The 144,179-nt window shown below is 42.4% G+C and overlaps 2 protein-coding genes across 5 annotated transcripts in view; one reads left to right on the plus strand and one right to left on the minus strand.

Moving 5' to 3' along the window:
* Window positions 1-15,836: 15,836 nt before the first annotated feature.
* mocos (molybdenum cofactor sulfurase) lies at window positions 15,837-87,150 on the minus strand. 2 transcript variants are annotated; one of them, XM_034185102.1, is made up of 15 exons: window positions 86,949-87,150; window positions 86,778-86,867; window positions 58,971-59,037; window positions 58,238-58,882; window positions 58,052-58,128; window positions 57,748-57,947; window positions 57,511-57,627; window positions 54,640-55,029; window positions 54,406-54,568; window positions 54,228-54,315; window positions 49,651-49,775; window positions 45,237-45,330; window positions 44,956-45,094; window positions 44,766-44,870; window positions 15,837-17,083 (listed from the first exon to the last, which is right to left on the minus strand). In XM_034185102.1, exons 1-15 carry the CDS (start codon window positions 87,058-87,060, stop codon window positions 16,985-16,987), a joined length of 2,511 nt encoding a protein of 836 aa, XP_034040993.1. In that variant the 5' UTR covers window positions 87,061-87,150; the 3' UTR covers window positions 15,837-16,984. The 2 variants fall into 2 exon arrangements, with proteins under 2 accessions (XP_034040993.1, XP_034040992.1); XM_034185101.1 differs by having other exon boundaries at window positions 45,237-45,333.
* An 8,080-nt stretch (window positions 87,151-95,230) lies between these two features.
* zgc:110045 (uncharacterized protein LOC664755 homolog) overlaps window positions 95,231-144,179 on the plus strand; it is a 105,582-nt gene continuing 56,633 nt past the window's right edge. Inside the window, exons 1-7 of one of the 3 annotated variants that reach the window (XM_034185047.1) lie at window positions 95,231-95,736; window positions 96,858-96,898; window positions 112,625-112,733; window positions 113,078-113,101; window positions 143,397-143,429; window positions 143,525-143,641; window positions 143,809-143,940. In XM_034185047.1, coding sequence (XP_034040938.1) covers window positions 112,656-112,733; window positions 113,078-113,101; window positions 143,397-143,429; window positions 143,525-143,641; window positions 143,809-143,940 — 384 coding nt within the window. In that variant the 5' untranslated portion in view covers window positions 95,231-95,736; window positions 96,858-96,898; window positions 112,625-112,655. The remainder of the gene's footprint in view (window positions 95,737-96,857; window positions 96,899-112,624; window positions 112,734-113,077; window positions 113,102-143,396; window positions 143,430-143,524; window positions 143,642-143,808; window positions 143,941-144,179) is intronic. The other 2 variants (XM_034185049.1, XM_034185048.1) reach the window with 2 other exon arrangements.

Below are 144,179 nucleotides of genomic sequence, written 5' to 3' on the forward strand. Positions count from 1 at the left end.
GATATTGCACAAGAAACTTGAAAGGTGCAGATTAGAGTGATTTGTTATTGTTCAGTGCAATGATCGCTCTGGGGAGAAAGCTGTCCCTGAGTCTGTTTGTCCTAGTTTTGACTGACCTATACCGTTGGCCGGAGGGTAGCAGGTCAAACAGGTGGTTGCTGGGATGGGATGTGTCTCCTGTCTGCTGCTGAGCACCCCCCGTACCACGCTGTGATGCAGTATGTCAGGATGCTCTTGATGGTGGCTCTGTAGAACAGCACCAGCAGCTTCTCCTCCAGATTGTTTCTCCTGAGCACCCTCAGGAAGTGGAGTTGCTGCTGTGCTTTCTTGACCACCACTGTGGTGTTGGCAGTCCAGGAGAGGCTGTCAGAGAGCTGCAGTCCCAGGAACCTGATGGAGCTGACCCTTTCCACACAGTCCCCTTGGATGTAGAGCGGGGCTGGGTCAGCCCTGTTCTTCCTGAAGTCTAGGATTATTTCTTTTGTTTTTGTGGTGTTTAGCGGCAGGTTGTTAGCTGAACACCACGCTGTCAGTTGACTGACCTCGTCTCTGTAGTCAGTCTCATCCCCCCGAGAAGAGCCCAATCACTGTGGTATCATCCGCAAACTGTATGATGGTGTTTGTGGGATGGGTCGGAGAGCAGTCGTGCGTGTAAAGGGTGAACAGGAGGGGGCTCAGTACACAGCCTTGAGGGGAACCGGTGCTGAGTGTGATGATGGAGGAAAGGTGGGGGCCAAGTTTCACGGACTGTGGGCGGTTTGTGAGGAAGTCCTTGATCCACTGGCAGATGGGGTGGATGTGTCAGTTTCTTTGTAGGCAAAATGGTGGGGGGTCCAGAGTGGGAGGCAGACAGGCTCTGATGTGCTGAGAGACCAGTCTTTCAAAGCACTTCATGACCACAGGCATAAGTGCAACAGGCCTGTAGTCATTTATGCTCTCCACTGCTGACTTCTTTGGGACTGGAATGATGGTGGAGGATTTGAGGCAGAGTGGAATGATGGCCTGCGACAGGGACAGGTTGAAGATGCAGGTGAAAACTCCAGCCAGTTGGTCAGCACACGCTTTGAGTACCTTTCCATGTACACCATTGGGGCCGGCCGCCTTGCTGGGGTTCACCGCCTTCATCACACGTCTCACTTCGTGTTCCTGAAGTGTTAGTGTGCTAGTGCTGGAGGGTGGTGGGTGTGGAGTTGCTACTGGTCTGTCTGCTTCGAAGCGGGCAAAGAAGCAGTTCAGCTCCTCTGCAGGTGAGGCATCAGACCTAGCATTTCCTGGGTTGCTGCTTCTGTAGTTGGTTATATGATTTATTCCCTGCCACATCCTTCTGGGGTCATTTACAGCGAAGTGGTCCTCTATCTTTTTCTTGTAGGCAGCCTTGTCCTCTCTGATGCCTCTTTTCAGATCGGACCTGGCCGTGCTGTACAGGGCCCTGTCCCCTGATTTAAAGGCGGTGTTGCGGCTTTTTAATAGGGACTGGACTGCACTGTTCAGCCAGGGCTTCTGGTTTGGAAAAACCCTGACCCTTTTGTTGACGGTGACAGTGTCAACACAGTTCTTAATGTAAGAGAGTACGGTGTCAGTGAACTCCTGCAGGTTGTGGCTGGAAAATAAATCCCATACAGCCCGTGAGAAGCAGTCCTGTAGCTGGGAGACCACTCCCTCAGGCCAGGTTTGGATTGTCTTCCGTTGTGGGAACTCGAAGAATATACGCACAAAAAGTAAGAAAAACAAGCACCAAATTGGAGAGCTAAAAGCTGCTGCACCCATGCGCGCCGCAATCTTGCTCCTTGAGTTAATCATATTGATAGCGTAGGTATAGTGGTGATACCAGTGTAGTAACAGGATAAAATAATACAGTATTGTTTGAGACGATTATGGAGCACGCCTTGGGCCCAGCCAATGCAGATGGAAAAAGCAGAAAGTAAACAAGAGCACCGTGTCATAGAGCACAAACCAGTGTTAATTTCGTTGACAAAATATTTTCGTTTTTTTCGTCATAAATATATTTTTGCGGACGAAAACTGAACGAAAACGAAAATAAAACTCTTTTTTTGAGACGATAACTATAACTAAATTAATTTATATTCACGTCAACGAAAAAAAGACGAGACGGAAATCCAATCAGTAGACAATTAAGATCATGGTAAGATGGGAGAAACGGCAAAACAACCACTCAACAGATAGAAGAGATGGGAGCAGACGAGAGGAGAACCAATCAGAGCTTAGCTTATTAACCAGTAACAGGAAGTAAGCCACTGTTTCGACCGCACATGGGAAGACAACTGAGGTAGTTGAAGAGAGTCAAGAGACTATGAGAAAACAACGAGACACGAAAGAAAAAGCGACAAAATGTCCACGGCCGGCAGAAAAAGAAGGGAAGATTTATGGGCCCATTTCATATTCGACGACAAAGAGAACAAGACAAAGTGTAAAGCATGCGACGCAGTAATCCGTGGAAAGAACACGACAAATCTAAAGAGACAGCTACAGAACAACCACCTTGAGATATTCTCAAAGGTAAAATCGCTAAGGCATTATATATACGAGGTCTCTTAGATAATAAACCGACCCTTTTTTTTTTTAACTATATGGATTTGAATGACGTGCGATTACACCAATCATGCTTGAACCCTCGTGCGCATGCGTGAGTTTTTTCACGCGTCGGTGACGTCATTTCCCTGTGGGCAGGCCTTGAGTGAGATGTGGTCCCGCCCTCTCGGCTGAATTCCTTTGTTTCACACGCTGCTCGAGACGGCGCGCGTTGCTTTATCAAAATTTTTTCTGGACCTGTGAGGAATATCCGAGTGGACACTATTCGAGAAATTAAGCTGGTTTTCTGTGAAAAGTTTAACGGCTGATGAGAGATTATGGGGTGTTTCTGTCGGTGTAAGGACTTCCCACGGAGCGGGACGTCCTGCAGCGCTTCCAGGCGCTGTCGTCGGCCTGTTTCGAGCTGAAAACATCCTAATTTAAGGCTTAATTCACCCAGGACATCGTGAGAGAACAGAGAAGATTCAGAAGAGGCCGGCATGAGGAATTTATGCGGACATTCCACTGTTTAAGGACATTTTTTAAATGAAAGACGTACGCGCAAATTCGCCGAGTCGTTTCCGTGACGACTCGGCAAATCTGTGTGCGCCGCGACAGGAAAAACACCTCCGTGTTGAAAACCATTTGTAGAATTCAGGCGGCTTTTAATGGCTTTCAACAAGTGAGTAACTGAGAAATTGTTTAACAGCTTGGGCATGTTCCAACTTGCCCGTTAAGATTTCCAACGGAGGTGTTTTTCCTGCCGCGACCCCCCGCGGTCGGGTCCAGCCCGACATGCGACTCTGCCCGCACGTTCTTTCATTACAAAATGATCGTTAACAATGGAATGTCCGAATAAACTCCTCATGCCGACTTCTTCTGAAAGTTCTCTGTTCTCTGACGACTTACTGCGTCAACAGAGCCTGAAATGTGGAAGTTTTCAACTTGAAACGGCGAGACGCTGCCGCCTCGAAGCGCAGATCGCCGTCAGGCGCCGTGGACCGTCCTTAAAGCGACACTACCAGACCAAAATCTCTCATCAGCCGTTAAAAATTTTACCGAAAACCAGCTGAATTTATTGAATGGTGTCCACTCAGTTGTGCCTTACAGTTTTGAAAAAATTTTTATCAAACAAAGCAACAGTCTCTGAGCCATTCCTAAACAATGAAAAAAATCGACGAGCGGGTGGACGACTCCTCACTCAAAGACTGCCCACAGGCGAATGACGTAACCAACAGGCGTGAAAAAACTCTCGCATGCCCACGAGGGTTCAAGCATGTCTGATGTAATCACACGTGATTCAAATCCATATGGTTTTTGAAAAAATAATAAGGTCGGATACTTTTCTAATAGACCTCGTATAATTGTATATTGACTACAGTGTGCTCACATATTAGTATAAATGTGATGAACTGAAATGTACTGTCTGGTGGGCTAGTAAATATCCACATCACCGTGGTCACGTTGGGTTATGCTAACATGTGAACATGTTAATTTGTGTAAAATACAAGTGAAAAACACTGATTAACTGTATATATTTTTACACTGATAATGCATGAACATGCTATCATTATTTACACACTGACCCAGCATAAAATTATGTCACGTCATCTAACTTGCTTTGAAGAAAATACATTTTTTAACTGTAATGTTAAAATGAAAGCACAAGTCTTAACTTTTTTCTTTTTTATTACCCCACAGTGGTGATTGATTTAGTCAACAAAAATTGCTTCCTATTTTAGTCGACTAAAATAGGAAGCAATTTTAGTCGACTAAAATTAGACTAAAATTAATACAAATTGAATGACTCAAACTAGACTAAAATTTAAAATAATTTTAGTCAAAAGACTAAGACTAAAACTAAATTAAAATTTCTTGTCAAAATTAACACTGGCACAAACCTGCGCCAACACTAGTTTCCAATTCCACAAATTTTTACCTTGGAGAAGTGGGTTTTCATAAGCTAAAATGTATTACAAAATAAAGATCAAAAGTGTTTTCCAATGTTAAAAAATCAAATAACCCCAATACGAATGAGATGCGGATCAAACTTAGTCTATTTATTGAGAGTGTCAGTTTACACTTCATTGTCACAAATGAGAGTAATTAAGGCACTTTGATTGAGATGTAATCCAAAATGTACATCAAATGGGCTTTTCAATAATTCAAATGTCCACAAAATCCACAATCCAGATCAGATCTAGATCAAACTTTGTCAGACGATAGTGAGTGTCAGTCTGCACCTCACTTTCAAATATAAGAGTAACTACTTTTGATTAAGATATCAGGTGAAATATACATTAAATAGGATTTTCAATGTTAAAATTAAATGGCCACAAAATCTGTAATATAGATCAGATCCAGATCAAACTTTGTCTGTTGATAAAGGACAGCATCCTCCATAATCAAATCTGAAATAAATTTTTATCTTTTTTGACAGTTATGAATTTTTGAAAATTCATTCAATGTTAGAGGTTTTTTTCCCCCAATTTTCCAAGAATTTTCCAGACTTTGACCTATGTCCTTGAAAATTAAATCAGTTCTTGTCTATCAGATATGAATCTTCAGTAAAAATTTCATAGTAATATATGAAAAATTGTGGGCTCCAGGCTGATCACAAACAGACAAACAAACAAACAGACAGACAGACAGACAGACAGACAGACAGACAGACAGACAAACAAACAGGGGTGATAACATAACCTCCTCCAACTTTGTTGGTGGAGGTTAAAATGACAGCGGTCGATAGTACAGGTGCATCTGAAAAAATTAGAACACTATAAATAAGTTCAATATTGTTTTCAGATATTTCAGAAAGTGAAAAATGTATATATATTCTAGGCTTATTACCTATAAAGTAAAATGTTAGCCTACAGCTACAGAAAGAAAGAAATTGTCTCAAATTATTAGAATATTTAATTTCAAGTTTGTATTTCACTATTTATGCTGTGACAGACTGGCGTCCTGTCCTGGGTGTACCCCGCCTCGCGCTCTATGACTGCTGGGATAGGCTCCAGCCCCCCGCGACCCTTACTTGGTCTAAGCGGTTGAAGATGAGTGTGTGTGTGTATTTATGCTGTATAAATGCTACGAATCTCACTGGAAATTGACTGGAAGTGAAAAGTGGAAGTGGAAGTAAAAGATGCACAAGCAGCAGGGATGACCATAGCCTTGAGAAGATTGTCAAGCAAAGCTCATTCAAGAATTTGGGGGAGATTCACAAGGAGTGGACTATGGCTGGAGTCAGTGCCTCAAGAGCCACCACACACAGACATATCCAGGACATGGGCTACAACTGTGTTAAGTCACTCCTAATCCAAGGACAACATCAGAAGTGTGTTACCTGGGCTAAGGAGAAAAAGGACTGGACTGTTGCTCAATGGATCAAAGCCCTCTTTTCAGATGAAAGTAAATTTGCATTTCATTTGGAAATCAAGGTCCCAGAGTCTGGGGGAAGAGTGGAGAGGCACAGAATCCAAGTTGCTTGAGGTCTAGTGTGAAGTTTCCACACTCAGTGATGATTTGGGAAGCCATGCCATCTGCGGGTGTTGGTCCACTGTTTTATCATGTTCAGTCTCAACCCAGCTGTCTACCAGGACGTTTTAGAGCATTTCATGCTTCCATCTGCTGACAAGCTTTATGGCAATGCTGATTTCCTTTGCAACAGGACTTGTCACCTGTCCACAGTGCCAAAACTACGAGTAACTGGTTTGCAGATTATGGTGTTACTGTACTTGATTGACCCCATAGACAATACCTCATAGATTCTCTATGGGTATTGTCAAGAGGAAGATGAGCAACACCAGAACCAACAATCCAGATAATAGTAATAAATTTGATTTATAATGCATTTTTCATTAATAAAATCTCACAGTGCTGTTATGTGTCGGACGCAGCTCGGAGAACCGACCAGCGTTTGAAGGACCCAGTATGAAATAAGCAGAGCACGGTACAAAGGCTAACTGAATTTAATACATAACAGTGATAATACAGAAAGGTGCGGTCTGGCGTGGTGCGCTCCCAGCAGCGCTAACGGTCCGGAGCCAGAAGCTGTTTCGGACCCAAGGACCCCGCCGACACCCCCCAGGTGGCCGCAACAACCGAGTCTGTGAAAGAAGGAACCATTATGTGAGTCCACACTCTACACACAGAACACTTAAAGGTGTACAAACAGCAAACACTTCCTGGCTTGATTGCTGATCAGCTTCCAACCTGCAGGCATGGAACATCCAGTTCACAAAACTCCACCGCAGTGGAAGCTGATACATGACTAACAAACAGCTCAATACAATAAGGTGTGAGGGACACCACGTTTACTGACTGTATAACTGTTAGTCACAAAATCTAACGTACCTCAGGAAGTGTGCTGACGAGCGTGAGACCTCACCCCCTCCTCTTTCACAGACTGTGCATCAAACCTGGACGTTTCTCAGCATCCGCTGCTGATGAGATGGCTCCCGAGACGACGATCTCACCCGTCTGGTCACAAGGTCGAGTCTCTGGCAAATACACACTGTGCACTCCAGTCTTAAATGCCAACATGCTCCAATCCATCCAGATGCACCTCAGCTGTGAGTCCTGACGAGTCGCAGGTGATCAGGGTGAGGTCCTGACAGCCTCAGCAACACAGCCACTCAGTCCCAAATGCACGCCACCTGGGAGGAAAACAAAAAGACAAACAAACCGGCAGCCAGGCCCCCCAAGCCATATAACAGTACCCCACCCTCACGGGAAGCCTCCCGGCGACCACACACACCTGGCCCAGGAGAAACACCCCCCCTCCAGGGACCATGGCTGGAAACCGCGTCTGCGTTCGTCCTCCAACAGACTGGTTGAACTGGCTGCATCTTTGCCCTTGTTTGACAGTCTCAGCACAGGTGTGGCCAGGAGTTCCTACACCTGTGCGGTCAGCCTTTAACCAAACATGTGTGATTAGTCAGAAAACAAAACAACCAAAACATCCCCCCCGCCCCAGGGGACCGTCCCATCAAACCCCAGGGAAGGGGAGAAAAGAAAAACAATCCAAATTTAAGCTCACAAACAAATGCCAAAATACCCCCCCCTCCTCCCCCCCAAACGACACGTAGGGACCAACACCCCCCAGAGGGCCACCCGCCAGCTCCAGGAGTAATAACCACGGCCGAGGTCCCTCTGGGATCCAACGTCACCCACGGGGACCACCAGCGCCCCCCAGAGGACCACTCGTCAACCCCAGGAGACGCCTCCCCGCATGACTAATGGACCCAGCCCCGGCCGTCCACGGCTAGATGGACCCAACGCCCGTTCCCCCCCAGAGGACACCACAGTCAAACCCTGAGGGCGGAAACTGGGGGAGGGAAAACAAAAAAAACCTCAAACCCCCCCCCCCCTCCCCTCCCGGGTGCAGAGGCTACCTGGGAAACGCCCAGCACAACCTAACTGCACCCCTCCAGCAATGCCGACACTACGGCACACCCGGCTGGAGTCAGAGGAGAAGAGAGGGCATAACAAAAAACAAAGAGAAAAAACAACCCAAAGACCACCCCATCACCCCCCAGGGGACCGTACCATCCAACCCTGGGGATGTGAAACAAAAAGAAACAAAGGAAAAAAAAAAAACAGACCAACACACAGTTGTTTGGGTCCCTGTTCTCTTTGTGTTTTTTTTTTTGTTTTTTGCAAAGGCTACAGGGTCACACCCCCAGACAAATAGTGGACAACAAAAAAGAAAAGCCCACACAAAAACCAACTCAAAAAACACCCACACAAAATGAACTAACACAAAACAAATCAGTGAGTTATACCGTCAAGCTCAACCAAATGGAACACACCTGTTCCTACTCAAGAGCTTGACGGTAACGTGATTCAGTCACCACAAGGGGGAACCAGAGTGCTAAAAATGAAAAAACCCCTTGGGCGACAGAAAAAAACAAACGAGCTGCTTTTGTGTGCGCAGCTGAGTGCAACACACAACCAAAATGTGCTCAACTAAATAACGCCGGAGCTGATACAACAGACGCAGTAGTTACCTTTCTCCGGGGAAACGGGGCTATGACTGTAACACAGGAAGCCCAGCGACCCGTGCTAACAGAGCTCCGCCGTGCGCGTGAACCCATTACAAACGCACTCTTGCAGCTCCCGTTTACACCTCTTATCCGGTCGGAGTGTGACGCGAAGCCGTCGCCAGTCACACTCCACCACGACCCACGGATAAGGCACAACACAGGAACACGGCTGCAAGAGAGCACAAATTAGTATCCAGTAATGGGTTTCAAACACGCACCTTCCGGGCGGAGAGCCCCGCAACTGATCCGGATAACCACTGAACGTCTGCTGCCGCCTTCCCGGCGCGTTACCGTCTCTGCTACCGCTGGGTCCGTGATGTTTGGCCAGAGACTACTGTTATGTGTCGGACGCAGCTCGGAGAACCGACCAGCGTTTGAAGGACCCAGTATGAAATAAGCAGAGCACGGTACAAAGGCTAACTGAATTTAATACATAACAGTGATAATACAGAAAGGTGCGGTCTGGCGTGGTGTGCTCCCAGCAGCGCTAACGGTCCGGAGCCAGAAGCTGTTTCGGACCCAAGGACCCCGCCGACACCCCCCAGGTGGCCGCAACAACCGAGTCTGTGAAAGAAGGAACCATTATGTGAGTCCACACTCTACACACAGAACACTTAAAGGTGTACAAACAGCAAACACTTCCTGGCTTGATTGCTGATCAGCTTCCAACCTGCAGGCATGGAACATCCAGTTCACAAAACTCCACCGCAGTGGAAGCTGATACATGACTAACAAACAGCTCAATATAATAAGGTGTGAGGGACACCACATTTACTGACTGTATAACTGTTAGTCACAAAATCTAACGTACCTCAGGAAGTGTGCTGACGAGCGTGAGACCTCACCCCCTCCTCTTTCACAGACTGTGCATCAAACCTGGACGTTTCTCAGCATCCGCTGCTGATGAGATGGCTCCCGAGACGACGATCTCACCCGTCTGGTCACAAGGTCGAGTCTCTGGCAAATACACACTGTGCACTCCAGTCTTAAATGCCAACATGCTCCAATCCATCCAGATGCACCTCAGCTGTGAGTCCTGACGAGTCGCAGGTGATCAGGGTGAGGTCCTGACAGCCTCAGCAACACAGCCACTCAGTCCCAAATGCACGCCACCTGGGAGGAAAACAAAAGGACAAACAAACCGGCAGCCAGGCCCCCCAGCCATATAACAAGTGCTACAGGAAAAAACAAAAACAAAAACAAAACAATGACAAGCAAGAGATTATAAACAGAAAATCAGAAAACAAAAAACCCAAAATGGATAAACTGAAGGCCCCTATCAAAGCAACCTGGACTTCTAGAACATCTCAGCAGTGACAGAGGCTGATCGCCTCAACGCTACGTCGCACTGATGCTGGAATTCATTCATAAGTAACCACAACCAAATAGTGCATAAATGAACATACCTTACAGAAGGTTGCTGTTTCTGTATTATAATCGTTTTTTTTTAAATGAATCTTCTGAAATGTTCTAAAATACTAAATACTTTCACAATATTGTAATTGTCTGAGATGCACCTGTAAAATGGGCCAAACTAGGTGAAGAATGCCTGAGATATTTAAAACTAGTCCATCTCCAGGGACAGTAGTATGAATCCTGATTCTAGCAAAAGAGGAAACCGTTGGAGAGTACTAAAGGGTATTCTCTCCAGAGACTGCCAACTCATACACAGCTGATGGGTCATCTACTACATGATAGCAACCAGGTTCAAACCTGAGGTGGCTCATAGGGGTGGGCACTGTTTCTCCCAGCAAACATGAACATGTTTCACTGCTGTCAAGGGACCCTGGGAAGCTCTAAATTGAAGTTGCAGTGTTCTCTTAGATCCCTAGACCTGGATGTGGCCACATCTCTGGGGGACTATTACCTGCTTTTGCTCTGGTTATTCCAGTGGCTGACGTACCAAAAGGGTGGCAGTTGCTGTGGCAGACTGGTTTCTTTTGATGGTGTCAAATATTATTACCCTGTCAATAAGTGATATCCAAGTGGTCAGCATTGATAGTCTCAGATGAAGTCCACCCAGAAGAAGAAAAGACTAAGATCAGGGCTTTTAACACTTTCCTGAACTCAGCCATTATGTGTATGTGATGAAAGTTTTGAACTTCTAGAGACATTCACCTATCTCAGCAGTAACATTCACGTCTCTGAATCCTCAACCTTTGAGATTGAGAGGTGTCTGGGAAGAGCTTCATGAATTCCCTGGACAGAGGTGTTTGGTGATGCTGATATCTTTGCAGGAGAACGAAGGCTCAAGTCTTCGGGGTCCTGGTGCTACCTGTTTTTCTGTATGGTTGTGAGACTTGGACGCTAACCATTGACTTAAAGCACAGACTGGATGTCTTTGTTACCAAGCTTCACTGGAGAATCCTTGGATACAGCTGTAATAACTGTTAAATAAAAAGGTTACATAGAAAGATTGATGAGAAGTACTTTCATAGTGCGAGAACATCAGCTGTAACACTGAAGTCCAGACATGACAATGAGACATCCTGAAAAATCCTGGATGACATTTGGGCGTCTGGGACCCGCTGAAGGAGCTCCTGGGTTTTAAGCAAAATCAGACTCATTTTAAGCCTTATTTTGACAGTTAAGCAGACGCTTGGAAAAATACTTCATCCAGATTGTCCTAAAAAGTCTGTAATTCAGAAAAAAATCCTGAAAAATTGTCATGCCTGGAAGTCGTGTTGCCTGCACCTGAGCATGAGCCAACATGCACGTGCTTCAGTGCTGAGGACCTCAGCAACTGGAACCGGCCAAAGTGACACCCATACAATCACCTGGCTACAGCAGACAGATGACTATTTTTTGGAGGTGTGGATGGGCTGCTGGTTGTCAAGGACAAGGACAGCTCTGTAGCATTGGTGATGCGCAGCACTAACGTATGCCCCAAAAGCCACAAAGCAAAAGTGATGCCGTCTCCTTTAAGCTCACATTCAATTTCAGATGTTTGTGAAAATCTACAGCTCAAGAGTGATGGTGTCTTTTTCAATAATATGCAGTTCCGTGTATTAATATGCAATCAAATTCAGAATAAACAAAGTGATGCCAAATCCTTTGATATCATAATCTCATGTCACATTTATTAATGGGCAACATCCACAATTTTAAAGGCGATGCTACCACATTCACAAACATCCAATTCCATTTACAGTAAAATGCAGAAAGAATAATGCTGCCAATATCATACGTAATTTCACATAATGTGGAAAGCAAGAAAAAAAAATCCACGATGGAAGAAAGATGTAGTCTCCTTTGCCATCATGTGTGACTCAATCTTTTGTCTATTAAAGTGGATATGACACCTAAAAAAATTAGGTAAAACTGACATAAATATCAAAATATACCTACAGTATAGTAAGTTGAAAGTGGTTTTAATTATTATCACTGAGAAATAAAGTTTGTACAGTTTCTCAAAAGTGTGTTTCTTCGAAAGCGCGCTGGTAGCGTTCCATCAGCGGTCACGTGATGCTGTGACGTCACAGCGTGTAGAGTCCCATCTTTGTCTGTTAGATTAACAACAGGAACAGATGGACCTCAGCATGGACAGTGACAAGATCAAGAACTTTTCTGACTCCTCTTCAAGTGTGGATTATTTCTGACTCGGATCCTGAGGATGTCGCAGCAGTGATTAGACCCTACAGATTGGAGCCGTATCTTTCGGACAAACATTCAAACCAGGAGCATTCTGGCAGCGAAAATAATGCCAACGGTGCTTATGGCGGAGCCGAAGCAGAGGCATGAGACGTGCCAATTCCGATGGATTTTGAAAGGCTGCAGAATACAGAATGGTAAGGGAGGCTTTGATTTTTGTTGCTGCTGTTTATTACACTATAATTATAGCATTTTTGATTTGAGCGTCTGTTTATGTTGTGTGCTGGGGTGTTTGGCTGGCTTCGTTTTTGTTTTTCCCACCAGGTGGTATGCATTCAGGACTGAGTGGCTGAGCATTAGGACCTCACCCTGAACACCTGAGGCTTGTTTTCACGTGCAGGTCATCAGGACTCACAGCTGTGGTGTACTCTGTCTTGATCAGAGATTGCTGCATTTAAACCTTGAATGCACAGTGTGTGATTGCCAGAGACTCGACCTTGTGAGCAGACGTGTGAGATCGACGTCAGGAGAACAATCTCACCATCACGGACGCAGAGACCTCTCCAGGTTTGACGCCACAGTCTGTGAAGGAGGATTGGGTGAGGTCTCGCTCTTCAGCACACTTCCTGAGGTAATTTGGTTTTGGTGACTTTTATGAAGTAATGACAGTAGATTTGGTGTCCCTCACACCTTGTGTTATTGAGCTGTCACGTTATGCTAATTGTCTAATCAGCTTCTGCTGCAGTGGAGATTTGAACTGAGTTGTTCCGTGCCTGCAGGGTCAGAAGCTGATATATATTTAAGCCAGGAAGTGTTTGCTGATTGTGTGCACCTTTGAGCTGTGTCTCTCTGGGTGGAGAGTGTTGGACTCACCTCATGTTTTCTTGCTTCACAGACTCGGTTTGTCGCGGCCACCTGGGGGGTGTCGGCGGGGACCTGGGAGGTGTCGGTGGGGTCCCTGGGTCCGAACTGCTGTGGCTCCGGACTGTTTGCACTGCTGAGAGCGCGCCGTGTTTTCACCTCACCAGACCGCGGACTTTTTAGTTGTTTATCACTTCACTCACTTTCATTAAAATGTGTTATCCTTTGAACCGTGCTCTGCTTATTTTATGCTGGGTCCTGTCAAACGCTGGGTCGGTGCTCCGACCGCGTCCGACACCTAACAGTTTACTGCCTTTGTTACTTTTACAGAGCCACGACAGTGTAGCTATTACTTGCGGACCACCGTCATTACCTTCAGGTTTTTGCCATTTTCGAGTGCCTGGCATTGCATTCATCTGTGTTTAGTTACGTTATTTTCACGAAAGAATAGGAAATAAACGGTGAAAGTTTAGAAAAAGATCGCTGAAAACAACAGTGAACATGCCGCCGCCGTTTACTACGCAAGTTCCTTGACCATTTCAAGATTATTGTGAACATATTATTTGGGGTTGACATTTTAGGTGTTCCTGTGAGCGGTGCGAGAACATGGAGACGGTAGAGGAAAGTGTCTGCTGTCGGGAGCAAATGCGGGTGTGTGAGTGGAGGGAGCTGCAGCCTGACATTTCGTGCATTGCACAACACCGCGACTTTTGATCAATCTGCCTGGACTTGAAAAGGCTAAAACCTTTTGCCCTTGTGTTTGTGCAATATGCTGCGACACACTGATCAGGCATAGACAAACAAGTCCCTGAGAGCTGTGTTTAATCAAAGTTTCTGCCGCTAAAAAAACAACGGCCGCCAGGCGCGCAAGCCGATATGGTCTACACGTAATGACGTATTTTAGGCTTGGTGCTCAGCGGAAAGCCGATCACAGGGCGTGCACATTTTTCAGTGGCGGGACGTTCAAATGTTATATGTAACGGGAGAATCACGTCCATTTTCCAAAAACGCTTAGGTTGACCGAATTATATAACCTTTGTTACATGTAATAAGACTATGTTGTCTTTAAGTGTCATATCCACTTTAATGTGCAATAACATTTCCAACAGATCTGCAGTAACGCCTGTCAGATCTCAGTGTATATATTTTATTGGACTATGCCTATTATTCTGCATTCAAATTATTTTGCTGATCTTACATTTCTGACGATTAGCCAGATTTTGAATATGCTGCTCACTACAAAACTATCATACGTATATGCATTGGTGGGCACAGATAACCAAAAAATTAACTTCGATAACAGATAATCAGATAACTGAAAAGTTATCTTTGATAAAGATAAAACAATAAACCACCCAAAAATGGATCGGAAGTTACAGATAACAGATAAATTCCAATATTGTCACTGGTACATTTACAACTACTAATAAAACAAATTTAAGTTTTAATGCCACAATAGCTTCAAAAGTAACAACAGACCCAAACAATGAGACCACACTTTTGTCTTTGAACATTCTGTCCCTACTTGAAGCACTTGTTCACTACAGAGTTCCTAGTAGAGACACTCCGACAACAGCCATAAAGCCAACTCTCTATCAGTCACAATGCTCCGGTCAGGCGGAGGTCTTGAAAAATAAAGTCATGCTGACTTATGGTTTTGATTTATAAATAACATTAATACCCATAGAATAACTCCATTAATGTCATTTGTACAAAGTTAAAATATAGCATATATCTTTTAATGTTGACTAATGCACTAATTCTGAGGTTTTGTAACAAACACAGACAGATCGCAAAGGATTCTGGGTAAAAGTGCCTCTGCTAAACACTAATTGGTTCAGTCATTCATTATGTAAACCAACACGTTAATGTGACGTCTGTCGTGTGTTGGTGTTTACAGATAAATGTGCTTTTGTAAAATATTCAATTTTTTATTTGTAAAAACAGGCATTTTTACGGAGCCCTGGAAGTGTCATCGCAAAATGTTTTGCATGTGGAGAGAATGTGCGCACGTTTTATGATGTAAAACGTGCTTTACACTGTGCGAAATGATTTTTCATGCAGGAATTTTTTTGGACCAAGTTTCAGGTTAATCGCGCGTCCTGCATCGTGTAGTGTACATGGAGTAACAAGCTGCATTTAACATCTCAGGACCACCTCCTGATCGCCGATCGTATGGTCCAATGAAAATCAAACCTGTTTGATATTATTGTGGTCGGCCGTCGTGACGGTATCCTGCTGCTGAAGAGCTACAAGCATCTAACTGCTCGCACTGTGCCTGTGCAAACACCGCAGAGCTGTCTTGTAATGTTATTTATTTATTTTTGCTGTTTTGTTTTTAAACTTCATTTGTAAAAAAAAAAAGCCATTTGCAAAGCCAAAAAGTTGATTTGGTGCCCAGACGCTTAGTACTTAGGGCGAATATTGCCATGAACACTACTGGCCAGTAGATGGCAGTAGAGGCCTTGAAAACAAATTCCAGATAATCCCTGTCTGCTACATTTAAAATGCATGGAATTTAACAAACGCAAATACAATTACGTCTATAATCCCAGAGAATATATTCACGAGAGGTTTAGGCTCTAGAATTTAATGCTGTTGTCCGTGGAGCCTGAACAGAGTGTCTGAAATGCAACTGTCCTGTCGTGATAATGTCGTGTCGATAATTACCTGTTATCGGATTATCTGAAGTGTGCCCACCACTGCGTATATGACAACCTATGAAACGCATTGTAAGTTTGTACAGGAGTACAATATAAGAGAAAAATAAACTGATACAGGCTTGTCTTTGGCACTTGGATGACAGCAGGCTGGACAAAAACAGATTTTTATGACACAAGACAACACGATGTGAACGAGATACACCTGGAACATATTCTGTATGACCCACAAACAGACATTTGCTGCAAATTCAAATTTAAAACACACACTAGTACAATAAATGTACCTTAAAAAGGTCAAACATCCAGGTCACTGCACAGAGCAACATTTGACCAACTTCAAACAATCTGCTGCTCTTTGGTTTGTGAAAACTCTGGGGTGAAATCCACAAAATCATAAAAACCCCCCTCACCCAGCCGTCGCACTCAATGAGCAGCCTGTCTGAGATCCATCATCGTGCACAGGCTGCTGCCACACTTCAGAGCTGCTGGTGATTTAGTGTTTTTTTTGTTTAGGATTCAGGAAAGGAAACCTGTATGTGGATTTACCACTCGGATGATGCACGCTTGCTGGAAAAGTGCAAATCTTTGGAGAAACAGCAGCATGGTTACCGTCGCACTGTGAGAACATAATGTGCATATATCAGTATGTCACACTGAACACATTCATAAGCTGGTGGACAGAGCTACAGCTTCCTTTATGCAAAGTGTTCAACATAATTAATGTTTCTGCTACATTTTGGGCATCAAGTGTGAAATCACAGTTGGCACCATGTTGAGGTGCTCGATATTTTGATATTCAGAGATTTTTTTTTTTCCTTCTCCTTGGCAGCAACAGCAGCAATGATGAGGTGGAATAAACAGAAAAATAAACCTCCACAGGAATAAATAGTGGAAGAGCTGTGAGGTTAACATAAACAGCGATTATTCCATCACGCCTGACATGTTTTGGCTCAAACAGCAGTCACATGCTCAATTTCAAATTTGCAATCATTTACACTTCAACGCTCGATTCTAAAAAAACATTTTTAAGCCATTAGAAAAATTCAGTTCTAAAAATGTCTTATTTCTGAACAACAACAGAGACGGAGAGATAAAAATCTGAAACCCCTAAACCACATGAAAGGAAAAGAAGCTACAGGGGCTAAACACACGATGAAAAGAGCTCTGCCTGTCCAACCTCAGTGCACCGTTTGACAGGTGGTCTCTAGAGCGCACGGTGTACAAAACCACGGCAAAGACAAGTGGGCCCACGGACAGCACCAAAATAAAGAAAAGAGGATGCTGCAGGAAGTCTCTTTAAGAGCGCTGAAGCAGGAGGAGGGATCCAGCTGAGAGGGTGCAGGCTGGAGTGGAGCCCTGTGGTAGCTGATGGCTCAGGTACACACCGAAAGTCACCTGCAAAGTCACAAAACAAAGTAGCTTTCATACATGTGCGCTGCAAATCCAGGGGCAAGAAAACTGAATAACCAGCAGTGGCGGTTCTACTGTTACTCTTGGTGCGGCTAGGTGGAAGAATGAGCATTTGCTGGTGGGGCTGACAGAGATTGTAGTTAACATCCTAATTTATAAAAAATTTCTGCATTGCATGGAGGGTAGAAAAACATTTGCACTTGTCACTGCAACAGCATGCAGTAATTCTGCAGTGAAGGCTGAAAATCAACACTGAATGCCCGTGAACTTTGATCCCTCAGGCGGCACTGCATTAAAAACCGACATCGTGTAAAGGATCTTCCCTGCGTGGGCTCAGGAACACTTCAGAAAACCATTGTCAGTTAACACTGTTCGTCGCTACATCTACAAGTGCAAGTTAAAACTCTACCATGCAAAGCAAAAGCCATACATTAACAACATCCAGAAACACCGCCACCTTCTCTGGGCCCGAGCTCATTTGAAATGGACAGACGCAAAATGGAAAAGTGTGTTGTGGTCTGATGAGTCCATATTTCAAATTGTTTTTGGAAATCATGGCCGTTGTGTCCTCTGGACAAAAGAGGAAAAAGACCATCCAGATTGTTACCAGTGCATCATTCTCATTCTCATTTTACAAGTAAACCTTGAACTGCCTCATATTTTTCAATGTAATGTATTAGATGGTCATCAATATCCTCCACCAAACTGTTAAGCTGACCATTAAAGCATCAAGAGTTCTCAAACCTGTTAGCCTGTACTAGCAATCAGTAAACAGTATATAGAGGAACAACCAGTCATCCCCCTTCTTGTTCTTCAATCTTCCACATGTACTGAAAAATGCAAAAGGTGGAGTATGTTTGTCCATTCTGGGCTTCTGTATCAACATGGCGGTGCAACATGTCGATCTTCAAGGTGGGTGCTTGCTCCGAATTGGATAGGGAGGGCTCAGTGAAAACACAGACTCTTCCCTACAGATAATCATACATTAAATTATTTTTTATTATTTTGCTGATCTTACATTTCTGACAGTTAGCCAGATTTTGAATATGCTGCTCACTACAAAACTATCATACGTATATGCATTGGTGGGCACAGATAACTAAAATTAACTTTGATAACAGATAATCAGATAACTGAAAAGTTATCTTTGATAAAGATAAAACAATAAACCACCCAAAAATGGATCGGAAGTTACAGATAACCGATAACAGATAAATCCCAATACTGTCGCTGGTACATTTACAACTACTAATAAAACAAATTTAAGTTTTAATGCCACAATAGCTTCAAAAGTAACAACAGACCCAAACAATGAGACCACACTTTTGTCTATGAACATTCTGTCCCTGCTTGACGCACTTGTTCACTACAGAGCTCCTAGTAGAGGCACTCCGAGAGCAGCCATAAAGCCAACTCTCTATCAGTCACAATGCTCCGGTCAGGCGGAGGTCTTGAAAAATAAAGTCATGCTGACTTATGGTTTTGATTTATAAATAACATTAATACCGATAGAATAACTCCATTAATGTCAATTCTGTCATTTGTACAAAGTTAAAATATAGCATATATCTTTTAATGTTGAATAATGCACTAATTCTGAGGTTTTGTAACAAACACAGACAGATCGCAAAGGATTCTGGGTAAAAGTGCCTCTGCTAAACACTGATTGGTTCAGCCATTCATTATGTAAACCAACACGTTAATGTGACGTCTGTCATGTGATGGTGTTTAAGATAATGTGCTTTTGTAAAATATTCCATTTTTTTTATTTGTAAAAACAGGCATTTTTACGGAGCCCTGGAAGTGTCATTGCAAAATGTTTTGCATGTGGAGAGAATGTGCGCACGCTTTTATGAAGTTGTAAAACGTGCTTTACACTGTGCGAAATGATTTTTCATGCAGGAATTTTTTTGGACCAAATTTCAGGTTAATCGCGCGTCCTGCATCGTGTAGTGTACATGGAGTAACAAGCTGCGTTTAACATCTCAGGACCACTTCCTGATCGCCGATCGTATGGTCCAATGAAAATCAAACCTGTTTGATATTATTGTGGTCGGCCGTCATGAGGGTATCCTGCTGCTGAAGAGCTACAAGCATCTAACCGCTCGCACTGTGAACAGATTGTTATGATTGCTGTATTCCATTTCTTCTCATGAACACCCCTAAAAGCCACATGCCATATTGCACGTTCACAGTGGTGGAATTTTCTGTTGTCCGCTTATTAACAACACAAATGGTAAAAACAAATGGTAAAAATCTCAAAAGAACAACAGAATATATATACTCAACAAAAATATAAACGCAACACTTTTGGTTTTGCTACCATTTTGTATGAGATGAACTCAAAGATCTAAAACTTTTTCCACATACACAATATCACCATTTCCCTCAAATATTGTTCACAAACCAGTCTAAATCTGTGATAGTGAGCACTTCTCCTTTGCTGAGATAATCCGTCCCACCTCACAGGTGTGCCATATCAAGATGCTGATTAGACACCATGATTAGTGCACAGGTGTGCCTTAGACTGTCCACAATAAAAGGCCACTCTGAAAGGTGCAGTTTTATCACACAGCACAATGCCACAGATGTCGCAAGATTTGAGGGAGCGTGCAATTGGCATGCTGACAGCAGGAATGTCAACCAGAGCTGTTGCTCATGTATTGAATGTTCATTTCTCTACCACAAGCCATCTCCAAAGGCGTTTCAGAGAATTTGGCAGTACATCCAACCAGCCTCACAACCACAGACCACGTGTAACCACGCCAGCCCAGGACCTCCACATCCAGCATGTTCACCTCCAAGATCATCTGAGACCAGCCACTCGGACAGGTGCTGAAACAATCGGTTTGCATAACCAAAGAATTTCTGCACAAACTGTCAGAAACCGTCTCAAGGAAGCTCATCTGCATGCTCGTTGTCCTCATCGGGGTCACGACCTGACTCCAGTTCATCGTCGTAACCGACTTCAGTGGGCAAATGCTCACATTCGCTGGCATTTGGCACATTGGAGAGGTGTTCTCTTCACGGATGAATCCCGGTTCACACCGTCCAGGGCAGATGGCAGACAGCGTGTGTGGTGTCGAGTGGGTGAGCAGTTTTCTGATGTCAATGTTGTGGATCGAGTGGCCCATGGTGGCGGTGGGGTTATGGTATGGGCAGGCGTGTTATGGACGAAGAACACAGGTGCATTTTATTGATGGCATTTTGAATGCACAGAGATACCGTGACGAGATCCTGAGGCCCATTGTTGTGCCATACATCCAAGAACATCACCTCATGTTGCAGCAGGATAATGCACGGCCCCATGTTGCAAGGATCTGTACACAATTCTTGGAAGCTGAAAATGTCCCAGTTCTTGCATGGCCGGCATACTCACCAGACATGTCACCCATTGAGCATGTTTGGGATGCTCTGGACCGGCGTATACGACAGCGTGTGCCAGTTCCTGCCAATATCCAGCAACTTCGCACAGCCATTGAAGAGGAGTGGACCAACATTCCACAGGCCACAATTGACAACCTGATCAACTCTATGCGAAGGAGATGTGTTGCACTGCATGAGGCAAATGGTGGTCACACCAGATACTGACTGGTATCCCCCCCCAATAAAACAAAACTGCACCTTTCAGTGTGGCCTTTTATTGTGGACAGTGACTAAACAATAGCTCTAATTAGCACCTATTGTGCTTTAGTTAGCACCCTCCTAATGACAGGGTAGCTGTCCCTCCTAATGATGGGACGGACCCTCTCCTGACGATGTTCCTGATGACGTGAATGACTCATTACCATGAACAAAAGACTGAAACTGCTTTGACCTGAGTACCCCATTGTAAACAGGGGACAAAGCGTGTCTCAGACCCCTCCCCGGTTAAGGCTGGGTTTCAACTGTTTCACATAGAATGCTTCCTTGACCCCTCTCTCAAACCATTTCTTCTCTCTCAGAGAGAAGAAGTGGTTTAAAACTCCAGCTTTCGTGGCTTCCTTTGTGGCTTCTGTTTATTCTTCTCTACAAGAGTCAAGACAGAAGTCAGACTACCAGAGCAAGAATTTTAGCTGAGGAAGCTTCTGCGATTTGAAGCGAAATGTCCTCGCGTCAAGCAACCCAGTCCAGTCGAAGATTCAAGCTTCTCTACTATATATACAGTAGTGTTCAGAATAATAGTAGTGCTATGTGACTAAAAACATTAATCCAGGTTTTAAGTATATTTCCTCTTGTTACATGGGAAACAAGGTACCCGTAGATTCAGTAGATTCTCACAAATCCAACAAGACCCAGCATTCATGATATGCACACTCTTAAGGCTATGAAATTGGGCTATTAGTAAAAAAAAAAGTAGGAAAGGGGGTGTTCACAATAATAGTAGCATCTGCTGTTGACGCTACAAACTCAAAACTATTATGTTCAAACTGCTTTTTAGCAATCCTGTGAATCACTAAACTAGTATTTAGTTGTATAACCACAGTTTTTCATGATTTCTTCACATCTGCGAGGCATTCATTTTGTTGGTTTGGAACCAAGATTTTGCTCATTTACTAGTGTGCTTGGGGTCATTGTCTTGTTGAAACACCCATTTCAAGGGCATGACCCCTTCAGCATAAGGCAACATGACCTCTTCAAGTATTCTGACATATCCAAACTGATCCATGATTCCTGGTATGCGATATATAGGCCCAACACCATAGTAGGAGAAACATGCCCATATCATGATGCTTGCACCACTATGCTTCACTGTCTTCACTGTGAACTGTGGCTTGAAGTCAGAGTTTGGGGGTCATCTCACAAACTGTCTGCGGCCCTTGGACCCAAAAAGAACAATTTTACTCTCATCAGTCTACAAAATATTCCTCCATTTCTCTTTAGGCCAGTTGATGTGCTCTTTGGCAAATTGTAACCTCTTCTGCACGTCTTTTATTTAACAGAGGGACTTTGCGGGGGATTCTTGCAAATAAATTAGCTTCACACAGGCGTCTTCTAACTGTCACGGCACTTACAGGTAACTCCAGACTGTCTTTGATCATCCTGGAGCTGATCAATGGGTGAGCCTTTGCCATTCTGGTTATTCTTCTATCCATTTTGATGGTTGTTTTCCATTTTCTTCCATGCGTCTCTGGTTTTTTTTGTCCATTTTAAAGCATTGGAGATCATTGTAGATGAACAGCCTATAATTATTTGCACCTGCATATACGTTTTCCCCTCTCCAGTCAACTTTTTAATCAAACTACGCTGTTCTTCTGAACAATGTCTTGAACGTCCCATTTTCCTCAGGCTTTCAAAGAGAAAAGCATGTTCAACAGGTGCTGGCTTCATCCTTAAATAGGGGACACCTGATTCACAACTGTTTGTTCTACAAAATTGACGAACTCACTGACTCAATGCCACACTACTATTACTGTGAACACCCCCTTTTCTACTTTTTTGTTTTGTTTTTACTAATAGCCCAATTTCATAGCCTTAAGAGTGTGCATATCATGAATGCTTGGTCTTGTTGGATTTGTGAGAATCTACTGAATCTACTGGTACCTTGTTTCCCATGTAACAATAAGAAATATACTCAAAACCTGGATTAATCTTTTTAGTCACATAGCACTACGAACACTACTGTGTGTATATATATATAAATGCAACACTTTTGGTTTTGCTCCCATTTTGTATGAGACGAACTCAAAGATCTAAAACTTTTTCCACATACACAATATCACCATTTCCCTCAAATATTGTTCACAAACCAGTCTAAATCTGTGATAGTGAGCACTTCTCCTTTGCTGAGATAATCCATCCCACCTCACAGGTGTGCCATATCAAGATGCTGATTAGACACCATGATTAGTGCACAGGTGTGCCTTAGACTGCCCACAATAAAAGGCCACTCTGAAAGGTGCAGTTTTGTTTTATTGGGGGGGATACCAGTCAGTATCTGGTGTGACCACCATTTGCCTCATGCAGTGCAACACATCTCCTTCGCATCATCCGTGAAGAGAACACCTCTCCAACGTGCCAAATGCCAGCGAATGTGAGCATTTGCCCACTCAAGTCGGTTACGACGAGGAACTGGAGTCAGGTCGAGACCCCCATGAGGACGACAAGCATGCAGATGAGCTTCCCAGAGACGGTTTCTGACAGTTTGTGCAGAAATTCTTTGGTTATGCAAACCGATTGTTTCAGCAGCTGTCCGAGTGGCTGGTCTCAGACGATCTTGGAGGTGAACATGCTGGATGTGGAGATCCTGGGCTGGTGTGGTTACACGTGGTCTGTGGTTGTGAGGCTGGTTGGATGTACTGCCAAATTCTCTGAAATGACTTTGGAGACGGCTTATGGTAGAGAAATGAACATTCAATACACGAGCAACAGCTCTGGTTGACATTCCTGCTGTCAGCATGACAATTGCACGCTCCCTCAAATCTTGCGACATCTGTGGCATTGTGCTGTGTGATAAAACTGCACCTTTCAGAGTGGCCTTTTATTGTGGACAGTCTAAGGCACACCTGTGCACTAATCATGGTGTCTAATCAGCATCTTGATATGGCACACCTGTGAGGTGGGATGGATTATCTCAGCAAAGGAGAAGTGCTCACTGTCACAGATTTAGACTGGTTTGTGAACAATATTTGAGGGAAATGGTGATATTGTGTATGTGGAAAAAGTTTTAGATCTTTGAGTTCATCTCATACAAAATGGGAGCAAAACGAAAAGTGTTGCATTTATATTTTTGTTGAGTATATATATATATGTATATAAACATAATGCTAAAATCCCCTCAGCCATATTAGCATTGCAGTCTTTGTAATTTGCAGTTGTTTAATTAATTATTAAGATACGAACAGTTTGTACATGTTCAATGAAGCTCCTTTATCAATCAAAAACAATATTTTATGCTTTAAGAGCGCAAGTTGTGCAAATCAAGTAATATTTGTAGATCACCCTCTACAAGTATTAATAACACAAATTTAAGTCCACAGAAAGTTAGCTTTGGTTAAGTGGAAGTTAGCATGTACGCTAACGTCTGTCCAAAATGTCTTGTAAATGACTCCAGCGGTGTTAACAGGTTACAAAAACAATGTTTTTGGTTTTAGTGTTTTTTTCTCGCAAGCTTTTACAAAATACATGACAAAGAGGATATATTTACACACAAATGAAACAGTTTTGTAGCTAGCTACCAGCCTGTGATGTCACCATGCTAATATCCACAAAATGTCTTGTAAATACGTTCAGAGGTGTTATTAGGTTCCAGAAACAGGATTTTCGGCTTTAGAAGCGTTTATCTCTCGCTAGCTTTTACATAATATATGAGAAACGTATATAAACGTAAAAAACGAAGTGATTTTGGAGAGACCAGCCACTGATGTCATGGTGCAGCTGTACTCTGATTGGCTCTCATGCTTGCCACTCAAAAACAAAACTGAACAAATCTAAACAGAATGTGACATTTTAACCTCTTAAAATACCTCTTAAAATAGGTCAAGGTTAGCCATCTCTGAACTTGTCCAAGGTCTGTGTCCCAAGAATATTCCCTGTAAATTTGAATACTCTGGCAGTAATAGGACTGGAGTTATGCTGAGCACAGAAAGACGGACAGATGGATGGACACAAAGCCTTCGCAATACCCAACAGCCATATTTGATGGCTTTGGGTAAAAACTACGTGACTATCAACAAATGACTGTCTGCTCGCCTTTAGGTGGTGCTATTCTTGACATAATCCCACCATTTGTCAATTTCTCTCTCTTCCTGAACTGAGTTGTTTGACAAGGAAAAACAGTCTATTTTTAATGATCAAGCGGCTGACCGATCGGATGTTATTACACCTCATGGAGTAGCTAACCGATCGGTTGCTATGACACCTCACGGAGCGGCTGACCATTCAAAGCAGGACGCCGGTTAAACAATGTCTTCGGATGTCAACTTAAGTTCAGATTTCTTGTTTCTTTTTTGCTTTGGTGTCCTTCATTAGTGCTGTGTGACTGAGCCTTTACATTCATTGCTAGGAAAGTTCACTGACCAAAATACCAACATTCTGGGTGCAATGAATGACTGACATCGTTATTCAAGCATTCAAAAGGCTATTCCTACCTCCACACAACTCGAACCACACACGAGAAAGTTTCTTGACAGTTCTTGCTGTTGAACAAAACTGCATCTCACTAACCGGACAGAGTTGTGACATCATCATGCATGCACGTAGGTGCTGCTCTAGCGCAACTTGAAATCCCCCATTGAGAGAGTGGCAACAGGACAAGTCCAAAAAAATTGGTCACATGACTCATGGTGCCATCTTGGGTTCAAAATAGCATTTGATGTTAATCTGTCTACATGTAAATCCAGCTATTTTATTTATTTATTCGCTGAAAATGCTGGGTTGTTGTGCATTTGAAGGCACAAAGTGACACAACAAGGGCTTCAAGATGTACAGATTCCCTTCAGATCTGAACAGAAGAAAAATTTGGTTAAATAAAGTCAGCTGTGTGGGATGGAAGCCAACATCATCGTCAAAGCTTTGAGAGGTAAATTTATTGTTCAGTCCCATGTACAGTAAAACTCACCTAAACCATCATCGTATAAACCAGATATTTGCAGTCACCGGACAAAAAAGTCCCAAAGTCCATATATAAGTCCATATATAATGGATTTTGTACAACGGATTTTCGCTTACATCAGGTAAAATGTCCCGTCCGATTGCAATGTATTTCCATTAAAAACCCAGAGCAGTCTGGACGTGCACAGTAACAGAGGTACAAATTAAAACTGATCGCTGACACTCGCCGATTTAAGGAAAGTGGGACCAGAGTCATTTCCCTGATTAAAAGTCCTTCCGTTAATTTTTTTCAAACTGTGTTCAGACTGGGACTTGAAGCCTGACGTGCACCTGTTAAATCAGCCACAAAAGGCTGTGATTTGACACTTTTCTGCTTTCAATCCTTCGTCTGCCATCATATTATAATAGTTTTTGAAGTGTGCACACTGATTACAAATGGATCAAAATGACACCATGTCCTGAGTTGACACCACTCTCTCAATTAAGGCACATGTTAAGGCATAGTTAAACTATCAGATTTACATAAATTTACAATTTATGATGATTTATTTAATTCATTTAAAGCCTGATTTATGCAGCTGTTGCTCTGTAACTCCGTGTCATGCAATGACATGTGTGGCAGTTTTAAAGTTCTCCTTTCTCTGGATTATGCTTTGTTTTGGACTCATGTGACCCTCAACAAGCTTTTCTTTCTGCAATCATCACCTCCAAATCAAAGGTAAGCTGTGCATTTTCCTCTTTTACCGACTTCGTGATGTAAATGTGCAGACTTTTCTGATCCATTTTTAATCAGCGTGCACACTGCAGAAACTATTCTAATATGATGACAGACGAAGGAGTAAAAAGCAGAAAAGTGTCAAATCACAGCCTTTTGTGTCTGGGCTTCAGGTCCCAGTTTGAACACAGTTTGAAAAAATAACCGGTCGGGCTTTTAATCAGGAAATGACTCCGGTCCCACTTTCCTCAAATCGGCGAGTGTCAGAGCGCTGCACTTTAATTTGTACCTCTGTTACTTTGCACATCGGACTGCTGGTCCAAGTCTGAGCATGGCGTGAAAAAAATAAACGGTTGGGCTTTTAATCAGGAAATGACTCCAGTCCCACTTCCCTCAAATCGGCTAGTGTCAGAGCGCTGCACTTTAATTTGTACCTCTGTTTGCACAGCCAGAATGCTCTGGGTTTTTAATGGAAATACACTGCGATTGGACAGGACATTTTCTATGTTATATAGGGTGTTTATTACATGGAAAACAATACAAAAACTTTGGGACTTTTTTTGTCCGGTGACTGTGAATATCTGGTTTATACGATGACGGTTTAGGTGAGTTTTACTGTACATGGGACTGAACAATAAATTAACTCTCAAAACTTTGACGATGATGTCGGCTTCCATTCCACATGGCTGACTTTATTTTCCAAAATTTTTGTTGTTCGGATCTGAAGGGAATCTGTACATCTTGCAACCCTTGCTGTGTCTATTTGTGCATCCAAATGCACAACAACCCTTCATTTTCAGTGAATAAATAAATAAAATAGCTGGATTTAGATTCAGTGAACGCTACTCTGGAACCAAGATGGTACCATGAGTCACGTGAAAGTTTTTTTTTTCGACTCGTCATGTTGCCACTCTCTCAATTAAGGCACACTAGGAAGGGGGAGGAATAATGAAGGAAAGCCCATCTCACATTATGCATATACATATCAATAACTTCATGGATTTAATGGAAACATGGGGATGTTAAAAGACTGGCTCAAAGTGTAGGATTTTCAATGGCAAGCAGCGATGTACCGTGGGGTTATAGTGAGGCTACTGAAATTCTTTACAGGGGTAGGGGGTGCCTTAATCATGCCCCTTATTCTAATCAGTCAATTGTGGTTTTCCTCCTCTGGCTGTCCAATGTGATGTTTTTGGAAAGCATGTGTTTTGTTGTTCTTTTCTTCCTTTCATTTGCTAAAGTCAACACCGGCAGTTGACAGCGTGCACTGCTCTCGGTTGCTCATCTGAGCCAAGCCTCCAGTGCGGATTAACTGTAAGTAAGACCTGCAGATGTACAAGAGGTGTGCCAAAATTAATCAAGTGTAACTCCACAGCAGCATGAGCAGGCCAACAAAATAAATAAAACTATAAATGAAGAATTCTGGCTAACTGAAAAGGACATAAAGAAAATTGAATCCAAATGAGCTTCGACTAAAAATGATCCAAAAGTCGCTGTGGGCATTTGTTTTAATTCTTTTGATTTTCTCTCAATTTAACTGATTCCATTCCTAACACATTTGAATGCTTTTTACACAAATCTACTTCCACAATCACAGATGTAATCAAAATAATGCACCTCCCATTCATAAAACAGTGTGTGAAGTTACATTTTTCAGAACATTCAAATAATAATAAAAAAAAAATCTATACGAGTGTAATGTAATCAAACTGTGAATCGAAAAACTAATGTTTCAGAAGGTGGTTTTTTTTGGGGGGGGGGGGGTGTTGTACAACCACACTGGAATAATTCAAGTCAACTACTGCTTTGTCTTTTTTAAAACTGGTCTTTAGTCACTTTTCAAGTCCTGTTAAAATAAAGCTAAATGGGGTCATTTGGACAATTCATAATTCTGTACATACAACCGAAAGCTGAAAGCAGAATTCAAGCTTGAATTGAGTTTGAATTCCCTTCAGAGAGTGGCAGGCCAAGAAGCAGCTCTTTCACATATGTAGTGACAGAATTATTATTTTTTAATGCATGCCTCTTCTTTGTATTTACTGGATAATTTTGACTATTAGTATTAGCTTGCTGAAAAGATGGCCAAGTGGCCCTTTTCCTTTTTGTTCCAGTGTAATGCATGGACCATATGGTGCCCAGGCACCTGCATAAGGCAATAGGGAACCGCAGTCGTATTTGAACCCCTGCATGATATCGTGGGATTTGACCACCTCTGGGGATGGCCTGCACAAACACAACAACACTTGTAACGGAAAAATCGTGTACCGTTTTGTTTTCGGCTGCAACTGCCGAAGCAGTCACAAAAAGTGCAGTTTTATTCAGTTCCCAGTGGAGAAGGGAAGACAAGGAAAATGGGAGAAGTTGTGTCGGTAAGTGTTAGCCTACACACTTTTAACAGAGTAGCTGCATTCTCACTCCTGCACAACCACCTGGACATGTTTGAGTTCCGAGTCATAAACAAACCACAACACATGTCCACTTCCCACCACATCTTCATTTTTTCTGCCATGTAATTTGCCCAAAAACTCAGAGAAAGTGTCATGAAAATTCAGTAAGGTATATCTTATATATTATATTCCAATTCTAAGGTGGAACTATGCTATTATATAAAGGTATATCTAAATATCTAAAATGGAAGCGTAAAATAGGAGAGCAGAAAAGAGTAGAGTAGAGCCACTTAGGTGCCTGGTCTTGAAAACCAGGGATGGTAGGTTGAAAAGCTTTTTTATCCCATGGGATCTCTCCCTACCCACCCAAGCGGCTCAAGAAAAAGGTGTATAATACACTCAACAAAAATATAAACGCAACACTTTTGGTTTTGCTGCCATTTTGTATGAGATGAACTCAAAGATCTAAAACTTTTTCCACATACACAATATCACCATTTCCCTCAAATATTGTTCACAAACCAGTCTAAATCTGTGATAGTGAGCACTTCTCCTTTGCTGAGATAATCCATCCCACCTCACAGGTGTGCTTTAGACTGCCCACGATAAAAGGCCACTCTGAAAGGTGCAGTTTTGTTTTATTGGGGGGGATACCAGTCAGTATCTGGTGTGACCACCATTTGCCTCATGCAGTGCAACACATCTCCTTCGCATAGAGTTGATCAGGTTGTCAATTGTGGCCTGTGGAATGTTGGTCCACTCCTCTTCAATGGCTGTGCGAAGTTGCTGGATATTGGCAGGAACTGGTACACGCTGTCGTATACGCCGGTCCAGAGCATCCCAAACATGCTCAATGGGTGACATGTCCGGTGAGTATGCCGGCCATGCAAGAACTGGGACATTTTCAGCTTCCAAGAATTGTGTACAGATCCTTGCAACATGGGGCCGTGCATTATCCTGCTGCAACATGAGGTGATGTTCTTGGATGTATGGCACAACAATGGGCCTCAGGATCTCGTCACGGTATCTCTGTGCATTCAAAATGCCATCAATAAAATGCACCTGTGTTCTTCGTCCATAACAGACGCCTGCCCATACCATAACCCCACCGCCACCATGGGCCACTCGATCCACAACATTGACATCAGGAAACCGCTCACCCACACGACGCCACACACGCTGTCTGCCATCTGCCCTGAACAGTGTGAATCGGGATTCATCCGTGAAGAGAACACCTCTCCAACATGCCAAACGCCAGCGAATGTGAGCATTTGCCCACTCAAGTCGGTTACGACGACGAACTGGAGTCAGGTCGAGACCCCAATGAGGACGACGAGCATGCAGATGAGCTTCCCTGAGACGGTTTCTGACAGTTTGTGCAGAAATTCTTTGGTTATGCAAACCGATTGTTTCAGCAGCTGTCCGAGTGGCTGGTCTCAGACGATCTTGGAGGTGAACATGCTGGATGTGGAGGTCCTGGGCTGGTGTGGTTACACGTGGTCTGCGGTTGTGAGACTGGTTGGATGTACTGCCAAATTCTTTGAAACGCCTTTGGAGACGGCTTATGGTAGAGAAATGAACATTCAATACACGAGCAACAGCTCTGGTTGACATTCCTGCTGTCAGCATGACAATTGCACGCTCCCTCAAATCTTGCGACATCTGTGGCATTGTGCTTTGTGATAAAACTGCACCTTTCAGAGTGGCCTTTTACTGTGGGCAGTCTAAGGCACACCTGTGCACTAATCATGGTGTCTAATCAGCATCTTGGTATGGCACACCTGTGAGGTGGGATGGATTATCTCAGCAAAGGAGAAGTGCTCACTATCACAGATTTAGACTGGTTTGTGAACAATATTTGAGGGAAATGGTGATATTGTGTATGTGGAAAAAGTTTTAGATCTTTGAGTTCATCTCATACAAAATGGGAGCAAAACCAAAAGTGTTGCGTTTATATTTTTGTTGAGTGTATAATTAATAATAAGACATAAGAAGGATAAGACATCACAGGAGAAGATTGTAGTATAGGTAATTTAGTATGTAGACTAGTAGTAAAATTAAATATAGTTAGCAGGCTAAGCTATAAATCTGGTATTTTATTGTAGAAACAGAGACTATGAGTGTGTGAGTGTACTGGTATCTATCTAATGTAACTCTGTTAGCATACTATAGGAAAATAAAAAGTATAATCATTATGTTATCAAATGGAAACCTAAGAACGTAGGTACTATATGTTGATATCTTTAAAGGAACACATAAACTGATGAATCATTAAAAATCTACACCATGTAAAATAAAATTGTAAATAGCGAAAATAAGCTAGTTATAGTAGAAGAGCTAAATTAGCCGTTAATAAGCCAACTGTACCCAGCAAGCTAACATGATAAACAAAAACGGTAATTAGTGTATAAAGTATATTAGCGTAGTTAAACCTACAGTAACTGTATTAACAAATACATATAAAATAAATGTGGACAAAAGTATGAATTAATGTGGGTTATCAAACACAAAAGAATCAACTTTTTGTAAGCTACGATGAATGTTGCTACAGCCTGCTAAATAAGCTAACGTTAGCTGTTAGGTATAACTAATTGTACCCCACTCCTCCAATATTTACTTAAATATAATAATATTAAAAAGGGGGAACAAGAAAAAGTAAAGTGTGTAGAAATGTATATGAAAACATTTATGTTGGGAACAGACTAGGGCTGTCCCCAGAAGTAGAATTATGCTCTTCCATTTTATCACATGAGCACCCACTCTCAAACGCGACTATGGTACCCAATTAGCGTATATAACACCAAAAATATGAGGCTATCACAAAAGTAAATTATTGCTGCCCTACAGGCATATAAAGAGTCAGCCTGAATGCGTGAGACAGAATGTTATTATGCCTATGATGATCCAGGAGCTGTTTAATGGAATGACAAGAGTAAAGTGGAACTGTTTGTACCAATGGATCAGCATTAAGTCAAGTGTAAGCGGTGTTGCCACAGTTACTTTGAAAAAGTAATCCAATTACTGATTACTGATTACTCCTTGAAAAAGTAACTTAGTTACTTCACTGATTACTCAATTGGAAAAGTAACTAAGTTAGATTACTAGTTACTTTTTTAGTTACTTTCCCCAGCTGCCAACAACAACCCCCTGCTATCTCAACATGACAATGATACTTGTTTTGCCAAAACTCACTTTATAGTCACCCTTTCTTGACTTCAATGAAAATAAATACTTGTTTTATAAAAAGTAAAATAAAGACCTCTTTCTTGACCTCATATTTAACTGTTGACAGCACTGTAACAGTAAAACTTGCAATTTCTAACCTACATTGTTTATAAATGTAACAATTAAATTCTTTCTAACATTTTTCTAACATTTAAATTCTCTCTAAACATTTTACTTGTCAAAATTATTATTATTTTAAGTAGTATTAGGAGTTGTAGTAAAAAAATGGCTTCAAAACTGGACCTTTAATCTAGGGGTGTTGTGGGGGGGCACATCCCTGCCCCACGCCCCCATTCCATCTGGATTCGCCCCTGCTTTGGCGCTTGAGCATAAAGAATGGATAACATTTATTTATGCAGGAAACATGACCAGATTTACAGGTAAGAAAGTTTTATTGCGTTTTCACATCATGTGGTCCTCAGAAAGAGAGTTTAGGTGCATTTGAGTGGAAAATAATGTTAGTTGTTGACGCGTCGTGGAGGATCAGCTGTTTTTAGCAGCAGATACGGAGCGGCTCGGAGAAAAAAAGCATAAAAATGTCTTTGTAAAGCTCAGTGCAGGTGTGGTGTTGTCACCGCGGTTTAAGAGGTAAGGACGAGTCGTAGCTGCTGCAAAAAACCACGAATGAAAAGCTCGCAGCCCGCATAAAGTGGGCAGTTCAGTCAAACCCCGACCTCCTGCCCACGGACCAAGTTTAATGCTGCTATCGACCCACAATGCAAAAATAATAGTAACGCATAGTGACTTGGAGAAATAACTTTAATCTGATTACTGATTTGGAAAGATTAAAAACGTTAGATTACTTGTTACTAAAAAAAAAAAGTGGTCAGATTAGAGTAACGCGTTACCGGCATCACTGAGTGTAAGGTGTGTCCACATGTTGTTGAGCTCTGCGCAGTGATGCGCCGGTCCATTCATGGGCGACTTGAGCTCATCTGATGCTTTAATTCAATAAAGCTGTGAATATTAATAAAGACAAAACAATGCCAGACACATGAGCCAATCACATAGATGTCCATGATCAGCACACACTGCATCTTTTCATTACTGTTATTAAACCAATTCCGTTTCAGAAAACAATTATTTCCTAAACCTTAGGCAATATTTGCAAATATGTTGAAATGTATCATCACTGACCTGCCCACAACTGACCTGAATATCATTAAAATATTTCTGTTCAACTCAATCAAGAGTGATTGCGGGTTCCCAGTCATTTCAGATCCGTCAGCACACCACTGACTCTGTGCACCACATTAGCAATGTTCTCAACCCCCACATAGTAGGCGAGCTAGGACCACCCCCTCAAAATCAACTTTTTCCTTACATGACCACAAAACACCATCAGGATGTTCCTAAAAATAAAAAATGGCCACCAAGCAGATATTCAAGATGGCATCCAAAACTGGCTCCAAAATCCTTTTCTTTTTTCATTAAAATGTATAAGGTGACTGTGCCAATGGTGTTTGTTTTTGGGGTTTTTTTGGCACTGATGAATGCTTCATCCCAGCATTTTCATTAAAACAAAGTAAATAAGAATGTGGGGTTTGTTTCTAGGACAATAATATACAACTATCTACTAGCTTACAATGTGTATGGTGATAAAAGCACTCACCCTCAGCAGTAAAATATAGTACTGCCGCCATAGATGAGCTTTTTCTCTGTTGTGATAGATTATATGTTATACTGGCCAACAACAAACACAGACAGTGAAAACAAGGTTCTTCTGCTTTCTTGGTTGTGAGGGATAAAGGTTTCCCACCATCTGATCGGTTGTCTGAAAAGGCACCATGCTAATGGCACAAGTACCTTTCTGAAAAGTTCAAAGATTTTCCATTTAAAGCACTCGGGGCAGATGCACAAATGAGACAGAGCATTCTTACAAAAGAAAAAAAAAGTCCCTCGGTGTGATGACTTTTCTTTAGGTCGTTGCACACACACAGTTCTCAAATGGAGAAATAAAAGAAAAATGCTGGTGCTCAGAGACCCCTCTCCCCCACAAAACATACAAACAAAAATGTGCCATATGAAAACAGGCTCTAAAACACCATCTAAAGAACTTCACATTCAAAAATATTCCATGACAAAGTTTTCCGTTACAAAAAATATATATTTGTGCTTAAATAGAGTTTGACTCCAAAATTTTAAATTCAAAATGTAATTCAAAAATTGTGACTAAATAAGATTTTTCAATTAAAAAACATCACATTATCTTAAATATCTGGCTTGAGGCCAATTTCATCTTTTTTTTTTTTTGTTGAAAATCTTGTGTTTTGGAGTCAAGAAACCTAAACTAAATTGGTCTGATTTATTTTGGGGTGGGGGCGTCTTAGCTCCGTTACTGACAGGTACATCTCCCCCTGGAACAGTTCCTTCTCGCCAGCTCTGCTCTCTCTCACTTGGTCTCTTGTGTGTGCAAAAGACCAAGTGGAAGGGAAGTAAGAGCAGGAGCATAGGCGGTGGGTTCAAGTTGTTGTACCACGGTGAGGACATGAAGAGAAATGGTGTTGGGGTAATTTTAAAGGAAGAGTATGTTAAAGGCGTGTGAGGTTAAGCGAGTGTCTGACAGGGTGATGAGTGTGAAGTTGGAAATTGAAGGGGTGATGATGAATATCATCAGTGCATATGCCCCACAGGTAGGTTGTGAGAAGGAGAAAGAAAATTTCTGGAGTGTGTTAGATGAAGTGGTGGAGAGTGTGCCCAAGCATGAAAGAGTGGTGATAGGAGCAGACTTCAATGGACATGTTGGTAAAGGGAAGAGAGTTGATGAGGAAGTAATGAGTAGATATGGTATCAAGGATAGGAATAGAGAAGGACAGATGATAGTTGATTTTGCAAAAAGGATGGAAATGGTTGTGGTGAATACCTACTTTAAGAAAAGGGAGGAGCACAGGGTAACATATAAGAGTGGAGGAAGGTGCACACAGGTGGACTACATTCTTTATAGGAGATGTAAGCTAAAAGAAATCAGAGACTGTAAAGTGGTGGCAGGAGAGAGTGTTGTTAGACAGCATAGGATGGTTGTTTGTAGGATGATTTTAGAGGTAAAGAAGAAGAAGAGAGTGAGAGCTCAACAAAGGATCAGCTGGTGGAAGCTGAAGGAGGAAGACTGTTGTGTGAAATTTAGCGAGCAAGTCAGAGGTCATTGGATGGAGGGGAAACAATTCTGGACAACTGGAAAAGTACTGCAGATGTGGTGAGGGAGACAGCTAGGACAGTACTGGGTGTGACATCTGGACAGTGGAAGGAAGACAAGGAGACTTGGTGGTGGAATGAAGAGGTCCAGGAAAGCATAAGGACAAAGAGGTTGGCAAAAAAGTTTTGGGATAGTTGGAGAGATGAAGAAAGTAGACAGGAGTACAAGAAGATGCGGTGCAAGGCGAAAAGAGAAGTGGCAAAAGCGAAGGAAAAGGCACATTGCGAGCTGTACAAGAAGTTGAATATTAAGGAAGGAGAAAAGGACTTGTACCGATTGGCCAAAGGGACAGAGCTGGAAAGGATGTGCAGCAGGTTAGGGTGGTAAAAGATGCACATGGTAATGTGCTGACAAGTGAGGAGTGTGTGCTGAGAAGGTGGAGGGAATATTTTGAAGAGCTGATGAATAAAGAAAATGAGTGAGAGAAAAGGCTGGATGATGTGGTGAGAGTAAATCAGGAAGTACAAGAGATTAGTAAGGAAGAAGTGAGGGCTGCTATGAAGAGGATGAAGAGTGGAAAGGCAGTTGGTCCAGATGACATTCCAGTGGAGGCATGGAAATGTCTAGGAGAGATGGCAGTGGAGTTTCTAAACAGATCGTTTAATAAAATCTTGGAAAGTGAAAGGATGCCTGAGGAGAGGAAGTATGCTGGTTCCTATTTTCAAGAACAAGGGTGATGTGCAGAGCTGTAGTAACTATAGAGGCATAAAGTTGATCAGCCACAGCATGAAGTTGTGGGAAAGAGTAGTAGAAGCTAGGGTTAGAAAACAGGTGAAGATCTGTGAGCAGCAATATGGTTTCATGCCGAGGAAGAGCACTACAGATGCAACGTTTGCTCTGAGATTACTGTTGGAGAAGTACAGAGAAGACCAGAAAGAGTTACATTGTGTGTTTGTGGACTTAGAAAAAGCTTTGTTGTGGATTGCCCCTGGTCTGCTGGTTTCTGTCTGTTTTTATGTTTTCAGGTGAAGCTGAGGTGGATTTGCTGGGTAGTGGCTGGATGCATCCTCTGTGTGCGACGTCAGGGCTCCGCTCCCAGCTGTCATGTTGCACGTGGGCCTCGCCCCATCCGTCAAGACAGCGCATGGGATTGACAGAGCGGCGTCCCACAGCTGATCTGCATCATTACTGAGTGGGTGCTCACAGCTGATGATCATTACCATCCCTGATTTAACCGCAAACCTATCATGGGTTCGGGGCCAGATTCTTCACTGATATTCACTGCTACGCACTGTGACAACAGCTGACATCTGCTGCAGTCCGCCCTAAGAACCTCCGCGTCCTCTGGGTTGGAACCGGGTTGCCACAGGTTCCCAGCTGTGCTCTTCCATCGCACCCAGCCGGTAACCTTTTTCTTTTAGTGTTCTTATCTGACGTTCCGTCGTCACATTTGGCATTAATGCCATCTGTTGTGTTCCTGACGTGAGTCTTCGAGCTCATGACTCTTCCTGCTCCGTTTTTCCAGACTGTAATTCCGTGCGCTTGTTGTAACCCTCTCGCTGTGGGCATCCTTGTCCACGAGAGTATATGTCTGTGTATTTTTTCCAACTGGCGCACAGCATGTTTGTAACATGCTGTGTTTTTCCTGCCATGATACTCTAAGTTACTAAGGAGGATGTTTGTTACTTGTGTTTTTTCCCTGCAGGGCGAGCTCCTGCACTAAAACATCATTCCCGTTATGTTGAGCGGATCATATGGGTTTTTTTCCACTCACGCTGTCCATTATGTAATTTATGTCTGGTGTGTAATCACACACAGCGCTTCACTCACGTTGTCCATTATGTCATTTCTGTCCGGTGTGTAATCACACGCAGTGCTCCATTCACGCTGTTCATTCTCTAAGTACGTCCATCTCCACGCTGTTCAGTGCTCAGCAGATATTCTGTTCCGAGTCCATTCCCTTATGGAGTTTAGTGAAATTCAATGGTTAATCTGTAGTTTGGGTTCGTGCACTTCCACACAGTTCAGGATCAGCATACAGTCATCTTATTATTCCACTGGTTGAACCGTTCAGTTAATTATGATGTAATCAGTTGACAGTCAGCAGTGATCCACACACAGCAGCGAAGCTCTGAGTTAATGAAACTGTTATTCTCTGAGTGCAGTTCCCCAGAGAGTGTGAGCTGCTAAGTTATTGTATGCATCTAAGCCTGGAACTGGGAGCTGTCATCTGACTTTGTCGGTCTGCCACGTGAGCCCTCCTTTAGGGTGTGTCCTGTGGAATTTAAATCCAGAATGAACAAAGACTTTGGTCTGAACTGAACTCCAAAATGAACTGTACCTTTATCTAGACTCCAACTTGGGATGAACTGAGACTTTATTTCTGACCTGAAAGCCAGAATGAACAGAACTCAAATCATTTGGTTTAGACTCATTTTTGTTTCTTGATGTGTGCCCAAATGCACCATCATTATTCTCATCTGCCCTCTCATTTCTCCCCTGTAGTCCCAGCAGCTCCGCAGGCTCGCTTCCCTGACTCCAGTCCCTGTCGTGTGGTCCTGTCAGTCCTGTCCAGTTTTGGTGGTCCATCCTCGGTTGTCCCAACTGCGCAGTCCTTCCTTAATAAACTCTTTTTTATACTTATCTGTGTTCCTTACTGCTCCTGCATTTGGGTCAACCACCCAACCCGGTTCTCCGAACCATAACAAGCTTATGATAGGGTGCCAAGAGAAGAGCTGTGGTATTGTATGAGGAAGTCTGGAGTGGCAGAGAAGTATGTTAGGGTAGTGCAGGACATGTACAAGAATAGTGTGACAGCGGTGAGATGCGCATTAGGAATGACAGACTCATTCAAGGTGGAAGTGGGATTACACCAAGGATCAGCTCTGAGTCCTTTCTTGTTCGCAGTGATGATGGACAGGTTGACGGATGAGATCAGACAGGAGTCCCCATGGACTATGATGTTTGCAGATGACATTGTGATCTGTAGTGAGAATAGAGAGCAAGTCTCGTCTGGAGAGGTGGAGATATGCTCTGGAGAGCAGGGGAATGAAAGTCAGCCGAAGCAAGACTGAGTACATGTGTGTGAATGGGAGGGAGCCCAGTGAAATAGTGCAGTTACAAGGAGTAGAAGTGGTGAAAGTAGATGAATTTAAATATTTGGGATCAACTGTTCAAAGTAATGGAGAGTGTGGTAGACAGGTGAAGAAGAGAATGCAGGCAGGATGGAGTGGGTGGAGAAAGGTGGCAGGAGTGATTTGTGACCGAAGAATATCAGCAAGAGTGAGGGGGAAAGTTTACAAGACAGTAGTGAGACCAGCTATGTTGTACGGCTTAGAGACGTGACACTAACAAAAAGACAAGAGGCAGAGCTGGAGGTGGCAGAGCTGAAGATGTTGAGATTCTCTTTGGGAGTGACGAGAATGGACAAGATTAGGAATGAACATATCAGAGGGACAGCTCAGGTGGGACGGTTTGGAGACAAAGTCAGAGAGGCAAGATTGAGATAGTTTGGACATGTGCAGAGGAGGGACCCAGGGTATATAGGGAGAAGGATGCTGAGGATGGAGCCACCAGGCAGGAGGAGAAGAGGGAGGCCAAAGAGGAGGTTTATGGATGTGCTGAGGTGACAGAGGAAGATACAGTACAAAGGACAGTGTGAGATGGAAACGATTGATCTGCTGTGGCGACCCCTAACGGGAACAGCTAAAAGGCAAGGAAGAATTTTGGTACTATATGAAATGTGCTATTGCACACTCCGACCACTGCACATGCTCACCCTACTGGGGATGGTGTTTAGCGAAACATAGCGGAGTACACAAAGTCAGCAGACGGCATCAAGGACTACTGAAAACAATTTTGGACTCCTATTTAAAGTTCGTGTTGAACTGTTAAGCACCAGTGACGAACACCAAAATGTAAGTCCTTTTTCTGTTGTTTATAAATTAATAAAATATCAAATGACAAGGACCTATTTTCACCATAATATAAAACAAATAATGAATGTTTTTCCATTCTTTCAATGGAAGAAATATTTCATTTTCATTTGAACTCAAACATTCATTATTTGTATCCCTGTTAACACTGACACAACTGTTAGCGGCCCCATTTTCTTCCACTTTGCATCCACTGATAAACATTTTGCCATTAGCCATCTCATAAGCTCAAATACATTTGCTGCACTTACTTCAGACGAGGATATTATTAACAGCTTTTCCTGTGAGGATACTTGTTATGCTACACTCTTTGGCTGCACATACAAAAGTGAGTACAAAGTGGAAATTTTTTTTTCATCCTCATGTACAGCAGTGATATATATACACACACACACACACACACTTATTTCCATCATCAGGTTGGTGGCAGACTTTCAACATAGTTTAAGAGCAGCTGACTGAGAAAATCAGCCATGAGGCCCCAAAACATGGAAAGTGACATCTCATCGATTTCAATTAAATTTGGTGTATGAACACTATTTGGTAGTGTATAACTGTCGCACAATATTTTAACATATCCTTCAGTAGTTACCATGGTAACCAGTCTTGTATTTTTAGGCTAAAAAATGTTGTTTTACAGATGTGAAACAATGACGAAATAGGCATTTTTCAGAGGAAATTCAATGTCAGACAAACTTTTACTACATAAATATCAAGCAGCACATCTCTCCTTGTCAGAAAAGTTTTTTTTTTTTGTCAAAGTCGTCAATAATTTGGACATTCAAATGTATTTATGACAGGAATTTACTATGCAAAAAAGCTAAAAAAAAACAAAAAAACCATGCTGTGCAATAATGTGAACTGTCGCAATGCGGACCATACCTGTGGCCTATCGTTCGGCAAATACAAAGACAAGTATTTAATCTTACCATATATGTAAACAAATCCAATGGCAACACAAGGAGTACTTGTCAGGAAGCCAAGCAAAATTCAGAATTTGCTGCCATTTCTCGTGTGCTCTGCATTTGAATTTCATCAATATTTTATCGGCGCGTATTTGTCATTCTGGCAGAACATGTCACAGCTGCCAGACCAGCTGTGACTGAAACTTGACGAAGTAAGTTTGTTTTTATGTTTTCAAGTGAACGAATTCTTGACAAGACAGTCTCCAGTTGTCATGTCATGTAAACAGTAACTGATCATGCTGATGACAGAATTGAGTTTTGTTGCTGAATCCATTCATTAAATCATAATGTGATTGTGATTCAGTGTCAACAGCAAACAAAATTATGAATGAATGGCACATTGACGTCATTGACATTGTAATGATGATGTGTTGTGGTCGCTCTTGACGTGATATTATAATATTATGCATGATCTGCTGATTTACTTTCAGTGGTCCAATCAATTTCACCATTTTCAGTTTTCCGTTTCTTCAAAATATGGCTACATGGTCTTCAGGAGTCACTCTTGAAATGTGGTATGATGACAGGGGCTGAGGATGATCCACATATTCTCAGGGGTCCGATTAATTTCACCATTTTCACTAATTACAATATTTTGTCCATTTCTTCAATATATGGATAGATTTGTTGTACATGTCTTGGCACTTAACAACATATGTAACAACTTTTGATTATATTAACATGGTCTACAGGGGTCATTCTTAAAATGTGGTATGATGACAGGGGCTGAGGATGATCCCCACATTCTCAGGGGTCATATTAACCCCGTAACGCCTGAATTTATATAGCTGTATATAAAAAAATGTTTTGTGTGTGTTTTAGTCTTTAAGTAGATGGTAAATAATGTTGAGATTATTAATTACACTTTTGCTCAAAAAAATAAATAGTAATTTTGGTAATAATTTATGTTATAATGTTATAATAATAATAATGGTATGTTGCAAATTTGCGACAACAGGCATACTGGTCAATTTGGTATGTTGCATATTTGAGTCAAATATTGTAGCATATATGTGACAACAGGCGTTAAGGGGTTAATTTCACCACTTTCAGCGATTGCTGTCATTTTCCTGGTTTTTGAACACATGGCTACATTTGTCTACATTTGAAAAATGTGACATTTCAGGCAAACTGCCCTTGCTCAGAGGAAGTTCACCTGAAATGTCACATTTTTCATTAAAGCTTTTTGCTTGGGAGTGCTGTGGCGGTGCAGATTTCTTTGTTTTTGTTTTTGGTATATTCTTCTTGATCCAGCACGCTTTTTATGTGTTTTGAATGTGCGTGTCTTCTCTGCATCATATGCATGGTCCTGCGACAGATGCGGCCTGTTGAGGGTGTACCCCACCTTTCGCCCAATGACCACTGGGATACGCTCCAGCTCCACAGTGACCCTGAATTGAAACAAGCTGGTATAGACAATTAATTAATAACATGAAAAAATATGATGTGCTTCAGTCCAATCACATTTCACACACCTGCAGTCACATGTTGGTGTTCAACTTGCACTAGACCCAAAGCAACACAGATGCGAGTGGGTTGATACCGCCCGCATAAACAACAAAAAAAGAGAACAGCAACACAGACCACACTTCTTTCTTTCAAGCTAGTTCATACAAATCCTTGCAGCTGACATGAAAAATAATTACAGCATGCCACATGATCTAAATTGTAGTTTTGCTCTCGCTGTCTTGATTTTGACTCATCAGAAAAAACTTTTTCCCCCAGTAACCATTGATGTAAAACCAGTCAAACAGTTGTAAACATGCTCTGACATTATCATTGCCTAAACTGAAGCTTGGTATGGATCCCAGGCTTATCCAGACCACCTGTGTGAGCCAATCAGCTCGTGGCAGAACAGGAAGAGATCAAACGTGCAGGTGGTACTTGAGGACCTGACTGAGAACCACTATCTTAGAAAATAAGTAAATTTCAGGAATAATGCTGTCAAACAGAAAGACCATGCTCTGGAATAAAACAGGAACTGTAACCTTTATACTACTCAGAACAAAATTGTTTGAACTGTGAGACAACAAGAGCAGCACCAACTAGTCAGCCAAGTCATGGTAAGTCTGCTCTACTATTCATTCATTTTCTACACCAACTTACTCCAATCAAGGCTTAAGGGAGGGGCTGGAGCCTATCCCAGCAGTCATAGGGCAAGACGGGGTACACCCTGGACAGGATGCCAATACTCAAGACTTTGTTGATGCACGTTTGGCAGCAATTACAGCCTCAAGTCTTCTTGAATATGATGCCACAAACTTGGTGCATCTTTGGGCAGTTTTGCCCATTCCACTTTGCAGCATCTCTCAAGCTCCATCAGGTTGGATGAGGAGCGTTAGTGCACAGCCATTTTCAGATCTCTCCAGAGATGTTCAGTTGGATTCAGGTCTGGACTCTGGCTGGACCACTCAAGGACATTCACAGAGTTGTCCTGAAGCCACTCCTTTGATATCTTGGCTGTGTGCTTAGGGTCATTGTCCTGCTGAAAGATGAACCAACAGCCTAGTCTGAGGTCAAGAGCGCTCTGGAGCAGGTTTTCATTCAGGATGTCTCTGTACATTGCTGCATTCATCTTTACCTCAGTCCTGACTAATCTCCCAGTTCCTGCTGCTGAAAAACATCCCCACAGCATGATGCTGCCACCACCATGGTTCACTGTAGGGATGGTGTCTGGCTTCCTCCAAATATGACACCTGGCATTCATGCCAAAGAGTTCAATCTGTATCTCATCAGACCAGAGAATTTTGTTTCTCATGGTCTGAGAGTCCTTCGGGTGCCTTTTGGCAAACTCCAGGTGGGCTGCCATGTGTCTTTTATTAAGGAGTGGCTTCCATCTGGCCACTCTACCATACAGGCCTGATTGGTGGATTGCTACAGAGATGCTTGTCCTTCTGGAAAGTTCTCCTCCCTCCAGAGAGGAATACTGGAGCTGTGACACAGTGACCATTGGGTTCTTGGTCACCTCCCTGACTAAGGCTCTTGTCCCCCGATTGCACAGTTTAGACGGGCAGCCAGCTCTAGGAAGAGTCCAGATAGATCCGAACTTCTTCCATTTACAGATGATGGAGGCCATTGTGCTCATTGGGACATTCAAAGCAGCAGAAATGTTTCTGTACCCTTCCACAGATTTGTGCCTCGAGACAATCCTGCCTCAGAGGTCTGCAATTCCTTTGACTTCATGCTTGGTTAGTGCTCTAACATGCACTGTCAGCTGTGGGACCTCATATGTGGACAGGTGTGTTTTTCCAAATCATGTCCAGTCAACTGAATTTACCCCAGGTGGACTCCAATAAAGCTGTAGAAACATTTCAAGGATGATCAGTGTTAACAGAATGCACCTGAGCTCAATTTTGAGCTTCATGTTAAACCGAACACTTGATTTTAATACAATAATTAAGTTAATGTAACTCAAACTTTTTAAAAAAAGTTATAGTCACACTCACTCATTTCCATTAATTAAACTAACTCAAAAATGAATTGTTGTCATAACAACTCAGTTCCTTTAAGTGCATTTAAAGTTTTGGGGCATTTTACTGTTGGTGATGTATTTCCAGTGCATTCCATTCACTCATTTTAATTGAGGTTATGTAACGGAGGCCAGCAGGTGTTGCTGTGCATATGTAGTTAGTAAACCTCACTCCCAACAGCTCAAAAGAATTCTTTGGTCATGAGGCCAGAGTCAGTGTGTTTTAGCCTTCTGGTTAGAGTCCGACGTCCATGCCGAAGATCGTGAGTTCGCGTCCCGAGGGTAGTGAATGGGCAGAGTCATAACAACACAACGCAGAGTCAACAAGTAAACCAAAGAATACATCAAAAAATGTAATCCAAAATGTAATGCAAATTTTTTTAGGTAGAAATTTATGTCACTTTTTTATTGAAAAACATAAACTAGATTTACATAAGTTTAATTAACTATAAATTAAGTTACTAAAACTTTAACAATTACATTTTTGAAAATGATTTTATTTAAGTTGGCAAACTCAAATGGTTTAAGGCAATCGGTTTCCTCAAATGGTTTGAGTTCAACTAACTCACTGAGTTTTACAGTGTAAAGGTTGTGAATCCTTATGTACATGTTCTTCACTGGCTTGCTGTCTCTGTGAGGTCAGATTTTAAGGTTGTGCAATTAACCTATAAAATTATTCACGGACTAGCACCTCCTTATTTAGCTGACCTAATTACACCTGGCACCACACAAATTATCATCTGTTCAATAGCAACAAGAAGCCTTGTACCATAACATCAATTAGCCAGTTAGCTTCTGCTCGCTATCACAGTGCTATAATAAATGCCATTTAAATTAATTTCACTTCTTGTTGCATTAAGCATTAGCACCCCAGTTTAAAAATAAATGTAACTTATAGACCAGTGCAACTTTTATTCTCTCTCTCTCCATGAGGCATTCTGAGACAGATAGGACTAATACTTCTGTGCGATTTATAGTCCGGAAAACACACTACTTTGGGTTTTATTTATTTTACATATGGAGAAAATGTGATTTTTATTATTTTTATTTGAACCATTAGCACACATCCATGCATTTTCTATACCCGCTTACTCTAATTAAGGGTCATGGGGGCTGGCGCCTATCCCAGCACTCATAGTTAACAAATGCTCAAAGTGCATCGGCAAGCCTTCTGTGACTGCCGACTGAATCCTTGATGCATCTGTATTAAAATATGTTCAAATCTCCAGAATGTACTGCAGGTTAAAAGGGCTGATTATTATTATTTTTTACTGTAAGTGCAGCACCTGGCAGAGCAGTGACTGACCTTCGCATTGCGGCAGGCAGTTAGAGAAAGCAGTGGTTCTTTCGTTTTGGTCCCAGAGTCCTGGTCAACTCCAACCATCTGGCATCTTCCACACTGACCTACAACCTTTATCACAATGGCACCTCGGCTTCAGCATAAAAATGAAAGCTGAAAACATTTCAAGATAATTTATCTCTGCGTGTCAGCTCACCGTGAATCGGGTGTTGCCAATAATCAAGTGCAACCAATTATCCTCCTCGAAAGGCTCTCTTCCAGCGATGACTAAATTAGCTCTGAAGCGATTAATAATGTTCTGTGTTTCAAAGATGGGATCCTCTGAAGACTGTTGCCTGAGAAAGGAAATGTATAAACTGCATGTTTTTGCTGAACTATGTAAATAATCCACTGTGATGTCATTTTAAATGGCGCTACCACATCTGGCTGCATTTCACTAGAATTGTGTATTTTAAATAATGAATGGGGATTTCAAACCTGCTGCTCATTAGTTGCTGAATGAGGCCCACGCTGGCACGGTTGATCATAAGATACTGAGCTTCATTCACCAGAGACAAAGAAGCAGAGGCACCTGCTAGGAACAAAAGACTTCATTACCATAGCAATTTATTTAATGCCAACCAATTATGATAAATAACAGCAACTTTTAAAGTCTTACAGATGGCGTTAATATCTCCAAATATTCATGCTTTACAGAAAAATATTTGTTAATATTGATCAAAATGTGCACTTACCATTTAACATGGGCACTGAAATCACAACTTATTAAATAATGGTGTATTGAGTCCATCCTTTCTCCGGTTGGTTGATATACAATAAATATAACAAAAAAAATGCTATTAAAAGGGCACAGAATGAGGACAAACTCCTTCATATTTGGTTAATTTGATGCTCCAGATTAGTCAAAACAAAACTTTTGCTTTGCCCATGTAACATCCCATAGACATGTCTCCCACCTGCTGGATGGTTAGCGATTTATGATGGATTAGAAGCAGGTGTGGATGTGGGTGAGAAAGACAGACTGCTTCCACACAGAAAAACATATTAAATCAGAGAAGCAGACTTTGTGATTGCTCCACAGTGGTTGTGCTCTAAAACCTCCACACAAAAACAAAGTATTTTGCACAAGCCCAAATAAAAAAAAAGTGGTTATGATGCAGTAAAGAAAAAGATAAGTGATTCTTCTATTTATTTTGATTTCTATTTCATTGCAGACAGTATGAACTAAAGATATTTCATGTTTTGTCAGATCAAATTCATTTCATTTAATAATTTACATCCATTCCTGCATTTCAGGCCTGCAACACGTTCCAAAAAAGGTGGAACGGGGACAATGCAAGGCTAGTAATGAGGTAAAAAAAAAAATTAAATGATGTTATTATCAAACAGGTGATGGCAAGAGGTGATTAAGATGTACGATATCAAGTCAGGTGAACTTCATTTGTCAATTCTGCAATGCATACACAGAGACAGAGAATTGATATTCCGTGACTCTTAGTCTCCCGGTGTCACCGACCGAATGGCCCCCCTAACAAAATCGCTCCCCCCTGATGACGCGGTTGACAGATTATCACCTCGTTTCTGCTTCAAACTGCACTCCAGTCATCACCTAGCTCAGCGACAGGTATATGAAGCTTTTGTACAACAATCATTTCCATATAAATTCCTCATTATTTCATCATAAAAGGCGGCAGAAGTGATCAGAGCGCCGCGGCTAAACGAGCTGCTAGCTGATGCGTTCACTGTACATCGGATATTTCAAAGCGTCATGGAAATTTGCCTCATTTCTGCTTAAAACGGTCTCGTTTCTGCTTAAAACTGTCTTTAGAATGACTTAAGAGGTTTTACCTTTATCATCTGATGGTTAATAATCCCATTAATCCATTTGATTGTGTTGAGTGAAGAGACTCCATCTCAGACGTGCTGCTGTGGTCTGAAATGACGCATGCGCAGATGCAAAAGGCGGGCCGATTTTTAGGGGAGGACCATTCGGTCTGCGACACCGGACAACACAGAGTTAAAAAAAAAACCAAACAAACAAAAAACAGTCTCTTATGTGCAGAGCTACCACAACAGCAGAATATAAAATAAATATCTAAACATGGTAGACAGTAGAATGTGGTCAGTGAGGTACCTGGTGGTAGCAGTATGTCTTGTGCAAATTGAACAGTGATGAGCTTATTCAAAGTAATTTAAAGTGCATGTAGTGCATAAGCAGTCCATGGAGGTATGTTCAGTGTTTGAGGTGGGTGTCAGGGAGTAAGAAGTCAGTGTCTGAGGGTGGTGGTGGCGGGGTCAGGATCTAGAGTTTGTGTGTGAGGGGGCAGCAGGGCAAATGGGGTAGGAGCGGGGAGGAGGTGGAGTGCTCTGACAGCCTGGTGAGTGAAGCTGTCCTCAGTCAGATGATCCTGGCTCAGACTCCGCAGTCTCCTCGAGGGTAGCAGGCTGAAGAGGCAGTTTAATGGGTGGGTGGGACCTCCCGCCATGCAAATGGCCTTGCGGGTGAGGGGGTGCTATAGATGTCTAGGTGCCTGTGATCTTCTCAGCTGCTCTCACGATGTGCTGAGGGGTCCTGTGGCTGGATGCGGTGCAGGCGCTGTACCACAGTGGGATGCAGCTTGACAGGATGCTCTCAATCGTGCCCCTGTAGAAGGTGCACATGATAGTATCCTCACTGACAAAATGTCTTAAGTGTTGTGAGAAGGAATGACAACATTACATAGTGGTAAATGTCTTATCACCCCCTACTTTTTTGGAATGTGTTGTGGGTTCATACTGTCTGCAATGAAACAGGAGTCAAAGTAAATGTAAGGATCACCATTTTTTGGGTTTGTTTTAATTTTTTTATATGGATTTTCTATACATCCCAACTTTTTCTGATTTGAAGTTTGAAGAAATTAACCAAACAGGCGCTTCTCTTAGTCTCTTTCATCATACCGTATGTGCTGTTTTAAAGTTACACATTATTTGAAATGAGCTTGTTAATGAATTACTCTCATTTCCATCTCCTCAGTTCAAGGCCACCACTGCCTATACTGCATTTGGAAACATTTCTACAGGCACAAAAATTCAATCAGAAGCAGAGACAAACATTCCAGGCTGGACTGAGGTCACTGATTTGGCTGCTGTCATACACATCGGTCAAGTTTATCCCAGACTGTAGATGTTCTATGACTTTACTGTAAAGTGACCTTGGACGCTGCCACAACAGCTCCCTGTTATTATTCTGAAGGGCATTGTGGGTCCTCTGGCTGTGTATTGTCCATCATTGTCATTCTCGACCACCAGACCGCCATTTCCATCATGTTGCACCAAAAGAGGGAGAACTGCCTCGAGATCTTACTGAGGTAATGCAGTTATGCCAGAGTTATGCGGATAAAATTTAGCTGTGAACTGAACTGACAAATAGGACTTCAGACTGTAATCTGTCCCCAGGACACATGGTCAAGCTTAATATTTATCCCAATATAATAATGCTGCACAGTTTATTCAAATACTCTCTGAAGGACATCTACTTTATTTTTCACCTCTCTGTCACATGCATGCATGCAAGACCCACCCCCCAAAAAAACCCCTACACGCAAACTACCTTGATCCAAGGTAGTTTGTGTGCCTTTCCTCCTCCCACATCAGAAATGTGCTTCTGCAACACCTGCAACTGCTCCTTCCACTGTTTTGATGTCATGGGCAGTTGTGATTCTGGTCAGAATTTTCAACAGGAATGACATTTTATGGATTAACTCCTCAAGCAAGCTGCAGCTTGAGTTACTTTTCATTCCTCCAGACAATTGTGCAGAACATATAGCAATCCACTGTATTTGTTGTCTTTGTTTGTTTTTAATATGCTCTATGTCCAAAAATGCTGCCTTCTCTCTTCCACCTTTGATTTACTGTAAGTAACACAAGTACAGAGTATCCCAAAAAATGTGCCACAAAATCATTAGACTCTAATTCTGCAACGGCTAACCTGAACTCTTTTGTTTTTTTCTGTTTTCAGACATCAAGATATGCGTAAGGAATTTCTTCTGATGTAGTTTGAGACTGAACCCATGAGGATGACGCTTACCATCGAGCAAGAAGGGAAACTAGTGGAATTCTACTTTGAGATCAAATCAATCGTACAAACCCATCGACAATATCAGTCATTTTGCAGTCAGAAAAGCACCAGACAGAAAGGCACTATGGAGGATTGTAATGAATTTCAAACTGATAGAGAGATCTGGCTGAACCAGAGGAGCGGTGCAAATATTGAGCACATCTTGTGAATGCTAAAACTCTTGCAAACTGAGGTGAAATTATAAATGAACACCAGAGATAAAATTCCCTGAGATATGCTTCAAGATGACATATGACAGATATCAGTATTCCAAAAGTGTATACATTTTCTACAGCTTTGTTTTTGTGGCACTTTTTTGGGACACCCTGTACACAAGACAGGGTGTCCACAAGATAGTAACAGAACCGAATACCTGATACTGACTTTGGCACTCATACATCACCGTCTGAAATCATCCCAATATAATGGACATGCATCGATATAAAACGCAGAGCATGTTTCAGGTGATGGAGGAAGAACAAACGCGCTGAAAGACACCTATTGTATGCCATTTTAGTTTTAGAAAGTACCGGTATATCATCATTATAATTTCACATTTTTACAAGTGTATTTTCATTGCATTTCAGCAGCGTAGGAATGAAAAAAAAAACAAAAAAAAAAAAAACCCCAGAACTTCACATGCTGCTTTGGCTAGAAACACTATCGTATTTGTGTCAAAGCAAAAAAGCAAAAAATCCAGCCAACACACACCAATGCAAAGAAATACTGACCTACAGTATATTAGAAAAATGCAAGGTAAAGATGTAAGAAATAGCTTAAAGGTTTTAGAGGTACCCCCGCTATGCCTCTTCTTCATGTCTCTGGTAAAATCAGGACATTGTCTTATCAGGCGGCACGGCTGTCCGAGGAACTCTGAGAGCCATGATGCAGCCTTGTCCCCACAATCGACAGTCTCCACCCTGTGGGAAGGATAAAGCTCATATTTAGGAAGGCCTGGGAAATCTGTGGGGTTGCTTACAGTGTTATTTGGTTCATCATCAAATCCAGAGATGCTAACCTTTCAAACTGGCAAACAGAAAATTATATAACTTCCAAATAGTAATACCAATGTAATTTAAAATAGAAGACCAAATTTTTATAGTAATGTCCCATTTCCAAAAGCGTAATGACAATGTGAAAGCACAGAACAGTTCTTAAAGTTTAATAGTAATTAACTCTCAAATATAGTAACAATTGGGTGTCAAAATCCAACCTCTTGTCTGCATCGTGACACTTGTGTAATGGATCAAGTAGGGTATTGCCTGTTGGAATGAAATACAGTGTTCCCACTGTATTTGTGTGCCCATGATGGTAACCATGAAGGCCCAACAGGAACCGTGAACATGAGATGGTTAATGGGGCTCTAGTGAAACAAGAAGTTGTAGGAGGTCCTCAGACCCTGATCGTCTGGGATTTTGAGGCCATCAGACCAGGCTAAGGATCTGTCAAGGACCATGTGTTTGTCAGCGTGCAACAATATTCCCATGCTAAACAAACCCATGCACAGGCATCTCTGGATTGGCCCTATATACTTTCTATGCTATACCACACACCGACAAATGTGCAGGGTCTGTCAGAAACAGTGCATGTTAAGACTGTGCCTGTTCAGTCATCACCATCCCATCCGGGAATCGATCGAGGGACGATCTTCCTTGCCACTAAGGGATTGCAATGACGATGATGACTAACAACTACTATGAACTCATAATAGGGCAGTTGTGACAGCAGAATATAGCCGTATTTCATTTTACCATTGAAAATGTGCTCTGACTGTAATTCTGTTATTGCAAAGTTTCCCAGCTGGCATTTCTGCTAATCAAAGATTCACAAAATGTTAAAAACAACAACAACAAAAAAAGACCATGTGAGCATCTACTGTGGGTGATAAGACTTTCAAATGCAGGAGGAGGATATTTACAAATGCAAAAAAGCAACAATTCAACAAGTATTTGTACCACAAAAACAAAAACAACCACCATGCAAACTGAAAAACGCTTGCAAACATTTAATAATCTGATTTTAGAATGTGTCTGCCACCAACTGAAACAACACATGCAAACACAGAAAGGCTTTGCACATGTTTCTCAACACAACCGAAATACAGACAATACAAAACGAAGTGTCTGACTGGTGGACATGAACTGACCTCTGCTCTTCAGTTCACTGCATGGTACAGTTGTATGTAAGTTTGGGCACCCCTGATAATTTTCATGATTTTCCTTTATAAATCATTGGTTGTCTGGATCAGAAATTTCAGTTAAATATATCATATAGCAGACAAACATACTGATATTTGAGAAGTCAAATGAAGTTTCTAGTATTTACAGAAAGTGTGCAATAATTATTTAAACAAAATCAGGCAGGTGCATAAATTTGGGCACCCTTGTCATTTTATTGATTTGAATACATGTAGCACTAATTATTGGAACGCAAAATTGGTTTGGTAAGCTCACTGACCCTTGACCTCCTTACACAGGTGAATCCAATCATGAGAAAGGGACTTTAAGGTGGCCATTTGCAAATGTTTCCCCTCTTTGCATCTCTTCTAATGAGTGGCAACATGGGAGCCTCAAAACAACTCTCAAATGACCTGAAAACAAAGATTGTTCAACATCATGGTTTAGGGGAAGGATACAAAAAGCTATTTCAGAGATTTCAGCTGTCAGTTTCCACTGTGAGGAACCTAGTGAGGAAATGGAAGACAGCAGGTACAGTATGAGTTAAGGCCCGAAGTGGCATGCCAAGAAAAATCTTAGATAAGCTGAAGTGAAGGATAGTGAGAACAGTCATAGTCAACCCACTGACCTGCTCCAAAGACCTACAACTTGATCTTGCTGCAGACAGTGCCTCTGTGCATCGTTCAACTATACAGCGCACTTTGTACAAAGAGATGCTATATGTTCTGCGTACATGCCAAAAACAGAGTCACTTGAGGTATGCTAAAGCACATTTGGACAAGCCAGCTTCATTTTGGAATAAGGTGCTGTGGACTGATGAAACTAAAATTGAGTTATTTGGACATAAGAAGGGGTGGTATGCATGGCTGAAAAAGAACACACCATTCCAAGAAAAACGCTTGCTACCTATGGTAAAATTTGGAGGTGGTTCCATCATGCTGTGGGGCTGTGTGGCCAGTGCAGGTACTGGGAATCTTGTTAAAGTTGAGGGTCACATGGATTGCAGTCAGTATCAGCAGATTCTTGAGAACAATGTTCATGAATCAGTGACAAAGTTGAAGTCGCGCCGGGGCTGGATCTTTCAACAAGACCCTAAACACTGCTCAAAATGTGCTAAGGCATTCATGTACAATGTTCTGGAATGACCATCTCAGTCAGATGTTTTGGAAAGACTAATGGTCCAGAATCCAGACTCTCATTGGAAGCTATAAGAAGCATTTAGAGGCTGCTATTTCTGCAAAAGGAGGATCTACTAAATACTGATGTATTTTTTTCTGTTGGGGTGCCCAAATTTATGCACCTGCATAATTTTGTTTAAAGAATTATTGCACACTTTCTGCAAATCCTATAAATGTCATTTCACTTCATTTCACTGTGTTTGTCTGCTATATGATATATTTAATTGAAATTGCTGATCCAAACAAATCATGAAAATCATCAGGGGTGCCAAAACTTTTACATACAACTGCATTGTATCAGGAAGTCTGGAGTGGCAGAGAAGTATGTGAGGTAGTGCAGGACATGCATAAGGATAGTGTGACAGCAGTGATATGCGCAATAGGAATGACAGACTCATTCACTGTGGAGGTGGGATCACACCAAGGATCAGCTCTGAGTCCTTTCTTGTTTGCAGTGGTGATGGACAGGTTGACTGATGAGATGAGGAAGGAGTCTCCATGGACTATTATGTTTGCAGATGACACTGTGATCCGTACTGACAGTAGAGAGCAGGTTGAGTCTAGCCTGGAATGGTGGAGATATTCTCTGGAGAGCACGGGAATGAAAGTCAGTAGGAACAAGACTGAGTAGATGTGTGTGAATGAGAGCGAGCCTGTTGGAATAGTGGGGTTACAAGGAGTAGAAGTGGTGAAAGTAGAGGAGTTTAAATACTTGGGGTCAGCTGTCCACAGTAATGGAGAGTGTGGTACAGAGGTGAAGAAGGGCATGCAGGCAGGGTGGAGTGGGTGGAGAAAGGTAGCAGGAGTGATTTGTGACCACAGCATATCTGAAAGAGTGATGGGTAAGGTCTACAAGACGGTAGGGTTAGGCTTAGGGTTAGGGTTAGAAGAATATCAGCAAGAGTGAAGGGGAAAGTTTACAAGACAGTAGTGAGACCAACTATGTTGTACGGTTTAGAGACGGTGGCACTAACAAAAAGACAGGAGGCAGAGCTGGAGGTGGCAGAGCTGAAGATGTTGAGATTCTCTTTGGGAGTGACGAGAATGAACAGGATTGGGAATGAACATATCAGAGGGACAGCTCAGGTGGGACATTTTGGAGACAAAGTCAGAGAGGAGCTACCTGGTCTCATGGCAAGTCGTGATTCAGCAGCACGAAATATACATTAATCTATTGGTTCGTGATATTGTGACGAAAAGCGCCTCATTTTCATCACGGCAGCACGAATTCATTCTTGGAATAGGTTAGGAATAGTGAGTTAAAAAAAAAAACCCTTCACGAAAATTTGACTCATTTTGTCACGGGAGCATGAAAAAAAATGTGAAACTGGGCTGAGAGGAGAGATTGATATGGTTTGGACATGTGCACAGGAGGGACACAGGGTATATAGGGAGAAGGATGCTGAGGATGGAGCCACCAGGTAGGAGGAGAAGAGGGAGGCCAAAGAGGAGGTTTATGGATGTTCTGAGGGAGGACATGCCAGGTGGTTGGTGTCACAGAGGAAGATACAGAGAACAGGGTGAGATGGAAATGACTGATCTGCTGTGGTGACGCCTAACGGGAACAGCCAAAAGAAGAAGAAGAAGACTCTTCAATTCACTGCAAAAACAAAACAAAACATGAGAATATAGCTAGTTTAGCAGTAAAATCATGAATAAAAAACAATTAAACCTACACAGTTCTGCCCACCGGTGAGCTTGGTGGTCAAGCATTGTTGAATTGATGCTGATGTTTTTTGCATTTGTGTTTTTCTCTTTTTGATGGTGTCTCAATTTAGAAGGGTTGTGGATGCTATTGGTCACTGTAAACGAATAAAGTTAATTCCTCTCACAGTTTTGTTTTCCACAAAACAAGTGGTGAAACGCAGAAACACCGCAAGTCTGACAAAGGTCTACAAAATGCAGCCAGCAATGTGGTTAAAAAAAGAAAAGAAAAAAAAAAAAAAGAAAAAACAGTATAAATCAAATGTACGGGCAATATTTGTTCTGCTGGTCTGAGCCAAATGTGCTAACTCACCTGTCACCGCAGACTTTACTCTGACAGACCTGATAGCTGATGTGCTCCTCAGCCGTGTGCTCCAGGGGGAGGAAAATAGTATCCATCCCTGCAGGGGAGAGAAAAAAAAAAACAAAGAATTTATGGCAGACACTTAGAGATTATTTGTTTTCAGGGAGACACTGACACACCATCTGACCTGATGCCTGCAGAAGCAATTTGTTCGAGGGCAGATGGACCTTTGGGTGGATGAGACATAAACGTGGCTCACGATTCTGACTCAGGCACACTCCGTTTCTATTCACCACCATCCAGCCTCTGTCATATAGTAAACCCACAGGTCCGACTGGCCAGCTGTGGACCTGCATGACCAAAGTGATATTACCGCACAGAATGGGGCAGTAGGCCTCAGATATGACAGCAGAGCTCAAACCTCATACGCGCCGCATGATTTGATGGGGTATATGTAGATGTTGGTCAGAGTATAAGCCTCCCTCTGGCTGTCCGAGTCTGTGCTCATATCTCCAAGTCCAAATCCTTTCAGTGACGCTTCTGAAGCCTTATTCTCCTCATCTACATTTTCAACATTCGTCACTTTAAGAGGAGCATCTTCATTTAGTGTGTGGGATGCTGCTGAAGCCGTTTTCAGCCTTTCCAGTCTTGCTTCATCCACAGTCAGTGGTTTCTCTACAAAACACTCGACAACAAAGCTCAGGAACTTTTGGCAGTCTTCAAATGTCGACATGTAGCCAAATGATACTCGGACAGATCCAGTTGGATGCCCATCCACCAAGTCTATGCTGTCTCCACACACGTGTCCAACCTCAAAAAGAAAAGACAACACCAGGAGTTAATGCTGTTTTTGTGCCAAATATATTAATTTATCCTAAATCTTCAATGCTGACTCAACGGGCTTTACAAAGTGAATGCCACAATGGATGTTTTGCTGCATAAGGAACTACAGGGCACTCAATTAGTGCAGAACTCAACTTAATTGTCCCATTAACCAAGATGGGGTACAGGTGGGGATGCGGTCTCATCAAAGTCCAAACTACAATTGAAAACAAATGAAACACCAGCACCTTACACCCCTATTCTACGGGATACCGTTCTATTAAGACCTCTATTAAGACCCCCATAAAATCGTCCCTGAAGCCATCTGAATTTTCCGAATGGTGTCCACCTGGAGGTCTCTCACAGTTTCTGGAAAAATTTGATGCAGCAAAGCTCCAAATCGTTCAGACATTTTATTCGCAATAAAAATCCGAAAAGAGGGGTGGACCACTGCTCACACAAAGCCTGCTCACAGGTGAATGACACAACCGACAGGCGTGAAAAAACTCATGCATGCGCACGAAGGTTCAAGCTTGGCTGATGCAGTCACACGTGATTCAAATCCATATGGTTTTTGCAAAAAATAAAAAGGTTGAATAGTTTTCTAACAGACCTCATATACTCAAAACCTGGATTAATCTGTTTAGTCACATAGCACTACTATTATTCTGAACACTACTGTACGTATTTGACACACAGTAAGGGCTTCTCTCTTGTTTTTCACTCGAGAACACTACAACAGATACAAGGTGGATCTGCGTGTATATTTGGCACAATATTTACGCCGTACGTACTTGGCACGCCTTCATGTCAATTATTTCTTTCTGATTTTGTGATATCATAATGTATGCTTTGATGTGGCCTTGATTATTTGATCGTGTTCAAAATCCAATTACTTTATCGTTGACGAACACAAAACCCTTCCACCATGTTTAAGGACCCAAACTTTTTTTTATGAAACAGTTCTGATTTTACAATTTCAAGGTCCCAGGTCAAGTGATCAACAGAAAGAAAATACATAACTTCACATCAGCATTAATTAGTTAATATCTTTGAGTCATTCCTAAAAAAAGGGAAAAAGAGAGACCATTTTAAACATCCAAGCACTGGCCCAAAATTTTTACCTTGGCATTTAAACTTGCCCCCCCGTGTGCCATGAAACCACACTGCCTTTGGCTAACCCATACATTTCACAACAAAACTCAACTTATTTCATTTACACAAATTAGTGAATATAGTATTGCATGTTCTCCTGCTGCACATGGGCGTAATAACATGAAAAGCAATGAAAGACATTATGAAAATAAGAATTAAAAGTAATCCAGGATCTGCATATCGCAATCTTTATAACAGACAAGCCTGAGTGATAACATGACCTCCTTTGTGGAGGCATTGAGACCAATCTGACTGCAGCCCTGATTTGCTCCCGGCTGTGGAACATCACAACAACTTGATTAATGTGACACCTGTGAGAAAACTGATATCAAACCATCACATTCAGATGGATGATGTGGATTATTTCATGAAATTTGATAAAAATTACAGAGGGGCTGGAACTCCCTCCAAATGATATATTTTACCAGAAATAGAAGCCAGCATGTTCGAAAAAAATATTGTTTCTCAAGGGCAGAGATTCAAAAAAAACAAAACAAAACCTAGAATGGCACTGAGAGCACAAATCCAAACCTGATTGATACTGCAATGTTTAAAAAATAATCTATGAATGCCTGACCATTAATATCCATCATAAAATGTAACTGTATCATTTCCAAACCAGGCTTGATTTCTTTGTAAATTTTGCTTGTTAGTTTTGGAATAATCCAGGGTAAAGTCAATATTAGGATGAGACAGACAGTATATGACAGAACCAGAACACATGTCGTGACAGGGCACAGGGAGACAGAACACGTTCCGCTGTGCGGGCACCTGATCATGATATTTCCCTTTTCACTTCTTTCTTGATGGGGATTCATGCTGCCTTGCATACTCTTGTTTTAATCAATGTGTTTGATCCAAAATTAGGGTTCTCAAACTTGTCAGCCTGTACTTGCAACCAGTCGATAGTACACAGGGAGTAACCACTGGGGGGGCACCTCTGTGGAGATATGAAGGGCTCATGCTAAGCTTATGAAAACACATTGATTCGTGGTTGCAGGTAATTTACACACAAATGGTTATGAATGCTATATTCCATTTATGCTGATAAACACCCAGAAATCCTACACACTGTAGCTAATAGTTTATTGCCAAAATGATGACTAGTTAACAACTAGTGGTACATGACTAGTAGACTGATTATTTTCAGGAGTCATCCCAACCCTATTAAATATTCTGGATGGTTTTAGCATAGGACATCGGCATTATGTCAAAAAATTGAAGTGTAGACAAAGAGAGACACATGGTTCACCCTGAGAGGTGGAGTGAGGGTAAAAAATAGACAAAAACAAAGAGGATGATTTTGATCAGTCACCTGAAAATTTCTCTTCATTTGCTGATTATTGATTCCAAGAAACAGCTGGCAGGCCCCGGTGTTGCAGAAGCAACCTGTACGCAGATGAATGTTATACAGACTCGCCATTTTATCCACCTGAGCGGAGGGGGGGGGGGGGGGGGGGGGGGGGGGGGGGGGGGAGATATGGAATTGTTACAATATTCATCAGACTTACTGTGCATCAACCAAACTGCAAAAAAATTTTTCTGAATGTACCTGAGAATACCCAATTATCTGCCCATAAGAGTCCATGAGGTTGAAGTTTAGGATTGCGCCCTGTGTGCTTGGACTTTCAAACTGGCCCTCTGTGTATATCTGAGCCACTGGATGCCCGTTGCCATGGCAAAAACTTGACAGCAGCATGTAAGTGTAGCGTGCTAAGCCAAATGTGTGCTGCTGGATGCTATGCATGCCCCCTGAAGGCAAAAAAAGGGCATGGAGACGAGGCTGCTGTGGAAGCTATTTGTCATTTACAGCAATTACATGTGGGGTTGTACACGTGTGCATGCTCATACCGTACCTGTGATCCTGTACAGGGCCTCAAATGCATGATTTACAGCAATGATGTCCAAAAAGGAAATCGTGCCATCTTCAAATCTTTTTTCAAGAGAAAAGAACACGTTAGGAAAAAAAAAGATGCAAGTGCTGCAGAGGGACAACAGAGAATATTTACAGGAGAATTCAGCAGCCTTGTGCACTTCTTCACCTGTCAGATATGTTTTCTGCATGCACATAATAATCTTCTCCAGAAATATAAGCTGCAGCTGTGCCTCCTCCAAAATAAGTCTTCTTTAGCATGCGTGCCACGTTGTTACGGACAAGCAGAGCCCCCACACCTGTGGGAAAGCCAAACATCTTGTAGAAGGACACCGAGATGAAATCAGCAGGGCAGTCCTGTAGGTTGAGAGGAGAACAGCTAATGTGAGAGGCTGCGTCCAGCAGCACAAACCAGCGGCCCTCAAGCTCACACGCTGGGTAGAGGCGTCTCGCCTGGATGCCTTTCACATAGCTAAGGGGGTACTTCTTCCCTGAGAAGTTGCTCTGTGCCGGGTAGCAGAAGAGGTGTGGTGTCTGGAAAAGAACATCTTCACCTTGAGCTGCATCCTTTGCTCTGTCTTCCACTTGCTGTGGGGAGACGGGGAGGGTAGCGATCCCCCGGGCAGATGTCAGTCCTCTTATGCCCACTGCAGACGTGTGGTTGTCAGTGAGGTAGCAAAAATGACTGCCCTCTTTGTCTGCCGTCTGGGGGCTCCATGGGAAGCTCTCAGCCACCAATTTGAGAGCAGCCGTACAACCAGAAGTGAAAATCACACAGTACTCCTCAGGGGTAGTGTTAAAATGCTGCAAAACTCTGTAAGAAAAATATTCAGTTTTTTGCTCATTTAATTCTGCAAAGTAGCACTTAAAGTAGTCACAGAGGGACATTATAAAGGCTTTACCTGGATCTGACCCTCTCCACAGTGTCATATGTCAGCCTGCTACTGGGGTTATGGCTGTGAGGGTTTCCTAGTGGGGAAAATAATAAATGTGCAAAAGGAAAAAAAAAAATAATAATAACAAAATTAAATAATCACACACAGATTAAAGTCTTCTTCCAAACTCCAATTAGGAACAAAAAATAGTCACAATCTGGAAATCAGAACAGTCAAAGTGCACAGTTGCGTAGGTTTTTACACACACACACACACACACACACACACACACACACACACACACACACACACACACACACACACACACACACACACACACACACACACACACACACACACACACACACACACACACCTCAGTGAGCATCTTGTAAATTCAATTTTCCCAACTGCACATATTCCAGCTTTTAAAATCATGTCTGTCAAGTCAGAATGACTGCTTTATCTAAATACAGTAGATCACAGTTCAGACGGGATCACGGTTTTATTCACAGATCGGATCTTTTTTCTGGATCAGGAAAAAAGGGGACACAAATATAACTTAAACAGCAATGGAAACAACTTTAGCCCATGATGTATACAAATAATGAAGGTTTATGAGTTCAATGGTACGAATATTTCATGAGGTGAAAGCTGGAGCCTCATTGAATGGTATGTTCCAGCTTTCGTACCATTCGTACCATTGAAAGAATGTAAAAACATTCATTATTTGTTTTACATAATGGCTAAAATAGATCCATGTCATTTTATATTTCATTAATTTATAAACAACAGAAAAGGGACTTACATTTTGGTGTTCCACTGTGACGTGTAGTCCAGTGATGCTGTGCACTGACTTCGGACTTACATAAAAAAAAGACTTTGTGTAGTTCCTCAGTCCAGCCAAAAATCACATCAGCCTTTCATGTTAGCAGCTTTTTATGCATCCAGATGGCTTACAGCGGAGTGGATTTTGTGTGTGTGTGTAGCAGCGTCAGTTAACTCAATCAAATCATCATGTTGCTGTCCCGTGCGAACGCACACGCCACCGGCTCGGTCAAGCTGTGTACCTCTTCAGTGCAGCGAAAAAAAAGTCACGTCAGAAATGCGTCCAGGTTTTCTTTCTCTCTTCCTGCTAACAGACAGCACAGTGGATTTTTTTGTGTGTGTATCTTACAAGAATTAGCAGTGTCAGTTAGCTCAAATTATGTCTCAGGAGAGTCGTGTCCAACTTTTGTTCTTTCTTCCTGCTAACAACCTCCAGGCAGCACAATGGATTGGTTTTGTGTGTGCGTGCATGCACGAGCATGCGTGGGCGCGCACGCACTCGTGCGCAAGCATGTGCGTGCGCACACGTGCGCATGCACGAGGATGTGCACGTGTGTGCATGTGTGAGCACATGTGTGCGCGTGCATGAGGACATGCGCGGTTGCGTGTGCACGTGAGAGTGCAATGGTACCAAACTTATGAACCATATTTGCACTCTAAATGGAACCAAGCTGTCACAGTGACTTGTTTTCAAATTCATAACTGTGTAAATCTCAGTGGAGAGTTGCACTGAAATCAAAGCAGTTGTGAGTTCATGTGAACGGAGCAAGTTAGAAGCAAACATCTGCAAATTGCGCTCCGATCGAGGCAACCTGGTGCCGGCTCGTTACATGCCACAGTCCAAGCATGGAAAGAATTATTATGAAATATTAGTTTTTGATGCTGATTTCACTGAGCTCATACAGATCAGTGAGTGTGGCATCCTGAGTGAGTTGAGCTGAGCTCTGGGGGTGAGGAAGGGGACAACCTTACTGTACTTATATATATATATATATATATATATATATATATATATATATTATATATATATACTCAACAAAAATATAAACGCAACACTTTTGGTTTTGCTCCCATTTTGTATGAGATGAACTCAAAGATCTAAAACTTTTTCCACATACACAATATCACCATTTCCCTCAAATATTGTTCACAAACCAGTCTAAATCTGTGATAGTGAGCACTTCTCCTTTGCTGAGATAATCCATCCCACCTCACAGGTGTGCCATATCAAGATGCTGATTAGACACCATGATTAGTGCACAGGTGTGCCTTAGACTGCCCACAATAAAAGGCCACTCTGAAAGGTGCAGTTTTATCACACAGCACAATGCCACAGATGTCGCAAGATTTGAGGGAGCGTGCACTTGGCATGCTGACAGCAGGAATGTCAACCAGAGCTGTTGCTTGTGTATTGAATGTTCATTTCTCTACCATAAGCCGTCTCCAAAGGCGTTTCAGAGAATTTGACAGTACATCCAACCAGCCTCACAACCGCAGACCACGTGTAACCACACCAGCCCAGGACCTCCACATCCAGCATGTTCACCTCCAAGATCGTCTGAGACCAGCCACTCGGACAGCTGCTGAAACAATCGGTTTGCATAACCAAAGAATTTCTGCACAAACTGTCAGAAACCGTCTCAGGGAAGCTCATCTGCATGCTCGTCGTCCTCATCGGGGTCTCGACCTGACTCCAGTTCGTCGTCGCAACTTCGCACAGCCATTGAAGAGGAGTGGACCAACATTCCACAGGCCACAATTGACAACTTGATCAACTCTATGCGAAGGAGATGTGTTGCACTGCATGAGGCAAATGGTGGTCACACCAGATACTGACTGGTATCCCCCCCCCCCCCCCCCCCAATAAAACAAAACTGCACCTTTCAGAGTGGCCTTTTATTGTGGGCAGTCTAAGGCACACCTGTGCACTAATCATGGTGTCTAATCAGCATCTTGATATGGCACACCTGTGAGGTGGGATGGATTATCTCAGCAAAGGAGAAGTGCTCACTATCACAGATTTAGACTGGTTTGTGAACAATATTTGAGGGAAATGGTGATATTGTGTATGTGGAAAAAGTTTTAGATCTTTGAGTTCATCTCATACAAAATGGGAGCAAAACCAAAAGTGTTGCGTTTATATTTTTGTTGAGTGTATATATATATATATATATATATATATATATATATATATATACATACATACATATATATATATATATATATATAATAAATCTGTATTTCACACTACTATGTTACCTTTGCAATTAGTCTGCAGTTGATATGCATGCTGTGCCACGGGGGCGGTTCATATGTATCTACTCTGTTCTGTTACACCGTGATTTAATAGTAATTGTTACAAGATAAAAGTTACTTATTTCCATCACAGAGCAGGTATTCCAAAGATGCACAAAGGTGAGGCTCTGACATGAACGTGATCACATGATTTTGTAGCCGTGATGCGTGAACAGACTGATACAGATACTCTACGTAAATAAAATTCAAGCACAAATGTAAAATCTGTGCTGTTGGTGTGGTGATTTTCTTCCAAATGCCTCTTCTGCACCTCCATGCCTGAGATGAACTCTTTTTCAAAAGAATATTACTGACGTCTCGATTCTAACCTAAGGCAATTTCTATGGATCATTTTACAGAAGGTAAAAGGTGCTGGAATTTTTAGAGACACATGAATGCACACCCAGTAAACATGACTGACAAGGCGCATTTAGACTGGATAAAAATCCCTGATGAACTGTGGTAATAATTATTACTTTATCCCATATAAAATTAATCTAGTCCTAATAAGGCTTTTGTCAGATTTTCAGTTGGCCAGCAGTGACCACACAACAAAATGAATGTCTCATTAACCCCATGCAAGATTCTAGAAACCGATGGCGCTACGTGTAAAAGTGTCTGAATGATTAACTGGTATAATTTGGGATCAAATGAGGAACATTTGGCTGTACTCAGGGGCTTACCTAAAGGTCTGGCTGCAATTTATGAGCCATCTCAAAAAGATTCATGGAACCACGAGCAACTGACTTTATATTTTGGAAGGAGTCCCACATTAACACCTACAAAATGAAACATTTGCTTTCAAAGTTCAACAGAACTCAAGGAACATAAGCAAGTAACTGATGGAGTCGGAGGCATCAGGTATTAATTTCACATCTTCCACCTTCAACAGAGGACTCCAACACCTTCCAGGACTCCATGACCATGACTTAGTTAATGGCTGTCGACTAAGGAGGAAGCTATGAATCCAAATCTGACATGAAACAAAGCCTTGTTCTAGTGATCAACTGTTAAATTCTGTCTACCTCATATATACATTTTTATGTAACGGCTGAGTGGATCCTTCTCATTTGATTGGTGCTTTGTATGTCACGTGGCATGGATTATTTGTCCCATTTCTGTCATGTTGCATTTGGTATGCAAATTTGGTTCCATTTAGCGTGAAATTTGGTTTCATACATTTCGTACCATTGCATGATGTGAACCCTGCCCACGCACACACTAGTGGGGGCGGCATTTAGCTAAAAATGGCAGAGTTTGTTTTGCTCACGGATGACGATTTGAATGATCTAATTGATAGGGCTAATTCTTCTAACACACACACACACACACACACACACACACAAGCAAATCTACTACGCCATAAGCCATCTGGAGGCATGAAGAGCTGTTAGGATGAAAACCTGAAGAAATTTCTGACATGATTTTTCGCTGGACTGAGGAACTTTTTTTTTGAAGTATCACGGACTACATCATCAGGATTATTTTTGAACTATCTAACTTTTTTCAAGTTGACTGAGAACAATTTTGGACTCCTATTTAAAGTTCGTGTTGGACAATTGATGTCAAAGCACCAGTGCCGAACACGAAAATGTAAGTCCCTTTTCTGTTATTTATAAATTAAGATAATATCAAATGACTATTGGACAAGGATCTATTTTAGCTATTATATAAAACAAATAATAAATGTTTTTATATTCTTTCAATGGAACAAATATTTAGTTCAGTGAAAGGTGGAATGTACCATTCGCCTCATTGAATGGAACATTCCATCTTTCACCTCATGAAATATTCGTACCATTAAACTCGTAAACATTCATTATTTGTATAATATATATGTCAATTTTTGACCAACTATTTCAATGTAAAGTCTGTAGGGTCCCAAGCTTCTTATATTTTTGTACAGTCCACTGTTCATGGTACCTTTGACTGGCACCTATGGAGCAACCTGACTTGTGGAGATTCAAAATGGTGCTCTGAAAGTCTTGGCTAAGTCTAAATAAAAATATCAAAGTAAAAACAATGGTGTGCCCAAGTATGTGACTGACTTAGTTTCACACAACTAAATAATGTTTTAATTAATGTAACACTCAAAGTACACAAAGGGGATATTACAAAGACCCTCTCCATGGTGTCCACATGTCAGTCTGCTGCTGGAGTTATGACTGTGAAGGTTTCCTAGTGAGGAAAAAGAAGGACAGCCCCCCAATGTAAATACTGAACTCAGGCTGGTCTCCTTCTAAAGTCCAATTACATCCACTAAACAGTAACAAAGAAAGCTGCACTCACAAACTGGAAACTATCCAATTTTCTTTGACAAGTCTAGGCTCAAGGTACATGATCACTGAACAAGTCTTCAATTTCATTCACATCAATCACTAAGAAAAATAAACAGAATGGTACCGTACGGTAAATTTATCTGGAGTAGGCAGTCTACAAAAAGAAAAGAGAAAAAAGTGACAGTGCAAGGAGGAGACAAGTGAGGAAAACCACCAAGACATACATGACAGCTGTGAAGACATGATAGGCTTCTGTAGCTGTGACTGGACTAACTGCGCATAGTGCAACTTTTGTCGGTTGTACTGCAGTAACAGCTTCATGGTGGAGTGGAACAGAGAACAGATCAAATCTCAGCTGGAGTCTCCCACGAGCCTTCTTGCAAACTGTAGCTGACATTTCACATCTTGTTTTTAAGAACATCCTTCAATGTGCCACTCCACCATGAAGCTGTATAACATATATTTCTGCACGCTCTCTTTGGTTTGGATATTTTTATTTAACTTATGTTAAACATTGGGCTGCATGCAGCCACCAATCCTCTTCATGATGTTCATGGATGAGATTTCAAGGCACAGTTAGGGAGAGGACAGTGTCCACTTTGGTGACCTCAGAGTTGCATCTCTGCTTTTAGTGGATGATGTGGTTCTGTTGGGTTCATCAGGCAGTGACCTCTGCTGCCCACTGAGCAGGTTTAAGGCAGAGTGTGCAATGACTGGAATGAGTATCTCCAATGCTGACACCATGGTCCTCTCAGGGGAGAGTTACTGGCCTAAGTGGAGGAGTTCAAATATCTCAAGGTCTTGTTCACAAGTGGGAGTAAGTGATTGTTAGATGGACTGGAGTAGCGTATGATGTTTTTCGGATGCTGTACCAGACTACTGTGGTGAAGAAGGAGCCGAGCCCGAAGACGAGACTCAATTTACCAGTCGATTTACGCTGCTATCTTCACCAATGGTTAGGAACTTTGGATAATGACCGAAAAAATAAGCTTGTGGCGGAAATGAGATTTTTCCATTGGGTATCTGGGCTTACACTCCAGGACAGGGTGAGAAGCTCAAACATCTGGGAGGGACTCTGGAGTAGAGCTGCTGGTTTTTCACATCAAAAGAAGTCAGCTGTGGTGGTTTACGCATCTGATGAGGATGCTCCCTGGTCGTCTCCCTGGGGGGGTCTTCCAGGTGTGTCCAACTAGAAGGAGGCCCTGGGGAAGACCCAGGACATGCTGGAGGGATTATATTTCCAAGATGTCTTGGGAACACCTCAGGATCCCCCGCGTAGGGTTATAGGACATGGACGAAGACAGGGAAGTGTGGGATGAGTTGCTTGGTCTGCTGCCACTGCGATCCAGACACAAATAAGTAGTAAACCTGGTTCTCAAGACCAGGCACCTAAGTGGCTCTACTCTACTCTTTTCTACTCTTCTATTTTACTCTTCCTTTTTAGATATTTAGATATACCTTCGTATACTAGCATAGTTCCACCTTAGAAGTGGAATATAATATATAAGATATACCTTACTGAATTTTCATGTTATAGAGATTCATTTTCACTGTGTTTAAAGGGTATAATTTAAAAATGTTAACATAAATCAGTCTTACAACTTTTTTAAAAAAATTGATGTCATAACAGTTTTTTAAAATGTGTAAAATCTTAAACATCAAACATTTTCACAGTGCTGTAAGCAGGTAGAATTTGAATATATTCCTTCCTATTTAATTGAACACGCTTTAATTAATTTGAATGTCACACCATTAGTGCTCATTAGACTTTGCTTTGCCCCGTGATTTTACTTGCTGGTACAGAGCAAGTCTTTTCTAAAACACATGCAAAAACGTTGTCCCACTAGTCCAAGGTGCTTAAAACCTGGCAAACCTGAAGTAGTAGTGTTGTGTGGCGTAAATCTCTTTTTAAATCATAGGAATTCATAACAATACTGTGTAAAGGTCAGAGGCATCTTGATGAAAATGTAATGCTTAATGTTTACTCTTTATCAGTTTGTGAACAAAAAACAATTTAATTATGAAACGTCTCAGCGCTCCTGACAAAACAAATGAGATTCCCTTGCCTCCAATTAATTAAAGAAACCAAACAATTATCAAGTCACAAACATCAGAAAACTTGCTTTCTTTTTAGATGTGCTGTCAGGTATATTTTACCACAAAGGCAGTTCTAAGAATGACTCAACAATAAAAAAAATAATTGGAAAAATCTGATTAAAGACAACAAGGTTTTGACATAACTAAGTAATCCTGGAATTCTGCATTAGGTTTACATGACTAGATGTTTGAAGCCCTATTTCTGTGGCTGCCCTATTTCCCTAATACAGTGCATCGGAAAAAATTTTACAGCGCTTCACTTTTTCCACATTTTCTTATGCTACAGCCTTATTCCAACATGGATGAAACTCTTTTTTTTCCCTCCCCTCTCAAAATTCTACACACAATATCCCATAATGAAATCATGAAAAAAGTTTTTTTTTTTTTTTTTTTTTTTGCAAATTTATTAAAAATAAAAAACAACTAGCAAAAAAAAAAAAAATCACATGTATATAAGTATTCACACCCTTTGGTCAATACTTTGTTGACCTATGAATACTTTCCGGATGCAGAGTACAATTGCATTGACATTAAACCCATATGAATGTAGATATTCAGATTGTTGTTTTTGATCAATTTATCCAAGTGTTGAAAAAATTCTCTATTTTACAATGTGAGAGAATTTCACATTTTATGAGTTTTCTCCCTCTTCAAATGTGAATAAACTGCACAAATAAAGCAATTCTACACCATCTTAAAAACAGTGATTAAAAAATTATCTGAGAACCGTATTTTTTCTTAAAATGAAAATAAATTACATTATTAATCATCAGATTTATACTTCATTATTAACGACTGCAGTGGGTGAAGAAATTTTACAGACTTCTTCACAACAAATAACTGCTACGCAAGACAGTGTACAAGAACATCTTGTACATGGCACACAGAAGTGAAAATTGTGATGGAGAATTTGTGAAAAACCTACCTTGCAATAACAAAGAAACTGGTGAGTAATAATGGTGTGTTCTGCCAGTGGACCACATAGAACTGTCAGTAAAAAATTATGCGCATAGTTGTCTGTGTGCATTCCACTGACAGAAACCATCACATCCACCAGTTTAATAAAATACCATGGATGTAACAAGGATTAAATGTCTGAAATTGGAGATTGCTTTCTTTTTTCATAATTTTAATTTTGTGAACACAGTCAATTATGTTGGAGAGTTTATGTGTAATAAAGCGTAAGGTGCATAATACAAGTGAATGTATTCCTGATCTACCATTATCAGAAGACAAGAGAAGGGATCAGAGCAAGAAATTATTCAAATGAAGGTCATCTGGTCAGTTGGTCCACATCTAGATTTGACGAAATTCTTGTACAATGAGAGTGGTAGATACATGGAACAGCACAGAGTGCAATCAGTTTTAAAAATAGATTAGATCAACAGCGGAGAAATAATGACAGCAAATATGATATAGACATAAATAAGTCAATAACATAATACTACTATTTGAGTACAGAGTTTTCTTCCACATATATTAAATCAAGACAAAAACCTGCTACACATTTGTGTCCAGTAATTTAACTTAACCTTAGCAGTAGGTAACCACCTTGAGTGTAGTCTTCTTGAGGTTTCTTCCTCATTATCACCAGCGGGAGTTTTTCCTTACCACTGTCACTTATGTGCTGCTCGGGGAAGGGGGTGGGGGTGGTAAGGTTTGACCTAATAAATTGATTTGAACTTAAATGGCTAATTTAATTTCTGCTTATGACCATTAACGCAAGCAAAATCCTCATTCACATACAGCTGTCCATGTCAGATTTGATTTGATTTCATTTGATTTGATCGTTTATTTAGTCCCCATGGGGGCAATTCAGGTGCAGTCAGCAGTAAAAATTGCATTTATAAAAACACATCATGCAAGTTCATAAAAACACAGCAGAATAAATATACAAAATAAAAACCAAGAAATAAGGTGCAAGTCAGTGTAGACTTAAGTGCAACAGTGAGTCCTTAGGTGTTATTTAGGAGAGCAATGGCTGTGGGAATAAAAGAGTTTTTTAGTCTGTTGGTTCTGCATCTGGGCATTACCAGGCGTCTACCCGAGGGCAGAAACTTAAATTGTGAGTGCAGAGGGTGTGCCGAATCCGCCATCATTTTCCTGGCTTTTGACACAACCCTTGTTTTAAAAAGGTCCATGATGTCCATGCACTGAGTTCCCATAATTTTACCACATTCCTTGACAATATTACAAAGACGGTTGCGATTCTTAAGGTTCAATAAGTTGAGCCAACACAGGAAGGAAAAGGTTAACACAGACTCCACAAAGCAACTGTAGAACATTTTCATGAAGACACCATCTATGTTGTAATTCCTAAGTTTTCGCAGAAAGTGCATTCTTTGATGCGCCTTACTGCACCCTGCATTAACCTGCAATTCAAAAGATAATTTATTGTCAATTTGGGTGCCCAGACACTTATAATTCTCAACAACATCTATGGGCTTCCCATCAATGGACATTTGATTCAGAACAGGTGGTGTTTTCCTGAAATCAATGTGCATTTCTTTAGTTTTGTCCACATTTATATATAGAGAGGATGAATGGCACCACTCTAAAAAGTCCAGCAAGACCAAGCTATGGTCTGTGGAGTCATCACCGTGCAGAAGGGACAGGATAACTGAATCATCTGCACATTTTATGATGTGATGATTATCATGTTGGCTTTGACAGAGATTAGTATAAAGAACAAACAAACAAAGGAGATAAAATGCAGCCCTGAGGGACTCCAGTGGATGATACAACAGCATCGGAGAGAGTTTCATTAACTCTGACTCTCTGCGATCTGTTTGTTAAAAAGTCAATAGTCAGATTACCACCCACGACCAACTGCACATTTACTCTTAGTAAATCACCTACAAAACTGTCTCCACCTGAGAGGCAGTCTCCACATAAGTTTGGATTGCCCACGCAATGTAGCACTTGTTATCTGGTGTCTTAGTAAATCAGGCCATTAATATTTAACATCCTCACACTGTCACAATATGAAGACTGTGCATGTAGAAACTTCTGTCATAAGCAAAAATTACATCCCAAACAGCTTGTTGGGCTGATCAAACTCAGCCTGGTGCCAAATCACAGCATAGAGGAAGCACAGTTGCAAAGGAACTGAGCCAAATATGAAACATATCCAGTGGACATAAGCAAAGTTGGGAACATTAACTCAGACACGACTGTGGAAACTTATTTGTACATTGTGCTTAATCCACACAGTGAAATGTTTGCATGTAGAATTTTCAGAGTTCACCATGCAACTCACAGCCTGCCGTGTTGTTCTTATTGAAATAAGGGTAGACAAAGCTGTGGAGGAAAGAAGCACAGTGTGGACACCGTGACTGCTACTATGTGGGTGTGCTGTGTCTCCTTACAGCTGGAGATGTTGCCACCATGGCAAAGAACATACTTTGTTCAGTTTGTCCACTGTGTAAATGCAGCCATCTCGCTTCAAGTTGGCTTGTCCGTGCCAAATAATAATAATAATAAAAAAGATGTGGAATACTGATTTATCTGACTACAATAAACTTTTCCACTGTGTGATGGTCCCACCCCAATGCTGGATAAGGTTAACATAAGGCATAACATAATTTTAAGTATCAGTTCTGAATGTAACTCCATATTGTAGTGCTTGACAAAGGTTTTGCAAAGTAATTCCTTGCCCAAGTGGTTATATCAGCTATTGATGTATGACAGTTCTTGATGTAGTGCTGTCTGATGGAGTGGAGATCACAGGTATTCAGCTCAGTTTAATGATATTTTGTACTGTAGAGGTATAAATATGCATCTCCCTTCTAGTCTTTCTTTGTGGAACATTGTTTTTAAAACATTACAATAATTTTATGAAACTCTTTGCTCTTCAAAGACTCAGCCTTTTATGGATACTGCTTTTGCACCAAAGTGTGATTACAATCACCTGTTGACATCACCTGCTTGAAGTAACACCAATATTTATTTGTTTACCTCATTACTGACCCTCCAGTGGCCCTCTCTCAAATTTTTGGAGCATAATGTAGGCCTGAAAAGCAAGAATGAATGTAAACAAATTAAATGAAGATGACTGCGCAAAATGTGGTCACCTTCAACATTGCCATTTTGTGTGTGTGTGTGTGTGTGTGTGTATGTGCACGCGTTTTAAATAACATCCCAAATTTTTATTATTTGGGGCTGTACAATTATGATTTGGGCTGTTACAATAACAATTTATGCTGTATAAATATACTGTCACACAAATATTTCAATAATTGATATTATGGTTATTTTAGGCCATTTTATCATACCATACATATTATCGTTGAGTGCAATAATATCTTCCCAAATTCTGTGCAATATGTTGACTGTGTAATATTTGATTACTGCTATCATTGTTCTTACAACACACATTAGTTAGATAATTCTAGTTTAAGTATATGGGAGTTGTTAGGGTGAGTATTTTTATAATTTTTATCTGTTGTTTTTAACTTGTATACACCACTGAGTTGGGCACTTAAATTTTGTTGGAACAGTCTTCAAGGACAAAGCATTCTGATTCTGATTCATGCAACTAATAATGAGACTTTCAATTCAATTAAATATTTTGACATAAGAACTGGTATGTGGATAAATTTTAATATCATAAACAAATAAAATATACGAGGGCTGTCAATAAAGTAACGGTCCTTTTTATTTTTTTCAAAAACTATATGGATTTCATTCATATGTTTTTACGTCAGACATGCTTGAACCCTCGTGCGCATGCGTGAGTTTTTCCACGCCTGTCGGTGACGTCATTTGCCTGTGAGCACTCCTTGTGGGAGGAGTCGTCCAGCCCCTCGTCGGAATTCCTTTGTCTGAGAAGTTGCTGAGAGACTGGCGCGTTGTTTGATCAAAATTTTTTCTAAACCTGTGAGACACATCGAAGTGGACACGGTTCGAAAAATTAAGCTGGTTTTCAGTGAAAATTTTAACGGCTGATGAGAGATTTTGAGGTGATTCTGTCGCTTTAAGGACTTTTCACGGTGCGAGACGTCGCTCAGCGCTCTCAGGCGGCGTCATCAGCCTGTTCAAGCTGAAAACCTCCACATTTCAGGCTCTATTGATCCAGGACGTCGTGAGAGAACAGAGAAGTTTCAGAAGAAGTCGGTTTCAGCATTTTATCCGGATATTCCACTGTTAAAGGAGATTTTTTTAATGAAAGACGTGCGGATGGATCCGCGCGTCGGGACGCAGCCGACGCGGTGCGGCGGCACAGGAAAAACACCTCCGTGTTGATAACCATTTGTAAAAACCAGGCGGCTTTTGATGGCTTTCAGTGGAGTGAGTATATGAGAAATTGTTTAACAGGCAGGACATGTTCCAACTTGTCCTTAAGGCTTTCAACAGAGGTGTTTTTCCTGTGGCGGAGCGTCGCGGCGGCTGTCCACTTCGATGTGTCTCACAGGTTTAGAAAAAATTTTGATCAAACAATGCGCCAGTCTCTCAGCAACTTCTCAGACAAAGGAATTCCGATGAGGGGCTGGACGACTCCTCCCACAAGGAGTGCTCACAGGCGAATGACGTCACCGACAGGCGTGGAAAAACTCACGCATGCGCACGAGGGTTCAAGCATGTCTGACGTAAAAACATATGAATGAAATCCATATAGTTTTTGAAAAAAATAAAAAGGACCGTTACTTTATTGACAGCCCTCGTAAACGAGAGCACCGTGCACATACAGCACAAATCTCCACCAACACTAGTTTCCAATTCCACAAATTTTTATCTTGGGGGGGAAAAAAAAAAAAACAAATTCAAGATCAAAGTCTTGTTAGAAGTGGCTTTAATATAAATCAAAAGGGCTTTTCAATGTTAAAATCAAATATCCGCTAAATCCGCAATACGGATCAGATGCAGATCAAACTTAGTCTATTCATTGAAAGTGCCACTTTGCACCTCATTGTCACAAATGAAAGTGATTGAGGCACTTTTGATTGAGATATAATGCAAAATGTAATGGGCTTTTCAAATGTCCACAAAATCCACAATCCAGATCAGATCCGGATCATACCTGCTACTCTTAGCGGTACTGCTTATTGTTCCGGTACTTTAATAGTATTCTTATCTGTACCTTTTAGTCAAAAATAAATAAAAATTTTAGAATAGAATTAACAATGCTTTGTTTTCTACACACACACACACACACACACACACACACACACACACACACACACACACACACACACACACACACACACACACACACACACGCACTAGCGTGTTGCTTGTGGAGATCCACAGGCTCTACATTGGGTAGTGTTTGTAAAATAGGTAAATGACAATTTTCAAGGGTGATAATAAATTATGCAAAATTTCTGTAATTAGTTGCAATGGCATGAGTCCAGAATGTTTTTAGAAACGTAGACCTCAACAGTTTTTAGAACAAGAACTCAACCCTTTTATTTCCTGTTAATTATATGATTTTTTTTTTTATGATCAATTATGTGTAAATTGTTGAGGTTCTTGTTATCATATACACACTATTATTATTATTATTATTTTTTTTTACTTTTATTTTGCCATTTGATTTTTAAATGGACCACAATGGAAAAAAGTGTTTTCATTTTCTTGTGTCATTCATGTATTTTGAACGTATTTATAATTATATTATGTACTTACATTGAACTTACTAAATAAAATCACACACACACACACACACACACACACACACACACACACACACACACACACACACACACACACACACACACACACACACACACTTTTAATATATAGATGATTTACCGCCCCCCTGCTGGAATGGGGTGTGACTCCAGAATTTCCATATCAATGTCCACTTCTCAGTGTTGTTAGCTAATATCCATAGCTTCTCCAAAAATATTAGTCCCATCAATGTTCCGTTTTCATAGCATTCAATCCTTGACCCAAAATACATAAGCATGCCAAATGGCAAATGTCAGCTCTCCCCTGTTTGTCCATTATAAAAGTTGCACATACGCATGCAGAGCTTTTTGTTTTTTTCTGCTTTTATTCTGGGTTCAAATCCCACCCCTGCCACATTTCTCCATGTAATGTGGAGTTGCGTCAGGAAGGGCATCCGGCGTAAAACCTGTGCCAAATCAACATGCAGCTCCACCTTGGATTTGCTGTGGCGACCCCGAGTGCAAACAAGGGAGCAGCCGAAGGGACTTACTTTACTATTTTTACACACCCACAAACACAGATGGTGGAGGAAGACATCAAACGCATTACAGTTCTCACTCATGGTAATGACAAGACACTTAACCAGTGGTGGGCACAGTTCCGCTAACCCGCTAACCGTTAATTATCGAAGCTAATGTTTTCATTATTGGATTAGCTGTTCAGATAACTCTGAAAACCATCATCGGATCAATTATCTTCCGGTAAGTTTTGGTCCGATAATTTTTAGACCGCTAACATTTTTGCAGATGTAGCTTTTTGTAGTAGATGCGCAGTTCTATCCTCTACAAACAGAGGAAAGCTAGTTGTAGAAGAAACCACTGTATCCTCTGCAGGCAAAGGAGAACTGGTCATAGAAAAGAAAAAACTCATTTCTTTTGACCCCATACGGATACGCTGGCAATAGCACGCAAGTCATCCAGAGGCATACAGTTTTAACTTATGGTTAAAATTTTAACCAAACTAATTGCGGACAAGTTATTTAAATTAACATCACGTCTGAAGTTTTATAAAGTGAAAATATCAGATATATGTTTTAGTTTTAAAGTAATGCACTAATTTTGAAGGTTTTAGTGTGGACATGTAGCTGTGCCCAGTGCATTATGAGTACTCACAACAGAAGAAATACATTTGAGACGCTCTGATCATGCTCCACACGGACAAAAACATTAAGCTCTTTGTATATTGTGCCTAAAACTCTCGTGAATATATTCTCTGGGTTTATAGGTGGTGTTATTGTGTTTGTTTTATGTAAAAATGCCAGAAGAAGCCCAGCTTGCTTCTCAAAGCCGAAAAGTCTGTTCAATTGTGATTCAGGCCATGTGATATAACCGGCGTCAAAATGCATAGAACACTGCCATCTACTGGCAGTTATATCACAGTGTTGTCGACCGCAGGATTTTAAAATTATCTGTAGGTTTCCAAAACCTGAGAGACCCCACACGGTGGAGTTAAAAAAATAAATCATAGATCTCTGACAGGTTTAGTTGTACATATATATATATATGTGTGTGTGTGCGTGTATGTATATATATGTATAATAATTACTAATGTAATAATTACTACTATAATTAATAATAATTACTAATGTAATCTTTGTGACTGTGGTCCCAGCTCTCTTCAGGTCATTGACCAGGTCCTCCTGTGTAGTTCTGAGCTTTCTCAGAATCATCCTTACCACACAAAGTGAGATCTTGCATGGAATCCCAGACCGAGGGAGATTGACAGTCATCTTGTGTTTCTTCTACTTTCTAATAAATAATCATAACAGTTGTTGTCTTCTACCAAGTTGCTTGCCTGTTGTCCTGTAGTCCATCCCAGCCTTGTGCAGGTCTACAGTTTTTTCCCTGGTGTCCTTAGACAGCTCTTTGGTCTTGGCTATGGTGGACAGGTTGGAGTGTGATTGATTGAGTGTGTGAACAGGTGTCTTTTATACAGGTAACAAGTTTAAACAGGTGCAATTAATACAGGTAAAGAGTGCAGAATAAGAGGTCTTCTTAAAGAAAAATTAACAGGTCTGTGTGAGCCAGAATTCTTCCTGGTTGGCAGGTGTTCAAATCCTTATTTACCTCAGTAACATACAAATAAATGATAAAAAAAAAAAATCATACATTGTGATTTCAGTATTTTTTTTTTTAGATTATGTCTCTCACAGTGGACATGCACTAAAATGAAAATTTCAGACCCCTCCATGATTTGTAAGTGGGAGAACTTGCAAAATCGCAGGGTGTTCAAATACTTTTTTCCTCACTGTGTGTGTATATATATATATATATATATATATACATATATATATATATATATATACAGAGAGAGAGAGAGAGAGAGAGAGAGAGAGAGAGAGAGAGAGAGAGAGAGAGAGAGGCTGGGGGACGTGCATCATGTTGGTGGCTCCAGATCATGATGTCAGTCAGCTATCGCCAATGGATGATGGAATCTTTCAACTGCCCATACCCAGTAATAATAAAAGAAAAAGAAATCACATTTTTGGGATGAGCAGGGATAAGATGTGACCCGAAATTGCTCACACGGAATACTTTCACAGGAAGAAGACTGAGAAGCAGGTACAACGAGTTCAAAATGTGTATTTTTTGGTGATACTGTGATATGTCAGGGGAAATGAGGAGCCAGAAATGACACTGGGTGATTTTAGATGGTGGACAGTTTTTCTTTAAAGGGTCTTTGTAGGGGATGGGTGGTGGGCGGGAATAAGACTGAAGGCAGGTGGCAAGGAAGATGAGCTTTTTAAATTGAAAGTGCCTGAGGGTGTTTTTCAGCCCCCAGGAAAGCACACTGTTGCCAGTCTGCTTTCTTGGGGGGGGGGGGGTTCGGTAAGGTTAGACCCAACTTATGTATAGTGCCTTGGGGTGAATTATGTTGCGATTTGGTTCTGTATAAATAAATTAAATTCAACCTAGCAGTCTTGAGTTTTAGCAGCAAAGTAAGCAAAGGTCACCTGAGTTACTGACCAAAATATAGAGGATTTACAACAAGATCAAGATATTTAATTTTGTCACAAGAAAATTGATTTTTAAAGTCCAGAGTCACTATAATTCAAATACAATTGCTGGTGGAAATGAGGTTTAAAGGATATGTCACACGTTTTTTTAACATCTCAGTTAGCAAGACAACATAAAAGTACTCATGATTTTAAGTCTCTCCGCACACATGCTAATAATTAGTGATTGCTGATGTATTTTATTCCTCTCACTCTGAGCATTAGCAGGTGCATTTTCGGAAAACGTCTCACTTGGCAATTCTCTACATTTTTCGGCGTGTGATGTACATTTTAGAATGAGCAGAAACATGCCGACGATGACTGATAGGCAGAAGGAAACGAACCTGATCCATCTGAAAATGAAGCTTCTGAGCTTTTGTTCGAAAGTGATGGCTCGGATTTACAGACAGGAGACAACACACTTCACCCCGAAACGCTTAACTTTTTCAGAGTGTCAGATTTTGGAACCTAAAGTGTGGCAATGCGCTGTGTGTGTGTGGATGCTGGTTTACTGAAGCTGTGTACATGGACGTGGGACATCTCCATGATGCTGTTTTTACAGACTGCCTGGACACGGAGATGGATTTAATACATTGGATTAAGTCAGAGAGAACTGCAGTTCTCTCTACCCTGGACTTTAATGTGTAGGTGACACCAAAAAATGTGCACAAATAATCACTAAAAATGATGAAATGTTGATATTTTTAAAAATCCTGAACAATAAGGGCCCCTTCACACACAGTGTGAAGTTTGGTTGAAGTGCGCATGAAGCAGGAACTGTATGCAAATTGAGCAAAATCGTTCCCATCTCCAATGCCTTGCACACCTATTACCACAACCATACGTGCACGACATATGCAGTCTACATTCGCAGCCCGTCACGCCGGAAATCCAGTCGAACGACAGGTAAAATAGTGATCGCAGGTTCTGCACGTGTGTCGAATGTAGTTCGGATATATCGTGTGGCAGCTGAGGAGCCACATGAAGTCGTCGAACCGGGGCATAAAACGCGGTTGAGCCAGCCCTCACACCACTAGACGAATGACGTCAAATGGCGGCTTACGGCTGTACGACCCACTCTCGGCCAGAGTCGACACATGTCGTGGCGCAAAGCACGAACATCCAACAGCATTCTTGGAGCACTTTGAAAATGTGAGGACATTCGCATAGTCAGCACGACAGTAGACAGCAGCACACCACAGTTGAGATAGCTGTGCAATTTACGACACAATGTCTAAGTCCATCACAAGTGGCCCGTGTCTCTGCGAGCAACACAAATGGGATGTGACTGTGCCGAAGCCTCACCTTCGGCCCCCCTAGCACACAACGTGGGAATGAGCTCCTGCACCTGCACACATATGGCAACGTCACACCAACCACCTCAAAAATTAAAATCACAATGGGCCTCATGTATCAACGTTGCGTACGGCGATATTTGAGCGTATATGGGGTGTACGCCAAAACGGCTGCGCTACTTGGCATTTATCAATGTGGTCATTGGCGTACGCTGCGTTGAAAATATAAACCAGGTCGAGAGGTGGTGTAAATTATACACCAAAATGAACCAGTGCTGGAATCCACATAAAAATGAAGATGATCAACATGATAAACAGTGCCATTATACAAATCAATGCATATGTTCTATAAATAACACTTTCCTGATTATACTACATAATAATCAATACAAATGTTATGGAGCACGATCCGTGGCTACAGCACTGACTGCAAAGAAAGCGCTGCATGCCCTTTTCTCCAGACTTCTCCAGAGCAGCGCTGAGCTTAACTTCATGTGGTGTGATCGTTTTAGACTATGAGATTGATAATAACAACTGTCATTTCGTCATTCCCTTAATTCGCCCGTGCTGCAACCAGGTTTTGTGTTTCATAACTGTGTTTGTCACTCGGAAACAAACACCTGCAGCCAGGTGTAAGTGGGAAAAGGCGCGGCGTCGGGACGCGGAGGCCCTATCTGTGACATACTGGTGAGTCACTATTAATAATTTCTTATGTGTCCGACCTTGTTCGTTGATCGTTAAAATTAATTCGTTAGTTCTAAATGCCATCATAATTATTTATAGGAAAACATTCTATTTTTATTTCTCAAACAAATGTTTGGGCCTGAAAACAGTTTGGTATTATTTTCCTACTAAGGTTTGAACTTTGAGAGTGTTTACACATGAGAGAAAAGTGAGAAAATGTTTATGCCTGATTGAGAAAGTGTATAAACTGTGTAGTGAGGGGTTTTACAGCTTTGAAACGTCTATAATAATTGTAAAAAATAACGCTGACTACGTCGCGGTTTCGCGTATTTCGGGCTATTTTTTAGAACGTAACTCCAGCGATTAATGAGGGATCACTGTAACACTTTATTGATTATATACTACAAAACAATTAATACGACGGCCGCTTTTGACGCTCTATTGGCACGTGTCGCGATTGGTGAAGTTCTTTTTCATTGCCGTCTTCCTGGCTTCCATGTCGTAAAATGAGGGTGTGTCTGAAGCGGAGTCTGAATATTTATGGGCGTGTTTATTATAATTACGGTCGTTTCCACCCGCCGCATTTATCAAGATCACGTCAGGCGTACGCCGGAAATGGGCAGGTGCGCACTGCTTGATACATGTCACGGCGACTTTGGTGTATTTAAAGTTTATGCCGTAAATTTACGCCACAAGTGCGCAACATTGATACACGAGGCCCAATGGGTCGCAAACCACTTAACACATCATTGTGTGATGAATTGGCAAACTGATGGCCCGCCGCTGCAATCACGCACCCCTGCCACCTGACGTTCACAGAACTAGTAACAGGCGGATGTCTATTGTGGGGACAGGTGTGCCCCTCCTCTGCCTGAGCGCACTGCTCCACAGCTCAGGACCAAGCATTGTGCTCACTGCACACTGGTGCCCCGCCCCCACGGTGTCTCTGTTCTGGCAGAAGTCCACATAAGATGCAGCTGAGCAGAACTAGAACTGTACAGTCGTGGAACTCCAGCGAATGATTCTGGCAGCCACTCTATGAAGTAAAAAGTGTCTGAAAGTGGACAGACAGAGTTGAACAACGGGTTGGAATCTCAGCGGACAAGAAGGAGCCGTGTTCACATTCCTAGCTGACGTGATGTGATTCTGAACATCTATTGTGTGCCTGCAAGTCTGTGTATCATCCAATATGTAGATTACATTGCCAGCTGCTGGAAACTCACCTTGTTTACATGTACACAGACCAAATAAAAACCAGAACACCAATAATAATAATAATCATAATATTAACCATCATCATCATCATCATCATCATCATTGTAGCAGTAGCAATAACAACAATATTCATAATATTTACAATTATAATCTGACAAATGAGGCATATCTCCATAATTCAGGAGCTCATCTCATGGGCAACAACAATCACATGTCACATCACAGTCATGGGAATGGTAGTGACATCTCAGGTCATATATCCCTGTGATCCACAGATGAACACCACAAAATTAGGGAGACTCAATGGCAAATATCACATCCTCACATATCTGTCAAACCTCAAAGTATATCAGAGGAATTTCTGCTACATATTGACACAGGTGTCGCCTGATAGTTGCTAAAGAGCAAGTCACATATGTGTTGGCACAAAATATGAACCATACTGAAACACTTAATTGTTCCACCCTGAAAGACAGATTAATAAAGCTGGCAATGACAGATGGGTACCGTGTAAGGACATGTTTACTCACATTTTTATAAATCATGCATGTTCTGTATCACAGGTTTATACTGTAGCCTCTGGTCCGATGATGTCAGTGTCCAACTCCAAAATCAGGGGCACTTGTAGAAAACATACAACATAATAAACATGGCTGCTTGTGTAACTTCACAATACAAACTGAGTAAGGCAACAGAAGGACGACAACTGTTGCAATGTCTGCCTGTCATAACCGCACGTCACCACAGACAACATGAAATCCATGTGTGTCCCCATGGCGACCACACACATCCCTGCTGCAGTCCAAGTGGCGAAGGTGGAAGTGCGAATGCGGAGATGGCATGCCGCAGTCTCACTGGTATCCAAACGGACGCACACACCAAACCCCGACAGCTGTCCACACAATGACGTCGTGCCTGTCCCCCATGAGGGACAGGACACACGTTGAAGGGTCTCGCCAGGCATCATCCGAGGGACACAAAACACGTCCGAAGTGCAGGCTCACCCGTTCCGTTCGGTGGAGCTCCATGTGACAGTCGGCCCCACTGGCGACATCGTGTCCCAGCGCAAGTGAGTCCCACGTCCTCCGTGGCCCACCCAGGCCAATCGGCCGCAGTCAGTGGTGGATGGGAATTGTGGTCACACAGGCAGGTGCAACGTCATTGTGTGGACAGCTGTCGGGGTTTGGTGGGTGCGTCCATTTGGATGCCAGTGAGGCTGCGATGTGCCATCTCCGCATTCTCACTTCCCCCTCAGTTTGTATTGTGAAGTTGCACAAGCAGCCACATTTATTATGTTCAATGTTTTCTACAGGTGCCCCTGATATTAGACTTTGACACTGACGTCATTGGACCAGAGGCTACAGTACATGGTACATGTCTGTCATTAGATGGCTTATTTTTCTGTTTCTCAGGATGGGACAATGACCTTTGTCATGGTGTATATTTAGGTTGATGTAGTATCAGGCAATATGTGTTGACAACAATTGAGCATCAACAGTTTGAGGTTTGAGCCACATGTGATGAAGTGGTACTTGCCTTTTTGTGTCTCTAACTGTGTGGTGTTCATCTGTGGAGCCGCAGCAGATATACACTGATATGTTGGCATTTCCACGCCAATGACTTGAGATGTGATTGTTGTTTTCATAAACCACTTAATTACAGAACAGGCCTCATTTGCCATGTGACTATTGTAATATTTATTAATTGTTGGTATTATTATCATTATCATATACCTATAAATGATACGCCAAAATGATTGGACAAAACACAAGAATAAATAGCAACACACCCTTTTCGCGGATGGGTAATATTTTTCATACCACCCGAGTAATCAGCTAATCCGGACAGCGGAGCGGTGCCACGACGAAGAGGTGCGGTCCGAGGAACTGTGAAATACTGGTGAGTCACTATTAATAATTTCTTACGTGTCCAACCTCATAGGTTGATCGTTAAAATTAAAAAGCCATCATAACTATTTATAGGAAAACGTTCATTATATATATATATAAAATCGCAGCTCACCTTTCGCGGCCTCGCAGTTTCGCAGATTTTTTTTAGTGCAATTTTGCATGCTCGCTGTTTTAATGCGCTGCGCCCGCTGCATGGTCTCGGTAACTGCATCCGCAGAGCTCCGTGGCCATGACTTGGATTCTTCCTCTGCTTTTGGCCATGGTTGCCGCAGAAGACGACTGTCATGATGTGTTTCTGACAGTTCTCACATTAACCACGGGGCATTGCTGTTACACTGAGCAGCGTTGTCTGCCCAAAAAGGCTTGACGTAAGTGCAGAAGAAGAAACTGAAGAGTGAAACTGCTAGGCTAAGTGCTAAGCAGGTCGTATGTGTCTGTAAATGTTAATAAAGCCAGTTAACAAAACAAAGGCGGGACAGTTCATGACAACACCCAACCCTGAAGTAAACAAAACTGTCGCGCACTGGAGCCATCTCTTGGCAATGGCATGTACGAAGCCGTTATGCCTGTGAAAACCATCGACTAAGGTAAGACGGCCAATCTACAAGCTTAGCTGTTGATGTGAAATGGTGATTAGACAGATAATGTTGGATGACTAACCGTAGTTGACTGAAAGATTAGATTGCTTTATGAAACCGGGCCCAGGTTGCAAACATAGACATTATAAAGAGAGACACCGCATGGTAGAGTTTTAACTTGCACTTGTACCGACGAACTGTGTTAACTGACAATGGTTTTCTGAAGTGTTCCTGAGCCCATGCAGTAAGATCCTTTACACAATGATGTCGGTTTCTAATGCAGTGCTGCCTGAGGGATCACTGCCCTTCCAGCGCCTGGTGAGAGAAATCACTATGGACTTCAGGACCAACCTCTGCTTTCAGAGCTCCGCTGTGATGCTCTGCAGGAGGCCAGCAAGGCTGACCTGGTTGGCAGCTTGCGGATCAGCAGCTCGATAGATTTCTGGTAGTGTCAGATCTCTCTCAGCACCACAGGGCCAGGCCTGTAACGGTGAGGCTTCTACACACCGCCAGTAGCCGAGCGCTCTTCTGGGCGACTTTGGTAGCCAGCTGCTTCCTCTGAGCTTTTCCTCCAGAGGATTTACCGGCGGTGTGCTTGGTTCTGGCCATATTAACGCTTCCTTCAGATCTGCTCTGCCGATTCTGCTGAGCCAGGTCTCTCTGTGTTGTTTAGAAAGCTCCTAATATTCCACTGCTTGATGCACAATAACTGCTGGCAGCCTGTAAAATGAGCAACCTGCCTCATTTTTAATCACCTCTGTTTGAACAACTGACGACAGCACAAAAGTTGATGATTGTTGAAGCTTCTGCAATTGTTCACCAAATGCACGTAGTGTATCACAGCGGCCACCGCGTTGTAATCCGAAATGGTAGCGGGATGCAAAAAACATGTGACCGATTCGTCACACAAAATCTCTCTCACATGAAATCTCTCTCTCTACATTAATTGTCCTGCAGCAAACCAATCATGTGAAAACCCTCTCTATCTATCTATATATATGTTCTCCACTCAGATTGCAATAGCCAATCACAGATTAGCCTTTCTGTCCATCATTTACCTGTATTTTGGCATGCTTGGCGGCAGAAAGTTATGGTGGATCCAAAAAGGCTAGGACCAAAAGTTATATTGGATTGGTTCCCACTGATCAATAGCGTTAGAGCTTACTGCCAACAACTAGCCAATCAGAGCACGGCATACGAAGGTAAGGAACTAGCTGACAGACGCTGGTTGAAAAAATGGCAACAAACATGTCAACAACAGCAGAAAATAGTCTGCCAGCTAAGTTTGCTGAGTTCACAGAGGAGGAACTGGTGGAAATCTTGAACTCCAAGGACGCCAAAAAACATTAAGGTACTCTGAATCTGCTGTTCACAACAAATTGACCTAATTTACCTGACTCTTTGTTGTTTGCTTAATTTGGGAGGGGGGTGGAGATATATATATATATATATATATATATATATATATATTGGCCTCGGAGGATGTTCATTCAGTTGTTTAATTTTGTAGAAAAAAAAGCAGATCACAGACATGACACAAAACTAAAGTCATTTCAAATGGCAACTTTCTGGCTTTAAGAAACACTATAAAAAATCAGGAAAGAAAATTGTGGCAGTCAGTAACGGTTACTTTTTAGACCAAGTAGAGGGGAAAAAAATATGGAATCACTCAATTCTGAGGAAAAAATTATGGAATCATGAAAAACAAAAGAACGCTCCAACACATCACTAGTATTTTGTTGCACCACCTCTGGCTTTTATAACAGCTTGCAGTCTCTGAGGCATGGACTTAATGAGTGACAAACAGTACTCTTCATCAGTCTGGCTCCAACTTTCTCTGATTGCTGTTGCCAGATCAGCTTTGCAGGTTGGAGCCTTGTCATGGACCATTTTGTTCAACTTACACCAAAGATTTTCAATTGGATTAAGATCCGGACTATTTGCAGGCCATGACAATGACCCTGTGTGTCTTTTTGCAAGGAATGTTTTCACAGTTTTTGCTCTATGGCAAGATGCATTATCATCTTGAAAAATCATTTCATCATCCCCAAACATCCTTTCAATTGATGGGATAAGAAAAGTGTCCAAAATATCAACGTAAACTTGTGCCTTTATTGATGATGTAATGACAGCCATCTCCCCAGTGCCTTTACCTGACATGCAGCCCCATATCATCAATGACTGTGGAAATTTACATGTTCTCTTCAGGCAGTCATCTTTATAAATCTCATTGGAACGGCACCAAACAAAAGTTCCAGCATCATCACCTTGCCCAATGCAGATTCGAGATTCATCACTGAATATGACTTTCATCCAGTCATCCACAGTCCACCATTGCTTTTCCTTAGCCCATTGTAACCTTGTTTTTTTCTGTTTAGGTGTTAATGATGGCTTTTGTTTAGCTTTTCTGTGTGTAAATCCCATTTCCTTTAGGCGGTTTCTTACAGTTCGGTCACAGACGTTGACTCTAGTTTCCTCCCATTCATTCCTCATTTGTTTTGTTGTGCATTTTCGATTTTTGAGACATATTGCTTCAAGTTTTCTGTCTTGACACTTTGATGTCTTCCTTGGTCTACCAGTATGTTTGCCTTTAACAACCTTCCCATGTTTGTATTTGGTCCAGAGTTTAGACACAGCTGACTGTGAACAACCAACATCTTTTGCAACATTGTGTGATGATTCACCCTCTTTTAAGAGTTTGATAATCCTCTCCTTTGTTTCAATTGACATCTCTCATGCTGGAGCCATGATTCATGTCAGTCCACTTGGTGCAACAGCTCTCCAAGGTGTGATCACTCCTTTTTAGATGCAGACGAGCAGATCTGATTTTATGCAGGTGTTAGTTTTGGGGATGAAAATTTACAGGGTGATTCCATAATTTATTCCTCAGAATTGAGTGAGTCCATATTTTTTTCCTCTGCTTGGTCTAAAAAAGTAACCCTTACTGACTGCCACAATTTTTATTCCTGATTTCTTATAGTGTTTCTTAAAGCCAGAAAGTTGCCATATGAAATGACTTTAGTTTTGTGTCATGTCTGTGATCTGCTTTTTTTCTACAAAATTAAATTACTGAATGAACATCCTCCGAGGCCGGTGATTCCATAATTATTGCCAGGGGTTATATATATATATATATGAGGTCTGTGAGACAAGTATCCGACCTTATTATTTTTTTAAAAAACCATATGGATTTGAATCACGTGTGATTACATCAGCCAAGCTTGAACCCTCGTGGGCATGCGAGAGTTTTTTCACGCCTGTCGGTGACGTCATTCGCCTGTGAGCACACCTTGTGGAAGGAGTGGTCCAGCTCCCTCGTCGGAATTCCTTTGTCTGAGAAGTTGCTGAGAGACTGGCGCTGTGCTTCATCAAAATTTTTTCAAAAACTGTGAGGCACATCCGAGTGGACACATTTGAGAAATTCAGCTGGTTGTCGGTGAAAATTGTAACGGCTGATGAGAGATTTTGGATTGTTTCTATCGCTGTAAGGACTTCCCACGGAATGGGACGTCGCACAGCGCTCCAAGGCAACGTCATCATCCTGTTTCAAGCTGAAAACCTCCAAATTTAAGCCTCTGTTGACCCAGGACGTCGTGAGAGAACAGAGAACTTTCAGAAGAGGTCGGAATCAGCAGTTTATCCGGACATTCCACTGTTAAAGGAGATTTTTTTAATGAAAGACGTGCGGACAGATTGGCGCGCCCGCCACAGGAAAAACACCTCCGTTGAAAGCCTTAAGGACGAGTTGGAACATGCCCTGCTGTTAAACAATTTCTCAGATACTCACTCAACTGAAAGCCACCAAAAGCCGACTACATTTTACAAATGGTTATCAACACGGAGGTGCTTTTCCTGTGGCGGGCGCGCCATGCCAATCTGTCCGCACGTCTTTCATTAAAAAAAATCTCCTTTAACAGTGGAATGTCCGGATAAACTGCTGATTCCAACCTCTTCTGAAAGTTCTCTGTTCTCATCACGACGTCCTGGGTCAACAGAGGCTTTAAATTTGGAGGTTTTCAGCTTGAAACAGGATGACGACGTCGCCTCGGAGCGCTGCGCGACGTCCCGCTCCGTGGGAAGTCCTTACAGTGATAGAAACAATCCCAAATCTCTCATCAGCCGTTAAAATTTACACCGAAAACCAGCTGAATTTCTCGAATGGTGTCCAGTCGGATGTGCCTAACAGTTTTTGAAAAAATTTTGATCAAGCACAGCGCCAGTCTCTCAGCAACTTCTCAGACAATGAAAATCTGACGAGGGGGCTGGACCACTCCTTCCACAAGGCGTGCTCACAGGCGAATGACGTCACCGACAGGCGTGAAAAAACTCATGCATGCGCACAAGGGTTCAAGCTTGGCTGATGTAATCACACGTGATTTAAATCCATGTAGTTTTAAAAAAAAATAAAACTGTCAGTTTCTTTTCTAATAGACCTCGTATATATATATATATATATATATATATATATATATATATATATATATATATATATAAACATAGCGTATCAATATACTTCATATCAGGTCAAAGAGCAAGAGAGTTACAAGGCTGTACAAAGCAGAAAGAATAAAATGTAATGCAAATGTAAATTGTCAAATTAACACAACATGATGTCCCGGCCCCAAACCATATTCACACATGTACAAACTTGATTGTGAAAGTTTTCCAGCTAAAAGCCCTAAAAAAAGTCTTGTGTGCAGAGCTCTCTGCAGCTCTCAGCACCTTATTATAATACTACTACTAATAATATATTATATTTATACAGCACCAGATGTCTTCTTTATTAAATTGCTGAAAAATGTACACTATGACCCCTTTAAAATCTGGGGTACAGGTGAATTACAAAACGCCAGAAATAAAGCAGAAAAAAAAGTAATAGAAGGCGACTGACCTTAGAGTTAATGGCTTACGTAGTATAATTTTAACCATATGTGAAACGCCTCACATGTTGCGTTTGAGGAAAATGGGAAAGTCTACTTTTCTCACCGTATACGTTGGTAGAAATGTCGCAGCAGAAGTCTGTCAGCAGACGGTCTGAGTACAAAGTCGCTGCTGCGTGATCCAGATAAGTTATTCCTGTTTACCATAATAAAAATAAGACGTCGGCGGTCAGAAGCGACACAGCCTTCGGCACACACCAATGCACACAATCATTACCTTTAATCCGACTGAATTCCTCTTCAATCACGTCTTCTAACTTTTTGCCGTAACCATACTCACTCCAAACCTGCTTAAAAGCTTCAAAAGTGCAAAGGCTTTGGAAATCCATTGGTAGTTTTCCGATAATGCGAGCTGCAGAGCAAAGCGCACGTTCAGACTTCTGGACAGAGTAGTAAACATTTTCACGGTCAAATCCAGGCAGTTTCCGCACTCTGGGTCTGGACTATTTACTGGAACGAACCACTACAGAAACGTGAGACAGTAGTGTAAAAATAGAACAAGCAACAACAACAAAAACATTAGTCTTAAATGCTGCCGACTCCAATCGAATGCAGTTATTTTTAGTTTTGCACATAATTCCACTTACCAAAAAGTAGTACATGCAAAATAAGTAGTACATGCAAGTATGTTTCAAGTATACTTCCAGTTTACTTTCTATATACTTATGACTACTGTTTTTTGGTGAGGGTCACTCTGGTTAAAAATTTTAAATTTATATTACATAAATATTTCATTTCATCAAGCAGTGTGTGTGTTAAACCTATATAAAGATATTTAAATTCCTTCCGATTGCAGGACATGCACAGGAATAATGGAGTCACTTACCAAAAAGTAGTACATGCAAGTATGTTTCAAGTATACTTCCAGTTTACTTTTTATATACTTATCAGTACTTTTTTTTTGGTAAGGGGGATCTAAAAAATTTTCACAATTGTAAAAGCTACTGCAATTTCTGCTCTGATATTTGTGGTTCTCAACTTCTTATACAACCCCAATTCCAATGAAGTTGGGACGTTGTGTGAAATGTAAATAAAAACAGAATACAGTGATTTGCAAATCCTCTTCAACCTATATTCAATTGAATACACCACAAAGACAAGATATTTAATGTTCAAACTGATAGACTTTTTGTTTTTGTGCAAATATTTGCTCATTTTGAAATGGATGCCTGCAACATGTTTCAAAAAAGCTGGGACAGTGGCAAAAGACTGGGAAAGTTGATGAATGCTCAATGAACACCTGGTTGGAACATTCCACAGGTGAACAGGTTAATTGGAAACAGGTGAGTGTCATGATTGGGTATAAAAGGAGCATCCCCAAAAGGCTCAGTCGTTCACAAGCAAAGATGGGGCGAGGATCAGCACTTTGTGAACAACTGCGTGAAAAAATAGTCCAACAGTTCAAGAACAATGTTTCTCAATGTTCAATTGCAAAGAATTTAGGGATTCCATCATCTGCAGTCCATAATATAATCAGAAGATTCAGAGAATCTGGAGAACTTTCTACATGTAAACCAACATTCAATCCCTCAGGCGGCACTGCATTACATCATTGTGTAAAGGATCTTCCCGTGTGGGCTTGGGAACACTTCGGAAAACCATTGTCAGTTAACACAGTTCGTCACTACATCTACAAGTGCAAGTTAAAACTCTACCATGCAAAGCGAAAGTCATACATCAACAGCATCCAGAAATGCCGCCACCTTTTCTGGGCCCGAGCTCATTTGAAATGGACAGATGCAAAGTGGAAAAGTGTGCTGTGGTCTGATGAGTCCACATCTCAGATTGTTTTTGGAAATCATGGACGTTGTGTCCTCCGGACAAAAGAGGGAATAGACCAGATTGTTACCAGCACTAAATTCAAAAGTCAGCATCTGTGATGGTATGGGGGTGTGTTAGTGTCCATGGCATGGGCAACCTACACATCTGTGATGGCACCATCAATGCTGAAAGGTACATTCAGGTTTTCGGAGCAACACATGCTACCATCCAAACAACGTCTTTTTCAGGGACGTCCCTGGTTATTTCAGCAAGACAATGCCAAGCCACATTCTGCACGTGTTACAACAGTGTGGCTTCGTAGTAAAAGAGTGCAGGTACTAGACTGGCCTGCCTGCAGTCCAGACCTGTCACTCATTGAAAATGTGTGGTGCATTATGAAGCGCAAAATATGACAACAGAGACCCCGGACTGTTGAACAACTGAAGTTGTACATCAAGCAAGAATGGGAAAGAATTCCATCTCCAAAGCTTCAACAATTAGTGTCCTCAGTTCCCAAATGCTTATTGAGTGTTGTTAGAAGGAAAGGTGATGTAACACAGTGGTAAACATACCACTGTCCCAACTTTTTTGAAACGTGTTGCAGGCATCCATTTCAAAATGAGCAAATATTTGCACAAAAAACCAAAAAGGTTTATTAGTTTGAACATTAAATATCTTGTCTTTGTGGTGTATTCAATTGAATTTAGGTTGAGAGGATTTGCAAATCATTGTATTCTGTTTTTATTTACATTTTACACAACGTCCCAACTTCACTGGAATTGGGGTTGTAGATACAGGTGAGGATCAGTGAACCTTCTGTTTTGGACCATGTTAGTATCTTTTAACATGCAGGATGACCACAACATACAAAGCAACATACTATGTGGTTCGTGCACATACAGAGCGCAGTAACTGCAACCTTTACATATGAAATTTGCGAACTGTGTGATTCAGGTTCATTCACTTTTTTACTCAAGGCCATCAAATATGGCCATCGGGTATTGTAAGGCTTTGCGTCCGCCTGTCCATCCATCTGTCCATCTATCTGTCCTTCTGTTCCTCTGTCTGTGCTCAGCACAAGTCCAGTCCTATTGTAAGCCACCTGATATAATGGTATATTTCTTCTGTGCACCTTATTGCGAATCATTGCAAGCATTGGCTGTGTTATTAGCTGCACTTATTACTCATGGCCATCAAATCTGGCCATCGGGTATTGCGAAGACCTTGCGTCCGTCTGTTCTTCTGTCCATCTGTCTATGCTCAGCGTAAGTCCAGTCCTATTACTGTCAGAGTTTTCAAATTTAAAGGAAACATTCTTGGGACACAGACCTTGGACAGGTTCAAAGATGGCCAACCTTGACCTATTTTAAGAGGTATTTTAAGAGGGTAAAAAGGCACATTCTGTTTTATGACAGCATTTTAGGGCCACATTGAGTTTTTTTTTAGATTTCGAGAATAAAGTCGGAATTTTATGAGAAAAAAAAGTAATTTTATGAGAAAAAAAAAACTTGTAATAATCAGAGAATAAAACCATATTATGATAATAAAGTTGTAATATGAGCTTTGCGCTGCTCGCTCATGGTACAGGGAGTCCCATACAGGAAGTGCCAAAATTTTGAGTCCACGGTGAAACAGGAAATGTCATACTGTGGAGTGTTTTAAGTCCCGTCTTAAGGCCCACTTTTATTCCTTGGCTTTTAACACTGCGTGAGTTGTACGGTCCTTGTGTCTTATTTTATTTTTATTTTATTGAAATTTATTGTTTTATCATGGTTTTATTTATTTATGTATTATTTTATCTTATCTATTTTACTGTTATTATTGTTATTATTACTATTTTGCGTGTCTATGCTTTTGCTGTGCAGCACTTTGGAGACTTGAGTCTGTTTAAATGTGCTTTATAAATAAAGTGGATTGGGTTGAAATGTCAAACACTTCCTGGATTGGCAGACGAGATCTGATGGAATCTCACTGGAACTCAGTGGCAAGTTCACACTGAAACAGTAAGTGACAAATTTTGAGTCCACAGTGACACAGGAAATGTCAAATGTTGAACACTTCCTGGCATGGGTGTAGCCGTGTTTGCACTGGAGTTCCCTGAAATCTGGCTGGACACCCCTAAATGCCACCCGGATGATTGACATGTCACCGCACCACATGTCTGGTTGAAAAGAGCCATTTTCACATTGGTGACACATATTGACTGCTAGGTCCATCCTGTACAGTAGCTGGTGCTGTGTTCCACAAAAGTTCTAATCCACCTTAGTAGAATAAGAAAATGTTTTGAGCCAGTTTTGAATTTGAACACATACATCATTTGAACCACAGACTCCTAGTTGTATTGGTGAGTAAATAGCCATTTTCTAATGTCTAAAATGATCTTCATTAAACTCAAACTGATAGCAAATTTCTACAACTTGGTATAAATTGAATTAAAAATATAAAATACAGCTTCCTGATGGAGTGGTGTAGAGGAGTTTTTTTGTTAAAAAGACGACCTGAAAGTTCAGCTAATTTGGCCATATTGTGCAGCTCTACCCTGAAGTAGCTGAAAAGTTACAATCTGAATTTTCATAAACATAAACAAAATGCTTAAAGTGGCAGGCACTTAAGAGGGCTGTAGTTGCTCCTCAGAAGCATTTACTGAAAAAAGTTTCAAGGACCTAAATTACATGGGGAGGACATTTTTTCAGGGATGTAATGCAAATAGAATGGCACGTGAGAGGGCAGTAGTTGGGGGGTCTGGGGGGCAAACACAGAAGATTTTTGCCATCATTATACTCCCAACATACACTCAACAAAAATATAAACGCAACACTTTTGGTTTTGCTCCCATTTTGTATGAGATGAACTCAAAGATCTAAAACTTTTTCCACATACACAATATCACCATTTCCCTCAAATATTGTTCACAAACCAGTCTAAATCTGTGATAGTGAGCACTTCTCCTTTGCTGAGATAATCCATCCCACCTCACAGGTGTGCCATATCAAGATGCTGATTAGACACCATGATTAGTGCACAGGTGTTGCCTTAGACTGCCCACATAAAAGGCCACTACTGAAAGGTGCAGTTTTGTTTTAATGTGTGGGGGGGGGGGGGGGGGGGGGGGGGGGGGGGGGGGATACCAGTCAGTATCTGGTGTGACCACCATTTGCCTTATGCAGTGCAACACATCTCCTTCGCATAGAGTTGATCAGGTTGTCAATTGTGGCCTGTGGAATGTTGGTCCACTCCTCTGAAATTGCTGGATATTGGCAGGAACTGGTACACGCTGTCGTATACGCCGGTCCAGAGCATCCCAAACATGCTCAATGGGTGACATGTCCGGTGAGTATGCCGGCCATGCAAGAACTGGGACATTTTCAGCTTCCAAGAATTGTGTACAGATCCTTGCAACATGGGGCTGTGCATTATCCTGCTGCAACATGAGGTGATGTTCTTGGATGTATGGCACAACAATGGGCCTCAGGATCTCGTCACGGTATCTCTGTGCATTCAAAATGCCATCATAAAATGCACCTGTGTTCTTCGTCCATACAGACGCCTGCCCATACCATAACCCCACCGCCACCATGGGCCACTCGATCCACAACATTGACATCAGAAAACCGCTCACCCACACGACGCCACACCGCTGTCTGCCATCTGTCCTGAACAGTGTGAACGGGATTCATCCGTGAAGAGAACACCTCTCTAACGATGCCAAATGCCAGCGAATGTGAGCATTTGCCCACTCAAGTTGGTTACGACGACGAACTGGAGTCAGGTCGAGACCCCGATGAGGACGAAGAGCATGCAGATGAGCTTCCCTGAGACGGTTTTCTGACAGTTTGTGCAGAAATTCTTTGGTTATGCAAACCGATTGTTTCAGTAGCTGTCCGAGTGGCTGGTCTCAGACGATCTTGGAGGTGAACATGCTGGATGTGGAGGTCCTGGGCTGGTGTGGTTACACATGGTCTGCGGTTGTGAGCTGGTTGGCTGTACTGCCAAATTCTCTGAAACGCCTTTGGAGACGGCTTATGGTAGAGAAATGAACATTCAATACACAAGCACAGCTCTGGTTGACATTCCTTGCTGTCAGCATGCCAATTGCACGCTCCCTCAAATCTTGCGACATCTGTGGCACTGTGCTGTGTGATAAAACTGCACCTTTCAGAGTGGCCTTTTATTGTGGCAGTCTAAGGCACACCTGTGCACTAATCATGGTGTCTAATCAGCATCTTGATATGGCACACCTGTGAGGTGGGATGGATTATCTCAGCAAAGGAGAAGTGCTCACTATCACAGATTTAGACTGGTTTGTGAACAATATTTGAGGGAAATGGTGATATTGTGTATGTGGAAAAAGTTTTAGATTTTTGAGTTCATCTCATACAAAATGGGAGCAAAACCAAAAGTGTTGCGTTTATATTTTTGTTGAGTGTATTTACTGAAAATAAAATGTGACGGACCAAAATGAGATGGTGAGGACTTTTTCCAGGCTTGTGAGAATGCAAATAAAGAAAATGTTTAAAGTTGCAGGGGGTTAAGAGGGGCAGTAGTTGGGGGGTTTGCAGAAGGTTTTTGCCATGATTATACTCCCAGCATATTTGCTGAAAATAAAGTGTGACGGACCACACTCGCCCCCCAGAAGCTGAAGATTTTTAGTCATGCGCATGCTGTCCAGAAGCATTTACTGAAAAAAATGTCTGAAGGACCGAAATGACATGGTGAGATGCTGCAGAGCTTCACTCGTTCATGTTCGCGACATATACATATTATTACGAGAATAAAGTTTTAAGTTTATCAGATTTTGTCATGGAAAGCTGCGCGGAGGCTTTGCGCGTCACGACCGATTCGCTGATGAAGCGAGACAAAGGAACACCTCCGTTTCGGAGTGTTAGAGGACAATGTTGGACAAGCCCAGCTCTCCGCAATTTCTCTTATACTCACTCAACTGGTAAGCACTGAAAGCCGAGCTAGGCATGTCCCAACTTGTCCTCTAACACTCCGAAACGGAGGTGTTCGTTTGTCTCGCTTCATCAGCGAATCGGTCGTGATGCGCGAAGCCTTCGCGCGGCTTTCCATGACAAAATCTCTTGTTAAAAGTGAAATCTGCTGGAAAATGGCTGATGTCCAGCTCTTGTGATAACCAGAGAAATTGCACACGACGGTCCCGGCTCCACACAGCGATCCGTTTAGAAATGATCTGGTGGTTTCTGCCTCTCGATGGCGGCTCGGAGCGCCGTGCACCATTGTGGGTCGTCCTTAAAGCTGTAGTAACGGTCCTTATTCTCTGTGAAGCCCATAAAATTTTCACCGAAAGCCAGATAAATTTTTCGAATGGTTTCCAGCTGCCAGTCTCTAACAGTTTCTGAAAAAATTCTGATGGAAAAAAAGCCCAAATCATTCTGCCATTTCCTCGCAATAAAACAACGACGAGAGGGCTGGACCACTCCTCACTCAAAGCCTGCCCACAGGCGAATGACGCAACCGACAGGCGTGGAAAAACTCACGCATACGCACGAAGGTTCAAGCTTGGCTGACGTAAAAACATATAAATCAAATCCATATAGTTTTTGAAAAAAATAAAAAGGTACCATACTTTCTAACAGACTCACAGTGCACACGTCTGCACTCACTGCCAACACCACGAACAGAAAAATACAAAACCTAACATTCAATGATTTATTGTTTCAGTTCAGGGAGCTTTGGTGACTGCTGTGTGTTTGCACATGCTGACAGGCTGACACGAATTACTTAACTGCAAAAATCCTTTCACTTATGTCTGATTTATCAATACCATGTGCACCTGGAACAATCAATTAAGTGAGAGGTTACACTCTTCGCTTGATTTGATGTTGTTTGATGCCCAAATCTGTCACTGGTGTAAAGGTTTTTGTTCCTCAGGCAGAAAAATACAGTACATAATACCATGAGTAACGGAGAGGCTAAATCAACCCCTTTACACCCAACAGAAAGAACTTGGACATGACCTAAATCCATCGGCATTATGCACTATGCATGCGCCCTCAAAATAGGGCCCTTTTGCATTCTCACACTGGCTGTGCCACACAGAGCACTCACCAGCTCTGTACAGCAAGCAATATATTTTGTGACCTATATGTTCACCCGAAATGATTGACTGCCTGTTTCAGGCCGAAGACGTGCTTGTAGCGGGGTATTTTCTACATGTACACTCATGGAAGTGGAGATTTGATTTTTACTGTAAAAATGAAGATAGACAAAATCCTGCAAAATACGACCCCTTTAAAATAACACTGTCTGAAAGGAAAACCTTAAAATCAAAGAAGATATTTTCAAAAAATCTGCAATAGAAATGCATCACAGCCAAGCTTGTACAACATAATGCGGTCTGCCGTCTTCAATGCTCTTTGTGGCTCTTCACATGTTCTCATCCTCGTACAGTGGCCGTCATTGTCTCTGTGCAACACGGTGCATTCTAATAAATATGGCACTATGCTCGACTGACTCAATTCCTTCAGAATTTTGAAGCTCAGCTGAATACATTTTTCTGTGCAGAAGGGCTGTATTGTATCCACCACGGCCTCATTATGAGGCCAAAAGGCCTCTGAGAGGGTGGAGTGGGGGTGGGGAGATCCAGGGGAGGGGAGCAGGGTGAGCACCCACGACGACATTATGCTGAACATCACTAAATACCTCAATGCCACATTGTCCTTCTGGGCTGGCCAATTAGTCAGGCTCCGTGTACAAAGCAGCGATTTGTTACAGGGAGATTTATTTTTGGAGGAGATGCAGCCTCGTGTACGCAGGAAGCACTCTGAGACTCTAATGATGAGCACGGCGCTGTTAGTCACAGAGTAGCCTCGCTCAACAAAGCTTGTCTTCAGTGCCTCTATGATAAGTGCAAAAGGCTAAAGCGCGCCCGATTCTGCAGCCCTGGAGAGCGTCTGACCCGTTGGCACCCACTTGCCCTGCCCTCCAGCCTCGAGGACCTCTGTGCACAGGAACGCCTCTTTCGTGGCTGCGACAGGGGGAATTAGGGAAGACATGCAGGTTCACTGGCCCTGTTTAGGGGCTTATCTTGGGCTAAGCTGAAGCACTAATAGCAAAGCCAGCCTGTGCTCCAGCCGGCGTGAGGGCACAGGGAGCCATCTGTCCACTCTGTGCAGGAACCGACAACAAAGGGAGCAAACACTGAGTCCAGACTTTATAGTGGAGGCTTGTTCTTTTCGGAGCCACCACAGGTTGCGAAGAGGAAGAAGAGTTTTCTCCATAAGGTCGGTATAGTCATTCTTCTGTGACAGGCCTCTTCCTCAGGTGCAGGCTCAGATCACCGCCCAGGTTCCAGTGTACTTTTTTTTGTATTTGGCATGACCTCAGCCTTTGTTCTGCTTTATTCTGATAAGGCCGCTGACATCCGTGAGCACGAGTTAAAGTTAAATTCATTATTGCTGCGCCTACACTGAAAGAGATTTGGGCTGGAACCGTATTTTTTTTAGTGAAGGTCTGAGCTGGAATTCATGAGTTTGGAGATCATTGTGGGAGGAACAGCGTGCTGCAAATCCCCAAAGTCTAATGGCTCAGAAATGCATCAAAACAAAGTAAAAAGTCAAATTGCTTCCATCGAATGCTGAGTCAGAAGCAGTTTGGTGTGTGTTCCTCCACCATGTACTTTTGACTGATTGTCTTCAGCAGCAATTTCAATACATTGGTTTCTTTGGTTCCTCGTCAGATTGGGAGTGAAATGAAAGATTTCATGAGGCACTTACACATTGTTCTTCATTTCCCGGAGGTCTGTTGGCCTGGTTACTGTCAGTGTAGGACTGACTGACTGACTGCCTTCCACGTACACTTTGTGGTTGCTATTTTACACCAGTGTTTTGTTCACAAGTCTTGAGTGGGCGCTGATGTGCTAGAGGTGACAGAAGTAGGTCAAAAGGGTCTTAGCATTTAATGGAACAAATCCGGTCCTGTAGGATTAGACCGAGATGTGTGATTTGTTGTGTACACGAACTTATCACGGTACACACAGCAAACAATAGCCGTGTCTCTGTATAATTAATAGTCCGTGTATTCGTTGAGTGTTCTTCACAGTGACAATCTCAGCGTTTTGTTTTCACATGATCATGACTCAAAAACAAAAAGCTTTTTTAGGAATTCTTTGGAACACATTATTCATGAAACCAACCAACAGCCACTAAAATATTCATTTCAGTGGATATCAACAGATCATTTAACAATTTCAGAACACAAACAGGCTCTAAATCTCTGTTTTTTTTTTTTTTTACATTTATGTTGTACAGCAGTACAACAAATATCTTAATGTAAAATTATCTGATATTTTTTTCTTCTAACCTTTGTCTGGCTACTTGACTGACTCTTTTTTGTCTTTTTTCAGGTGGGGGATGGCGGAAGAAGGTGTTTTATTCATCAGTTTCTGTGAGTACCACAGTTCATGTACATGGTGTGGGGTCAAAGGTCATGTATTGCAATCACACCCCAGAATAGGTTTAAATTCCTGTATTTACTGGCCTATCTCATGCATCTTCTCCAATAATGCACCACCATGGTTCCTCCCTTTCTTGTTACCCCCACCCCCACAATGTGGGGGATGTTTAAAAGAGCCTCATGTCCGTGAGATTGTCTTCTGTCTGTCCAGAGCTAGACAAACTGCTTAGATCTTAAGGTGGGTGGCTGCAGACTATTACTCTCTTTAAGATGTAGCAAACAGAGCTACTGAGATATAAATGGATTATTTCTCTGTCATTATTTTTGAGATAATGCTGTTGTGACATTTTCTGTAATATAACTTTTATTATATTTGTTATGGGTTCAGCTTTCTTTAACATTTATGACTGGGGCTACCTGCAAAATTTCCTTTGTTCTTTGTGCTTTCAGAACTTTAAATGCCAGCATTTCAAAATGACCTACATGTAGGAAAACCCACTTTACCTCTAAACATTTGCACTTGGATAGATGGCATTCTGAAGACAAGACCTTGTATTTATCTGTTTTATGGCAAAATCTCAGCAGCGATTATGTGAATTTCCTTCATATTTGGTATGATGTTAGTACCTATCCCCGCTGTGATGTGCATGATAATATAACACTGGAGATTGGGCTCACTGCCAATTACAGGCCATACATTTTTAAATTACATATACTAAATTTGGATGTGGAGGGTTGGTGCGTCCTCCAGATTGGTTGAAGACCACAGGAGACATAACACACCTGCTTTTTAAAAGTTTTATTAGGGTCTTGTAGGGTCCTAATAATAATACACTCAACAAAAATATAAACGCAACACTTTTGGTTTTGCTCCCATTTGTATGAGATGAACTCAAGATCTAAATCTTTTTCCACATACAAATATCACCATTTCCCTCAAATATTGTTCACAAACCAGTCTAAATCTGTGATAGTGAGCACTTCTCCTTTGCTGAGATAATCCATCCCACCTCACAGGTGTGCCATATCAAGATGCTGATTAGACACCATGATTAGTGCACAGGTGTGCCTTAGACTGCCCACAATAAAAGGCCACTCTGAAAGGTGCAGTTTTATCACACAGCACAATGCCACAGATGTCGCAAGATTTGAGGGAGCGTGAAATTGGCATGTTGACAGCAGGAATGTCAACCAGAGCTGTTGCTCGTGTATTGAATGTTCATTTCTCTACCATAAGCCGTCTCCAAAGGCGTTTCAGAGAATTTGGCTGTACATCCAACCAGCCTCACAACCACAGACCACGTGTAACCACACCAGCCCAGGACCTCCACATCCAGCATGTTCACCTCCAAGATCGTCTGAGACCAGCCACTCGGACAGCTGCTGAAACAATCGGTTTGCATAACCAAAGAATTCTGCACAAACTGTCAGAAACTGTCTCAGGGAAGCTCATCTGCATGCTCGTCGTCCTCATCGGGGTCTCGACCTGACTCGTAACCGACTTGAGTGGGCAAATGCTCACATTCGCTGGCGTTTGGCACGTTGGAGAGGTGTTCTCTTCACGGATGAATCCCGGTTCACACTGTTCAGGGCAGATGGCAGACAGCGTGTGTGGCGTCGTGTGGGTGAGCGGTTTTCTGATGTCAGTGTTGTGGATCGAGTGGCCCATGGTGGCGGTGGGGTTATGGTATGGGCAGGCGTCTGTTATGGACGAAGAACACAGGTGCATTTTATTGATGGCATTTTGAATGCACAGAGATACCGTGACGAGATCCTGAGGCCCATTGTTGTGCCATACATCCAAGAATATCACCTCATGTTGCAGCAGGATAATGCACGGCCCCATGTTGCAAGGATCTGTACACAATTCTTGGAAGCTGAAAATGTCCCAGTTCTGCATGGCCGGCATACTCACCGGACATGAGCATGTTTGGGATGCTCTGGACCGACGTATACGACAGCGTGTACCAGTTCCTGCCAATATCCAGCAACTTCACACACAGCCATTGAAGAGGAGTGGACCAACATTCCACAGGCCACAATGACAACCTGCATCAACTCTATGCGAAGGAGATGTGTTGCACTGCATGAGGCAAATGGTGGTCACACCAGATACTGACTGGTATCCCCCCCCCAATAAAACAAAACTGCACCTTTCAGAGTGGCCCTTTTATTGTGGGCAGTCTAAGGCACACCTGTGCACTAATCATGGTTTCTAATCAGCATCTTGATATGGCACACCTGTGAGGTGGGGATGGATTATCTCAGCAAAGGAGAAGTGCTCACTATCACAGATTTAGACTGGTTTGTGAACAATATTTGAGGGAAATGGTGATATTGTGTATGTGGAAAAAGCTTTAGATCTTTGAGTTCATCTCATACAAAATGGGAGCAAAACCAAAAGTGTTGCATTTATATTTTTGTTGAGTGTATGTTTAATATCATGGTTAAGAGTGGAGTGTTTTAACTTAATAATCTCTTAATTACATTATGAGACCATTTATTACAAAGCATGGTAGATGCCATGCATTTGCTGTTAATGTAATATCAGTTCCATATTGTAAGTATTGTGTAGCAGTTTTGGATTTTTTCTTATCAACACCACCACAATGGAGTTTAACTAAAACAATCAAACTGTGCTTGTGGTGTAGACTTTCAGCTTGAATGAAAGGGATTTATTAAGAATATCGCAGTGACAGTTTAGGAATTATAGCCAATTTTTACACAGTTGCTCCATTTTTTAAAGAACTACAGATTTACCATACAGCACCATACTCTTTGTATTTCAAAATGATTGATGTAAATAAAATTCAAGACTTATTCAATTAGTTGAAAATCCTTATGTATCCATCCCCTGACATCAGACAGAAATGTAACATTGTCCAAGAGAGCAGTTATGAGAGTGTAACATCATGGTGACAGGCTAACTGGGGAACATTTGGCTTGATTTACTGGGCTACCTGTAGAAATGTGGCTGTAAAAGTTATGACTTATATAAAAACAACAACAACATAATAATAATAATAATAATAATAATAATAATAATAATAATAATAATAATAATAATAATAATAATGATATAATGTATTGAAATCTCAATGACATAAAATGCAAAACACTAAAAGGATACATGCTCTTTTCATGATGGTCGAGTATGATAACATAGTACAATTAACAATAAGAAATAAAATGAACTAGTGAACTAAAGATGTTACATCAAGCTGATAATGTTGATAAAAAGCAGATCTAAAATTAGCTAGATGTTTACATTCTCTGAAATGCTATGGTAACTCATTGCATAATGTAGAAACATTAATACATACTTAAGAATGCTTGTATATTTCAGACAAGTGTATGGTCCATTGAAAACTTATTTGACAAAGATCTTAGTGGCACACATGTAGCTGGATTTTAAGTATCTTGAAGACGTACAAAAGACATAACTGATTAGATAACTTATAAAGAAAGATCTACTTTTAATTTATAATGGTAGGACAATGGATACCATTTCAATTCTAGATACATAGTTTCCGAAGCTGTATCATATGTATGATTTAGAACCATGCGCATTTACTTTTAAACAGATGGTCGAGGGCAATTTATACTCTTGACACCACAATGCAGAATGACTGACAATAGCCAAAGTGGGGTAAGATAAAACTACTGAAGAACCGGCTATGATCAAAAAGGGGAAGAAAATGACAGATTCTCATTGACATGTAAACTTTAGATTTAACTTTATGACATACTCTGTCCACACGTTCAGACCGTGACAACTGGTCAGTCCACATTTTTAAGATTTGAACCTTCGAGAAATACATCTCATTCCTTCTTCACCAGTTGGTTGCATTTCCAGTTAGTTGTTAGTTACATACAGTTAGTTTTGCCAGATTTTGGGCGCATTCTATTCTGCTTCTACCCATCACTGATGGTTTCCACCTCAACATGTAACTCAGATAATGGTCCTTATATTTAGTTTGTCCAGTTACCCATGGTCTCCGAAAATGGAGGTACTGTGTATAAACATACAAAGTGGTTGTGATTTCCAAATGGTTAATGCATTGCTTTTTCTTAACCCCCTTTCATTAAGTCTAAACATCTACACTCCAAGTAGAACTTTAATGTTCTACATTGTACTGGTGTGCAGAGACAAAATTACACAAATGGTCACTGTTCAGTTACTTATGGACCTGTTGGTATGTAGTGCATACTTTTACACTACTTTATGAAACACTAAAAACAACAATAAACAGTTTAAATACAGCAAGATCAATGCCTTTGCAAGCAACATGAAAGATTCCAGAAATCAATGGAGTAAGTTTTACAAGCTTCTTTATGACTAATTGCCATAATTACGGGCTAATTGGTGAACACTTGGCTGGATTTATTGGGCTCCCTGTAGAATTAATGACTTCGTGAGTTTTGGAGAAAAAAAATCGAAAGGATTAAGTCAAGTCTTCCAGAGCACAATTTTGTATCTCCAGAATTCAGGTTCCTCTTTAGGCGTCACCTCAAAAAGATTGTACAAAAATACAAGAAGATTGGGACCATACAGACTTTAAATAATTGGGGAAAGGGACTAATATTAACACACAAGAATGAACAAACCTTTATTCTAAAGGTCCAACACAACTTCAGGATTATAACTAAGGACCTGACGGAGGTTTTACAGACATTAGACAGAAATGTAACATTGTCCAAGACAGCGGTTATGAGAGCGTAACATCACCATGACCTAAAAGGCTGCTGACCACAGAGGAAGCTATTAATTACAATTCACCGACAAAAACCAAACCCGATCCCAGATAAGCGGTTGAAGATGAGTGAGTGAGTGAGTTCCACCCAGGCACACCAGCATTCCATTGCCATCTTCCAAAAGTAACCATTTATCTGCCGCATCCAGGTGATATGTGGATGTCCCTTTGGTGTTTTCCAGTACCTGGAGTCCTCAGTAATGAGGTACCTGTGCCCTGGACCATGCTCAGGGAAACATGCAACATGGCCAAAGTATCCTCATCCAAGTCTCCCCAGATAAAGTCAACCCAAAGATTGTCTGGAGAGACCTGCTCCGAAAGACAACCAGCTGTCACCTTAGGTCAATGTTCCTCAGGTTTTTTTTTTTTTAAAGCAGGTATTTAAGATATGAGAAATCTGTAGGGGCAGTACAGAGGCTTAGTGGTTAGCACTGTTGCCTCACAGCAAAATGTCATGGGATCAATTCCCACCTGTGGCCTTTCTGTGTGGAGTTTGCATGTTCTCCCTGAGTTTGCGTGAGTTCCCTCTGGGTGCTCCTGCTCCCTCCCACATCTAAAGACATGCAGGTTATGTGGACTGGCAGCTTTAAAATGTCCATAGGTGTGCATGCAGGTATAAATGTGTTTGTCCTTCTATATGTGGCCCTGTGACAGACTGGTGTCCTGTCCAGGGTGAACCCTGCGTCACACCCTATGACTGCTGGCATAGGCTCCCCACCATGTCCCTTAATTGGAGTAAGCGGTTTAAGATGAGTGAGTGAGTGAGTGAGTGAGTGAGTGAGTGAGTGAGTGAGTGAGTGAGTGAGTGAGTGAGTGAGTGAGTGAGTGAGTGAGTGAGAAGTTTGTGGGGATTCTTAGTCATATAGGTCATTGCATCCAAGAAAGTTGAGTCAGGTCAACTGGACTTACTTAGTTCCTTGAAGATATTTTATTCTTCATTTAGAAAAAAGCTTCATCAGTTCTAGTTGGAGTAGTGAGAGATTAAAATATTTATTCTTGGTGGGATCTCCTGATGTTACAGCGATGTACTAAATGACACTGGTCACCAGAGGTCACTTGAGTTCAGGTGTGAGTTGCTGTTATTTTCAGTTTCATTTGAGGAGAGGCGAGGACAATCTTTGAGTCTCTATGGTATCGATGAAAGGACAGGATTATAGGTGAGAGAAAGGTTGTATCTCTGTTTAGAGAAGGTTTCATCACTTTAACAAAGATAGCACCTCCGTGACACCTCTTTCAAACCAACAATCTTCTCTGTCTAAAGTATAAATGTTTTTATCTTCAAAGGTGTGTCCTTTTTCCTTCACATGCTGGTAGATGGCTGAGTCCTGAACAGAGGAATTGTCCTCCTGTGTTGAACCATTTGTTTGTTGAGCGGCTGTTTAGTTTCTCAGATGTTGAGATCATTTCACTTCTCACTGCATTGAACCACATACACCAGATTCCTTTTGTGGGTGTGTGGTGTGTGGTCTTTGGGGTGTACCAGTTTCTCTCCGATGGTGTTGCTGGGTTTGAAAAACACAGGACTATTGTGTGTTGAAAATCCTCCTTAGTTTCTTAGAAATTCTAATCACATATGGAATTACAATATTATTTCTTTTGTTCTTCTTGCCTTCATCACCCGCAGTGTTGGGTGATGTAGTTGTTTTCACAAAGGTCCAGTTCGGGTATTCACATACTATAAGTGTCTCCTTAAGGTATTGGTGTTCTTTTTCTTGGGCCTGGGTACTTACAGTAGTGTTCAGAATAATAGTAGTGCTATGTGACTAAAAAGATTAATCCAGGTTTTGAGTATATTTCTTATTGTTACATGGGAAACAAGGTACCAGTAGATTCAGTAGATTCTCACAAATCCAACAAGACCAAGCATTCATGATATGCACACTCTTAGGCTCTGAAATCGGGCTATTAGTAAAAAAAAAGTAGAAAAGGGGATGTTCACATTAATAGTATTGTGGCATTGAGTCAGTGAGTTTGTCAATTTTGTGGAACAAACAGGTGTGAATCAGGTGTCCCCTATTTATGGATGAAGCCAGCACCTGTTGAACATGCTTTTCTCTTTGAAAGCCTGAGGAAAATGGGACGTTCAAGACATTGTTCAGAAGAACAGCGTAGTTTGATTAAAAAGTTGATTGGAGAGGGGAAAACTTATACGCAGGTGCAAAAAATTATAGGCTGTTCATCTACAATGATCTCCAATGCTTTAAAATGGACAAAAATACCAGAGACGCGTGGAAGAAAACAGAAAACCATCAAAACGGATAGAAGAATAACCAGAATGGCAAAGGCTCACCCATTGATCAGCTCCAGGATGATCAAAGACAGTCTGGAATTACCTGTTAGTGCTGTGACAGTTAGAAGACGCCTGTGTGAAGCTAATTTATTTGCAAGACTCCCCCGCAAAGTCCCTCTGTTAAATAAAAGACATGTGCAGAAGAGGTTACAATTTGCCAAAGAACACACCAACTGGCCTAAAGAGAAATGGAGGAATATTTTGTGGACTGATGAGAGTAAAATTGTTCTTTTTGGGTCCAAGGGCTGCAGACAGTTTGTGAGACGACCCCCAAACTCTGAATTCAAGCCACAGTTCACAGTGACGACAGTGAAGCATGGTGGTGCAAGCATCATGATATGGGCATGTTTCTCCTACTATGGTGTTGGGCCTATATATCGCATACCAGGCATCATGGATCAGTTTGGATATGTCAAAATACATGAAGAGGTCATGTTGCCTTATGCTGAAGAGGACATGCCCTTGAAATGGGTGTTTCAACAAGACAATGACCCCAAGCACACTAGTAAATGAGCAAAATCATGATTCCAAACCAACAAAATGAATGCCTCGCAGATCTGAAGAAATCATGAAAAACTGTGGTTATACAAACTAAATACTAGTTTAGTGATTCACAGGATTGCTAAAAAAAAAGCAGTTTGAACATAATAGTTTTGAGTTTGTAGCATCAACAGCAGATGCTACTATTATTGTGAACACCCCCTTTTCTACTTTTTTTTACTAATAGCCAATTTCATAGCCTTAAGAGTGTGCATATCATGAATGCTTGGTCTTGTTGGATTTGTGAGAATCTACTGAATCTTATTGTTTCTCATGTAACAATAAGAAATATACTCAAAACCTGGATTAATCTTTTTAGTCACATAGCACTACTATTATTCTGAACACTATTGTTATCAGCCTGGTGTTGCAGGGTGTCTGATAACTCCAGTGTTGTGTTCCAGTGGGTGGTGGGGATCAAAATGTGATCCACAGAGGACAAACATTTGAGTTGCTCACTACTCTAACTGGAGATGATGAAACTTTTCTGGTTGGAAAGTAAATATCTTCAGGAACTAACAAGTCCAACTGACCTGACACAACCTACTTGGATAGTTTATGAGAAGATTTTTATTTTTTTTAGACAGCATGGCTAAGCGGGGGTACATCTAAATGTTGGGTATTGGTGGCCATGTTTACACGGACTTGACAGTTACAACCCTGATGTCTGCAGGTGCTAGTGTCTCCTTTTGTTGGTGATCTGACTTTCCTAGGAAAGGTCTTTTGTGAGTCTCTTTCATTGCAACAACTGATGTCCGTGTTGTTCTTGGGTGTGTCGAGCCACAATCTGGCAGTTTGGTAGAATTGCACCTTAAGCATCTATTAATTTTCAATTTTTTCTATTTATATTCATTGATATAGCTCCAAATCACAACAGAGTTGCCTCGAGGCGCTTCACACAAGTAACCTTGAAACATAAGAAGCTTTCCTTCCTAATCTTACTAACCCCCAGAGCAACAGTGGTAAGGAAAAACTCCCTCTGAGGAAGAAACCTCAAGCAGACCAGACTCAAAGGGGTGACCCTCTGCTTGGGCCATGCTACAAACATAAATTACAGAACAATTCACAGAACGAATATACAGGAAAAGCTGTTGGTGCACAGGACAGGAGGGTCTGCAGCACAAATACCACAGTCATCTCTGGATGGAGCTCCACCTTAAACAGAGAGAAAAAACAGAATCAGACATCAGAAAGACAAGAAATACAGAATAATTTGTCAGCATTAAACAACAAGAAAAACAGAGAAATACTAAGGTGATTGCCGGCTACTAGCCCTAAGCTTCAATAAAAGACCCAGAATTTAGGTAAAGTTGAGGCCGCAGCCCGCTCTGTTTCCTAATAAAATTAATTAAAAGAGTGAAAAGCGTAGAATTATACTATGCCAGTATGTTTGCCATACAAAAGGGAAAATAAGTGCATCTTAAGTCTGGAATTGAAAGAATCCACAGATCTGTTTTATGACGCAGGGAGATCATTCCACAGAACAGGGGCACAATAAGAGAAAGCTCTATGACCCACAGACTTCTTATTCACCCTAGGGACACAAAGTAGTCCTGCACCCTGAGAACGCAGAACCCGGAGGTTCATAAACAATTTTATAGACTAGTAGCAGAACCTTAAAATCTGATCTCACAGGGACAGGAAGCCAGTGAAGGGATGCAAAAATGGGTGTAATGTGGTCGAACTTTCTGCTTCGTGTCAAAAGTCTGGCTGCAGCATTTTGAACCAATTGGAGACTCCTAATGCTGGACTGCAGTAAACCAGAAAATAAAACATTGCAGTAGTCCAATCTAGAAGAGATAAACACATGAGTCAGGGTCTCAACATCAGCTTTAGACAGGATGGGACGAATCTTCACTATATTTCGCAAGTGAAAGAAAGCAGTCCTCGTAATATTTCTAATGTGGAGGCCAAAGGACAACGTAGGATCAAAAATTACCTCAAGGTTCCTCACTTTTTCCGTGTGATGTATGACACACGAGCCTAGTGTTAGCTGGTCAATATTACCATCTGTGATAGCTTTTAAAAAACAAACAAACACCACTTGTCCAAAAGAACAATGTTGTGGTGTTATTTATTATTTAAGTGGTCAGTGGTAGATTATATTACATGAGATAGAACTTTATTGATCCTTTGGGAAGACTCCCTCAGGGAAATTGAGGTTCCAGTAGCATTGTATAGCAGCATACAGGGTAAGAAGCACACAGAGCATCAAAAGTGAAAGTAAAAACAGTTTGCAAATATGAAGCTTTTCTGAGTGGAACACAATTTTAATACCAGACTTACTGATCAAGACTGGTTTACTGGGTACTACCATTCCTCTCATTCCTGACCTCTGTCTTCCTGTCTGGTATTATTTATTGTTTAAGGCATCCAGGGATTGATATGAATCATATCTGACTCTATTCATGGCATCATTATAATATCACTGAGAAAGTCTAAAAATCTAGGTTATAGGTTTGTGATTCCAACAGGCCCAGAATACTACGTACAACTGCAGAAATTAAGTAATATCAGTCTCTCATTACACTGCATTATTATACCTTTTCTTTATTTAGATTGTTTTTTTTTTGTTAATTTCTTGCATGTCTTTAAAACACTGTGATTTAACATACAAGATGACTACAGTCCTTTATACATTTGAGGTTTTCTCAGTCTGCAGCTATCCTTCCTACATCCAGGACATTCTTATTTGTTCTGCAAAATACAAAGAATTGGAGACAGGGCAAGAACAGAGCAGACATATTAGAGGACAGTCACACAGACATCACTTGAGCCTAGGGCCTCCGCAACACAACCGCTGTACTGTATTAGTCGAGTCACGCTATTGTATTTAGCCACGAAATAAAGACACAGGCCCCATGTGAGGATTGAGCCTACAAGCTCTTTCGGTCACAACCTCAGGAGCAGGAGATCATCACATGTACTCATCCCAGAGCATTAGTGCGGTGGCTACATTCTGCCACTGGCGGCAATTCACAGTATCATTAAAAAAGGTCATCCATGATAACAGCTTTCTGTTATATTACATTTCCTTAATGTAATGTGCTGACCTTGTCCACTTTTCCTTCATTTGCAGAGCGATTTAACAAAGTTGATACAACCTTTGCCTACTTTAGTGAATATATTTGCATTTTCTAAGCATTATTTGATTGCTCGTTCACATGGACATCCTTTGAGCACAGGAAAGTAATGCATTTTACACAGCAGCAGCAGGAGCAAGCAGCAGCAGCAGCAGCAATCTTTGACTATAACAAACATAGAGAAATGTGCAGCTTGCATAAGTATTAAATGATAACACGGCTGAGCCAGTAAAGTAAAGCGTGGTACTCATGAAATCGCAAACTTCATCACAGTTAAATCCAACAAAGCTGTTGCAGCACCAGTGTTCACACAGCACTGCTCTCAAAAAAACCAACATGGGTGTTATTGGTTTTTATGTTACATGAATGTAAGTCTAACATGTTGCTTCTATGATATGGATTCAAGTTTTATAGGTGAACACATTCAAATCATGTAGTTTTAACATAATATGAAACAAATTGAAATTTAACTTGCTCAGTGAACATACTAAAATTATGTAAAGTGTTTCCACCCAAGTAAAATGCGTTAACGTAGCCAGAAACAATTTTGCTGAGTGACCTATATGTAAATTTGTTGGGTCAACATTGTTATGGTTAGAGGTCCGGGACAGAACCGGACCATTTCAGGCAATGGACCCAAATGCTAGGGAGCAGGACATGGGAATGAGTACAAAAGAAAAGATATTTATTGGTACTAATAACATAAATGATGCTGCACTGGGGGTGCCTGCAATCAATCAATCAATCAATTTTATTTATATAGCGCCAAATCCCAACAAACAGTTGCCCCAAGGCGCTTTATATTGTAAGGCAAGGCCATACAATAATTATGTAAAAACCCAACGGTCAAAACGACCCCCTGTGAGCAAGCACTTGGCGACAGTGGGAAGGAAAAACTCCCTTTTAACAGGAAGAAACCTCCAGCAGAACCAGGCTCAGGGAGGGGCAGTCTTCTGCTGGGACTGGTTGGGGCTGAGGGAGAGAACCAGGAAAAAGACATGCTGTGGAGGGGAGCAGAGATCAATCACTAATGATTAAATGCAGAGTGGTGCATACAGAGCAAAAAAGGAAAGAAACACTCAATGCATCATGGGAACCCCCCAGCAGTCTAAGTCTATAGCAGCATAACTAAGGGATGGTTCAGGGTCACCTAATCCAGCCCTAACTATAAGCTTTAGCAAAAAGGAAAGTTTTAAGCCTAATCTTAAAAGGAGAGAATGCAGAATGGAGCGATAACCTGCCTCCTGGTGGTGTAAATAGAGAGCTGCAGTATCCTGAGCCAGACTTGAGGACAAACTGAGGAAAGGGTTCAGATACCAGGACCAGGTGGAACGCTCACCTCTGAGACCAAGGAACTAGGGGAATGAAGACACAGACGGTGAATGAATGCACTCGTAAAACTGAAGCCACTAAATAGTCACTGTTCATAAAAGGCTTAGCACAGGATTCTTCAGAGGCTTGGAAATAATATTATCTTCTTAGGAAATAAGGTTCACTGTTCAGGAATGGTTCACAGTTCATAAACTGTGTTCACAGTTTATCATTTGTATCCAGAGGTTAGAGGTCAAGTACTGAGTGTGTGACGCAGTTCCAATTAAGCAGGACTTAGACAGCTGGGCTCAATACAGTTGGTATCAGAGTTCATGCAGTTCTTAGGAAGAGTTCTTGTAACAGTTCTTTATCATAACACAGTCACAGACAGGGACGAGTGAGAACGGGGTCCCACTGAGAGAAGAAGGAACTTAACTGGTGTGAAGCAGAGTCGTGCTCTGAGCCGAGAGCCGAGGAGTTCAAAGGTGACTTGCTTTGCAGGGATCCAGGGACAAGGAGCCAGGGTAGCATGGGAGCCACTCAGGATAACGTCTGGAACACCAAGAAAGACAGTTCGCTCTTATACAGAAATTAGAGAGTTGGCCAGGTTACGTGAAGTTTAGCTGCAGGAAGCTCCGACGTCTTAAGTGCATGGGAGCGGTGGGTAGATGCAGTCAAGGTCACAGAGAGGCAGTCAGGTTTGGTCCTCCTGGAAATGGTCTGAGTCTTGGATCGTGGAAGAGTTCGTGAAGAACCAGGCTGTGGGATCTCAAGCAATCTCAAGGAAAATGCATTTGTCTCCGGGTGAAAACCAAAACGGAGGCTGACCGAGGCTCCCAGGTCCTCCAGACCTGCAAGGTGAATTGCGGATCTTGGCTGGAAACTATGTCCCGGGGTATGCCATGCAGCCGGAGGACGTTGAACCAGGGGGTCAGCAGTCTCCTGGGCTGTAGGCAGTTTGTCCAGGGCAATGAAATGGGCAGCGTTACAAACCCGGAAAATGGTCGTGAAGACCATGGTCTTCCCCTGGGAGACCGGGAGTCCAGTGATAAAATCTAGCCCAATGTGGGACTAAGGGTAGCCTGGGAGCAGAACTGGTTTGAGCAGGCCAGTGGGGGACCCGATGAGGAGTCTTCCCACGGGCACAAACTGTACAGGCTAGCACAAAGCTATGAACATCAGCTTGGCATAATGGCCACCAATAGCGACGGCAGATCAGATCTAGGGTCTTATGAATACCTGGGTGACATGCCAATTTGGAAGTGTGAAAAAATTGAATGACAGCTGAGCATGCCTCAGGGGGCAGGAAGGTGAGTACAGGAGGTCCCCCGCCGGGAACCAGGTGGCGAGACAGAGCTTCCTGGACAACTTTCGCCACCTCCCACGTTAGGGCCCCCACGACCGTGGATTGCGTAATGATTGGTGCTGGGTCTTCAGTTGTCGTGGAGGTAATGGGCAGGTGAATCTAGGACAAGGCGTCTGGTTTGCCATTCTTCTTTCCTGGGCAAAACGTGATAGCGAACTTAAACCGGGTGAATAAAAGCGCCAGCCTGGCCTGTCAGGGATTCAAACATTGGGCTGTTCTGATGTATTCCAGGTTTTTAATGATCTGTCCAGACGATGAACAGGACTGCAGCTCCCTCCAGCCAGTGTCTCCATTCTGACAGGGCTGCTTTGACAGCTAGCAATTCCCTATTGCCTATGTTATAATTTCTCTCTGGTGGCATTAAGCGCCAGGAGAAAAAGGCACAAGGGTGCATCCGGTTGTCCTCCACAGATCTCTGTGATAACACTGCGCCTATGCCTAACTCTGAGGCATCTACTTCAACAAAGAACTGTTCGGTTGCGAGGGAATAGGTGCAGTGGAAAAGCAGTGTTTGAGCATGTTGAATGCATTGTCTGCTGCAGATGACCAGTGAAAGGAGACTTTTGAGGAGGCTAACGTTGTGAGTGGAGCTGTGACCTGGCTGTACCTGCGGATAAACCATCGATAAAGGTTTGCAAACCCTAAAAACTGCAGTAGCTGCTTGCGAGTTGACAGAACGGGCCACTCAGTGACAGCGGTTACCTTGGCCAGGTCTGGCTCAATGCAGTTTGGTGAGATTATGAACCCAAGGAAGGAAATGGTTTCCCGATTAAATTCACATTTTTCAGCCTTCACGAAAAGGGGTTTTTCGAGGAGTCGCTGGAGGACAAGGCGTATGTGGTAGACATACGACTTGGAATCAGGAGAGAAAATGAAAATGTCATCTAGATAGACGAACACGAACCAGTTTAGAAAATCTCAAAGCACATCATTGACTACGGCCTAGAATGTGGCAGGAGCATTGGTCAATCCAAACGGCATAACGAGGTAATCAAATGGCTGATAGGGGTGTTGAAAGCCATTTTCCACTTGTCCCCTTCCCATACTCGAACCAGGTGGTAAGCGTCCCGTGAATCCAATTTGTTAAATTTGGTAGCCCCATGCAAGGAACTGAATGCTGAGTCTAGAAGGGGAAGCAGGTAGTGATTGCGGACCGTGATCTCTTTCAGTTCCCGGAAATCAATGCAGGGGTGCACTGTGCCATCTTTTTTCCCCACAAAAAAGAAACCGGCGCCCACAGGTGATGACGAGGTACAGATCAACCCAGCGGCCAGTGAGTCCCGGATATAGGTCTCCATAGCCTCTCGTTCATGGCGTGAGAGGTTGTACAGATGACTGGATGGTGTCTCAGCGCCCGGAAGGAGATCTATGGCACAATTGTACAGATGGTGAGGAGGGAGTGAGAGTGCCCGATCTTTGCTGAAAACCTCAGACACGTCATGATACTCAGGCGGACCCAATGAAAAATCAGGTGGAGAACTGACCACCTCACTGGTGAATACACTGGGTGGAACCGAGGAACGTAGACACCCACTGGGTCCATTTTTTTTGGCCAGCTACTTCTGTTATGGTTAAAATAACACAGGGTGTCATCTAGTGGAGAACTTAACACATGACACTGGTAAAAAGACAGCGTTAAAACCAGGATCCGGGGGAAATCCTGACAAACATGATGAATTTGTGTTACTGTTACTTAATTACCATGGGTCAGGCCAACTAGACTAGTACGGGCAAATGTAAAAAGAAAACAAACAGAATGTTCCTTTGGCTGCTTGCTTGTTTGTGCTCAGGGTCGCCACAGCAAATCCAACCTTTTCTTTTTTTTTTAAGGTGGATCTGTATAAATTATGCTGATCCAACACAGCAAAGTTAAGTTGACATGCAACTGTACTATTTTTAAAGTACTTACTACTACTTCCAGGGCAGGGGTGGTGGCCAAGTTGTTAGTGCACTTGGTTTCAGTACGAAAGGTTCCCGGTTCAAACCCCACTCTGTCACATTTCTCCATGTAATGTGGAGTTCCATCAGGAAGGGCATATAGTCTAAAAACTGAGCCAATTCAACATGCAGATTCACCTCAGATTTGCTGTGGCGACCCCAGCGCAAACAAGGCAGCAGCCAAAGGGACTTAGTTTTATTTTTGTTACATTTACCCTTATAAATCTAGTTAGCCTAAACCATGGTAATTGAGTAACAGTAACACAAATTCATCATGTTTACCCAACAAATTTACATTTAAGTTTACATTTACCTTTATAACTAACATCAAGACATTAAATAGAATCACATTTCAAAGATAACGGACACAGTTTGCTAGCGTAATTTAATAGAGCCAGATCCAGTGATGCATTCTTAATTTCTCTTTTTTTGCAGAGTGTTTACGTCAAACTTAAGAAATTAGAGAATGTCTGCCAAAGAGGAAATGGCTTCAGATGGGAATCTAAATGTCACACTGACACTGAGGCTGCTGATGCATGGAAAGGTAACAAACACACCTCATTTATACATGTAGGAACTCTTAATGTCACTTCAATGGTTTTTCTTGATAATGTAGTGGTAATACAATGGCTCAACGGGTGGATAGGCAACCTTGTTCCAAAAAAGACCAACAGTCTGCAGGTTTTTGTTCCAGTTGGTTCCCTCAGCAGGTTATTTCTCTCTTGAGCTGTCCTTCTGTTTTGCACATAGTTGCATGATGTTCCTCAATTATAGTTACAAATGCGTAGGTTAAATAGTTATACTGTGATGTGAAAAGCTGCACAGAGAAATGTTTAGCCATACAATACGTGTTGAAACATGTTCATTTTTTAATCTTGTCATTCACAGGAGGTTGGCAGCATAATTGGCAAGGTAAATGCACAATACAATCATACAGTTTCCATATGAAATCAGCAAAGAAAGCAGGACAGGTAGCTCAGTGGGATAAGGTGTTGGGCTACCAATATGTAGACCTGGGTACGACTCGCAGTCATGCTACTTGTCTGTATTCTTAAAGTAGACCTGCACTGAAATAAATGCAGTCAGATCTTTGGACCAAAAAATGACTTATATTTACACATAAGATCCTTCTGAATGTAGCCGAGATCTGTCATTCAACGGAGAAATCTTCATTTAAAAATGAGAAATTTACAGCTAAAATTTAGCCCTCCGCAAAACTGTCAGCACATCCGGGACGCTGCCGAGACGTCAGGGAGAAGACCCTATCCCAGCATGCATTGCGCGTGCCAACTGTAATTAGTGGATTTACGTCAGTTTGCATCTGCACCTTTTTATTGTCTTATACAAAAGGATCTACTTTTTTAAAACTTCATATTGTCTTGCGGTACGCTTGGTGAGTACACATTTCTTTTATTTGTGCTTGAAATTATTTTTGGGGACTTTTTCATACGCCCGTTTGATTGAGTGGTGTTGCATTGAAAATCTACTGTCTTTTGCCTCCGGTGTTACCATTGCGGGATATGGAGGTGAGACCCGCAAAGAATCCAAGTCATTAAAAAGATATAAACCTCTCTCAGCGACAACGGAGCTCTGCGGCTCCGATTACCGAGACGTCAAGTCATGAATCGGCAAGTTCCAAGTCAAGTCTCAACCCATAATGACCACCAATTGTTTGCAAGCTGACTTGAGACTTGACTTGGGATTTGCAGATTGATGACTTGACAGTGACTTCGTCCTACCTCTGCTTCACACTACGGCATCTGGGAATAAGCAACAGCATCAATGGGCCTCAAAGCTTCTGTAGGACTTTCTTCTTTGTTTCATATGAAATCAGCATCAGGCTTCCCGGTCATCCTTTCAGAATTATCTGAAAAAACTTCAGAGGTGCATATCTACTGAATTCATGGACATTCTAAATTCAAAATAATATGGTCGGTATTTCTAACCCAGGGGTTGCCAGCCTGCTCCTGAATGTTTTCCAGCCCTGCCTTCTCCACCCACTGCTTTTTAGGGTCCCTTCACACATAGTACGAATGAGTACAAATCAGGGCAAATCATGGTGAAACAGCTCGTATGAGTGAACCACGAAAACATAGAGCTGACGGGCAGGCGTGAATGACACCGCCACGACAGTTTCGTGCACGCAGGAACACAGTGCGAGCAGTTGCAGCATGTGTAACCACATCGCACAGCTGCTGTGAAAAAATAAAATGAAAAATACATGCCACGCACGGATTTGAACCTGCAATTTCTAAATGCTCTGATTGCCAACCAGAAACCTTACCACTGAGCTACCATCACTGTCCTGTAAAAAAGTGCGGGAAAATGCCTGATATCAAGATGCACATGGACGTATTTAAAAAAAATACAACCACACACCATATAAAAACACTGCATTTTATTGAATCCCTCTTATCTAGTGGGCAATACATGTATGATCCATCTGTTCCTCTGTAGATGACCCATGGTCACAGACGTACAGTCATGAAATGACATGAATGAGAAGCGGGGCATTCTTATGTTCACAACTGCTGGCAGCGTATCCAGCCAGCCCCGCGCGTGTCCGGCCCGACACGTGTGTCTTGTGGACCGTGTGCTGCAGGAGAGACACCGCGTCATGTGGAACAGAGCTCACGTGGGTGACGTGACATTCAGATCACCCACTGCGTGTTATGATCTGCTGGTCCGTTTCACCTGGGGTAGCCTGTCAATGTGTGCGGCATTCGCACACTCGCTGCAGCCCATTTCAACAGCGATATATGTTTTTATGTATGTCCACGTGAGGACAGTATGCAGACACACGCATCACAGTGGACAGTTGTCAATTCATGTCTGTCTAAACACTGTACGTGTTCTCCAGCTGGGACGTCCAGAACCAGGGATCTCTGCAGCTGCTCCTTTGGGCGGACACACCCCCTGTCAGTTCAGCGCACACACCAATGTGTCATTGTGTCTGTTTGCAAAGCCACAGTCATGGGGGCACAAGTGATCGTCTGCTGACTGTTGTCGTGTTAATAGCGCGAATGGCCACACATTTTCTCAGTTCCAAGCGAGCGGTGTTAGATGTTCGTGTGTGTCAGCTGGAATTTGGCCGACACCTGCTGTGAAAGGGTTTGATGGACTCTCACAGCGCACACTCTGTCGTTCAGCTGCTGGTGTGAGCAAATAGTTGTAGCAACAGGTGTACAAGGCGTTGAAGGCAGCTACGATTTTACACATATTGCATACGATTCCTGCTTCATGTGCAATTCGTGTGCAATTTGACCACATTCGTAGTATGTGTGAAGGGGCCCTTAACTATATCAGCTGTGCTCAGCCATTAAAAAGTTCAGAAACACCAGACTTGAAGAATCAGTTGTGGATGGAGCTGGTACACATGGAAATCAGACCCCTGGTCTAACAATTTTTAAAGCGCAGCACTTCAAAATAATATTTGTTTTCATTTCTTGACAAATGCATTTTCATACCACTTTGAACTTTCATTAATTAACTGCTTTTGCCTGTAGAAAGGTGGAATTTACAACCCCTGGCAAAAATTATGGAATCACCGGCCTCGGAGGATGTTCATTCAGTTGTTTAATTTTGTAGAAAAAAAGCAGATCACAGACATAACACAAAACTAAAGTCATTTCAAATGGCAACTTTCTGGCTTTAAGAAACACTATAAGAAATCAAGAAAAAAAGATTGTGGCAGTCAGTAATGGTTACTTTTTTAGACCAAGCAGAGGAAAAAAATATGGAATCACTCAATTCTGAGGAAAAAATTATGGAATCACCCTGTAAATTTTCATCCCCAAAACTAACACCTGCATCATATCAGATCTGCTCGTTAGTCTGCATCTAAAAAGGAGTGAACACACCTTGGAGAGCTGTTGCACCAAGTGGACTGACATGAATCATGGCTCCAACACGAGAGATGTCAATTGAAACAAAGGAGAGGATTATCAAACTCTTAAAAGAGAGTAAATCATCATGCAATGTTGCAAAAGATGTTGGTTGTTCACAGTCAGCTGTGTCTAAACTCTGGACCAAATACAAACAACATGGGAAGGTTGTTAAAGGCAAACATACTGGTAGACCAAGGAAGACATCAAAGCGTCAAGATAGAAAACTTAAAGCAATATGTCTCAAAAATCGAAAAATGTACAACAAAACAAATGAGGAACGAATGGGAGGAAACTGGAGTCAACGTCTGTGACCGAACTGTAAGAAACCGCCTAAAGGAAATGGGATTTACATACAGAAAAGCTAAACGAAAGGCATCATTAACACCTAAACAGAAAAAAACAAGGTTACAATGGGCTAAGGAAAAGCAATTGTGGACTGTGGATGACTGGATGAAAGTCATATTCAGTGATGAATCTCGAATCTGCATTGGGCAAAGTGATGATGCTGGAACTTTTGTTTGGTGCCTTTCCAATGAGATTTATAAAGATGACTGCCTGAAGAGAACATGTAAATTTCCACAGTCATTGATGATATGGGGCTGCATGTCAGGTAAAGGCACTGGGGAGATGGCTGTCATTACATCATCAATAAATGCACAAGTTTATGTTGATATTTTGGACAATTGAAAGGATGTTTGGGGATGATGAAATCATTTTTCAAGATGATAATACATCTTGCCATAGAGCAAAAACTGCAAAAACATTCCTTGCAAAAAGACACATAGGGTCAATGTCAATGAGCAGATCTGATTTGATGCAGGTGTTAATTTGGGGAATGAAAATTTACAGGGTGATTCCATAATTTTTTCCTCAGAATTGAGTGATTCCATATTTTTTTCCTCTGCTTGGTCTAAAAAAGTAACTGTTACTGACTGCCACAATCTTTTTTTCTTGATTTCTTATAGTGTTTCTTAAAGCCAGAAAGTTGCCATTTGAAATTACTTTAGTTTTGTGTCATGTCTGTGACCTGCTTTTTTTCTACAAAATTAAACAACTGAATGAACATCCTCTGAGGCCGGTGATTCCATAATTTTTGCCAGGGGTTGTAGTGCTAGGAATGAACTTTTGCCATAGAATCTACATATCATTTGGACAAATCAGGCTGAAGTCATGTTTGAAGAAAACTGGCAATAGAATTGATTATTTACAGGTATTATACCAAAGTGACATATTACTTATGCACCCCATCATCTTGGCTTTTATATTTTTAATTAATTTATATGAAGTTGTAGAGATTTGCTTTGAGTTTGAGTTTAAGGATGATAATTTTAGATTTTTGTTTTGTTTTGTTTTTGTATTTGAAATGACATAAACAAATTAAAATGTGTGAAATACCAAGGGGCCAAATACTTTTGAACTGAACTGTATAATGGCATAATTACTGAAACTGAACAAGATAAAGAATTTTTCACATATATTCTACACGTGATTTATGAATGTAGGTTTCTTTCTGATTTTACATTCCATTTCAGCACTATTCATTAGTCAAAAGGACCAGTATTGCGCAGAAATATAATAAAACTAGTGTGTTCGGTGGAGGTTAGCTGCAGGGGATTTGTGGCAAGGTCCACCACAAGGCTCCTCAAGGACGTGGGGCAGGCCCAGTGGAAGGTCATCAATGAACTTGCCACCACCACGGAATGAAGCAGACACTGGCTGTGGCTGAAGTGGAGGGATGCTGTGTGGGCTGCCAAATGACTTTTTCTCGCCATGCGACACACCACCTGGTCTGATCAGCCTGCAGTGGGCCTGCCATGGCTGAGGGTGTATTGTGATAAACGGCTGAAACAACCAGTGAAGCCGGGGTACACATGATGTGTCGTACTGGTTTATAACAGCATGGCCATTTGAAAGCCACCTCATCAAGAGGCTGTGGATGTCATCAAAACAAATGCTGACCTATCAGGGTTTGTAACACCTAGTTCTTTAAGGGCACTCTGCCACTCAGGTCTGAGTCATGATGTCGTATTTCTCTGTGCTGGATTGTGCATAAAGAAACATGCCACAAGGCCAAAATGTCATTGCTGATGTTCCCTCACAATGCAAGTGATATTCCTCGTCTTAGTCTCCCAAGGTAAATGCACACACAATAATTCCAATGGTGCTCAAGGATCCTCCGGAGAGACCTAGTACCAAATACATCAAGTCATTCTCTTTGGTCACTGGTTAGTATCAAGGTCTCACAACCAGATAAGTAAGACAGGAAACACTAGAACCCCAAAGACATCAGCATCGCCACATACCTCTGTTCAGCGACTTCATAACTTCTTATCAGGTGTCTCTTGATGTCAAAGACTCAGGACCCAGAAACATGAATGTCACCGCTGACCTAAGTGAATAGATTTCACTACATACAGCTGTATGTCTGATGACCAAGGAACATATTTTCACTCTGGACTTCACCTTATTACAAAAGTTTACTCATGATCCAGGGTATCCACTGTGAGAGTAGTCTAGTGAGGGAAGCCACTAAAACACCTGTCACAACTCTAAAGGAATTACAACTTCCAGTGCCTATGACTGGTTATATTATAGATGTAATAACTGTTGCACTAGTCGCAACGTCATGGTGGACTGACACAGAGGAAGTTTATGCCCAGATACTGTATCATGACGTGGATGATAGTCTAACACTCTACCTGGACGGGACATCAGTCCATTTCAGGTTTCTTCTCCAGCCAAAGCTGGATTGAGTGAAACAGTGCAGATGAATTGTCTTGTCCAAGGACACAAACCAGGTCTACATGTTAGTTGCCCAACTTCTAACCCTCTGAGTTACCTGCTCTGCAGAGAGAAAGACAAAAATCAATATTGGCTTGAGTTTGTCAAAATGTAGTATGTGGGAGAAACTGCTCTAGATTTCAAGTATTGCGCAATTAGGTCATAGTTTTATTTATTTAGCATCAAGTCCAACATGCTGTGTTAGCCTAAATCTCTCTCTCTCACACACACACACACACACACACACACACACACACACACACACACACACACACACACACACACACACACACACACACACACACACACACACACACACACACACACACACACACACACACACAGAATTTTCAGGCTGTCAGTCTTTAGTGATTGAAGGCCATTGTGTTTTCGTCCTGTGTGCTGGTGAAACAGGGTATTGTAATCAGTCTTGTGTGTGTTTGTGGACAAGATAACTAAAAACAGCTGAATGGCTTTTCACCAAACTTGGTTTGAATATTATTTTGGTGGATATCTCAAGATGATTAACTTTTTGAGTGGATCAGGCAAAGGTCAAGGTCAACAAAAACATGGTATGGAAACCATTTTCTGCTGTACCTCTGTAACCAATAGGGCTAGAGAGATGGTCAAATCTTTATAATAATCAGCAAAATATATGGATTGGTATATGTGGCATCAGGATAATGTCACAAGGATGTCATTAAGGGCTCCTTCACACATAACATGAAGTTGGTCAAAAGAAGCAGAAACCAGCCGAAAAACCACAAACAAAAAACAAAATGGGGAACCGCGAAACATTCCACCTGCTGTCGGGAGGAACACATAGTCAGACAGGCTTGCACAATACCGCGGCGATGGTTTCGTGCATGCTCGTGTTCACGTGCATGAGCACAGTGCGAGCACGTGGAACGTGTGACACCACATTGCGCTCCCACAGTAGAGGAGCAATTAGATGCTGTACATAAATCAACAAATACAGTGGTGTTCAGAATAATAGTAGTGCTATGTGAATAAAAGATTAATCCAGGTTTTGAGTATATTTCTTATTGTTACATGGGAAACAAGGTACCAGGAGATTTAGTAGATTCTCACAAATCCAACAAGACCAAGCATTCATGATATGCACACTCTTAAGGCTCTTAAGGCTATTAGTAAAAAAAGTAGAAAAGGGGGTGTTCACAATAATAGTAGCATCTGCTGTTGACGCTACAAACTCAAAACTATTATGTTCAAACTGCTTTTTTTTTTTTTTTTAGCAATCTTGTGAATCAGTAAACTAGTATTTAGTTGTATAACCACAGTTTTTCATGATTTCTTCACATCTGCGAGGCATTAATTTTGTTGGTTTGGAACTAAGATTTTGCTCGTTTACTAGTGTGCTTGGGGTCATTGTCTTGTTGAAACACCCATTTCAAGGGTGTCTCTGTTTTTTTTTGTCCATTTTAAAGCATTGGAGATCATTGTAGATGAACAGTCTATAATGTTTTGCACCTGCATATAAGTTTTCCCCTCTCCAATCAACTTTTTAATCAAACTACGCTGTTCTTCTGAACAATGTCTTGAACATCCCATTTTCCTCAGGCTTTCAAAGAGAAAAGCATGTTCAACAGGTGCTGGCTTCATCCTTAAATAGGGGACACCTGATTCACACCTGTTTGTTCCACAAAATTGACGAACTCACTGACTGTATGCCACACTACTATTATTGTGAACACCCCCTTTTCTACTTTTTTTTTACTAATAGCCCAATTTCATAGCCTTAAGAGTGTGCATATCATGAATGCTTGGTCTTGATGGATTTGTGAGAATCTACTGAATCTACTGGTACCTTGTTTCCCATGTAACAATAAGAAATATACTCAAAACCTGGATTAAACGTTTTAGTCACATAGCACTACTATTATTCTGAACACTACTGTATGGAAGCCCACAATAATGTGAAGCACAGATTCAGAACATTAGAGGATCAATGAATGTGCTGTTTAAATGTAACACAGTCACATTACTGGTCATGAAACTCTTGTCAATGTATAAAAAAAGAAAAAACACCACAGTCTCTAATGATTAATTCCTGTTATGAAGAGTGGACAATAAATACAGGTCATCCTCCTGTTCAACATGACCCATGGTCATGCACCTATACATGCTAGGGTGACATGAATGAAGCTGTGCGCTCATAACGTGGAAACATCAGCCGGCGCCGCGCATCCAGGTGTCCAGCGAGCGGTGTGCCGTAGGATGCCATGTCATATAGCCAATACCTCACATGGTGGCATGGGCGTAATTTGGTGGGGGATAGGGGGGACATGTCCCCCCCACGTTTTCTACCAGGGGGGACAGAATATGGTATGTCCCCTCCACCTTCTGACATATATGTGTGTACTTGACACATGCTATGCCAGTCTTATGTGCAAACATGTCAGTCTTATGTGCAAAACCATGTCAGAATAGTATCTTTGTTTCTGCAAGTTTGTATTTTTAGCAGCATTGACTTGTTTACAACACCTGTTTCTTGTTTGTCACATTCTGAATTTTCTGGGACTGCATTTTCCCAGATTTGAAACCAAAAATAGCTACCTCTAGGGACTAGTGTCTACATATAAGTATCAATGGACCATATGCTAATTTACTAAATTCTGAAAGTTAGAAAAGGAAATCAGAAAAGCTATCTGGGACCTCAGAAAGCCCATCTGCAATTATTGCTTGATCTCCAAAATCAGTCTATGCAGGGGAAATTATGTTCAGTATGAGTGTTGTCATTAGTGCCACTTCGAAAATTAAATGCATGATAAGTAATTTATCCTAAACTTATGATCTGTTGTTTTTTCAAACTTATGCAAAAACAAATATTGAGAAAAAAATACAGTATGCGATAGTTAATAATTATTAAGAGCCTGTTCTTTCATATTTATGAATACATTTTACCACATTGCAGTTGTTTTTTTAATGAAAACTAACCTATCATTCTTTTTGAGTTCTACACATGTGGTGATACCTTATTTACACCAGGATGTTAATAAAATCAATGCTGGCTATTCTCAGAATAAAGTACTTATATCCACAGTTTGAAATTGCATAAGTCAAATGGTGTCCACTTTATGGTCTTCTCAAAACATTAAAATGACTGTTCTGGATGCTCAGAATGCATCTGAGCTTATCTAGAAAACGTTGGCTTCTGGGGACCTAAAGCGGCCCCCAGACCCCCGGCCTATTGGCTTCGGCCCTGCGGGCCTCGCACTTTGTCCCCCCACTTTCTAGTTGTAAATTGCGCCCTTGCATGGTGGACGTGACAGTCCGATTGCCAGCTGAGTGTTCACATGATCACATGGAGCTTTTCACATGGGGCAGTCTGCCCGATGTTTTGCGCGCTAGTGCATTTGCTTCTGCCCGTTGCAAATGCGATATGTGTTTTTGCGTATTTCCACATGAGGACAACATGCACATGCCTCACAGTGGAGTGTTGTAAGGTCATGTTCATCATAACATGGTACATGTTCTCCAGCTGTGACTTCTAGGTCCACAGATCCCAACAGCTGCTGCTCGCAGCGACTCACCCACCTTTTCGATCAGCTCACAGAACAAAGTGTCACTCTCTATTTCTTTGTTCTGTGATTATTTATTTTATGCATTTGTTATGTAATTATGTATGCAGTTATTGCAGTATTTATTTATATACTTGTCCTGGCTGTGTTCTCTGTGTTATTAATTTAACATGTCATGTGCACTGAGCTGTCATTTCCAGCTGTCAGTGAGTCGCTGGCAAGTGAGGTGGGGTTGGGGGGCGACACACTTGCACGCCACATGTGTTGTGGGGGGTTGGTGGGGTGACACACTTGCACGCCACATGTGTTGCAGGGGAGGGGCACACTTGCATGATATGTGTTGCACACTCGTGGGGCACTTAGACATTTGCACAGCACAGCTTGAATGTGGTTGCCTGCCCGCGAGTATTTTATTCGTAGGACGTTTCTCCTGGTATGTAAATTCTCAGCCAATCACAAAATCGGTAGCCAGTACGTCATTCACACGATTAGATTACTATTAACATACCAATGTGCATGCACCAAAAGGTGAACAAACACTGGCCACTAAGTTGGACCAATGCAATGCATTCTGGGTAAAATTTGCTGATAATAAATGAAGTTGTATTACGTGCTTCAAAAAGCTGAGCTTCGTGCTGTTGAAGTGTCGTGATGTTGGAAAAATCCCCAAAATTTCTCTTAATGCTTAAGACTTTTTTTCTGGAGTCTGACTTGTGGTATAATAATAAATTGAATCTGAATCTGTGCATTTATATGAACGTATCACTCCATTAAAAAAAAATAAAATAATAATAATTTATGGAGTGAAACATTAGTTTAGAGATACATTTTTAAAGATAGATACAGATAGATAGATACAAAAGATACATTGAAGTTATTTGAATTAATGTATCACTTAAAGTTATTTAAAATAATGTATCACTCCATAAAAACTGCGCCAAAACATGAACAAATGCAGAACACTGGCCATCACTCCAAATTGCGCCTACTATGTGTTGTTGACATTTTGTTTGCCTCATGAATGAAGTATAAATATAGAAGCAGACATGTGCGTTTGTTTTGTAGAACTTTGTTTTGTTTTTCTTTTTCTTTTCTTTTTTGCTGTTAGCACAGTTTAAGATTTTAATTTTATTAAACAAAAGAAATATAAACTATAAACAGAACCATGAACAGAATCATAAGGATTCAAAAGACATTCAACAGTGAAATTTGATGCAAATTCATCTTTTATTAAACAAAAGAAATATAAACAGGAACACAATCATCAGGATTCAAAAGACATTGAGCAGTGAAATTTGAAACTATAAACAGAACCATCAGGATTCAAAATTCAATTTCCAAACGAATAGAAAACAAACAAATAGGCAAAAACAATAGAGTTCCTATTGTTCAAGATGTACTTTTTCTTGCCCACCCTGTAGTATTCAGAAAAACAAAGTACACTCAACAAAAGTATAAATGCAACACTTTTGGTTTTGCTCCCATTTTGTATGAGATGAACTCAAAGATCTAAAACTTTTTCCACATACACAATATCACCATTTCCCTCAAATATTGTTCACAAACCAGTCTAAATCTGTGATAGCGAGCACTTCTCCTTTGCTGAGATAATCCATCCCACCTCACAGGTGTGCCATATCAAGATGCTGATTAGACACCATGATTAGTGCACAGGTGTGCCTTAGACTGCCCACAATAAAAGGCCACTCTGAAAGGTGCAGTTTTGTTTTATTGGGGGGGGGGGGGATACCAGTCAGTATCTGGTGTGACCACCATTTGCCTCATGCAGTGCAACACATCTCCTTCGCATAGAGTTGATCAGGTTGTCAATTGTGGCCTGTGGAATGTTGGTCCACTCCTCTTCAATGGCTGTGCGAAGTTGCTGGATATTGGCAGGAACTGGTACACGCTGTCGTATATGCTGGTCCAGAGCATCCCAAACATGCTCAATGGGTGACATATCAATCAATCAATCAACTTTTTTCTTGTATAGCGCCAAATCACAACAAACAGTTGCCCCAAGGCGCTCCACATTGCAAGGCAAGGCCATACAATAATTATGAAACACAGTCTACGTCTAAAGCAACATAACCAAGGGATGGTCCAGGGTCACCCGATCCAGCCCTAACTATAAGCCTTAGCGAAAAGGAAAGTTTTAAGCCTAATCTTAAAAGTAGAGAGGGTATCTGTCTCCCTGATCTGAATTGGGAGCTGGTTCCACAGGAGAGGAGCCTGAAAGCTGAAGGCTCTGCCTCCCATTCTACTCTTACAAACCCTAGGAACTACAAGTAAGCCCGCAGTCTGAGAGCGAAGCGCTCTAATGGGGTAATATGGTACTATGAGGTCCCTAAGATAAGATGGGACCTGATTATTCAAAACCTTATAAGTAAGAAGAAGAATTTTAAATTCTATTCTAGCATTAACAGGAAGCCAATGAAGGGAGGCCAACATGGGTGAGATATGCTCTCTCCTGCTAGTCCCCGTCAGTACTCTAGCTGCAGCATTCTGAACCAACTGAAGGCTTTTTAGGGAACTTTTAGGACAACCTGATAATAATGAATTACAATAGTCCAGCCTAGAGGAAACAAATGCATGAATTAGTTTTTCAGCATCACTCTGAGACAAGACCTTTCTGATTTTAGAGATATTGCGTAAATGCAAAAAGGCAGTCCTACATATTTGTTTAATATGCGCTTTGAATGACATATCCTGATCAAAAATAACTCCAAGATTTCTCACAGTATTACTAGAGATCAGGGAAATGCCATCCAGAGTAACGATCTGGTTAGACACCATGCTTCTAAGATTTGTGGGGCCAAGTACAATAACTTCAGTTTTATCTGAGTTTAAAAGCAGGAAATTAGAGGTCATCCATGTCTTTATGTCTGTAAGACAATCCTGCAGTTTAGCTAATTGGTGCGTATCCTCTGGCTTCATGGATAGATAAAGCTGGGTATCATCTGCGTAACAATGAAAATTTAAGCAATACCGTCTAATAATACTGCCCAAGGGAAGCATGTATAAAGTGAATAAAATTGGTCCTAGCACAGAACCTTGTGGAACTCCATAATTAACTTTAGTCTGTGAAGAAGATTCCCCATTTACATGAACAAACTATAATCTATTAGACAAATATGATTCAAACCACCGCAGCGCAATGCCTTTAATACCTATGACATGCTCTAATCTCTGTAATAAAATTTTATGGTCAACAGTATCAAAAGCAGCACTGAGGTCCAACAGAACAAGCACAGAGATAAGTCCACTGTCTGAAGCCATAAGAAGATCATTTGTAACCTTCACTAATGCTGTTTCTGTACTATGATGAATTCTAAAACCTGACTGAAACTCTTCAAATAGACCATTCCTCTGCAGGTGATCAGTTAGCTGTTTTACAACTACCCTCTCAAGAATCTTTGAGAGAAAAGGAAGGTTGGAGATTGGCCTATAATTAGCTAAGATAGCTGGGTCAAGTGATGGCTTTTTAAGTAATGGTTTAATTACTGCCACCTTAAAGGCCTGTGGTACATAACCAACTAACAAAGATAGATTGATCATATTTAAGATTGAAGCATTAAATAATGGTAGGACTTCCTTGAGCAGCCTGGCAGGAATGGGGTCTAATAAGCATGTTGATGGTTTGGATGAAGTAACTAATGAAAATAACTCAGACAGAACAATCGGAGAGAAAGAGTCTAACAAAATACCGGCATCACTGAAAGCAGCCAAAGATAACGATACATCTTTGGGATGGTTATGAGTAATTTTTTCTCTAATAGTCAAAATTTTGTTAGCAAAGAAAGTCATGAAGTCATTACTAGTTAAAGTTAACGGAATACTCAGCTCAATAGAGCTCTGACTCTTTGTCAGCCTGGCTACAGTGCTGAAAAGAAACCTGGGGTTGTTCTTATTTTCTTCAATTAGTGATGAGTAGAAAGATGTCCTAGCTTCACGAAGGGCTTTCTTATAGAGCAACAAACTCTTTTTCCAGGCTAAGTGAAGATCTTCTAAATTAGTGAGACGCCATTTCCTCTCCAACTTACGGGTTATCTGCTTTAAGCTACGAGTTTGTGAGTTATACCACGGAGTCAGACACTTCTGATTTAAAGCTCTCTTTTTCAGAGGAGCTACAGCATCCAAAGTTGTCTTCAATGAGGATGTAAAACTATTGACAAGATACTCTAACTCCCTTACAGAGTTTAGGTAGCTACTCTGCTCTGTGTTGGTATATGACATTAGAGAACATAAAGAAGGAATCATATCCTTAAACCTAGTTACAGCGCTTTCTGAAAGACTTCTAGTGTAATGAAACTTATTCCCCACTGCAGGGTAGTCCATCAGGGTAAATGTAAATGTTATTAAAAAATGATCAGACAAAAGGGAGTTTTCAGGGAATACTGTTAAGTCTTCTATTTCCATACCATAAGTCAGAACAAGATCTAAAATATGATTAAAGTGGTGGGTGGACTCATTTACTTTTTGAACAAAGCCGATAGAGTCTAATAATAGATTAAATGCAGTGTTGAGGCTGTCATTCTCAGCATCTGTGTGGATGTTAAAATCGCCCACTATAATTATCTTGTCTGAGCTAAGCACTAAGTCAGACAAAAGGTCTGAAAATTCACAGAGAAACTCACAGTAACGACCAGGTGGACGATAGATAATAACAAATAAAACTGGTTTTTGGGACTTCCAATTTGGATGGACAAGACTAAGAGACAAGCTTTCAAATGAATTAAAGCTCTGTCTAGGTTTTTGATTAATTAATAAGCTGGAATGGAAGATTGCTGCTAATCCTCCGCCCCGGCCCGTGCTACGAGCATTCTGACAGTTAGTGTGACTCGGGGGTGTTGACTCATTTAAACTAACATATTCATCCTGCTGTAACCAAGTTTCTGTTAGGCAGAATAAATCAATACGTTGATCAATTATTATATCATTTACCAACAGGGACTTAGAAGAAAGAGACCTAATGTTTAATAGACCACATTTAACTGTTTTAGTCTGTGGTGCAATTGAAGGTGCTATATTATTTTTTCTTTTTGAATTTTTATGCTTAAATAGATTTTTGCTAGTTATTGGTGGTCTGGGAGCAGGCACCGTCTCTACGGGGATGGGGTAATAGGGGGATGGCAGGGGGAGAGAAGCTGCAGAGAGGTGTATAAGACCACAGCTCTGCCTCCTGGTCCCAACGCTAGACAGTCACAGTTTGGAGGATCCCAAAAAATTGGCCAGATTTCTAGAAATGAGAGCTGCTCCCTCTAAAGTGGGATGGATGCCGTCTCTCCTAACAAGACCAGGTTTTCCCCAGAAGCTTTGCCAATTATCAGTGAAGCCCACCTCATTTTTTGGACACCACTCAGACAGCCAGCAATTCAAGGAGAACATGCGGCTAAACATGTCACTCCCGGTCTGATTGGGGAGGGGCCCAGAGAAAACAACAGAGTCCGACATTGTTTTTGCAAAGTTACACACCGATTCAATGTTAATTTTAGTGACCTCCGATTGGCGTAACCGAGTGTCATTACTGCCGACGTGAATTACAATCTTACCAAATTTACGCTTAGCCTTAGCCAGCAATTTCAAATGTCCTTCGATGTCGCCTGCTCTGGCCCCCGGAAGACAATTGACAATGGTTGCTGGTGTCGCTAACTTCACATTTCTCAAAACAGAGTCGCCAATAACCAGAGTTTGATCCTCGGCGAGTGTATCGTCGAGTGGGGAAAAACGGTTAGAGATGTGAACGGGTTGACGGTGTACACGGGGCTTCTGTTTAGGGCTACGCTTCCTCCTCACAGTCACCCAGTCAGCCTGCCTTCCCGACTGCACGGGGTCTGCCAGGGGGGAACTAACGGCGGCTAAGCTACCTTGGTCCGCACCGACTACAGGGGCCTGGCTAGCTGTAGAATTTTCCACGGTGCGGAGCCGAGCCTCCAATTCGCCCAGCCTGGCCTCCAAAGCTACGAATAAGCTGCACTTATTACATGTACCGTTACTGCTAAAAGAGGCCGAGGAATAACTAAACATTTCACACCCAGAGCAGAAAAGTACGGGAGAGACAGGAGAAGCCGCCATGCTAAAACGGCTAAGAGCTAGTAGCTACGCTAAGCTAGCAGATTCCCAAACAGGGAATCCGACACTAGACAGGCTGTGGAGCAGCACAGGTAACGCACGACAACAGTGCTAAAATAAAATAAAAATCCACTAGACAGGCTGTGGAGCAGCACAGGTAACGCACAACAACAGTGCTAAAAAATAAAATAAAATAAAAATAAAAATCCACTGGACAGGCTGTGGAGCAGCACAGGCAACGCACGACAACAGTGCTAAAACAAAATAAAAATCCACTAGACAGGCTGTGGAGCAGCACAGGTAACGCACGACAACAGTGCTAAAATAAAATAAAAATCCACTAGACAGGCTGTGGAGCAGCACAGGTAACGCACAACAACAGTGCTAAAAAATAAAATAAAAATAAAAATCCACTGGACAGGCTGTGGAGCAGCACAGGCAACGCACGACAACAGTGCTAAAACAAAATAAAAATCCACTAGACAGGCTGTGGAGCAGCACAGGTAACGCACGACAACAGTGCTAAAACAAAATAGAAATCCACTAGACAGGCTGTGGAGCAGCACAGGTAACGCACAACAACAGTGCTAAAACAAAATAAAAATCCACTAGACAGGCTGTGGAGCAGCACAGGTAACGCACAACAACAGTGCTAAAACAAAATAAAAATCCACTAGACAGGCTGTGGAGCAGCACAGGTAACGCACGACAACAGTGCTAAAACAAAATAAAAATCCAAGAGACAGGCTGTGGAGCAGCACAGGTAACGCACAACAACAGTGCTAAAACAAAATAAAAATCCACTGGACAGGCTGTGGAGCAGCACAGGTAACGCACGACAACAGCGCTAAATAAAAATCCACTGGACAGGCTGTGGAGCAGCACAGGTAACGCACGACAACAGCGCCCAAAAAAATAAAATCAAAATCAAAATCCACTGGACAGGCTGTGGAGCAGCACAGGTAACGCACAACAACAGTGCTAAAAAATAAAATAAAATAAAAATAAAAATCCACTGGACAGGCTGTGGAGCAGCACAGGCAACACACGACAACAGTGCTAAAACAAAATAAAAATCCACTAGACAGGCTGTGGAGCAGCACAGGTAACGCACGACAACAGCGCTAAATAAAAATCCACTGGACAGGCTGTGGAGCAGCACAGGCAACACACGACAACAGTGCTAAAACAAAATAAAAATCCACTAGACAGGCTGTGGAGCAGCACAGGTAACGCACGACAACAGCGCCCAAAAAAATAAAATCAAAATCAAAATCCACTGGACAGGCTGTGGAGCAGCACAGGTAACGCACGACAACAGTGGTAAAAAATAAAATAAAAATCCACTGGACAGGCTGTGGAGCAGCACAGGTAACGCACGACAACAGTGCTAAAAAATAAAATAAAAATCCACTGGACAGGCTGTGGAGCAGCACAGGTAACGCACGACAACAGTGCTAAAAAAATAAATAAATAAATATATAAAATAAAATAAAATAATAAAATAAAAATCCACTGGACAGGCTGCGGAGCAGCACAGGTAACACACGACAACAGTGGTAAAAAATAAAATAAAAATCCACTAGACAGGCTGTGGAGCAGCACAGGTAACACACGACAACAGTGCCCAAAAAAAAAATAAAATCAAAATCAAAATCCACTGGACAGGCTGTGGAGCAGCACAGGCAACGCACGACAACAGTGCTAAAACAAAATAAAAATCCACTAGACAGGCTGTGGAGCAGCACAGGTAACGCACGACAACAGTGCTAAAATAAAATAAAAATCCACTAGACAGGCTGTGGAGCAGCACAGGTAACGCACAACAACAGTGCTAAAAAATAAAATAAAATAAAAATAAAAATCCACTGGACAGGCTGTGGAGCAGCACAGGTAACGCACAACAACAGTGCTAAAAAATAAAATAAAATAAAAATAAAAATCCACTGGACAGGCTGTGGAGCAGCACAGGCAACGCACGACAACAGTGCTAAAACAAAATAAAAATCCACTAGACAGGCTGTGGAGCAGCACAGGTAACGCACGACAACAGCGCTAAATAAAAATCCACTGGACAGGCTGTGGAGCAGCACAGGTAACGCACGACAACAGCGCCCAAAAAAAATAAAATAAAAATCAAAATCCACTGGACAGGCTGTGGAGCAGCACAGGTAACGCACGACAACAGTGGTAAAAAATAAAATAAAAATCCACTGGACAGGCTGTGGAGCAGCACAGGTAATGCACGACAACAGTGCTAAAAAATAAAATAAAAATCCACTGGACAGGCTGTGGAGCAGCACAGGTAACGCACGACAACAGTGCTAAAAAAAAAAAAAAATAAAAAAAAAATAAAATAATAAAATAAAAATCCACTGGACAGGCTGCGGAGCAGCACAGGTAACACACGACAACAGTGGTAAAAAATAAAATAAAAATCCACTGGACAGGCTGTGGAGCAGCACAGGTAACACACGACAACAGTGGTAAAAAATAAAATAAAAATCCACTGGACAGGCTGCGGAGCAGCACAGGTAACACACGACAACAGTGGTAAAAAATAAAATAAAAATCCACTGGACAGGCTGCGGAGCAGCACAGGTAACACACGACAACAGTGCCAAAAAACAAAACAAAAATCCACTGAACAGGCTGTGGAGCAGCACAGGTAACACACGACAACAGTGCCAAAAAACAAAACAAAAATCCACTGAACAGGCTGTGGAACAGCACAGGTAACGCACGACAACAGTGGTAAAAAATAAAATAAAAATCCACTGAACAGGCTGTGGAGCAGCACAGGTAACACACGACAACAGTGCTAAAAATAAAATAAAAATCCACTGGACAGGCTGTGGAGCAGCACAGGCAACGCACGACAACAGCGCCAAAAAATAAAATAAAAATCCACTGAACAGGCTGTGGAGCAGCACAGGTAACACACGACAACAGTGCTAAAAATAAAATAAAAATCCACTGGACAGGCTGTGGAGCAGCACAGGTAACGCACGACAACAGTGCTAAAAAATAAAATAAAAATCCACTGGACAGGCTGTGGAGCAGCACAGGTAACGCACGACAACAGTGCTAAAATAAAATAAAAATCCACTAGGCAGGCTGTGGAGCAGCACGACAACAGTGCAAAAAAATAAAATAAAAATAAAAACGAAAGCGTTAGCAAGCTAGTTAGCTTGCCAACGCTGATGAAGGTTAGCTGATAAAAGAGCTCCGTCGCGATGCTTTGACCGTTAGAGGGCTTCTTTAGGCGTTGGAGCACGGTGAAAAAGTAAAAAAAAAGTAAAAAAGTCTTGAAAAAGACTGTTAATTCAAAGAACTCAAACAGCTCAGTTCAAACAGCTAACAGATACAGCAGAACACCGCTGTGCTCCGGAACCAGAAAAAAGTCCACCCTCCACCACAATCAATATCCGGTGAGTATGCCGGCCATGCAAGAACTGGGACATTTTCAGCTTCCAAGAATTGTGTACAGATCCTTGCAACATGGGGCCGTGCATTATCCTGCTGCAACATGAGGTGATGTTCTTGGATGGCACAACAATGGGCCTCAGGATCTCGTCACGGTATCTCTGTGCATTCAAAATGCCATCAATAAAATGCACCTGTGTTCTTCGTCCATAACAGACGCCTGCCCATACCGTAACCCCACCGCCACCATGGGCCACTCGATCCACAACATTGACATCAGAAAACCGCTCACCCACACGATGCCACACACGCTGTCTGCCATCTGCCCTGGACAGTGTGAACCAGGATTCATCCGTGAAGAGAACACCTCTCCAACGTCTTGGGCTGGTGTGGTTACACGTGGTCTGCGGTTGTGAGGCTGGTTGGATGTACTGCCAAATTCTCTGAAACGCCTTTGGAGACGGCTTATGGTAGAGAAATGAACATTCAATACATGAGCAACAGCTCTGGTTGACATTCCTGCTGTCAACATGCCAATTGCACGCTCCCTCAAATCTTGCGACATCTGTAGCGTTGTGCTGTGTGATAAAACTGCACCTTTCAGAGTGGCCTTTTATTGTGGGCAGTCTAAGGCACACCTGTGCACTAATCATGGTGTCTAATCAGCATCTTGATATGGCACACCTGTGAGGTGGGATGGATTATCTCAGCAAAGGAGAAGTGCTCACTATCACAGATTTAGACTGGTTTGTGAACAATATTTGAGGGAAATGGTGATATTGTGTATGTGGAAAAAGTTTTAGATCTTTGAGTTCATCTCATACAAAATGGGAGCAAAACCAAAAGTGTTGCGTTTATATTTTTGCTGAGTGTACATGTATGTCACAGGTGGTTAAATGCTGTAAAAACTTCACAGCAAAGACTGTGTAACCTGTTGTTTACTGTGTGTCTTCCTGAGACTCTCATTCCTGCTAACACATTCAGATAGGTTATGTGGGGCTGCAAACGTCTTCCTCGGTGAGAGTACACCAGATTTCAGGTCAACACTTGCTTTCTTTTTGGGAGCTACCTTGTGGTAGCCATGTTCCTCCACCAAGGATTCTTTTGTCGGCCTTCTTTCGGCGTGCTACAGCGGTGGTCTTCAGTTGCTGTGAGCTGGCAAGAAAAGATTTGACATCAGGTAGGAATGTGGCTGGATCATTTTGAACATTGCTCTTCAATGAGTTACTGAATGCCATCCAATTTTCTTTGACCTCTTGAACCGCAGAGCCAAAATCAAGGGTATGATATGTGGATATGGTCTCCCCTCTATGTACTGCTGAGGAGCAAGCACTTCTACCATCAAACTGGTTTTGTAATTTCCATTGAAGTTCAAGGCTGCTTTTTGCAAGCTGGAGATTGTCTGGACCAATGGCTGTGGTCGCTGAAGAGACAGCACCAAGTGAAGTGACTGGGGACATTTCTGCTGGTGGAAAATCTTCAGAAATGAGGGAGTCATCATTTTGCCCAACGTGTTCCACAGTGACACTGCTACTATCATTTCTCAATGATGAAAACCACTGTAATGGAACATCTTCCTTGCCAGTGGCAATTTTGTACAGCGAATGCCTACGTTCAGGTGAACTGACTGGAATAATGTTCAAAGTTGCTACCTTGAACCTCTCGACTACTACAGCCTGATGTTTGCAGGGGCCACCTTTTACTCCCATTTGGCATGTGCAAAGCCCCATTTCCACATCTATGCTGTAGTATTCATCTTTCTTTGTGTCGCTGGGCACACTGTACAACTTCAGTGAAAGTTGTATGAAACCATCCATATTGATAGCATTGCCAGCAGGTAAGTACTTTGAATGCCTGACCAAGTCCAGTCTGTTGTTTGCCACATCAATCAGATGTCGTTCATATAAGCACTCCATTCTGGTAACAGTAAAATCCACCAATTGAAGAGCATTAAATGCTTTCATCTGCAGGAGGACTTTCTTCTTCAGTACTCTAACGGCAGCCTCACAAAAGTTATTTGCATTGTTCGACAGAGTGGCATTTCGTCTCTGAAGCAAATGGCCCACAAATTTCTACGGTCATCCACTTTTCACACATACAGTAGTGTTCAGAATAATAGTAGTGCTATGTGACTAAAAAGATTAATCCAGGTTTTGAGTAATACAAAAATACCAGAGACGCGTGGAAGAAAATGGAAAACAACCATCAAAATGGATAGACGAATAACCAGAATGGCAAAGGCTCACCCATTGATCAGCTCCAGGATGATCAAAGACAGTCTGGAATTACCTGTTAGTGCTGTGACAGTTAGAAGACGCCTGTGTGAAGCTAATTTATTTACAAGAATCCCCCGCAAAGTCCCTCTGTTAAATAAAAGACATGTGCAGAAGAGGTTACAATTTGCCAAAGAACACATCAACTGGCCTAAAGAGAAATGGAGGAATATTTTGTGGACTGATGAGAGTAAAATTGTTCTTTTTGAGTCTAAGGGCCGCAGACAGTTTGTGAGACGACCCCCAAACTCTGAATTCAAGCCACAGTTCACAGTGAAGACAGTGAAGCATGGTGGTGCAAGCATCATGATATGGGCATGTTTCTCCTACTATGGTGTTGGGCCTATATATCGCATATCAGGTATCATGGATCAGTTTGGATATGTCAAAATACTTGACGAGGTCATGTTGCCTTATGCTGAAGAGGTCATGCCCTTGAAATGGGTGTTTCAACAAGACAATGACCCCAAGCGCACTAGTAAACAAGCAAGATCTTGGTTCCAAACCAACAAAAGTACGAGTAATGCCTCACAGATGTGAAGAAATCATGAAAAACTGTGGTTATACAACTAAATACTAGTTTAGTGAGTCACAGGATTGCTAAAAAAGCAGTTTGAACATAATAGTTTTGAGTTTGTAGTGTCAACAGCAGATGCTACTATTATTGTGTACACCCCCTTTTCTACTTTTGTTTTACTAATAGCCCAATTTCATAGCCTTAAGAGTGTGCATATCATGAATGCTTGGTCTTGTTGGATTTGTGAGAATCTACTGAATCTTCTGGTACCTTGTTTCCCATGTAACAATAAGAAATATACTCAAAACCTGGATTAATCTTTTTAGTCACATAGCACTATTATTCTGAACACTACTGTATGCCATAGATGACTGATAGGTACATGCTTGTGCATCAGTCAGGATGGACGGAAATCGGGCCTCCAAGGAGGCTTGGGTGTCTGCATACATCATATCTTTGATGTGTTGAAACAACTGCTGCCTGTGTTTAAGGGGAATCTGATTTTTAGCATCCCAGAGCCATCACCAGGCTGCTTGTATCACATGAAAAACACAAAATAGCAATGTTGCATCTGGAAAAGCCTTATTAAGGGCTCCTCGTTCTGCATCGCTGTCATCAGTCATAAAAACCTGTGGGCCCAAGTGGCCTCTCCATGAAAAAACACCATCTGGCAGAATAGACTTGTACAACTCAAGAGCACATTTGATGGTGTTTTCAGATTAAGTAGTTGTCATTAGGCAACCAATTGGAAGACCACCACAGCAACTATGAGTCATCAATAAAAACACACGGAGATTATGACGGTCCATTTTACCAGATGAGTCCACCACTCTGTTCTATCATCTGAAGGACCCTTTTGATCAACGGTGTGCATATTGCAACAATCAAATGGTTGTCACTTGTAAGATCGATCTTTATCACCATCTCCTTCTCTGAATTTTGGCGCTCTGTTAATGACTCCACGTTTTTCAGCATTTTCACATCACCACCACCATATGCCTTTTGGGCAGTTGAGTAGTAAAGCCTGCAGTTTGACAACCACACATTAGCAAGTTTTCAAAACCATTCATTTGAAGCACATTTTTAACCATGGGTTGGAAACCAGTGAGTGTTGTGTAAGTGTCGTGACACGGACCCACAACAGGGGGCATAAATGAACGGACAATGGATAAGCCAAAAGTAACAATTTAATGTTGTGAATCGCACAACGACATACAGACAATAACAATATGGTGGACTGTCAATCATACACCAGGTGACGTGTGGGCAGGCTCGACGACAGAAGACGCCTGGCGAGAGAAGAGCCGGATCCCCACATAGCTTCCACCACCAACGGAGCTGAAGAACACCGGAGCCGCCAAGCCCTGCGCCCCAGGTGGCCGCTGTCTTCAGCAGTCAGACCCGGTACTGCTGGCAGAAAACAGAGACAGTCCTGATGAGTGTGAGTTCGCACACTCAGTAATCCCACAGTCAGTGTTTAGTTAGGAGGGAGCACCTCCACCTCCAATCACACACTCGTGCAGCTCCTGTTTCACCACTTATCTGGTTTGGGGTGTGAGGCGAAGCCGTCACTGATCACACCAAACGCCAATCCCACAGATAAGGACACACCAGGAAAACGGCTGCAAAGAAGTTCAGATTAATACTCAATGTTTTGAGTCAGCAGAGAAAATTACCTGAATGGTAGCTGATTTCTCGGCGGGGAGGTGGAGTTGCAGTCCGGCCTTTATGGTGGTGGTGATGAGTAGTGGATGAGTGACAGCTGGTATGGATGATGTGTGACAGCTGTCACTCCTGGTCGCTCCGACGCCCTCTCGTGCTTGAAGCCTGCACTTCAAGCAGGGCGCCATCTTGTGGTGGTGGGCCAGCAGTACCTTCTCTTCGGCGGCCCACACAACAGGACCCCCCCCTCAACGGGCGCCTCCTGGCGCCCGACCAGGCTTGTCCGGGTGACGGGTGTAGAAGTCGGGTCCAGGATGAAGCTCCTCTTCACCCAGGAGCGCTCTTCGGGGCCATAACCCTCCCAGTCCACCAGATACTGGAACCCCCGGCCCTTTCGACGGACGTCCAGGAGCCGGCGTACCGTCCACGCGGGCTCCCCGTCAATGATCCGGGCAGGAGGCGGCGCTGGTCCCGGGGCACACAGTGGTGAGGTATGGCAGGGCTTGAGTCTGGACACATGAAACACGGGGTGTATCCGCAGTGAAGCTGGCAGCTTCAGCTTCACTGCGGCAGGACTGAGGACTTTGAGGATGGGAAAAGGTCCGATGTACCTGTCTTTGAGTTTGTGGGATTCCACCTGCAGGGGGATGTCCTTCGTGGATAGCCAGACCTCCTGCCCGGGCTGGTATGCAGGGGCCGGGGAACGCCGGCGGTCTGCATGGGCCTTAGCCCTCATCCAGGCTCTGAGCAGGGCAGAGCGGGCGGTACGCCACACCCAACGGCACTTCCTCAGATGGGCCTGGACCGAGGGCACCCCGACCTCTCCCTCCACCAGTGGAAACAATAGGGGCTGGTACCCCAAACACACCTCAAACGGGGAGAGGCCGGTGGCAGATGAGACTTGGCTATTATGAGCATACTCGATCCAGGCCAGGTGGTCACTCCAGGCCGTCGGGTGCGTGGAGGTCACGCAGCGGAGGGCCTGCTTCAGTTCCTGGTTCGTCCGCTCTGCCTGCCCGTTCGTCTAGGGGTGGTACCCAGACGAGAGACTGACGGTGGCCCCCAGTTCCCTGCAGAAACTCCTCCAGACCTAGGAGGAGAACTGAGGACCACGATCCGAGACAATGTCCGATGGAATCCCATGCAGACGCACTACGTGGTGGACCAGGAGGTCTGCAGTCTCCTGGGCCGTCGGGAGCTTCGGGAGGGCCACGAAGTGGGCCGCCTTGGAGAACCGGTCCACTATCGTTAAGATGGTGGTGTTGCCCTGGGACGGCGGGAGGCCCGTGACAAAGTCCAGGCCAATATGAGACCAGGGGCGACGAGGCACTGGCAGAGGCTGGAGGAGGCCTTGGGCCTTGTGGTGGTCGGCTTTGCCCGTGGCACAGGTGGTGCAGGCCTGGACATACTCCCGGACGTCGGCTTCCATAGACGCCCACCAGAAGCGCTGCCGGACCACTGCCACGGTCCTTCGCACCCCTGGATGACAGGAGAGCTTGGAACCGTGACAGAAGTCAAGGACCGCAGCCCTGGCCTCTGGTGGGACGTACAACTTGTCCTTCGGACCTGTCCCCGGGTCCGGGCTCCGTGTCAGGGCCTCCCGGACGGTCTTCTCCACGTCCCAGGTAAAGGTGGCCACGACAGTGGACTCGGGGATGATGGTGTCAGGGGGGTCTGACGGCTCGGTCCTGACCTCCTCTTCATGCACCTGGGACAGGGCGTCAGATCGTTGGTTTTTTGTCCCGGGGCGGTAGGTGATCCGGAAGTCAAAACGCCCGAAGAACAACGACCAGCGGGCTTGCCTGCGGTTCAGACGCTTCGCGGTCCGGATGTACTCCAGGTTCCGATGGTCCGTGAAAGCCGTAAATGGTACCGATGCTCCCTCCAACAGGTGTCTCCACTCCTCAAGAGCCTTCTTCACCGCAAGAAGTTCCCAATTGCCGACGTCATAGTTCCGTTCAGCTGGGGTCAACCTGCGGGTAAAGTAGGCACATGGATGGAGAACCTTGTCGGACTCCCCGCTCTGGGATAGTACGGCTCCTATCCCTGAGTCAGAGGCGTCCACTTCAACTACGAACTGGCGCTTGGGATCGGGCTGCACCAGAACTGGTGCAGTCGAGAACCGGCGTTTCAACTCCCTAAACGCGGCTTCGCACCGATCCGACCAGGTGAAGGGGACTTTTGTGGAGGTCAGGGCTGTCAGGGGGCTAACTACCTGACTGTAGCCCTTGATGAACCTCCGGTAGAAATTTGCAAAACCGAGGAACTGTTGTAGTTTCCTACGGTTCGTTGGTTGGGGCCAATCTCTCACCGCCGCAACCTTGGCCGGATCAGGGGCGATGGAGTTGGAGGAGATTATGAACCCCAGGAAAGACAAAGAAGTGCGGTGGAACTCACACTTCTCGCCCTTCACAAACAGCCGGTTCTCCAACAACCGCTGTAGGACCTGACGTACATGCTTGACATGGGTCTCAGGATCCGGAGAAAAGATGAGTATATCGTCTAGATATACAAAGACAAACCGATGCAGGAATTCCCGCAAGTCGTCATTAACCAACGCTTGGAACGTCGCGGGCGCATTGGTGAGGCCGAACGGCATGACCAGGTACTCAAAGTGACCTAACGGGGTGTTAAATGCCGTCTTCCACTCGTCTCCCTCCCGGATCCGAACCAGGTGATAAGCATTCCTAAGATCCAATTTCGTGAAAATTTGGGCTCCATGCAGGGGCGTGAACACTGAATCCAACAGAGGTAACGGGTATCGGTTGCGAACCGTGATCTCGTTCAGCCCTCTGTAATCAATGCATGGACGGAGTCCGCCGTCCTTCTTACCCACAAAAAAGAAACCAGCACCCATCGGGGAGGTGGAGTTCCGGATCAACCCGGCAGCTAACGAGTCCCGGATGTAGGTCTCCATTGATTCGCGTTCCGGACGTGAGAGGTTGTACAGCCTGTTGGACGGGTACTCAGCGCCCGGTATCAAATCAATGGCACAATCGTACGGACGGTGCGGGGGCAGCGTGAGTGCCAGATCCTTGCTGAAGACGTCAGCAAGGTCGTGGTACTCGGCTGGCACCGCCGCCAGATTGGGGGGACTAAAACCTCCTCCTTAGCTGTCACACCGGGTGGAACCGAGAATCCTAAACACTCCCGGTGGCAGGTTTCGCTCCACTGAACCACAACCCCAGACGGCCAATCAATCTGGGGATTGTGTTTTAACACCCATGGAAAACCCAAAATCACTCGGGAGGTAGAAGGTGTTACATAAAACACAATCTCTTCCCTGTGATTCCCAGACACCACCAATGTCACTGGCTGTGTCTGGTGTGTGATTAGTGGAAGAAGGGTGCCATCTAGTGCCCGCACCGACAATGGTGACGGTAAGGCCACTAGAGGGAGCCCAACCTCCTTTGCCCATCTGCTATCCAGCAGATTCCCCTCCGACCCCGTGTCCACCAGTGCTGGGGCGTGAAGGGTTAGATCCCCACTCAGGATCGTGACTGGGATGCGTGCAGATCGTCGGGGTCTCCCCACGTGGGTGTTGTGACCCACCCTTAGCCCAGTCTCTAAGGACGAGTGCTGCTGTTTTGACCGTTTGGGGCTCGGTAGAGCTGCAGAGAAAAACACTCTCCACGGATCATCCTCCTTTGTCTCTGATCTGATCGCTTTTTGGCCCTGCTCGTTTCCCTAGCAACATCAGCAGGGGGAGCTGTCGTCACGTGGAGAGCCCTGGCAGCGGAGCGTGGGGAAGTCGGCTCCCTTTCGGACCCGGGAGGAAGAGGGACGGCTTGTGCCTGACCACGCCCTTCGTCTCGCTCCCGTCGGTGTTCTGTTAATCGGTTGTCTAACCGTATAACCAGGTCGATAAGCCCATCTAAATCCCGCGGCTCGTCCTTCGCCACCAGGTGCTCCTTAAGGACCAGAGACAGTCCGTTTACAAAGGCGGCACGGAGCGCAACAGCATTCCAGCCGGCTCGCGCTGCCGCGATGCGGAAGTCGACTGCATACTTCGCTGCGCTCCTACGCCCCTGCCATATCGACAGCAGCACACTTGAAGCGGTCTCGCCTCTATGAGGGTGGTCGAACACCTGTCGGAACTCCCTCACAAACTCAGTATAAACCGTTAGGAGCCGTGAATTCTGCTCCCAGAGCGCCGTAGCCCAGGCGCGTGCCTCTCCTCAAAGCAGATTTATAACGTAAGCCACCCGGCTAGCGTCTGACGCGTACATGACGGGACGCTGAGCGAGCACTGCATCAAGAAGTCCGCGCACGTCTCCACACAGCCACCGTACGGCTCCGGAGGGCTTATGTATGCTTCAGGGGAAGGTGGGGGGGTTCGTTGAACGACCAGCGGAATGTCTGTTTCTGGCACACGGTCAGCAGGAGGAGGTGCTGCAGCAGCGCCCTGAGCACGCGCTTCCACCTGGGCGGTGAGAGCCTCCATCCTACGATTGAGAACACTGCTCTGCTCGGTAACTAAGTCTAACCAAGCGGTAAAGGCAGTTAAGATGTGCTGCAGCTCACCCAACATGCCTCCTGCTGGTGCTGTGCACCTCGCTCTTCCATTGGCTGTTCAAGCGATGGTTGACACCCCTCGGGATCCATGACGCTGGCCGAGAAATCCTGTTGTGAAAGTGTCGTGACACGGACCCACAACAGGGGGCATTAATGAACGGACAATGGATAAGCCAAAAGTACCAATTTAATGTTGTGAATCGCACAACGACGTACAGACAATAACAATATGGTGGACTGTCAATCATACACCAGGTGACGTGTGGGCAGGCTCGATGATAGAAGACGCCTGGCGAGAGAAGAGCCGGATCCCCACACAGCTTCCACCACCAACGGAGCTGAAGAACACCGGAGCCGCCAAGCCCTGCGCCCCAGGTGGCCACTGTCTTCAGCAGTCAGACCCGGTACTGCTGGCAGAAAACAGAGACAGTCCTGATGAGTGTGAGTTCGCACACTCAGTAATCCCACAGTCAGTGTTTAGTTAGGAGGGAGCACCTCCACCTCCAATCACACACTCGTGCAGCTCCTGTTTCACCACTTATCTGGTTTGGGGTGTGAGGCGAAGCCGTCGCTGATCACACCAAACGCCAATCCCACAGATAAGGACACACCAGGAAAACGGCTGCAAAGAAGTTCAGATTAATACTCAATGTTTTGAGTCAGCAGAGAAAATTACCTGAATGGTAGCTGATTTCTCGGCGGGGAGGTGGAGTTGCAGTCCGGCCTTTATGGTGGTGGTGATGAGTAGTGGATGAGTGACAGCTGGTATGGATGATGTGTGACAGCTGTCACTCCTGGTCGCTCCGACGCCCTCTCGTGCTTGAAGCCCGCACTTCAAGCAGGGCGCCATCTTGTGGTGGTGGGCCAGCAGTACCTCCTCTTCGGCGGCCCACACAACAGTGAGGGCTTGTGCATAAACACATATTTTGGTGCACATTGCATTAACCTGAACTTAATTTGGCACTGAGCAGAATTAGATGCATCTCTCAAAGTTGTGTTTGTTTCATTTATTTCATTAATGTTTGACAAGGTCAGGTTATTTTAATACACAGTATAAAAATGCAATTTGATTGAGATTACTTGGCTCAACCAATGTTTATGCATCCTGGCAAAATTGGATTCTTTCCTTCATGCCAATCACACATATATTTCATTTTCAGAGGAATTTTAAGTTATTGTTCAAAGTTCAGCACTGGTGAAAACAAAGTCATCTTGTTCTTCAATCTGCATGTCATATTTGTGAAGCTCAAGTGCTGATGATGGACTATGGCCTGTGTTCTGTCGAGATGAGGTGCTTCGTCGAGATGAGGTTCCTCGCATAACTGCATATGTGTGCACTGAAAAAATTACTTGACGAAGTTTGCTTATTTTGATGGGCAAGTAAACGTATACATTTTTCATCCGAACGTAGTAATGTATAAAATCTACTCACTATAAAACGATAAGTATTTTTAACCTGGAGTTAGCTTATTTCGACAGGCAAAATATACATATACATCCATTTATGCTCATAACGTAAAATACAGAAAATGTTTTACTTACTAGGCTATAAATACACTGAATACAATTAATAAAAAAAAAACTTTGATGGGAAAAAACAAAACAAACAAACAAAAAAAAATGCACATGTGCAGTTGCACGTCGAGCGAGTTACATCATTTCCACGTGCAGTTGCACGAGGCACCTCATCTCGACGGGTGACGTCTTCAAGTCCGGGGTAGAGCGATGTGCAAATGCGCACGCATGCGCAGCAGCGCGACGCACCACATCTCGACGTTCACCTCATCTCGACAGGACACCTGCTTCAAACAGATCCAAGAATTTCTTCTTTACTTCATCTGAAACATCTCGGTATCTCAGGGCATCAGCACAGTTGACTGGGTGATTGTGAACATATCTCACGTTCACAGTCATTGGAAATTCTGGGAGATGACCATCAGCTGACCTGTAACATTGAAAAGGAAACTTTTAGTACCAGTCGTCTGTCTTTACTGATCCTTATGCCCGCTGCCCGCTTGCTTCTGAAAGCAACTGATATTATTTAGCTCCTATGGGTTCAAGTTGGTTGAATAACACATTATTTCTGACAAGAGAACTCCCACTGACAAGCATGACAAACGTTACTGATTCAGAGCTTAGCAATACTGAAGCAGATAACAGAATATTTAAAGAGGAATCCTTCAAATGGTGATACAAGCACCAAATTTTGTCACCATTCTTGCTGTTTTTACCCCACATCCACTTAACATTCAGTCATAGTCCCTATTTGGAATAGGCATGTTCAGACAAATAATGTGGTATAGCTTTCAATATGATTGGAACATTTTTAAATTTTGACCCCATGTAATTCATTCATTGTCATTGACATGGACCCTAAACCTTGTAGGTGACCTATGTCCCGAGTAAACAGGCAAACAGTACGTGACCTACTGCCTTGATATTGACCTTTGACAATATAGAAATGTGCTTTTCTTGGCTGTAACTCTGGCTACTTTGGTAAATCTCAAAAATATGTTTTGTTTTTGATTCCAGAAAGGAGAAACAGTGAAGAAAATGAGAGAAGAGGTGAGCACTCACTCTCCGCCTTTTTATTTTAATATGTTCTGTCAGATCCATTGCAGCAATTCAAATCTGGAATAATTGTGATCATGCGATTCCAGAGCGGCGCCCGCATCAACATATCAGAGGGTGTGTCCCCAGAGAGAATCGTGACCATCACAGGACCAACAGACGGCATCTTCAGAGCATTCGCCATGATCGCACAGAAGTTTGAGGAGGTACAAAGCTGTTTGCGCCTGCATCTTGAATAAAATCCTCACGTAAGGATAGCAAGTGCAGCTTCTCATCACTCCTGTGAACAAAATAGCCTTGGCACGTGCAGCTGGCGTTCTTCCAGTTTGTATTAGGGAAGAAAAACATGGCATATTTTTGAATCCTCCCTCAGGATATCACTGCAGCGATGACAAACAGCAACGTGACAAGCAAGCCACCTGTGACGCTTCGCCTGGTTTTCCCTGGGAGCCAGTGTGGCTCACTGATTGGCAAAGGAGGCTCAAAGATCAAAGAGATCAGAGAGGTACGAGTCCTTTTTCATTTTATCAGGAACGTTGCTCCTGCACCTAAATAGGGGAAGAAACCCCCCTCCCTGCTGTGACTGCATTCAAAACTTCTTGTTTGTCAGTGCATTAAAATGCTTTTTTCGTTTGGATGCCGCTCAGAGCGACTCATGAAAATCCCATTGATTATGTCAGTGAAGATGTCCGGAGGCTGAATATTCCTTCTGAATGGACAAAATTTGTGCATGCCTCTTCAAAT

This window comes from Thalassophryne amazonica, chromosome 13 (assembly GCF_902500255.1).
Source record: "Thalassophryne amazonica chromosome 13, fThaAma1.1, whole genome shotgun sequence".
NCBI classification, from domain to species: domain Eukaryota; kingdom Metazoa; phylum Chordata; class Actinopteri; order Batrachoidiformes; family Batrachoididae; genus Thalassophryne; species Thalassophryne amazonica.

Excerpts from the sequence above, each read along its gene's own strand:
- mocos (XM_034185101.1), bottom strand. The coding sequence starts at position 87,060 with ATGGATTTCCAAAGCCTTTGCACTTTTGAAGCTTTTAAGCAGGTTTGG. Across the intron at positions 49,776-54,227 it reads AGTAAAGTCTGCGGTGACAG|GGTGGAGACTGTCGATTGTG; the intron begins GTGAGTTAGCAC and ends TCCTTCCCACAG. Across the intron at positions 45,334-49,650 it reads GAAGAAGAGGCATAGCGGGG|CAGGTGCCTCTGCTTCTTTG; the intron begins GTACCTCTAAAA and ends TTTTGTTCCTAG.